Source organism: Gymnoscopelus microlampas (genome assembly GCF_963454915.1).
Source record: "Gymnoscopelus microlampas genome assembly, chromosome: 18".
NCBI classification, from domain to species: Eukaryota; Metazoa; Chordata; class Actinopteri; order Myctophiformes; family Myctophidae; genus Gymnoscopelus; species Gymnoscopelus microlampas.
In genome coordinates this window covers 24,017,211-24,161,389 of record NC_139955.1, presented here as the reverse complement: position 1 = coordinate 24,161,389, position 144,179 = coordinate 24,017,211, and the positions used below count along the sequence as shown (strand labels likewise).

Below are 144,179 nucleotides of genomic sequence, written 5' to 3'. Positions count from 1 at the left end.
AGACCTCGTTGCTTGTTTCTCTCGCGAAACCTGTGGCCATGTTTCCCATTCAACCCGGAAAAAAACCCTACGTCCGCTGCCACTACTGCTCCCGGTTTGGCTACAATGGGAAACATGGCCACAGGCTGACTAAATAAGCGATTTAAACGGGTAGTTTCGCTGGCGACCTAAAATATTATGCAGCCGACCAAACCTTAAACATCCGTGCGGTTTAGAATCTACCATTAGTTTTGGGATACGATGTATACAAAAGGGTAAACAGCGGAGCCTTGGCGGACGTTCGCCCGATCCTGGAAGAGAACGACATAGAACCGTTCTTTATGGAGCTAATGTGCATCGTGTCGTGTGTGGGGAAACAAATCTGGAGTGTTTACTTTCCACAGCAGAGAGTGGGCGGGGTCTATGGTGTAGGGTCGGCGTCGGTGTTGCCATGTCCGCCGATTGTAAGCGCTGTAGGGCCAATGTTGGTGTTAGGGTTCGTTTGGTTTGGCCTCGTTTTCATAGACCTTGCTGCTTGTTTCTCTCGCGAAACCTGGCACCAACCACGCATGTGCAGTTTGATCAAGAGACCACTCTACCACCAACCACCACCACCGTGAGCTTACTAGAATTATAATAGGATTAGGAATAAAGACAAAACAAGAGCATGTGATGTTTTTTTTTTTTTTTGCGTGTGAGAGCGGCTGACCCGCTCACCCGCAGCCCGCATAATTGCCTCTGAAATTCTGACTCGACCCACCCGCGCCGCGGGTTACGGGTCAACCCGCGCATCACTAACATACATGGTTTCCACCCAACAGCGACGATATACTATATACAGTAACTATTAGTGTGCTCATATAATTCAGAGCCAACTAGAGCTTTCATAACTGATTAATCTGATTTGATTATTTAATTACTGTAGCTCATGCACTTCATTTAGGCCACAAATTAAGGTAATGAAATTAAAGATGACAAGTAATCTGACCCCAAACAGACATCCTGAAATTGCTTAATATGTTAAACCAGCAGTCAATTAAGTAAAGAAAAATAATACTGCCACACACACTCTAAGAGTCGATGCTGAAAGATAAATCCACTTTTGGCTAAAACGTTTTATTTTATAATAAAACGTATAACAAAGACAAGCTTTCACATTGAAATGTATGCATGATGCATAACTAAACTTATAATTAGGTTTCTAAACTTGAATTGGGTAAATCTTTCTGATGGTCAATTAATCTATTATTCAATTAATAATTGTATCCCTAGAGCAAAAACAAACAAACAAACCATAGTGTGAGTAATCAGCACATCAAACTAAGTTAGCTTCACTGATTCTTTTTTATTTTTAACACATTTATGATCAGGGTGGTGGGTGTTGAATTCCTGAATTCTATTTATGGATAGCTTTATTTTCTCTGGTCGTTTTCCAGACTTTTCTTCCTTTCTTGCTCCCAAAGGAAATAGAAGTATTGGACAGCAATCATATGACGTTGTTGGTAGCTGCTGAAATTACTGGGGATGACGACAAGATAGGAAAAAGCAGTGGTGTAAAGTAACTAAGTACATTTACTCAAGTACTGTACTTAAGTACAATTTTGAGGTGCTTTTACTTTACTGGAGCATTTCCAATGTTTAATACTTTTGCTTCACTACATCTCAGAGGCAAATATTGTACTTTTGCACCACTACAATTATTTGAAAATTTGAGTTACTAGTGTTCTGCACGTTGTGGCGTGTCTTGTTAGTGACATTGATATGTTGTTTTTGTGTTTAGTCCCACACAGTGGCAGTTTTTTTGGGGGGGTTTTGGGTTTAGAAATGTATATATAGATACATGAACCACTTTGGCCCTGTTTTATATGTAGGCTATTTGAAAATAGCCGATCTACAAGCTCGCATCGCGACACGTTGTGAGCTTGTAGATTTGCTATTTTCAAACATTTTAGTACTTTTACTTTTGGTACTTTAAGTATATTTCGATGCCAATACTTTTGTACTTTTACTCAAGTAACACAGGCCTTTTACTTGTAACAGAGTATTTCTACATCGCAGCGTTGATACTTTTACTTAAGTAGAAAATGTGAGTACTTTTTCCACCACTGGGGGAAAAAGGGAAAGAGAGATTAGAGGAAGCTTTTCCCCACATGGTGTCAGCAGGTTGCTGACGAGCCCGTTGGTGTTTCTGAGCGCCACTCTGTTTCCGCCCGTTTACAAAGAGACAGAAAAAAGAGAGAGAGCGAAATGAGAGAGAGCGAGACCTGTCTTTGGCATCGCTGTGCCCTGTGGATGTAAGAGTGCACTGACCCGTGACGTTCAGCAACACAACACCTGTTTCTATTCAGAGTCGGGCACAAATGTTCCAATAAAAAGTGTAAAAGCGGAGCCGTTTCCTCTTGGCTAATTAAACTGTAAGTTGGACTGTCAGCTGACTATTGTTCCTGAGGGCACAGTTTGGATATCATGGGCTACTTCCCCTCTGGTTACATTTATCTCAAATTAGGATGTTGTCTCACCCTCTGTCGTGTACTATGCTGTTCATGAAGGGTTTCATTAAGGACTACACAGTAAAATATAGGGTTGTCCGATATTGGCTTTTTTACCGATAACCGATATACCGATATTGTCCAACTCTTAATTACCGATACCGATATCAACCGATACCGATATATGCGGGGATTATTGTGATTAGGGTAAGCTCAAATTCATATCACACACACCATATACAGTAAGAACTCCTGTAACTTATTTATAAAGCAAAAAACGATACCGATATTTTCCTGATATCAATTTTTATGCTAATATCGGCCGATAATATCGGGAGGCCGATAATATCGGACATCCCTAGTAAAATAATAATAATAATGGAATCATTAAGTCAAATCCTGATTTTCCCATCTTCGTTTGTCAACTCCACCACTAAATACCTGGAGATAGCCACGCCATTTGAATTATGAAGAGGACATTCTGCCCCTTTCGTTCGTGTACATTGGTAGTTCTTATTTTTTGCGCAACAATGCCACTGTATTTTCCATTAGGAGCTACTAATTGATTTCGTGCTCGCTCAGGGCCATAAAGAACATTCTCCATACTCCCATCCCAACACTTTATCACAGTAGCAGATGGGTAATATCCTCAGAGATGGACGCTGGTCTTACATTACATTTCCATTTTTGGCAGTAACTGTTGTTCTTCTATCCATATCCACATTAAATAAGCATAACATGAACATGGAATTTTGTGAGCTTAAGTGGAATGAGCAAAATTGCATTTATCTGATACCAAGACATCTGCACAGAACAGATAGCTGATGAGCATAACAAACAAAAAGTGCTGTAATGGGAGCTAGCATTCTATTCCTCATGTACACTAGTTAAAGTACCTTCCAACTACAGCTAGAATATTCTGAAACGCTTGCATGCTTTCCCCATATTTTATTTTACAATAATTGCCTTGGTATTTCAATATATCTCAGTCCTCCAAATATTTAACATGGTTGAATGACCTCCATCTCTACTTAGGCTATTATGCACAAGTGCATCATCTGGGTGTAGTTTGATTAATTAAAAGTACTCCTGAAATGAAAGTGGAATGTAAAGTCTGTCTCCAAAATATATATATTTCTCTCTCTGTTCATCTCTCTCTCTCTCTCTCTCTCTCTCTCTCTCACACTTTCTCTCTCTCTCTCTCTCTCTCTCTCTCTCTCTCTCTCTCTCACACACTTTCTCTCACACACTTTCTCTCTCTCTCTCTCTCTCTCTCTCTCTCTCTCTCTCTCTCTCTCTCTCTCTCTCTCTCTCTCTCTCTCTCTCTCTCTCTCTCTCTCTCTCTCTCTCTCTCTCTCTCTCTCTCTCTCTCTCTCTCTCTCTCTCTCTCTCTCTCTCTCAGTGCTAAACTGAGTAGGTAGAACTGACTCAGCATTCATGGAAGTTGGGGACATGTTACACTACTTTATCCTCCAGTGACAGAGTAATTCTTATTGGTTTTGATTAGGCAATCACTGTGATGAATCAGTACATAAGACTTGAAAAGAGAGCAGTGAGATGAGAGAAAGAGAGAGAGAGGAGAATAAAGATGAGCGAGGGAGAAGAGATTGGCAACATTCAGGGCGCTTTGTTCATAATTAAGGTTGATGTTGTTTGCACACCTTAATTAGCTGCATGTTAATTAGTTAATATGCTGAATAATGAGCAGATTCATTATTCATGACACATTATTTCAGGCTAATTCAAAAACATGAAGCCGTTGATCTTAGGAACGTGTGAAAACACAGCTTTTCATGTTTGTCACATGAAATCCTTCGAAAATGTTGACAACATTTTATTTTCAAAATGTGTGGTGACCTGAAACTAATGTTATTTTCTTAAATGTCTGTATGTGCTTCTTGTAGATACAAGTGTACATGTTGAAGTGTCCCTGAGCAAGACACTTAACCCATTAAAACCGGGAAAGCATCTGTGTCATTTTAGATTTTAGCGTTGGCAGATATACAAGCGGGTCACTTCGTGACATGCTGCAAGCTTGTACTGTATATCTGCTATTTTTGAACATTTCTGAAAAATCTTGAAGGTGTGAGAACTACTGATTTAGAAGGCATTTGTAGAATCGGCCTCAGGTCTTAATTGGTTAAACCGTAACGCCCCACCCCACCCCACCCCACCCGATGAGCGCATCTGAGCAGCCATCAGCTAGGTGAAGCTGAAACTGAATTTCCCACGGGTCTACCTACCAGTTAAAATGTCATGCATTCAGTTACTAAAGCCTGATTTATACTTAGTCATACAACGGTGTCCTGCGCTATAAATAAATATGTAATGCACAAGCTGACAATGTGTCGCATCGCAACACGTTGTCAGCTTGTAAAGCGTTTATTTTTGGCATAGGACACCGTCGTACCACAGAGTATAAATTAGTCATAAGCTTTGCCATCTGGACATCTTTATAATACATCTGCCATCACTTCACTTCCAAACTGAAGGGTCAGTTTTTTACACTTAAGAGTTAAATGAACACTCAGGATTTTACTGCGTATTTGTTAATGACACACATGGGAATCCCTCCTGAACTTGCTGGCAACTATTTTTAGGTATATGGTACCATGTTAATATTTATTCGACCTTTATTTATACTGGTAAATCCTGTTGAGATGCAATATCTCTTTTTCGAGGGAGCTCTGTCCAGAATAGCAGCAAAGTACAAAGTTTCAACAACAAATTGCAGTGTAGCAGATTACATAACAACATAAATACATGTTTTTTTTGTCTTTTTATTGGACTGTTTCACTATCCTACTGTACCTACAGAGTGCATTGCTCACAGCAGCCCTCAGAAAAGCAACAGAGGGGTAGGACATGGTGGGACTTGATTGCCTCCTGTGGTCAATATTCACCTGTTGACAGACACAAGGACATGTCACCTTTGAACAATGAACTTTTTTTTTTTTTTTTTAGATTTTTTTTTTTTGGCTTTTTGCCTTTTTTTTTTATTTTTTATTGATAGATCACAGTAGGCTGACAGGAAATGGGGAGAGAGATGGGGGGTGACACGCAGCAAAGGTCGTCGGGATCGGGAGTCGAATAGTGCTGCACAATTAATCGAAAAAAGATTGTGATCTCGATTCAGACACCTATGCAATCTCGATTTTAAATTATGGCGATTTTTTTTTCAATATTAAAAAAAAATATATATATATATATATTTTATTTTTTTTGCTTAATATTTTTTTAATATTTTTATATTTACAAGAGAATCGTGTGAGAATCGTGATCTCAATTCTTATGGAGGAAAATCGTGATTCCCATTTGAGCAAGAATCGTGCAGCACTAGAGTCGAACCCGCGACACGCTGTCAGGCTGGCATTGCAGCCTAGGGTGCCTGGACCGCCACGCTGCGGCCCAGGCCTTGAACAATGAACTTATTATATTCAAAGGTGTCCTCTGAATTATGAGATTTCTTATTCATTACCTTTAGCTTTAACAATAATTATGTCCTTAGACCCCCCCCCCTTAACTGCATTCTGCATTCTGCAGTTAACCCCTCAGTTAACCCCAATTGTTTAAATCATGAACAAAATCGTTTGTTCGTGATTTAAGATGTTCTGTAACTTCTCCTTTTGTTGAACAATTGAGGGTCAAACAAATAATACCATTGTTCCCTACTGCAGAATCTAAAACAATAACTCAGTGGGTAAACAGATTATTACTTTTTTTTCACCAAAACAGGGTGACTACTAAGAAGAAATGTGAACTGTTTGATTAGCCTATTTTATTTTCAGGTCTTTTTGAAATGATTTCATTGTTGAAATACCACACGATGCAACTTAATATTGTACGCTTACCTGGTTGCGCACAGTCTCAAACACCGTAAATAGGCGATCTACAAGCTCACAACGTGTTGCACTGTAACATGTTGTGAGTTTGTACTGTAGATCGGCGCACAACTAAGCATAAATCAGGCTTTACTCTACGGATGTAGTGTCATAATAGTGTGGGTGTGCACGTGTGTGTTTGTGTGTCAGAGAGAGAGAATGTGTGCATATACAGTCTATACTGTAACTGTACACCCACATGCCTCAATGCGTGAATGCATTTTCAGCAGGTGTGCCACTGTTCCAGTGATTGCAACCATTTCCAGCTCACTGTGAAGTGATCATCTCCCTTTGTCTCAAAACGCAGCGTTTTCATGCTAATCTGACTTGTTTTTCTTGTTATTCTGCTCCCTCTGTCTCTTCTCTCCTTATCTATTACCTACCCACACTCCCCATCCCATCCCCTCCTCCCATTCTCTTGATCTTGTTTTTTCTGCCTGACTCCGTCTTTCCCTCTCCTAATTTTGGTTCACTCACTGCTCTTTCTCTCTCTCTCTCTCTCTCTCTCTCTCTCTCTCTCTCCACCCCCCCCCAGGTCCGGCCCCCTCATGGTCCATGCTGGTGCTGTTCAGCGCTAACTAGGCTGCCTCCGAGCCCACAGGTACGTCTCCAACATCCTCCATCCTCGCTCTATTTTTAACTCGCAGCTACAGCCACGCTGCAGGAGCTTGTGATTTCTCTCCCTCCACGGCCCAGAGTCACATCTCTGTCGGGTCTTCTCTGCTGTGCAATCGAAGAGAGACCACTTATAAGACCAGCCCTGTGTCCATGTTTTGTTTCTGTTCTTCTTTTTCTTATGTTACACGTTTATCGTAACGTTCTAAAGCTTATAGCTGCTTTATTAGCGAGCTACAGTATTAACCCATTCAATCCGGGAACGCATCTGTGTCATTTTAGATTTATTTGGCTATTCAAAAATAGCATGAGCTTGTAGATCTGCTATTTTTGAATCGCCCAAAGTATGAAATAATGGTTAAAGCAAAAAATCTAAAATGACACAGTATATGCGTTCCTGGATTGAATGGGTTAAAAAAAGAAAGACTGGAATGTAAGTGTGTGCGCGTGCGTGTGTGTGCGTGTGCGTGTGCGTGTGCGTGTGTGTGTGTGTGTGTGTCTGTGTGTCTGTGTGTGTTTGTGTGTGTGTGTGTGTGTGTGTGCGCGCGCGCGCAGGGGCAAAAAAGGTCAGGAAAGGGATTACAAACGCACAACATTGTGAGTGCATGTAATACTCCCTAGCCAGTGGATCCACAGAACCAATGCCCTCGTCCAATCCAGCTGCCAGCGCTGCTGTCTGTTGCAGCCGTGGCTGTTCTTTCAGGTCTGAAACTGTTTGTTTTGTTTCACTGCCACCTCACCTTGCCAGGCTTGGCCTTGGGGGTCTGGCAAACCCCCTCAGACCTCCCATCCAACCAGGAGATAATACGCTTGTTAGGCTGTACAGTTCTTGCTCAAGGTCCTCCTCACCTCACATCCTTCCCCTCCCCTCCCCTCTCCTCCCCTTTCCAGCCTTCTGTCTTGAAGCTTCACTGCCCTTTCTTTTTCTCCTCTTGACAAGGGCTTACAGTACACCTCTATAGGGCTGCAAGTATCAATTATTTTCTTAGTGATTATTGTATCTATTTTTTTTTTCCCCCAATGAATTCAATTATGAAGAAGCTTTTTTACATATTCTATGTACAGTACATTTTTTATACATTAACGAATCAACGACAAAAAAATCCAACTAAATCGATTATTCTGATTAACGACTTGTGCCCTATTTTCTATTTCATCGTACAATGGTGTCATTCAATAAGCCGATCTACAAGCTCACAATGCATCGTGCGCTCACCATGTTGTGAGCTTGTGGATCTCACTATTAGTATTACTGTATTTTTTTTATAATTTAACTTAAGTTATTTTTTCTCTAATTGATTAAATCGATTAGTTTGATTAACTGTTGCAGCCCTTTACCTCTCCTTATACTGATAAGTACTGAATGTTGCAATGTGAGCACTTGTATGGCAGTAGCATGTTGACTGTTGTATACTACAGTACAAGTTGATCAAGCGCTTGGCTCTTTTGTGTAAACAGCTGTTTTATGTATGTGCCTGTGATTGTAACAAATAGATGGATACTACATTGTAGCTCTCGTGTCGTTTAGGCAGACCTTCACTGTCTTAGTCTTTAAGACATCCCTAATATTTTCAAATTCATTCAATGAACATAGCGATTACATGTACATAATAACTCAATAAAATAGGCTCCATTTGATACAGATCTGGATCAGGCCCTGATTAATGCATGGGCTCACGGGGCTGCAGCCCAGGGGGCCCCAGGGGGCCCCAGTGAGCGCAAATCAATCACTCATCAATTTCCCATCCCATGCCTGTGTTTGTGTGTGTGTCAATGCCTGACAGCTATACCAGCTAACTGTCATTATAAGACGTCTACCCTGAAGGTGTGATGGAGGAGAGCCTCTAGGAATGTCTTCCATTTACCAGTCACATACACTACCGGTAGGTGAATCCTTGTTTCACTGAGTTACAGCAGTGTTAGAAAGGATGGGTAGGTCCTTTGATATTGAAACTTGCTATGACAATGTTAGAAACATGTCGGAGTGCAGTCATGCATACAGTACATGAATTAATCCTGCTCACAGAATGGGTCCTGTACGCAGCCCATACATTACTATTGGAGTAAGCACAGTCTAACTACTGCCTGGAGACTGAGGAGGTATTTTTGTTCATTCAGTGTTTAGTATTTTTCAAATCACCATCAACGTGCAGATTCTGACAAAGAATTTCCCACCTAATATCCTCAACCTAAAGTCTCTCAGATTACCGTTGGTCTGCTTGCATGTCACTCACCAGCCAAAGCACTATGCATTAATTACAAAAACATCATCCTGTCACTCCATGGCATAACTTGACATAAATAAGCGGTTGGAGACTGCTTTCTTATGCACATTTTGTGCTACAGCAGTTTACAAATGTAGGTGTGCATCTACAAGAAGTTGATTTTGACATCTGACATTGCTGTCAGAGTTCTCAGCTCAAAAATCCTCTGAATGGCAGTTATGTACAATTGAGTACAATTGTTGATCGTTGTGCTATGTGCGATTTGATAAGGGTTGTTGGAAATGTCTGTGCTGCCTGTGCTGTCACACTTGTATTATACGTTATTGTATTATTGTTTCATTATTATCTCATTTTATTATTAACTTGTGACATTTAATTTAGCTGACTGAATTGTATTTGATTGGAAAGTAGGCCTATTACACACTGCCTTTGTCTGGGTAAAATAAAGGCGCTGTCTATGGTGCTGAAACACTTTTACGTGGCAGTTACCGGGGGAGGGGGGGGGGGCTTTAAAATCTTCATCCGGCTTTGGACAGGACAAGACACGAGATCATTGCACGGTGGTCTCATGCACACACAACATGGCAACACATGCACATTGAAGCTCTTTCAATACAGAGTAAATGAGAGGAAGCACACAACCCGCCCTGCGTCAAAAACAACATAATAGTACTCAGTATTATTAGTGCAGTAGTGTGCAGTATTGATATAGTCAATGAAAACATTACGTTATGGTGCATAGATGCTAGCTGGACAGGAGACATTTGTGGTCCAATGACCCGCTCAGGACACAATGGCTGTGATGATAGATGCTGTAATCATAATACTCGTCATTCTTAATTTCCAGGATTGAAGAAATCCTGTCAGTGTTGGGGATTCAACCGGCAACCTTTCCGCTCTTAGCCTTCAGCCACTCTGCTGCACACAGAACAGGTGTGAATAAAACCGAAGTCTGGTTCCCATGGCTACTCGGTTTGCTTTTCTTTGATGTGAAGTGTTTGCATTTAATATGAACCTGACAAAGGTAGCCTTTGATATGGAAAGCAAGAGGACTAGCTGGGGGAAAATAATAGAAAGCCTAAATGGAGACTCATTTAAAGGTAATTGAAGTTGTTCCCTCCCTATTGGCAAGCATTATTTGCTCTTACCGATGGCCGCTCAGGCACAGATTACACCTTAAATACCCACAGCGTTTTCATTGCTCGATCATCTGATACAGGCAAGCGATTGGCCCGGCCATTTCCTTGGTAAATAGTATTTTGTCAACCTTAACTACACGGTGTGACTATGTAATGACCCCTGTCTGCGTTCCCAGACTCTGCAGTAAGGACTAAATGACAGACCTGCCTCGCAGCATTCCTCACTCACTGGCTTTTCCCACGTGAAACCTCCCATGTGCAAGCTCCGCAGGTAGATGTCTGTAAAGACAGTGCATTTGTCAAGCTCACAGCCCTTCACAGCTATAGACATAAGCCGTCAATGGAAGCCCTTTGAGTTATTATGTGCCTCACTAGAAGAAGCATACAGTCTGCTTTTAGGGGGGCATTTTACCTACAAATGAGTGCATGCTCAAACACATACACGCACATGCACACACACACACACACACACACACACACACACACACACACACACACACACACACACACACACACACACACACACACACACACACACACACACACACACACACACACACACACACACACACACACACAGACACACAGTCTTTCCTGCCTGTCTAGGCACATCACACACTCGCCAAGCGCTATTAGTGCCAGTCTCCCGCTTTTCAAGAACAAGAAGGCACACACCAGAGCAGAGCCAATAGGCCATACAGTGGCATGTAGAGATAAAACACGCACGCATGCACACGCACACGCACACGCACACACACACACACACACACACACACACACACACACACACACACACACACACACACACACACACACACAGAGTAATGTAAAGCTGCCAAAGATATGCTGTGTACAGTAGTGGCTGCAGGCTTTGAAGTGGATAGCAATCATTTTAGTGCACTCCCAAATTACTTTGGCACAGTGTTTACACAACAAAAAAAGATAAACTTCAGCATGTTGGCGTCAAATTTATAGGTGGTGGAGGGGGGGAGGGGGGGGGGGGGGGGGATTCCCCAGTGGATGTTTAAATATTTGGTTTACCAACCCAGTTTGAATCCAGGTGATTACATACTGTATATATGGGATTCAGAATAAATTAATGCCTTGTTTAAATTTTATATTATATTGTATTGTAAATTCAGTATTATATTGTTTCAGACCTTACTAAGTAAGGTCTGAGGAACCGCTACCACCGAATAAAATTCCACAATGGGAGCATAACACTGATATATTTATCATTTTTCTACTGTTGGAAGTTTTGATCCAGCACCCAGCCCAGCAGGATATTATGGGATCATGTGTGTCCTTTGTCATCTTTTTTACACCTTTTTCAGTATTGTATCTTTTCCCCATGGTCTATATGAAAGCAAGATCCAACCGACCACATCAGTGGGGCCTTGGCAAATCCTCCGTAATTCAGATAGCATGCATCATGAGAACGTACTGTATCTCCGTTAACCCATTCAATCCGGGAACGCATCGGTGTCATTTTAGATTTATTTGGCTATTCAAAAATAGCAGATATACAAGCTGTAGATCTGCTATTTTTGAAATAATCGTGAAAAATGAGTGCAAATCTTCAAAGCGAACATTTTCAACTCCAATATTTGCTTCTGGGGGGTCCCTGGAGCAGGGGGTCCACGGCCAAATACATCTAATTTTGGGGGTCCTTGACAAGAACATTTTTCAGAACCACTGATATTATTATATCAACATACATTTAAAAAAAAAAGAAAACTGTTAGGATTTAGAAGACATTTGTAGAATTGTAGAAAAGATTTGATTTGAAAAGATTTGAGTTACAAATGTTTGCTTTAAATATATATATATATATATATATATATATATATATATATATATATATATATATATATATATATATATATATATATATGTATTCAAAGACTTGCAAAAATGTTCACGATTAAAAAAGAAAAATTGAAGATCTACAAGCTCATGGAGCGGCACTCGTGCCGCTCCATGAGCTTGTATATCTGCTATTTTTGAATAGCCAAATAAATCTAAAAATGACTCAAATGCGTTCACGGATTGAATGGGTTAATCCACTCTTCTTTTACACACTGCCTCTATTTTTCTTTTTCTGTTATTTCCCCTTTTACACTGCTGTGTATTGTCTTCTGGCTCTTTCTTCTCTCATTCTCTGAACAGTACTGAATATGCCTAGCACTGACAGGCCAGGTACCTTGCAGGTTGCCATGGCCAGGTACAGTAGATGAAAGAGAGGCTTACAGACAAAGACGACACCTTCTGCTGCCTCACGGCTGTCCATGGGCACCTCATTGTCCCTGCCAGGCAGAGAGGGAGGGAGAAGGAGGAGAGAGCAAGCTAGAAAGTCATATATCGTCGCTGTCGGTACTAGTTGCAGTGCAGGAAATAAAGGAAGCATGTTAGCTTATTCAGAGTGCTTTCCTTCTTAAACAAGTACAATAAATGTACAAAGCACATTTTCTTTTCAAATGCATCACTGTATTGACATTTTAAAATAAAAAAATGGTGAAAATTGCAGATGTACAAGCTCACAACACGTCGCGATGTGATGCATTGTGAGCTTTGTTTTTTAAATAGAACTTAAAGGAGTGATAGGCAACATTCAGCTGCACTGCACTCAATTACACCAAATGTATTGTTGTGTTGTTTGTTTTGGTCATGGTGTCCCTTCCTAGAAATGCATCAGAAATAGTCAGTAATACAATATTTGTCTTGTAGTATAGTATAAAAAGAAAAAGAAATAAGCCTACTCAAGTAAAACGTACAGATACAAAACCATTTACATAAGTATGAGTACTCAAGTAAATGCATTTATTGTCTGCAGTACCAATCACAAAGATAAGTAAAAGGCATGTGAAATTAATGTTACACTTAAAACCCCACACAACAACTTACAGTCTCAGGAATAAGTGATCAGTTTTATTATATATATATTCTTTTAAAGAATACATCTGAGACATTTTTGTATTGTTTCCTGCACATTAACAAGGAAGATGACTACTTTATTGACTTTGATTTGAGGAAGTGGCACCTGAACCTGACAGATGATCAAAGGAGCTTGTCAGCTATGGGAAGTCATGTGCCTCTGCAGTACCCCTGCAACCTGTTTGAACCTCCTTTCCCCCATTCCCTCTCACCCTAGAGGGCGATGAGGGGCATGAAGCAATTGTCTAAAGTAATTCCGACAGGTTTTCATCATCCATTGTTTCGGAGTCAAACCAAGTTCTTAGCACAGTTCAAGACATATTGTATTCCTTCCTTGGCCGCCAATGAGAACATTTCTAGAAGTGCATTCTGTAAGCTGTAATTCAAATGAAACGGTTCAGGTTTAGAGCCTAAACATTTGTGCTTTTTAATGTATGTCTTAATTTTAGGCCGCCTGGTATAGGCATTTTGTGAAAACGTAAGCAAACCTTGATGGAAACTTCTTTTTCCAAACACTGCAAAATTAAGCTTGAAAAATGACTTGTGTGTGGTTGCACTCGCACACAAACAAGAGTAATGTGCAGTGCAGTGACATGGCAGTGACAGCATTCGGTGGAATCTCGTTTAGAAGTAAATCACATATTGCTAAACCTCCCGAGCTAATCGACAGGGCGTGCTGACAACAGTCAACGGATTAAAAGAGATCAGCTAGCTGTGCAGGAAATACGTCTCACCAAAACTCCAGTACATATGGCAGTGCTCCAAAGTCCCTATATTTCATTCCACTGAAGTAGCTCTTAGACCCGAACTTCCAAACTAATTTACAAGCCGTTACCAGACCAAAACAAAACAGAAGCCCACTGCTCGCAAATCCAAACAGACATTTATTAGTTCTAGTTCGAAGAAAGAAAGAAAAAAAAAACACGGTCCCGGATTAATTGGAAACTGCAGGCATGAAAAGAGATGTATTATGGGAGGCCATAAACATATGGAATGCAAACGATACGTTTCTTCAAAATAACCACCCTTGAAACGATTCTCCTCGCTAGATTGCAGGAGGAGGACAAGCTGACTCCCTGGTATAGGTGTATAAATCTCAACTGAAGATGAGCCAGATAACCCATTACATCTGGGAACTTATCCGTGTCATTTTAGATTTATTTGGCTATTCAAAAATAGCAGACATACAAGCTCATCGCGCGGCACTGAGTGCAGCGCTATGAGCTTGTAGATTTGCTATTTTAGAAAAATGGTGAAAATTTGTGCAAATCTTGCCCAAATCATTTTTAACTCAAATCTTTGCTTCTGGGGATCCCTAAATCCTGTTGCTCCCCTTGAGTTGTCAAACTTTTTCATGTCAAGGACCCACAAAATTATATGAATTTGGCCGCGGACCCCCATTTAAAAATATTTTGTTCCAGGGACCCCCAGAAGCAAAGATTTGAGTTACAAAATGTTCGCTTTAAAATGTATGTATATATGTAAATATATAAGATTTGCACGAATGTTCACAATTTTTCAAAAATAGCCAAAGTATAAAATAATGGTTATAGCTCAAATCTAAAATGACACAGATGCATTCCCGGATTGAATGGGATAATGTACTGTAGGGTTGAGGACAGACAGTGATTTAGCCTCTGGGATGCTGCAGTGACAAGAGATACAGCCGACAGTTGGTCATTACAGTGGACTCAGGTGGTCCTCGAATCAATCATATCGAGGCCAACCGGGACCAGACAGATGCCTGACGTTGGCATGATGAAGGGCTCTGCAGAGGTGGGTGGAAGGATGGATAGAGAGAGAAGGGAGACAAGTAGAGACAGAGGAGGTGGAGGGGCAAGGAGGGTAGAGCAAGGGGTGCAGTTGAGAAAACACTAAATTGAAGAAGAAATGTAGGCCGTCAAATATACAAGCTACTGTAATTTATGAAAGATGTAGCTTAAATCACAATCCAATCTGATTGGTTGATAGCTATGGCATAATAACCTTAGTAGTCTAATTCTAAATCTAGAAGTCTTAATACAGTTCTACTGTATAACACTCCACTAAAAACTGAAAACATTTGGGCTACAATCATCACAAGGTAGAAACAATAGAGATGTCATGAACACACACAGTCAGAAAGAAGTAACACACTGCTCCTCAGGTCAAACAAAGTCAAACTGACTGAGTGAAGTAGTGATGGGTCGTTCATGATCGATTCGTTCAAAAGAACTACAGTAATTCATTGCCGTGAACGAGCTTGTTCACTTCCTGAAACTGTTACGTTCACGCTATCGTTCATGCCCCCCATCCCCTTCCCCCCGTACACAGGACGGGAGGGCGGGCTGTATGTGCAACGTAATAATAATGCTCCCACGATGGTGTTTTTCACTAGAAAATAGCGTTACTGAACGAGAACGTGAACGAATCATTCGAGCAAATCATTACCGTGAACGTGAACGAAATTGTTCGTTCACTGAAATGAACGTTTTTTTTCCCACCACTAGAGTGAAGCACACAAGCTGAACCTAATCACTCATTAGGTCTGCATTAATGAAGGGGCATTCAATCAAAGGACTGCAGTGTCAACGAGGACTTTCCTACAAGAGATATTTAGGACAGTGAATGTAACATATTTATTTTCAAAGGGACTGACTGTGAAAAGATGAGACTGACGAACTTGGAAAAAGAATATCTAAATGTAAACATTGCATAGCAACCGTCTTGTTTGTGCAGGCAGTCGGGAAGGCCTACTTTCTCGTGGGAATGATTATTTTTAATAAAATCATTAAAAACTTTTAATTGGGATGTGTATAATTTTCACACCATATTTAGTAACAGTCCCCCCCCTACCCTCCTCCCCCGCTTCAAGTCGGGCCGAACAACCCCCCCTTAGCTGTGATATTATAATCATAATATATTGGGTATACAGGGGATATTGCTGCTATACAGTATAAACATGATTTGTGGAAGGAGGCAGGTAAGAAGGAGGAACACGAGCAAGAGAAATCAAGGGCAAGGATGATTGAAGCTGAACATCTCATATCAGAGCATTGGAGCTGGAAATGCTGGGATATGGCAGATGAGGAGGAGGATGAGTGGTATACGAGAGGACAGGGGAGGGAAGCCAGAGACCTTTTCTTTAACAATCTGCGTGAAGATTTGAATCAGCTACAGTTACCAGCACAACATTATGAAACAGTGTTAGAACAACAGCCGTCAGCAGAACTGCTCTTCAGCCAAAGTGGTTGCATTCACAGCATCCTCAAAGGCTGTTCCATAGCTTCCGCTATACAGCTGTGTGAGACATTTCTCAAGCAAGAGCTGTAACGACGCTGGAGACATACTAGAACACCACGAACACTGAGAGTTACTTTATAATCTTTTTTTTCTCTCTTTCTCATTCAAGGTTAAAAAAAGTTCAAGTCAAGATTTCTACCTTAGGCTAGTGTATGTGTTATGAATTTACTTTTAGAGGTCTTCTCAAGTCCAATGAGATGCATATTTCTTCTTTTTTTTAAAGCAAAGAATAATGGCAGTCCTCTCTCCCCATTGGAATATTTTAATGAAAACACCATACAGTAAGTCATCGCAGGTTCAGTACGGCTCTGCATGAGTAGAGTCATTCCATGCAATTTACTAGTGAAATGAGGGCTCGGTAAATTGGTGGCACAACCATTTGTTCAGTCTACTGTCATTGCAGTCGCCATGTCTGTGAGAGCCTCGGTGAGTGCAAAACATGGCCTCACTGCAGTGCATTTAAGGGACTTTTAACTATAACTTACACAGGATTAATGAGTAAAAAGTGTGTGTGAGTGTGTGTGTGTGTGTGTGTGTGTGTGTGTGTGTGTGTGTGTGTGTGTGTGTGTGTGTGTGTGTGTGTGTGTGTGTGTGTGTGTGTGTGTGTGTGTACACAGTTCAGGTACCACCTTGTATTCAGACCCAAATGTGGGATGACCGATCTGCTCACCTAAAGCCCATGAGCTTGTGGGCGGTGTGACCCATATGTTGCCAACTCTAAGGGTCCAAACCAGCCTCCAGCTACAGACTTTCGGTTTGAATATAAAATCTCAAGATGCTGAGCAGCAGCGATGTCATAGGTGTGCTACAGTACATTGCCCCATTTCCTTCCACCAGAGTAACACTCATCCCTCAGGGAAATTACATTACACCCCCAAGCGACGCGACACACACACACACACGCACACGCACACGCACACGCACACACACACACACACACACACACACACACACACACACACACACACACACACACACACACACACACACACAGATGCTACACCAGCCTCAGAGGCAGAACCATCTAACCACCTTTTAAAAAGTCATGAGGTCATTTGCTGCTGAACCAAGACTTAATGCAATTTAAGGATAATGAGAAGGACATGCAGTCGGTGCTAAGAATGAATAATAGATTGAGGGACAGATTGCTGAGGTTGTCAATTACTCATTCCTGTGTTTCCCTGAAGCCTAAAGCAGAGATGAATCCTGAATTTATTGATGTGTTTTTAACTAGTTTTTCTGACTTATAGTTTCCCCAGGAATTGGGCTTCTCATCTTCAACAAAAAAAGAGGACATTCCTTTTGGTTGTTGGCTTCCCACTGCAAAGCTCATATGTTATAAGTCTCCAATTTTCTATCATCGTTCTTTCTTTGTTTATTCTTCCCATGCCTTCGTCTGTCTTCCCTTTGTGAACGTGTCCCCAACACCATTGACGGTTTACTTAATAAGATCCTCCATGCACGTCTTTTTTGTTGCTCCTCGCCCACTCGACTACCAGGCAGAGCTACAACAGTAGCTCTCGGGAACGAACAATTGTGCCACAAATTCAATGCTTGTGCTGTTTGTAGCCATAGAATTGTTTTAGAATTATAATATTAATTCTAATATAACTCTATAACTAAGTACCTGATGTGGAGAACAAGAAAGAACAAACGTCTACCGGGCAGCCTGTGCACTAGTGCTGCACAATTAATCGAAAAAAGATTGTGATCTCGATTCAGACACCTATGCAATCTCGATTTTAAATGATGGCGATTTTTTCTTCAATATAATAAAAAAAATATATATATATATTTTTTTTTTGCTTAATATTTTTATATTTACAAGAGAATCGTGTGAGAATCGTGATCTCAATTCTTATGGAGGAAAATCGTGATTCACATTTGAGCAAGAATCGTGCAGCACTACTGTGCACACAGTCCGCACTGGGAGAAGGCATAACACTGTGATCCTGATATACTGTACTATGGCCGATGTGTCCCTCTTTCTCTTCTCTTTTCCCTTTCCTTCCATCCTGGGCTCTCATTTTCACGCTCCCTCTCACTTTAACTCTACTTATATGACCATTTACCCTGTCGTTTGTTGACTACGGTTCAAGCCATTTACCCTGATCTCGCACTTATAAGTCACTCTGGATAAGAGCGTCTGCTAAATGCCTAAATTGTAATTGTAATTGTCTCACTCTTTAACAGGCGGGTTAATTAAAACACACTTTGCGTGTACGCCTCATTGAACTTTAACCAATAACATTCTCCACTCTACATGACTGAGGTTTTTAAGCAGTAAGTCTAATGTCTTTCACTTGGTTGTACTTATCTCTGTTTAAATGGCATGGCAACATTCTGATTGTCTGTCTGTTACTTATCTTGCATGGAGACTGTGGGGTAGTGTAGGGTTATTTAACACATGGAGGCCTTTTCGCTGCTTTTACAGCGGAGCAGTTGCCATTAGGAACTTGCGTGTTTGTGCGTGTCCCACTGCACATGCATTGTACACAATGATTGATTATCATGCTGAAACAACCTCCTACGGTCATCTGTCATCTAAATCGCTATCGGTATCCTTCTCCCTCACCTGGTAGTCTGAGATATCACTCAATTTATACACACTTGAGTTCTCCGTGCCAATCCTGAGCCTCTCTGAGGCCCACTTTTGAGGTGGTATTCGCCTTAGGAGAGATGACAGTAGAAGTACTTAGGAGAGCTCTATTGATCCACTGCAACAAAGATAAGGTGGATGAGCTAATTACAAGCATCCGTAATCCTAAATAGCATCCGTGGTTCCAAGAAGACATCAGATGTGCTTTTTATGTACAGTAATTGACAATTTATCCTCATAATTGGCCAATAATTAATGCTAAACTAATTTGGAGTTTCACTTGAAGTACAGTATGGCACAACGACAACGGAATGGCCATTTCAAAATGACTATGTGTGCACATTTGATGTTTGTTGACTATCAGGCATTTTTTACACCATAGCTCTGTAAGAGGTTAGCTGTCTATGACAGGGTCTGTGTATCTGTGTGTCTGTCTGTAAATTACAATAATGGAAGTGAAAGGGTTCCTGCCTGTGACATCCTTGATGTGATGTCACAGGCTGGCAACATGAAGTCTGAGATCCACACTGGAGCCACAACGTTTCTATGTGGATCCCAAGATCCACATAATGTCCGAGTTCTGTTCTAGTCAATGTGCATTCAAGATTTACAGTACAATGATAAATAGGAAAGGAATGTTCATAAAGTGGGTTAGGAATTTACATTTTAGACATACTGTCGTGCTGAATAATGTTTGATGGATATTTTGAAAACCTGATAGCTTTACCATATTTGTATAGCACATTTGACATGTCGGGGGTGAAGCTGGTTCAAGATGTGTTCCCTGCCCCCTCCTCTCAAACCTGTCTCCGACCGTTCTAGATCGTTCTAAAACAGAGGAGACCATAACATTGCAAAATTCTAAGTGTTAGACAGCTGCCTTGCCGGGCCATCTTAAAGTCCACCTCTGTGGTTTACAAGGTCTCCGATATACACAGTAGTTATTGCCTTAAGCCTGACAGGGTTAAGCCTCAGCAGACGAGTAATAGTGCAGCATGGGGATCCTAACCATTAAGATTTCATGTCTATATTATGTGTCCTGGGTCAGCCATATTTGAAACCCTAACATTAAACACGCAAACAAGCCCTCCTTACCCTCGTGCAACCAAAGCTGTAATGCAGCACTGATAATGTTGCACTGCTTGTGCTATAGCTAAGCAACAGGTTGCACTAGTTTAACACATTAAGACGTGAGGCCGACAAACCAACAAACAACAAATGTCTTCTAAATCCTAACAGTTTTCTGAAAAACTTATGTTTCTATGTCAGTGGTTCTCAAACCTTTTCATGTCAAGGACCTCCAAAATTATATGTATTTGGCCGCGGACTTCCATCTGAAAATATGTTGTTCCAGGGACCCCCAAAAGCAAAGAGTTGAGTAAAAAAAAAGAAGAAAAATAACATATTCAAAGATTTGCACAAATGTTCACGATTTTTCTAAAATAGCAGATCTACAAGCTCATAGCGCGGCATGAAGTGCCGCGCTATGAGCTTGTATATCTGCTAAAAATAATGGTTAAAGTGGTTGAAGTGATACAGATGCTTTCCCGGTTTTAATGGGTTAATAAAAAATCCGCCCATGATCCTACAGAGTGTGACAGCTGACAACCGACTATGTGTTCCTGAGCCAGGCAGCCGTTCAAGCAGAAGGCACAGATGTGACATGAGGGAAACACGCTTTTAAAGCTGGCTTTTTACTCTAGATTTACTTTAAAGATTTAAGACAGGCATGTTAATGTGTAAGACGGGCCTGTCGTGTACTGCTATAGAAGTGTTAGAAAGTCACTGTGAAATGATTTGCTGTAAAGAGTCGGAGGGAGTTCCGTTAGATTGCTGTTTCCCAAAAAGTGGGTCGCGGATCAATTTTTATGGGTCGCAAGTAAGTATCCCCACAAAAATCACAACTTTTCATCAATTAAAAACAACAAGTATTTCATAAATAAAATGGAAAAATCTAATAATTTCCATAAATAAATAAACAAAGATTAAGTGGTGAAAATAGCAGATCTACAAGCTCACAATGCGTTGTGCGCGTTGTGAGCTTGTAGATCTGCTATTTTCACCACTTCTTAATATTTGTTTATTTAGTTTGGGTCCTGGGCAAAAGTCTAATTTATCTTTTGTCTCGAGCAAAAAAGTTTGGGAACCACTGCGTTAGATGCTGTTAGTATTATGTGGGCTGGATTGATCATGCTGATGTTGACTTGTGTTTTTGGTTTGGTTGTTTTTGTGTCTAATTATTATTTTCCTCCCCTTCTATCAACATGCTTTACTTCTGTCACTAAGTCCACTTCATCTATTTTGCTTCCCAAATCTTTATTGTACTAATAACATACTCATTAACTGGTAGACTTTGTGAGAATTGTATGCTTTGGAGGAAATCTATTTCAATAAGACTTACTGCTTGTACTGGGATCGCAATAACAAGTATGGCAAATTCTTCCGCAAGAGAAAACTAAATTAAATCTGATTTAATGTCCTTGATTAATTTTCATTCATTGTTTATTGGTTCTGGGAAAGTGCACAATTAAAATAATTGTACCAGAGTTAGAGCTAGCAGCTACTTTGCATCTGTTGTCCCTGGGCAGGTAGACGGATACAACCATAAAACATCAAAATTATGACACAAACAAATAGCACAATACAAACAGTGCTTCCGTGAGAGATAAAATAATCAATATGACAAATGTAATAAAAACAACCAAAACAAAGCAATCATTGATGGTGACACATTTGTGCTGACTTTAGCCAAACCTTGAGTCTGGCTTTAAACACTGCAAGAGCTTCCTGACTTTCTAATGTTTGTTGAAATACCATTTCCACACTTATCCTAGAAAGCAAACTGACCAAAGGCTGTCATTCTGAACTGCACGATATGTTATCTAAGTAGTAGTTTACAAATGAAGTGGGCCTTGAACAGCTAGATGCTCGTAGATAAAGTAGTGTAAACCGTTCAACTGCTGTTTTAAGAACATGCATTTATAGACCAATTATTTGTTTACTAACATTGAGACTGGACGCACAGGTGATTGTTTCACACAATCAATTTCCAACCTGTTGTTTCGGGGTGAGCTTGTTTCAGCACACCCCAACCCCCCTCTGATGTGTTGGCTAGTGAGGCGCGTCCTAGCGAGACCTGATAGAATGGGTTTCATTGCGCGCATACTGGTTGCACGCATACTGGTTCTTATCAGTGTGACGTCGTCTGTTAAGGGGTCTATACTAAATATAGTATGCATCGTCGTCTACACATTGCAATGCTGACAAATAGTGTTCTAGGGCGCAAAAATAAACATCGGTGCAATCAAGAGGGGTTTATTTATCACATGCACATACAGGAACAAGCAGCGAAATGTTGGTGGGAAATGTTCCGCAGAGACAGCTAACATCTCAATTCAATACAAAAACACGATAGTAGTAATAATACAAATAATTAAAATAAAAGTGATAATACTGGATACTTAGCAGAAGTGTCAAAATGTGCAAGAGAGAGATTATGTATCTTTAGCAGCTGTGTCAAGTGTGGAAAGAAGCAGAAGGTACACATACAGTATACATGAAAAACACTTGACTATGCAGTACATATGCAAGTAACATTTTGAGCAGCTGGGCAGGATTCTTCTGTTGTTTTATTTAGTCTTTTGTTGTTTGTTTTTGTTTTTTATGTTTATGTCCTTCTGGGATCTGACAGCCACAGGAAAAAAATAAAACATCTTCACAGCCCCGGGATGTGAGACACCTCAAGCACTCTACATTTTTCATCATCACAAACAGTCCTTTACTAGGATGATGTTTGTCATTCATAAATCCTTTTGCCCTACTCAAACACCTACTATACTGTATGTCTTGCATGAATGGGAGAGAGCTCACTGTGGTGTGCTCAGCCAACCTTCCGCAGCACTCATACTGTATGTCAGCCAGAGGTTTATTTGATTTAGTTGTATGATTTTTGTTGTATTTTTACATGCTGTGCATTTTGTAGTGATTATTGTTTTTGATGTCTAATTACGAATACTTTGAGAATTATTTTGAGTTGCATGTTTTGATTACTACTGTAAATGTTCCCTGCCACTGAGTATCTACAGTAGCCACTAGCTCTAATTACAAAATTACAACATTTTATTTATTATAGGTTATTAATACTTCCTAAGGTTAATATGTGAGCTTATCTTGTTAAAGAAATGCTTCTGGATCATGCATTTAGAGAGCCTGATTGCGAGAGTTGGCATTTGTTTTAAACATGTTTTTTTTGCACATGATTTCCATACATTGAAGGGCTGGAACACACATGGACAAATGACATCATCAACTTGCGACGGGCATTGTCACTCTTGAGTAAAAGATGAACCGTTTCTAAAATAAATAAAATATTTAAGGTTTTTAATTTGTTAGTTATAGAGGGCAATTATAATGCAATTATAATGTATAAGGCATATACTGTAGGGCTTATTAGCCAGGGCTCCTTTTAAAGTGTTTCAATTGACCAGCCAAATGGGTTATCGGTATACGTGGTATTGCACTAATCTGTTCATAACAGAATAGTTAATTCCCCAAAATAGCTACTGCACTTTGGCTTTGTAGGGCAGCGTAGTCAGCTACTGTATTTTTTCAATTTGGTGTTTTTATTTATTCATTTATAAGCATTTTAATAGGGAGGGTCCTGGGAAGAGCTCCTTCCATACCATCCCCATAGAGATGGCCCCTGGCAGGATGCTATGGGTGGTACCAGAGTAGAAAGATTTCTAATCTGACACCTTGAATTTCCTCAGCCTGAGGTGGTACAGGCAATGTCAGGAGATTATAGACAGCAAATGGTACTGTTGTGTTCTTTAATAAATGTGTTTGTGGATGTTTTTTCACCATCTCTTGACATAATGATTTAAGACCTGGAATATAGACATTGTGGTAAATCAATCAGCTGCTCAAATGACTTATGAACCACAGTTTGCTCAATATTCACCCACTTCCTTAGGGACTCCTTTCATAATAAGTGACGTACTATTGTATGTGCATGTAGAGAGCACCATAATTCCAATATTGGGAGTTTCTTTTTAATCTTTAAAATGGACCTCTGCTTTTCCCCTACACTACGTCAGGGTTAATTTGTTTCTCCAGCATTCATTAAGTGGGGTCTAGTAGAGTGTCAGAACTTATTATATCATAATATGCAGTTTCCTTATGGCTCAACAGGCTCACATACATACCAGTGTGCTGGTGAAGAAATCGGTTCAAATCCTTCACACAAGCTTTACTTTCACGCCGTGGCTCTGCAGGAGGCTATTCGTCTATGAGAGGGTCTGTGTGTGTGTCTGTGTGTGTGTCTGACCGGAGCTAATCTCACAAATTGCTGGACCGATCAGTGGCAAACTTTGTATGCATGTTGCCACAGTAGGCCACAGAAGTACCTCCACACATTTCTTTTCACATGTTTTATACTTTTTGATATATACTTATTGTTATAATTGCACGCAAGTCAATAATTGCCCAAATTTGCCATCATACTTCACGGATATGTAATAGATGACTGACATCATAGATCAGGGGTTCTCAACCTTTTCAGGCCGCGACCCCCAAAATAATGATATTATTTCCCGCGACCCCCCGCATGCACGCGCGCATGCGCGGGTCCGGTTTGCGCGCGCAAAGCGCGCGCGAATTTTTTTTGCGGTTCTGGGGGTGTTGGGTTTGTTTTTTTCCCATTTTTTGGTTACTTTATTTCGGTTTTAGGGTTAGGTTATTTAATTATAATAGGTTATTTGATAATTATTTATTATATTACATTAAAAATGTTTTCCTAATGTTAATAATGAAATACTTTTATCTTGAATTTAGTAAATTAACTGATAAAACATGAATTAATAATAACATAAAAAAATATTTTGTTAAAAAAAAAAAAAAAAAAACTTTTTTATATATTTTTTTCAAATTCACCAAAAAATCTGGCGACCCCCCCAAATTATTTGGCGACCCCCAGGTTGAGAACCACTGTCATAGATGACTGATTCACATTCTGGTCACTTCTGAGATTCACATTGGAGCCACGTTGTTTCTATAAGGATCCCAAGATCTGCATAATTTCCTTTTTTTGTTTACACCTGTATGTCATAGCCCTGCCAGCTCATTGGCTGGGCGGTACATGTTTGGTTTCCGTCGTGGGAGACCTGGGTTCAAATCCTGGGTATTAAATTGATGCATTGACCCAGATTGGGTTTCCTGGTGGGGGAGGTCAAAGGGGGGTGAATGTAATGGAGTAGCCCGGCCCGAGGTCAAAAGGGGGTGAATGAACAGTAACGGAGTAAACCTGCCAGCTCATATAAAGCCCAATATCGGCCCTTGCAAGGAGGGAATTCCTCTTTTAAGCACTTGATGCACTTTCATGCAACGGGCCAAACATTGTTTGTTTTGAAAGAAACAAATATTTGTATGCCTCTACACTGAGCTTTGTCCTCCACGGTGCAGTGTGTATAGAATCTCGTGCTGTACAGTACTGTAAATGTCTGCTGATCTATGGGCTGAGGACTGCAAGGGAAAGACATCAGAGGAGCTGATGAATTTCCTCTGGACCTCTGATTTGTTTGTATGCGTGTGCACACACATGCGTGTGCATGCATCCATGTGTATGTTCTACAAATGCTGGCGTGGCGTGTGCTCTTTATCTCTAACTAGCTCTCTTACTCTCACACACACATAACACAACACAAGTGACGGTGATATGATATATACTTCCATGTCAGGGCCACAACAGAAAAATAGTGAGCCCAAGTCTCCTGTGTTGCCTGTGTGTTTTATGTCCATTAGGCTGACTATCCCCATTCCGTCACTGGTCTTTTGTCGTACTCTCTTACACTCTTATGTTCATCATGAGCCTCTTTTGTATTCAAAAGCAGCTGAAATGGAAACATATGTTTGGGTTTAACATTGTCATTGGATGTATTATGTCGGTAAAATAGAGGCAGATGACTGTAGCCATGAATTTGTTTCATTCATTGTCCTGTTATTTATTTATATTTATTTACTCAATCGGTGGTGGGGTGGATCTAGACCTAAAAACTATTCCAATTTATTGGCACTCACATTTGCTCGTGAAACACCTGCCTATTTGAATTTCATTTCATGATCCATGTAACTGGCACAGTTGATCTGGGGGCTGCGTTTCTTTAAGTATTGTTTCACGGACCAGTGTCAGTGTCCTCCTCACCTATACTGTACTTTTCCTAACCAAACACATCAGAAAATATTTCCTTCATTCAACCAATGGTACATATAAACAAACACAAGCCCACAAACAGACAACAAAAGTTCAATCAGCGTTCTCAGCGCAGCATTATTGAATGAGTTATTACGGGCAACATGGACAATTGTCAATTTCTGGGACTAGATTCAAGCGAAGTCAGTGTTATTAGTCAAACAGTCTGTCTGGTTTAGAAGGCTTAATGACTTATTAAACTCACAATGCTCAATTAATAACGCTTGAAACTATTTTTGAGTTCTCTATGCTGTCCAGACATTTTTCATACACTGTCCAGCTCAATTTAATTAATAATAGAATACTACTAAAGTGTATACGAATTGGTAGCACACCGTAACAAGCTTGTCATTCATTATTTTCTTTCAATTTCATAAACCCAAATTATCTATGCATTGTAGTGTACTGCATGCATAGACATAGAAGAATTGTGTTCAAATTGAATGCAAAATTGAGTGAATTCAGTCTTCAAGCAAGAAATTGTTTATTGTTTTTTTCTCAATTATAAATGCGTATTACTTTCCAAAGTATGTGAAATACAAATGCACAAGTAAAGTGATAAATGCATAATGCATAAAAATAACTGAGTTGGTGCATAACTTGTGCTGTTGGATATTGTGTGTAAATGGTCACTCACTCTCTTGCTATCTTCCTCTCTCTCTTAGGCTGAGACAAGGATCATCACAGAGAATTCTGATTAAAAGAAGTTTTAAATATTTCAAACAGATTTTCTTTTACTTTGGATTGACAAGATTATGGTAGATTGTAATCTTTACTGGCACTGTGATCGTAAATTATTTTTTATAATTTTATGGGCAAATGATAAGAAAAGATTGGTTATTAGGATAGACTACACCCCATAGCCTGGGGGGACACTTGCTCTGTGATTGGCTATTAGTTTTTAGGCCAACCTGTGCCTCACCACACGGAGGGATGATTTCTCTGCGATTAGCAAGTTTGTTTGTAAGGCCAACCGTCTGAATGGTGTAACTTCATCAATCAGTGACTACTTGACAGACTCCGAGACATTTGTGTTTGTAGGGCTGGTCCAGCCAAAAGGACATGAGCAAGCAATCCACTAGCAGTCCTTTATCCTGTAAATACCCAGTTACTGTTTCAAAATCCATTTAAACCACCTCCGCATATTGATTTGCCCATTGTTGTCGTTTTCTTTTCTTTTTTTCTGGTTTTCTTTACTTTTATTGATTGAAAATGAAAAGTGTCCTGCTGTGCATACCTCTTCTGTCTTGAGTTTGAATGCAGTCTTTTGATGCAGTGGATGCTCAATCCTGGTACAAAAGTGTAAAACTATAGATTGCTTGGTGGGGGTATACTGTACCGTAGGCATGTGGTTTGATAGATAGTAGGAGAAACAAGAAGTAGCCAGACACTTAACTGGTAAGACTGTATATTAAGTTTGGGCAATGCATTAAAAGCGCATTTATAATGCATTGTAATGTGCTTATAAGGCATTATAACACTTGTTATAAATGTTCATAAATATGCATAACAACAGTATTATAAGTGCTGGTCATAATGAAGTATAGGTTCAGCCTGTAGGTAGACAGAGGAGAACAATATCTCAGTTTGTAAGGACCACATATAGATAGACAGACAGGTATAACTATACTGTAGTAAAAGGAAAGGAAAACAGGCAGGGTTTCACACAGCATTGCAGACACATTGCTGTGGTTTGTTGACAGTAGCCATGGGTGCACCTGCTTGTTTGGCATTCAGTGGCCCCACCTTGTCTGCTACTGTTTACCCACAGTCGTCCATGTCAGAGGGTGGCTTCTCTATCAGTTTATTTGATTTTGTGAGAAATGTCTTTGTAATGTGTTATTTCACGGGGTCTAACAGCCCTGCCCAAAAGATTGTGCATTCTCTCTGACTTTTAAACGGCCTGTAAATGAATTTGAACTCTTAACACATTTGAAACATCACCCCTGACCTTGAAAACTGGAGGAGCAGCTCCTGATATCTGGCCTGTCTGGAGATTAGTTTGTGTGTGGTTGAGGGCAAGGGCGCCTGATAATGTGGGTGCCCCGGGGCTAAAGCACCCAGGGGAAATGACGAGCACCCATCACAAACTCATCACAAAAAAAGAAAAAGAAAAAACCTCCGAAATCTTCACTTCGTGGAGTAATTTTTTTTGTACCAAATTAACCAAATGAACCGCATTAAAGTAACAAAAAAAAAAGTAACAAATTCGGAAAATAACCGCGCGCGTGCGTTGCGCACCCAATAGTGCGGACATAAATCGGAGCCCCTGGTTGAGGGAGTTATCTCCTTCAAAGTATACTTAGCAATCCTGGCTCTCAAAGACAAAGAATGCAGTGAATGCTTTTTTGTAAATGCCAACTCCCGCAATCAGGCTCTCTAAATGCATGATCCAGAAGCATTTCTTTAACAAGATAAGCTCACATTCCCAAAATGGCCTCTTTTCAAGGGTAATGTGTGTATCCACAATTTGAAAAGAAGCTACATCCGGTTTTATAAAACATATGGCACACGTTTAAAGCAAGTTACATAATGACTGAGATGTTTGAGAACTTTTGCAAATCTCTGCATCAAAACATTCTGTGGAAGTAAGCAGACATTTATGCAGAGACTGCATTCTTATGTGACTTTTTGTTATTACCGTTGGGTTATTGGCAGGGTTTATGCTGATGCTGATACAGCCTTGGTACAATATTGATGCCCCAATGCATTTCCAGCCCTAATAGAGGGTGCAGAATTGTGCCATTGGCAGTGGTGGTGGACAAAGTACTCATCTACAGTACTTGAGTCAAAGTATAGATACTCCTGGTCAAATATTGCTCAACTACAAGTGAAAGTTGCTCTGTCAAATTTATACTTGAGTTAAAGCACTAGAGTAAAAGAAATTCAAAGATTTTCTGGAAATAGAAAACATATATCTATAGTGAAAATAGCAGATCTACAAGCAACGTGTCACATCGTGACGCGTTGTGAGCTTGTAGATCGGTTATTTTCCACTGTACAGTATTTGAAATAGGGCTTATGTGGTTAATTCATAACATACTTTTTCCCTACCTAGAAATGTTGTGGAATCAAAACAATATTTGTCTTTGAAATGTAGTGGAGTAAAAGTCAAAAGTATCCAAAAATACAAATTCTCAAGTAAAGTACAGATACTATATTTTTGTTTTTCTTATAGTTTTGTATGAAGTTTGCTACTTTGGGGTTGAACTGGTGGGGTGGGAAAGGATAGCTTTGGAAGAGCTCTTCTCTTCTCTTCTCTTGTCTTGTTTGTTGAAAATGAGATGATGCATCTCAAGGGGTTTATCTTTCTAATAAAGGTACTAAATATATATATATACTCAAACAATTACATACTCAAACAACTTCCGGCTTGAACCAATGGAACTAACATAGTATACTTTAAGTTCTTATTTATCTGTATCACAATGAAAACTCACTTTTCAAGTTTTACATATTATATTTTTCAGTATCGATGTTATGTTATCATTAAATTCTTAGTGTTTTGCCAATTATTTGGGGGCCCACTTGCAGTAGCATCACGGCCCAACAGTGGGCCCCGGCCCGCAGGTTGAGAACCACTGTGCTGGCGCAGTCTGCTGGAACGCTCTGCAAATTTCAAAACCCCCACTGACTGTGATCAGCCACCAAAGCAATGGCATGCATGCACACACCTACCCTGTTCCACACATCACTTCACAAAGCTTATTACAACACTTACCTCCATTTAAACCTCACTAAGTAATCACACACACACACACACACACACACACACACACACACACACACACACACACACACACACACACACACACACACACAGCATCTATAAGCATACGAGGCACTGGCATAATAAGTAGGTTGCTGCACACGCGCGCACACACACACACACACACACACACACACACACACACACACACACACACACACACACACACACACACACACACACACACACACACACACACACACACACACACACACACACACACACACACACACACACACAGGGGGGGGGGGGGGGGGGGGCGGGGGCAAGAATGAGCACATACTTACAACACACACCATAAAGGCACACAGGCAGGTAACTGATCTAGGCAGTTCAAGTAGCTATTGCCTGACTATAACCTATTTATCCACAAACTGTGTGATCATCTTTGTGAACATGTTTCTATTGAACACGACATGCCAGTTTGACTTATTAGATAGTAATGAATGAGTTAAGGGCTGTATCACAAGCCTGGTATTATTTTATTACCCTCTATTGCATCACTCACTATTTCCCCCCAGAATAAAATGAGGACCAAGTGCATTTGGTCATTATCGCATTCATTACCCAGCCCAAGGACTTTCCATCATACCAGTGATATTATAGTCTCATCACTTCTATCACGTTGACGTTGACAGTTTATGACAAAGGAGGTCAGAGATTAGTCCCCCGACCCCTCATTATTCCATAGGGAAGGCGCGTATATCCGTCAGCTTTTAGCTTTTCGTATTGTATAGGTAGGAGGAGCCGTTTTCCTGTGATTGTCTGACTCCTCTGTCTCTCTTTCTCTCTCGCTCTCATTTTTCCAAAGTTGAATTATTTCCAGGCTGTCTATGAGCTGTATCCAGTGTTGCCATGTCTGCTTATTATAAGCGACTCTGGGCTTCTTTTTCTGTAAAGGTACTTGTAAAAATTGGTAGTTACGGGTTGCGTTTTTTTTCCCGCCAGGCCGAAAGGCATGGCCGAAACTATGTTTTGCACCCTGTCTGTCTGTCCGTCCGTCCGTCTGTTCGTGTGTATGTGTGTGTGTGTCCGTCTGTGAACAGCTAATCTCCGGCACCGTTGCCTTGATCGCAGCGAAACTGTGCACACACACTCCCTGGATGCCAGAGCTGAACCTCTGCCCCAAATCTTTCACATGGGCCTGTTATAGCGCCACCAGGAGGCCGATTTTTGCAAAACACTTTTTTTGACAGTACTCCTACAGATTTTGTACAAACATCACGCAAATCGGTACACAGTATCTCTATAGCCATTAAACAAAAAGTGTCTTTCCGATTTTTCATATTCCATCTTGATTGCCTAAGATTGGCTTCCAAAGTTTGCAAGAGTGCTTCGTTGTGAATAAAATGCCTCAAATCATGAACACAGTGTGCTATTTCGGTTTCACGCAGATTCCCACTATAGGCCCAGGAAGAAATACCACTTGAAAGTTTTCAAATCAGCCTCATGGTGGCGCTATAACTGTGTATAACTGTGTTTTTACCTATAACTGCACCAATCTGTGTAACATTTGATATGCGCACTCCCTAGAGGCCTATGAAAAACCTTTGCCCTGGCGCCACCAGGAGGCTGACCTACGTAAAGCATTTTTTTATATTACTCCTTCAGATTGTATCTAATTTCACGCAAATCGGTACACATGATCTCTATAGTCATGTGATCAAGATGGATCTGTTTGATTTTTCATATTCCATCCTAATTGGCTAAGATTGATATCTAAAGTTTGCAGGAGTGGCCCGTTTTGAAAAAAATGCCACAGATCATGAATGCAGCGTCCGATTGCGGTGAAACTTCGCACGCATATTCGCAATACGTTGAGGAACAAATGCTACCCTTTTAACATTGCCCTATTATAGCACCACCATGAGGCTGATTTTTGCAACAAAAAATATATATATTAGTCCTACAGATTTTGCAAATCGGTACACATTATCTCTATAGTCAAGTGATCAAGACGGATCCGTCTGATTTTTCATATTCCATCCTGATTGTCGAATTCCGAACATTGATGGCCCTTCCCATAATAACCTACCTGACCTGGTGGAGACCTGTGCTCCGAGGAGCACTTTTTCTAGTTGGGCTTGTTTCTAAAGTATAGTGGTTCTCAATCATTTTCATGTCAGGGACCCCCAAATTGATATGTATTTCTCCTCGCCCCCCCCCCCCCCCCCCCCCCCCCCCATCTACAAATATGTTGTGCCAGGATCCCCATACAAGATTGTGTTGTTAAAATGTTTAAAAAAATATTCCACATTTTTTCCAAGATTCTTTTGAAAATAGCTGATCTACAAGCTGTGTTGTGAGCTTGTACATCTGCTATTTTCAAGTGCTCGTGTGGCCTAGTCGCTTCTTTTGGGCTTGTTTTCATAGACCATGGTTGCTTATTTCTCTCACCAACCTGGCAACGCTGGAGCTGTATCGCCAAAACGGAGCTGTGCGTGCAGGGCTGGCTGGCTTGTTGTGTATTGTATTGTGACTTGTGCGTGGAGCGGAGCACAGTGGAGAGATCAGGGGAACGAGACGCTTGTCACCCGATCTGTTTCGCTCCCGACCGCTTCTCTTCTCTAACTTCGTTTAACGGCTGCTTTCAAGATGACAGAAGAGAAGATCGTTCGGCTCATAAAGCTGGTAGGTGTCTTGAAACCCCTCCCTCTCCTCCGCAAGAAGAGAGAGAAATCTCTGTCTGTGTGTGTGATGATGATGTGTTGGTTTTCAAGGTTTATTCCGGCGCTCGAACGCACTGGGGAGAGATCTAGCGCTTGGATTAGAACTGCGACTGGACTTTCATCGATGGGATTTATTTATTATTATTTTAGATCCATGACATAAAAAAAAAGCTCGATCGTTTTGAATGGACCCGAATCAAAATGCGATCCAACATGTCAGAGGTAGGCAGACTTCTGTTCACAACTTATAGCCTATATAATTGGTGCTCTAGTCTCGGACAGCGGTTCTTAACCTTTTTCGTGCCGCGGACCCCAAATTGATATGTATTTGGCCGCGGACCCCCATCTGAAAATATGTTGTGCCAGGGACCCCAAGAAGAGAATATTTGGGATTAAAACATTCAAAATGATATAAAAATAAATCCAAACATTTTCGATGTTTTTCAAGTGTTTTCAAAATTAGCAGATGTACAAAGCTCGATCACATCTGCTATTTTTGAATAGCCAACGTATACATGGATAAAGTGGTTAAGGTGATTGTGATACTATGTTAACTACTTTTCCTGGGGACCCCCTGGAACCCCCCCAAGGACCACTGGTGGCGTTAAAATTAGGCTCTGGTCGATATTATTTTTTGAAAATATCGGGGAAAAAATTGTTTTTGTTTTCCGTTTGTTTATAGTTGCATTCATCTGATTACCGGTGCGTGTGTTTGTAGCCTAATAATAGCGTTCATGGATGGAGGAGGATTTTCTGCGATTGGACACTTTAGTTAATATCAGCTCTAATTCATCATTTTCATCATGAGTAACTACACAACGTCCATCCATGCCATATTTCAATTAAGAGACAGTCCTGTTTGACTGTCATAGCCTACTACCACCATTGCGTGTTTTAGAGCCTATTTTTCTTCAAATAATCGATGTTGCCATGAGTTAGCAAAATTGTGTCTTAACAGACACAATTATTTTTATAATTTATTATTATTTGAGCCGTTTTTGCTCTCAGACAATTTAATTGTCCAGCCATGACCTGAACAGGACTGTGTCCCAATTGTGATGATGAATAGGCTATACGAAGTTGATATGAAAGTAGGATTCCTATATTTTTATGATGACTGGACAGATAATATCCTATATTAGAAAATGTGCTCATTTTAAATAGTATATGGATCATGGTATTATACATAAGTGTTCAGCTAATGTAATGCTGAAGGTCATAACTGTACTGTACCTCAATGGAACATTATTTCAGGACTGTGTTGGTGTTGAGTGCTCTGAGGGTTGAACGAAGAGCTTTGACCGCACTCCATGTCACAATTGTCAACAGCAAATAAAACTGACCATATAGCTCAACATAGATCCAGGGTCCAAACAGCACGTTTATGAATTGTCCTTCACCCCCACAATCAGCCACCCTCCAACCCCCAGTCAGTGCATGTAACCACTAGTTCTACTTAGATCAGTCATTGTTTTTGGATTATTAACAGGTCATTATCTCCAGATTGGTACAGTCTCTCTCCCTCCTTCCCTCTCTCCTCTCTCTGTGTCTCTTTCTCATTCTCTCCCATTCCCACTGTAGAATTATGTCCCCTCTGCCTTCCAACTGACGTGTGGAGGAGGCAAAACAATCAATGAGAAGACAGGGGGGAGATAAAGCTATACAGTACAGTTCACTTTCTATCAGACTGTATGTCTGTATGTTCACCGATGTCTCTGCTTCGCCATGAAGGCTTGGGGCTGCTTAATCTTTCTTGTACCATTACACAACATGCCTCATCAGGCTGATTACACATCAGTGAGGTTGTGATTGCTCCAATCTGATAAAGATGAGGATAGAGTCAAAGCTCTCTTTCCCAGCTAGTACATCGTTTTATCATTGTGGTTATTACAGTATAGTGAGCTCTCTCTATCTCTTGCTCCACACCTCTGTCAATATTTCTATCTCCTGTGTCCCTCTACCTTCTAACTCCCCTTTTGCCACTTTCTGCATTTCTCTTTATGTATGTCTGCCTCTCTCTTTCACTTCGACTTTCCTTCTGCTTGTCTTTATCTCTCTTACTGCCTCTCTCTAAGGAATGAATGCTGTTGCCTCCCAGGCACGTGGCAAAGCTCAGCCTTTGTCTCTGTTTTGGCTGCTATTAACCTATTTTGTTATGCCTTTTGTTCTCTAAAACCTTGGCCATTTACCAAGGATAGCCTGGGGATTTAGAGGGAAAGTGTTAGCTTAAAAAAGACTGTATTATCCAATGTGGTTTTGTGATCAAAACAGAAACAAATTATACTGATGGAGAATCAAAAACTCACTTGTCTGGGTCAAGTGACTGGGAGCAGACACAAGCATTTCATGTTTTTAAAATTGTGATACACTCATGGGCACTCATGTGATACACTTATGTTCTGTCTTTATTTTGTGCACATGTGAAGGAACACATGTGTGCGTGCGCGTGCGTGTTTGTGTGCGTGTGCGTGTGTGTGTTAGGGCCTTGGGGGTGGTCAGTTTTGTCCAGCAGGTGCTGATTACAAGGAGAGCCATGAATCTGCCCTCCTGACATTTTTTAAATCCCCATCCTCCATTCTGTGCCTTGCAATCACCGAAACATTTGTCACGGTGTACCAACTATCCGTGGCAAATCCTGACCACAGCGATTCCACTAATTCCTCTCGACGGTTCAAATAAATCATTTCAGAGGAGCAAGCACTGTGCGCTTAATGGATATCCAGTGTGCTACCGAGTTTCCACTGAAGGCCACATTGGGTAGATGAGGATGCTAAATGAGTCTCTAAAAGCCTTTTGTATTTACTAGCTGTTAAGTCAATGGATGAGCACTTTAGTTTCTGTGCACTGTCCAGTCTCAGTGCCAATGGTCTTATTCATTTTAGCACAGTGGAATGCCTTTGTTTATTTTCTTCTTCTTTTAGTTTTTTTTATGACACATCTCTCCGGCTTGTGTTTGACTGAGGCTAAAAGACGTTATCATTGAAGCAGACTATTAGTCACACTGTATTTAGTGCATCTTGTAAGTAAAAAAGAAAGGGGAGATTCATAGAAGAGCAGACTTAATACCCAAAGCAACCAGATTATTAATGATTCTGCACTGCAAAAGATGAGTTGCACCTACAGGTTTTTGTTTAATGAAATGACCTCCTCTGTAATATCAGACAGACATGCATGCATTATGAATGAAAATCCCTGGCACACTGTAATTAATTTCCAGCAACACAAACAGACTGAGTAAGGTACGTCACAAACACCTTGCAGCTCTTGCTCTGCATCCTTCTTGGTTTTATTTTCTCTGCTGGTTTCATTGATTTGTAAGTGCACATCAAACTTTGTGTGCCACAGTGACAGGATCATGTTGGACCCAGCCGTGCCTGAGTGGCAGACTCAGACAACAGTGGCTGCAGTCAGATGGCAGTCATAGGACTAGAAACAATTTCGCCGTTGTTGGGGAAATTAATTATTTTCCCAATTGTATTTTTCATCATCGCAATAGAGGTGAAATTATTCATGGAGTGTGTATCTGTGCGAAGCAGTTGTAAATGTAATGGTAATAGTTTTGGATTGTACAGAAATTGGATGCATGCAACAGAAAGGAATAGCTGTGAAATAGAGGGGCTGAGTCATGGGTACAGGAAATAGTTTCCCATGCAATAGAATATGAAGGTAGGGAATGACTGTTCAGTAGGAATCTGAAGCGAACCAATCATGAAGGAATGGTGTGACAGTTTGGCTCCTGTTGTTGTATCCACACTACTTGGATCTCCATGGTAGTAACCGGCTCACTGCCAATAGAACCGTAGTGTGTCCCCAGGATGTGCCCCCAACCCCCCAATCTCTCTCTCTCACACACACGCACGCACGCACGCACATGCATGCTCGCATACTCATGGAGAGACGCATACCGCACACATTCACGCACGCACATTCGCACAATGCACAACGGCAGAGAGGGACAGACTTTTAGTACATAGCACCACATCACTGAGCATTTTCGAAAAATGATTATAATTGGATTTTATGGTTTCGTTGGTTGAGGTTTAAGTGTCTGATGTGTAAGTGTCTGTGTTTGCCAGGCGGAGGTCAGAAGCACTTTGTTTCTGACCAGGGCAGTTCAGCTGCAAACAGCTGGTCAGCTATATTTGAGCAGTACAGGGCACAGACACTCGAGAAAGCCATACAGATTTATTCTAAGGACTCTCAAAGTCAAGCTTCATTTCCCTTCCCAGCCCCATAGTTCAAAGCACCAGCCTTTACTTTCTAGTTCTTTGAACTAGACTCTAGAGTGTGTGTGGGGCTGTCTATGAGGCTGGGAAGGAAAATGAGTTGAGAGTCCATATGATAAGATGAGCAATGTTATTTCATTGAAATCATGGGGCTGAATCTGGCCTCTGGGCTGAAAATCTTTTCATATCCGAATGTGAAGAAAGTATTCAAAATGTACAATATATCTGTGAAGTGTGAACCAGTATCATCACAGTCCTCTCCTCAGGCTTAAGCTCCTGAATGTATAATCACGAGATAAAGAACAATAAAAAATAATTGAAACAAAAAAATAAAATAAAGCATTTGTGTACATCTACTGTATAATTATGTTCCCCTCTGTAGCATCAATAATAAAGTAGCACTAGTGGATCTCAGCGCATATGCTCTTAATGAGGTGTGTGTGTACTGTACATTTTCCATGGAACAGCTTGTGTGCAAAAAGCCTGTCCCAGTCCAAGAGGCAAAGACCTAAAAACTGACAGGCTCCAGGCAGAACCAAGGGCTGATCTCTGGGGGTCTGGACCCAGCTGGTCTGGGGTGAGGAAACCCTCTAACTGATGAGGAGAGATCTAGGGAGTGGATGTGAACGTACTTAACTTGAGACTTGTATATGTCGATTTCTTGGTTTATTCCTTTATTTTTTCCATCCTTCCTTCTCATCCACCATAAAGCTCTCTAACTACATTCTACCGTCCCTCTCCCACGTCCTTCTCTTTCTCTGTCTCTGCCCCCCATGCTTTCTGATCTCAGTGCGTGTCATTTAGAGAAGTACAAACCATTTCAAAATGAGGTTAACTTAATGACAGTGTGTTATAAACAAACGATATGCACAACAGATTACACATGGTGCATGTGTTCGACAGCTGACAGGGTAATACTCCAAATGTCTCCATCTGCACCTCTGTCTAAGGCAAGAACTCCTTTTAGTAAAGGTTTCATCGGCTTCTCATGGGGCAAAGAATCAAAGAATCCCTTGATTTTTAAAGTAATTTGTGAGGATCACCCCAACAATGGTAATATTATAATATATTAGGTAAGAAAGAAAAGCAGGTGCGCTTCCTCTGGATGCCTTTTTAGTTTAGGCAGTGGGTGCTCTGCTATACATACAGTATAACTTAAATCAAATACCACCGAAGTGGAAAAAGCGGCACTCCAAAATAAAGGATGCAAGACTGGCTCAGATACAAATTCTCATTTACAGTATTGAGAACGCTTACGCGTTTCGGCCTCAGCCTTCCTCAGAGCAGATTAAAAACGTTTTCATCTGCTCTGAGGAAGGCTGAGGCCGAAATGCGGCAATATATTAGTTTGCGATTGCCATAGATTAGCCCACAGTTAGATATTGAACTGCACTATGCATTGAGACGTACTGGCCCAGGGATCTGCAGGTGTGGATAGTAATCAGCTACACATTTCCAGGGGTGAATGGGGTGAACAAGATGTCATCACTCCTATTTATAAAGATATAAAAGTAGCCAGTAGCTCTGATGCAATACTTTGAGATTAAACAACATTTCGGCAGCTATTAAGATGTTTTCTTCAGGGTTAATCTGATTAACCACTTTCCCTATTTTCGGCATGTCATTATAGGAAAAACCTTTGAAAATAGCCTATCTACATGCTCCCATCACGACATGTTGTGAGGTTGTAGGTCGGCTATGTGTGCTGTTTTTGAAATAGGACTTAAGTGGTTAACCTGGATGAAGACAGCTTCAAAGTGTTACCTTTATATATTTTTTTATACTTGTTTTCATTGAAAGTCACCCCATCACTACAGGTGCGCATTTCACCGCATTTGAACTCTGCATCATTCCTGTTCAACCTGGAGCAACACATTGATAGTAACGTTTTTCTCATGAGTTCCTTGTTATATGAAAGAGTAAAATACAACTGACTGTGAAACTCACAAACACTGAAGGACTATATCGTACTCTGTACAGTATATAAGGATCCTCCCACACAATGAGAGAGAGAGAGAGCCGTCCTACCCTAGCCCAGCAGCAGCAGCTGAGCTTGAGTTGGCTGCCAATTTCCCACTGCGCTAGTTAACAGCCAGCTGCCTGCGTGTACTCCTGCAGAGCCACACGTGTTTCCCATGATCTCACCTGCTGGCACCAGGAGCCAAGGATCAGACCCAGCTTTGCAGTTATGCAGCGGCCCACCCGAGAAGCCTCTCCCTTGGGGTACAGTGCAGTGAGTGTACTACATTAGGTGCCTGGATGTAAGGGCATGGAGGTGCTGGAGGTGGGCAGTCAGTGTGAGGAGGGAGGGATATGAGAGAGAGAGAGAGATGGACATCGGCCCTGGGGAAAAATACATGTAAAGCACCCTGGCGTGTAAGTGTAAGATGAATGCTGGGTGCTCTGCTAGCCTGCAGTCCGTCATGTATCCTTATAGACTCATCATACTCTCTCTCCCTCCATCTCTATCTACCTATCCATTCTACTATCTCTGTCTGTAACAACTGTCTGACAGTGACAGTCAGTCTATAATCTAATCTAATCTACCTGCCTCTCTTTTATGGGACAGTAATACGTATTTCAACTTGCTAATGTTTTTTGGCACAAACCGGTGCAGGCAGACAGAGCTGGTGCTTGGAGTTCTCAGGCAAGTGGGAGCAGGTGTTAGATAAACTGAGATAGAGATAGATAGCGATGAGACACAAGAAAACACCAAGACGAGACAAGATCAAACATTGAGCATGAAGTTTGGTAGATTCTAGGAGGTGTCGAGGGTCAGAGGGCTAGAGGGAAGAGTCCAGGAGATATTCCACACAAAAATGTACACACAGACACAGATACTGTGCTCACACGTTTTGGTGAAAATCCAATTCCTTTTTTTTTTAGTTCAAGTACATTATGTTATATTATCTGTAAATTCAAATTGACAATATAATGCTAAGTCCCACTAGTGATAGTCATAATTCATTTGTTCATGCCTCCTAAGCTAAAGTTCAGATTCTGTTGATTTTGTTGAAATGCTTTGGAATGTGAACCTTCTCTGCTCAGGGCAAGTCAACTTCATGAAGACCAGTTGTGTGAGACAGAGTGGGCGTTGCTGTGAACTTGCCTGCCACAAAAAAAGCTGTTTCACAATTTCTCCACTCTCTTAAGTCATTGTTCAGTAGTAGTGGACCCTATTAACCTTGACAACTACTCTGTTTGGTTAGGCTATTGTTGCACCCTGGGGAGTAGCTATTTTAGAAAACATAGAAAACAACATTGTGCAGCTATTGTTTAACTAAATAGCTATTGATTTGTCTTCTGTGGTTGTAGTTCTAGAGCAAGGGGCCGCGATAGTAAAGAGCTGAGCTCAGAGATAAAGAACTATTAAAGGCATCTTTGTCCCGTTCAAAATAATTATCTTCTGTTGTTTTCATTACAGTGCCCTTCATACTCCAGCCAGGTTTATGCTTGTATGGTAAAAGCAGCTCATATGACAGTGTCGCTTATCGACTAGAACAGATCTACAAGCTAACAACATGTTGCATCGTGTTGTTACAGTAGCTTGAAGATCAGTTCTTGTCAACATGCGAAACCACCATGTGATGTAGTATAAATTATGCATCACTTGAGAAAGGTACAGGAGGAATGTTTTCTCCTTTCAATATTACAGTATGCGTATCTTACTTTATGCTTTAAGGCAGGGGTCTTCAACCTTTTCAGGCCAGGGACCCCCAAACTGATGGGGTGATGGAGCAGGGACCCCCTACCTCGTAGGGTAGGGGGTAGGCCACCACATATATCGTATATTTATGTATAAAAGTGTGTTTTATATGTATAAACAATTAAACATGAACAAATGGTTGCCTGGAGCCTGCTCCTACCCACAGGTTGTCCCAGTAGGTGTGCAAAAGACCTTTTCTTTCTCTACAAAATATGTATAAACATACCATGTTATTGTGCATTCAATACTAAGCTATTAAAATATGTCATGTTATGTTTAAAGACATATTGACATTTTTGGAAAAAAAAATAACAAAACGTTTTTAAAACGTTTTATTTTTATTTTTTATCAAACAACAATTTCGCGGCCCCCTGCAGTACCTCTGCGGACCCCCTAGGGGTCGCGGACCCCCTGTTGAAGACCTCTGCTTTAAGGTGATACAGTATATAGTCTCTTTGGATGTGCACGCTAACCCTCAATATAGGGTGTGGAAAATATATCAATGTGACCAATCTGCTTTGCCTTCCAGCATACAGTACCATCTCTACCCCCCTGCCAGCTGTGATAAATGAAGCTAATTAAACAAATAGAGCTGCAAACAGCTGACATTTCCAGACAACGCAGTCTGGTAGGCCAGTCAAACAGCGTCCAAGGAAAACAATAGTTCCCTGCTTGAAGGAAATGCCAAACATTACATTGATGTATAAATAGAAGGCTCTGACGTTATAGAGCGAGGGAGTGGGATAGGGGACAGGAACTCCCCCCCAAGGGGTCACCCTGACGGCAAGGTCTTCCATCTCTCCTCCCCCTTTCCACACGCTCTCTTTTTTCTCTCATTTTCTGTGATCTATTTCGGTTTTCTTGTTGCATGTGTGCAAACATGTTCGTGCACACACACACACACACACACACACACACACACACACACTCTCAGAGACTAGGGCTGGGCAATTAACTGAAAATATATCAAAACCGATATTTAGTTAGAACCAATAACCGACTTTATGTTGCTCGGGTAGGTTAAACATTTCTAATATATCTAAGAATCCACATTAAATTTTCTTTATAGATTTGTTATAATGAACTCGATTAGTTTGATTAACCACTTAATGTATTAAACTTTGTTGTACAATGGTGGTGTGCAAACATAGCTGATCTGCTATTTTCACTATTATATATATATATTTTTTTATCGTAATCGAGGCAAAAGTTTGCTATATGTGTGCCCTACCGTGCACACATGAGCGAGCACACACACACACAAACACACACATTCTCAGTGTCTGTACTCTGTATCTGTAAGTTTATATTCCTCTCTGACTCCTAACTGTGTTACTGTGTGGAGAGCTGAAACTTGTAAGTAAGCTTGCATTCAAGCTGTACAGTAGCTGTTCGCACTCCAGCAGCCCTGTTAATACACAACTGAGCACATGTTGTTCATACATGCCACAGTCAGGCCTATACTGAGACATAAGGGTTCCCAGCCAAAATCCAAAATGATCCACACCTAAACTGTGCTGGTTTCTACTTGTTTTACTATAAGTGCTTCATACATATTTCATGATACAAGCACAGCAGTGCTGCTACAGTGAAGAATAAATCTAGGTTTTAAGCAGTGAATCATGGATTCATTTTGGTATTCCACACCTTTGTCTGAGACTCCCATTAAGAGGGCGACTGAGTGCGAGACAGACTGCTCCCCAACAATGAGGTCAAGTTGGTACGGACGATTCAGCCGAGACAACTTTGACAACTCTTTCATCTGTACCGTCTTTTTGTATTATCAGGTGAACAAATGTATTTCCCGTGGCTGGCTGGTAGCACAGACAATTTGGAAGTCAGAGGCCTGCTGATTGCAGGCATAGGCAGATTTAATGAACAGCATAAAAAAAAACATGGCACATGTGTACTAAACTCACAAGTCAGGCTCTAAAATCTTTGTTCAATAAAGACTGAGGACAGCCTCATGTTGTTGCGTAGGTTTGTTAGCGGACGTTCCTGCTGCTGTTCCACCAACTACCGCTTTAAGACAGAGATTAACGCAAGACTACAAATGTACAACCCCCCCCCCCACACACACACACACACACACACACACACACACACACACACACACACACACACACACACACACACACACACACACACACACACACACACACACACACACACACACACACACACACACACACATACACATACCACACACATCTGAACTCACGTATAGATTTTATTAATACTTTGGTGTGAATATCAGGCTATATTTGATCGTGGCATTCAGGCGTTGCTACATTACTCCCTGCTCAGCACAATTAGAAGATAATTAGATGGGAGAAAAATCACAGTTCCCCAGGGGAAAGCAGAACCCACAGGGGAAGCAGAGTCTCTAGTGGTGGTGCCGGGGTGGCACTGGGTCAAATAAGCACATATCAAACTGCACGTGACAGAGACGAGCAACAGTGGAATGAGGTTAGCTTAAAAAAAGCCACCAAATTGGTCAGCTGCTTGACACGTCATAGTTACATACCGGTAACCAACACAGTGGTGCCTAAACCAGTGGTTCTCAACCTGTGGGTTGGGACCCCAAGGGTCAAATCTTGTGGGACCCCACAGGATTTTTGGGGGGTGCCCAGATGACAGTGAAGTGACAATTTAAGGACTTTTAAGACCTTTTTAATACCTAAAAAAACCTGCATCAAAAGAAATCAACAAACTATACTATAAATACTGCTCAAACATTGGCCAAATTGTCAAATAATATAAGAAAGAGGATTTTTTCCTACAAGGTATTAGTTGTGAGCAATCTGCTATTTTCACAATATTTATCTGTGGAACCGACTCAAACTAAATGTAATGCCTCAACTCCTACAATTCCAAGTGCTTGTCAGGGTGGGGGGTCACGGCCTGAAAAGGTTGAGAACCACTGGCCTAAACTGTTGCAACTGCAAGCTACTCAGTATTTCTAAATCTCTCCATCTTGCGCTCAGTGGTTCTCTTACTTGGTTTCACTCTGGCTCTCTTTCTGATGCGTGGTGCACACCAGCAGTACACCACACTCATACACATACACTCATACATCCCTATAGAAGTTTATTTATTTAGTTTGTGTTACCCGATTGATGGTCTAAAGCCCTTTGAGTCTATAACAGTGGTTAGGGGCTATTTAAATGTGCTTGAGTTGTGTACTTTGAGTTGAGAGTATCGTTGTGGGATATTTTGTATTGTGAACTTTTGGTCTGTATTTCTTCCTGCACCATGTGGTTATTTGGGTGCTGCACTTTTCATTGGGTGTGTTTTGTTGGACACCTGCCTGCAATTTGATCATTATTATCCCACAAATTCTGTCCAACATTGTCCATGCAACTTGCTGTAGTTTGATACAAAGTTAGGCTATTTTCCTTCTTAGACATTTATTATAGATATATGTCATATTAGCAGGCAGTATTGTTGATGCATCTAAGGTCTCGGTATTGACCCAGGCATTTATCTTCTCTTAATCAATAGTACAAGCATGGACAATGTCATTATTTTCTAATGCGGTTTGGCAGGGCATTGATTTAGTGGTTGGCACCTTATGGATCAGAGCTGCTCATTTGCAACACAAACAGTGAGATCTCAAAATTGTTATTTTAAAGATGTATGCTACTTATTACTATTAGCCGGCTTCTATGGAATACATTGTCAGTCTTCTTATAGGATTAGATTGGGGTTTTCTTTTTTCTTTCTTTTTTTTTTTACAGACTTTCCAATCTGATGGGGCATAGCAGGACAGGGAATGGAAAAAAAGCTTCACAATATGATAGCTCAAACTACTATACAGTATATAGCCCCTAGGTTGTTTTGTATTTTCCATAACATGGAGAATATTTGCATATTTATAGACAATTCTGATGTAGAGATAATCTGTCAGCCTAGTCCTATGCATACAGTATACTGTACTAGTACATGCATATAATGCAGGCACATGCAAATACATAAACAGTGCTGTTGGATGAAAGTGTAAACACATTTGAACTGAATTGTGTCAACTGTCAACACAAACTAGTGCGCTTATAAGGCAAGACAAAACAAAAGGATTTGCAATTGCAAGATAATGCAACATAGCCTTTTTCATTCAATCATCCTGTTTTTTTCATGCCATTATAGATTTGCAGATCCACCCTGAGGAATTATAAACGGCATCATGTTAGATAGTTTTGAAGTATAGCTTTTTCTAATATAGAAAGGAGTCAAATCAATTTTCTAGTTTCCAGCCAATCTTCAAGGTGGGCTGTCTTTCAAAATGTGCTGGGCGGTTATTAAAAATATTTTTGTCCAATATACACTTTTTTGTGAACAGACTTTGAGAACATTATTTTATCAGTTTTGGCAGTGACATCCAGGGTTTATAAGAGAATAAGCCAGGCAGACAGAAACGGTGGGTTGCAAAGTAGGAGACAGACAGACAGACAAAGATAGAACAACTGAAACACCCTAATTTCAAACAGCTGACTCTGAATATTAAAGGATGGTAAGGACAGTATAGGTACAGACTTTCAAATGAGGTAACAGTACCTCTCTTGACAGAAGTAGACAAGGCAAGGCAAGTTTATTTGTATAGCACTTTCAACAATAAGGCAATCCGAGGTGCTTTACATAAAACATTAAAGGAGTAGTTCACCCAAAATCTTTATTTTTCTATCAATTACACACCCCATGAAGCCGTTAATTCATGGATTTTTGACGGAGTCTCCGATAGGTAATCTCTCAAGACCGATTCAGCTAAGTAGGTTTAGCAAATTGAAACTTTTTTTTGACGATGGGTTCCCAGATTGCCGGTAGGAGACTCAAAGAGTCTGACCGGGTCATCAAATTATTGGCGTTGGAATGCAACAAAACAAACAAATCTCCATGAATTGAACGCTTCATGGGATGTGTAATTGATAGAAAAAAAGTAATTTTTTACTCCTACACATTATTCAATTCAGTAAAAAAGCAGCAGTACACCACCTATCTCCTTAATAGGAAACACCTATTCAGGGCACAGAGAGGAACCGCCCCCCAAAAAAATAAACATTTAAATTCAGTAGATACACCATGGAAATTATTCTAGTTATTATATACTAGACCATACCCGGTCGACGCATCCGTGGGGGGATATGCGCACATGATCTGGCAACCCGGGAGGCGACATTGTTTGACAGATAAACGCTAATAAGAAGCTGAGATTTGATGAAATTGAAAAACGGGCTTCACAGTTAAGTTCAGATGGTAATGGTCAATGGCTGTGTGCAAAATCAGAGCAATTGGTCCAGCCACTGAGGAGAACCGGGTAGCTTCACCTACCACTACAGACACTTACCACTACAGACAGACAGAGGTTACTAGAATTATAGTAGGATGAATACAATTTTTAAATGACCCTGGGTGGCCACAATCAGTTTTCATTATTATTTTGTTCATTGGTTGTACCTTTTACATTTTCTTGTTTATTACTAACTGTTTGATCAATACATGTATTACAAACTACAGTGCAGTTTCTCTGCTGTCCCAGAATTGTCCCAGACACTGGATATTTGCGTCCAGGTGCTATGTTTATTGTCCCTGTGTGCTGGGTGTTAGCTTACTTGCTGATTACAGCCCCTGTTGACAAGTTAGCGGTGTCTTTCTTCTACTCCCTTGCTTCCTCCTAGCATGCTCAAGCTCGTCTAAATATCTTATAAGCATCTGCACTGAGTTCCGATCCGGGTTTTGTTTTCACCTGGGCAAATGTGCATGCATAATGAAGGTGAAGCAGAAGTGAGAGAAGCGCAGGATTCTTGCATTGTGTTCTGTTGAGGCTTGATAAGACCGTTAGAGAGAAAGAGTCTGACAGTTTTAAAATGACTACCCACTGGCTGCTGAAGCAGTGAGAGGTAGAAGTATTAAAGGATAGCACCAGTGTTTGTTTCTGCACAAGTTGTTCCTTACATACATAATCTATCATTGTCAATACATGGGCAAGCAAATCAAAACCTGAAACTATTCCTTATAACGTCTAAAAGACAATTATTTTTGCTGATTTATAGGCTTATTCACTACTGTGAAAAAAAAAGTTACAGGGTGCAATTGCAAAAACGTGTGATGATACTAATGGAAGTGTGTCTAGTTTAATGCAGTGCGATTCAAGTGTGTATTTTTTATGTGACCACAATGATGAGCATCAGACAAGCACAAATGCGACCATTTCACAGGATCGCACCTGTTTGTCGCTACACCTGTCCCTCTACCCAGGGGGCACCACCATCTATGGTGTGCCAGTGTCATGGACCCACGGCCACGGTCCTAGGAGTACACATGAACAAGTTGAACTGGACCACCAATACAGAGACCCTCTACAGGTATGGACAGAACAAGCTGTTCTTCCTGAGGAAGCTCGAGTCCTTCAACATGTGCAACAGGATGCTGCAGATGTATCAGTCTTTAGTGGCCAGCGTCCTCTTCTCTGCAGACTGAACAGGCTGTTGAAAAAGGCCAGCTCCGTCCGTTGGTGCTTAACTGGACCGTGTGGAGGTGGTGGCGGAGGTGAGAACGAGGAGGAAGCGGGAGGCTCTCCTAGTTAACCCCTCTTAACCCCTCCAGAAAGAATTAGGAGGTAGGTTGAGCGCCAGCGGTATATTCAGCTTCCATCCACAAAGGACTGACCAACTCCACTCCACTAGTAATGCACCAAAAGAAAACATCTTGAGTGTTCCAGTGATGAACATCAATCAATCTTTTTTTTTTTGCCATGTCTAACCATGTCCACACCTCTCGCCTTGCAATTCCTGCTCCGTTCCGTAAAAGGAAGAAAAAACAATTCTTGCCGTATGCCGTTTAACAGTTCCCTGTGCTAATGTATTTAACCCTATACCCTTTTCATTTACGCAGTGTTTTTTGAGCAGCACTTCAACTGAGACTTGGCAGCGATGTAGCTGACCATGCTTGATCGTTTTGTAGCTTTTGTCGCTGCTAGTGTGTCCACAGCATTACACTTACTGTAAGGTGTCCATGCAACCCCCCCCCCCCCCCCCCACACACACACACACACACACACACACACACACACACACACAGTACTGTGTACACACCTGGAGTACCAGCTGTAGGTGGTATTATACTCATGCACGCATGCACATGTGTCTCACTTAATCCAACTCATGGAAGCCCATAAACTCATATGAACGCACAAAAGCATGATGCACATACTGTACATGCATCCATAATCCACCCACTCCCATCACACATTGGCACATACTGTGTGTACTGTATACAGTATACTACCCACACACGGAGAGACAAAGCAAGCATGCATCCACCCAAATGTGCAAACACCCTGCTAATTTTACACACCAAAATAGTATTTTTTGCAATTTAAATGAACACATGTATTATGTACTGTATGTACAGGAAGGTTGAAAAAGCCACACTTAAAATGCCATGTATGCAAGCTGAAGAATACATTAACTCTTAGGCAAAGGTTACAAAAGCATAACTTAAAAGCCTATTTACTGTACATGTATGCAAGCTGAAGAATATATGAACTCATAGTAAGCTGTCTGTGACCACACGCATCAACCCACCACCCACAATGTCATTACATATTATAATACTCATTTTTATTTCTAATCCTTTACTTTCTTTGTACAGCGTGAAGCCCGGACCAGCATGCCAGTTTCCCAAATGTAACGACATCATTTCATATCTGAATCGCAAGCTGCGTTGCCGGCATGTCATGCCATAATGAAAAGCTCCTGGGGCGAAATGGAGTTGTGGTGAGGTGACGAAGGTTAACTTGTCCTCAGAGTCCCACTATATTTTCCCCATCAATAGCCGACATTGGTAACTAGGGAATCGGGTAGGAAACTCTTAAAGCACCGTAATAATTGTGCAGTTTACTTAAAATAGCCGATCTGGAAGCTCACAAGGCGTCACAGCATGGCACGTTGTGAGCTTATAGATCTGCTATTTTAGGGGCATGATACCAGTGCATAATGAAGTATAAATCACCCTTTACAGTAAGACACGGTTCCGGCCATACACCTTCCTGTCATTCTCCCACGGTATTAGTGACATTAGTGTCAGAGATAGCTGTGGGATGGTTTCTGGTAGTGTAGCCAGATTTAGACAGAATTTTGTTCAGAATTTTAAAAAGTGTGTGCGTGTGTGTGCGTGCGTGTGTGCGTGTGCGTGTGTGTGTGTGTGTGTGTGTGTGTGTGTCGGGGGGGGGGGGGCAGCTGGTCCTTGCAACAGTCTGCCCTTTGTCGGTCTGTGAACTGTGCTAAAAGTAAAATGATTTGGCTGTGTAACTGTTTACATTCTGTGAATAGGAATCACGTGTTTGATTGAATCAGCATGCACTGTGGGAGTGTTGGAGAGAGTGAGAAAGAGAGAGAGGGGGGGGGGGGGGGTGGGAAAGGTGAGGAGAGGGATGAGTGAAAGAGAAACGGAAATAGAGGAAGGAAGAAGAGATGAGTGGAAACAGGGAGAGAGGGGAAGGGTGGAAAAAATTAACCCAGGCCAGCAGAGCCACATACTGTAATGTGCTTGAATATTTTGTTTTATCCCGCATAGCAACTGCAAGTGGACACGGCCTCTGTCAAAGGCTGCACAGAAATGTGACATGACAAGTTTAATGTGCTACTTGATCCTGTTTGTGTAATTATGTGTACAGTTTTGGTGTGTTCTGGTCAACTGGCGGTCCCTCATTTTGTGCACCGCCATTTCCTTTTTCCAAAACCATAGAAAAGGAGAGCCGTAGTCTCCACGTGTCTGGAAAACCTCAGCAGTTCTCAGTCCTGACATATCCCTTATGCCTGTGGGTATTTTTAACCCAAGTTTCTGAAATTACTTGCCCTCCGAAAAAATGTGCACCATTTCAATCCACTTACGCGATTGAATTCCACTGAATCCACTCAAACAAAGTCCTGTTTTTAGGGAAGGTGATTAGAGAAAATGCCATGTTTTAAGGCCAGGGCTTTAGAATTAAGCTAGCTGACACAGTCACTAATAAAAGTACCCATACAGCGGTGTTATGTTATAGGGGTTTTATGGGTCCTTTCATTTTGTCCTTGATTAGTCCCTGCCTCGCCAAAATACATTTATTTCCATTTACCAACACTGAATTGGCTCACCATTTACTTTGGAAAAACTGATGTTTGACTCTGCCTTAGTATTGGCCTAACCCATAAAACACATGAAAGTTTCCTGTTTTATCTTGGCACTCGTTGCACTATCAAGAGAGTGAGAGCGAAAACAAACTGTCATCCTAAACCATACCTTAACCTTTTCCACAAAGCAACTCCAATTAGCCCGTTCTCCGTTTGCTTCTGAATGGATATTTAATTAGTAATGAGTTCCCGTTCCACACAGGCAAGGTGCCAGAGTAAGTCAGTGATTTGTAATTAATGTTTTGTATAACCTTTTGCACACTGGAAGATATTTGAGGAATGCTTGCCGCATACCAACATGACTGAAGCTGATCTAGCTTTGCAGGTTATAGGCCCAATGCACACCGGCTAGCTGGCTAGCACACATCTGTCTTTGTTTATCTCTAAATCTCTGTGGAGAAGCGGCCTTTGGCCACCCTGAATGCAGCTGACCTCAGCCAGACCCCACTAACTAGCTACCTGTTGGTATGGGCTGTCGCACTTCCCCAGTACCCATTGGGAATAATAGTGTTTTTTGTTTGCTTGTCTTTTGGCGTTTAGCCCCACACATCAGATCAAAAAGATATTCTCCCAAATACTGTATGTCACACAACAATGAATGTCACAGTAATAGTTGACCTTGTCACGTGACGACACTATCAATATTAATTCCTACCCCCAGCCACAGTGTCACATGGTGAAAAATACAGCATAATTATCTTTCCCAAAGCTCCCGGAAAAAAAAGACTGCTTGACCCCCTGATGTTTAGTTTACATCCTCTTCCTCTCTTCAGAGCCTCTAAACTCCAGCTCTGTGATTCTCTGCTCCTCTACCCCTGCTGTGATATGGCAGTGATTGACAGCTTCCACAGAGGTGGTTGGAAACCTTGTACAAGGGGTGGGGTGCGGGGTTGCCAGGTACACTGCCAAGTGTTCAGTAATAAACTGGTGATACGAAGTAGATTGTCACTGGAGTGTGATGATTAAGTTTGATTGATGGATTGGATGCTGACGCTGGAACAAGTGATGATATATAGTATCCGTGTGTGTGTGTGTGTGTGTGTGTGTGTGTGTGTGTGTGTGTGTGTGTGTGTGTGTGTGTGTGTGTCCGTGCGTGTTCGAATTTACATGCCATCTTGCACTTAAGCGTAGCCTCTTCTGGAAGTAATCACTTGTTCTATTCTCTGTTCAGTGAACAAGGAGTGTTTGATAAATGGCCAACATCTGGGTTTGGCTGCACCTCGGCACGCCCCATCCTATCATCGAAATGAATAGCTTTCCCATGCATCCCTACCTCGACACTGGGCCATCACAAGGGGCTACTTCCTCCAGTGAGTCACGACCAAGCCTTCCATTTACAGTATAAGTGTTGACATTGAGCATGGAATTTTCTGAAGCAATGAATCCAGCAATCTAATTACAGTACCTGCTGGAGCTTAATTCCATTTTGAGACACTCCTTTTTCCTGCAGTTCTTCCACACTGGTCTACTACTTTTGTTAAAGATTCTTGGCCCATAATCTACAGAATCCTTTGTTCAAATCATAAGTGGTCCAGCTTTAATTCAGTGCCCTTGTGGTTTCAGTGCTCAACCATCTGGACAAATGTCTTAAGGCATTAACAGAAGATTAACAATTCTCTCTGTGTGTATATTGGCTCACTGCGCTTTTGTCCTCATAACCTATGGCCAGGTGATTCAATTAAATACTTCCAGCTTCATTAGACCCACCTTGATGGATATAAGCCAAGGCATCACTGAATTAACTACAAAAGCACTGTTTAACATTTTCTAAAATGTTTTAAAAAAGACGACCTATTGTACAAGCTTACATTCACTCTCATGCACTCCCTCGTGCATATGGCAGAACACAAACATGGTGTACACCTACTGTACATTATGGTATCAATTCTCACGACGAGCATGTGTGCTTACACACACTTTTACATACACTATGTGCTGTGGCGTACACCTTTTATTGCCCAGGGAATCAGTCATTTAGGGATTTTGCTGACAGGGTACTATTTGTAGCACTCATATTACACAGCCAGTCTAACTGGCATATCGGTAGCAGTATAATATTATCTGTAGACCAGGCATCAGTTGAAGGGAGTTATTGTTCCTGACACAACGTTACACAGTACTATCCTCAGTTCCTCACCAACACTGACATCAGCATACAGTCTGGCACCTCCGATCCAGGATCATTTGGTGGTTCCATCCGCACAGTTTGCCTGCTCTATAAGTGTCCTGGACAGCCATGTTTGTTTGTGTGTATTGCATTTACCGAAAGAAAGGCTAAACCCCGGTAGTCATGGGAATCCACAGTTCTCTGAGCTCATTTAAGGGAAGTTTAGGGGTTCCTTGTCTTTCTCAAGGACAAGACACCAGACTGTTGAACATACATTACGTGGAAGTTGTCTCCAATCGCTATGCCATCCTGTCAGTCACAGAAACAAAACACTGAAGAATAGCCAATTGTATTTTACCCCCTTCTATTAACCTAATGTAATCATTATTATGCCAATTAATTCCTCCTCACACATTTGTACCCTACTGGCTCACCTGCCAGTGAGGAGCCCTCACTGGGAAGACGTAGCGCCTCCGTCTTAAGCCTTCGGTTCAACATTCCCAGCTGACAGGTGCCGCCCCAGCCCGTAGGAGTACAGTACGTGCAGCAACAAAGATCACCCCCGCTGCCCAGCTTCGCTCTCCCGAACACAGTCCAATTGTGTTCAAATAGACGCTTGGCCATGCCGGAAGCACCTCGGTGGATCAAAATCCCTCGACTCCGTGGTGGTGGGCAGTTCATTTACCCTTGCACCCCCCAAGTTCCTTAAAAAAAACAAAGCCTAGAGAACTAACAAAGAAACCAACAAACCATAAAACCCTGCACTAAACTACTTCTACACCAGATTTGAAACTTCGGACATAAACACCCGCTCCCATCGATCTCCGGTCACCTCCGTCGATAGTCAGTTGCACTCAGAGTGATGCAACCAGCAGTGATGCTGTGGTGCGATTCACAAGACTGAGGAAGTTTGGTATGGGTTCTATGGCCCTTCTACAGAGGTGCCACAGAGAGCATCCTGACTGACTGCATCACTGCCTGGTATGGGAACTGTACTGACCTCAACCGCAAAGCAATGCAAAGGGTCATACGGACAGCTGAGCGCATCAGTAGATGTGAGCTTCCCTCCATCCAGGATATTTACGACGGACATTGTATCAGTGAAGCTTGCAGGACTATCAAAGATCATAACTCACTTTAGAATGCTCCAATTATGAATAAAAAGACTTGGAGCATTCTAAAGTGAGTTGCGAGCCACAGTGACTTTTATCATGATTTTGTTGTTTGTATTTTTCACCATCACCAAAGATGGAGGATGTGCGTTACTTTTGTCTTTGAATTATCAAAGATCATAGCCATAACTAACCACATTTTTAAGACGCTCATACCAAGAGGCAAATGGCTTTGTAGCTGCAGAACCAAGGGCAGATTGCTAAATAGCTACTTCCCCCGGACAATCAGGCTTATGAACGATCAAGCTATGCTGATCAGATAAATTAATTTTAAATCAATTATTGCTATACATTATTTGAAATATCAAATCCTGTGTTGTTATGGACGAAGTAGATTTGTGTCAGTGGTTCACAAGTTAAGGTGTGGTGATTTGTTGTGATGACCCAGTACCCCCCATACCCCCCACGAATAAAACAAGTGCTCGTTTTGGCTCAACAATAGTGTGAACACAGCGATCGGTTTTACAAGCAAATTGTCCCCATTGTTTTCACAAGGCTAATTGGCATTGTTCCAAAAATACCACTCTCTGTGGTGACGCATTCTTTGTCAAAGTATGTATGCACACACACATTTACCAAACACTCAGACCCTCAAGGGACTTTGCGCCTTTAAATAAACATGTGTCTTTTTTTTTTTTTTTTTTTTTTTTAAACATAACAGTGTTATCAACAACTCAACAAAATTGGCCACATTCATATCAGATATGTGTAAGGATCTGGCCACATTCTTCAAAAGCATTTGAACTTGGGATATTTATTGTGCGTTGAATGGATTGATTAGTATGATGGATTTTATCCATCAAGGCTGATCGAGTGAAAGTCCCTTGAATATGCTGACAAGGCTGAGCACTGTCCCGTGTGTCTGTGTGTGTGTGTGTGTGTGTGTGTGTGTGTGTGTGTGTGTGTGTGTGTGTGTGTGTGTGTGTGTGTGTGTGTGTGTGTGTGTGTGTGTGTGTGTGTGTGTGTGTGTGTGTGTGTGTGTGTGGGGGTGGCAGTCTGTCTTTTGGGTTGACCTTATTAATCCTGTTAGGGAAATTCACTTTCAGCTTCACCCAGCTGATGGCCACTCAGATGGTCATGATGAGCACTTGGGGGGGAGCTATTAGAGTTGAAGTGTCTCGCTTAGGAACACTTCGATACATATTACTGGGCGGGCTGGGAGGTGAACCTGTGACCTTCTGTTTTCCAGACCGCCTCTCTGCCAAACTTGGCTCCTCCAGGCTTAGTAGAGCAGTTGATCTTGTCAAATGAGGCTGTAGATCAGTTGTATACTGTGGTAGACAGTATAACTGTCTTGAGTAATGCAAGAGACTTTAAGTATAAGTACAAGTCTGTAAATGTAATGAACAGACTTGTAAATAAACAAATGTGCTTGGTTATGCAGTATACAGTATCTTATCACTAAATCCATGTGCTTAACAGTAACTAGTAAGGTGTGTGCCTGGGCAGCTCAGTAGGTAGACCACTCCCCTTGGAGTCACAAGGTTCTGGCTTGATATCCAGTGCAATGACAAACTTCCTATGGGTAACTAAGAAAGACATGTAGTGGAAGTAGAGACAAATGACATTTTGATACAGACAGTTCTACTTATTGACCCTCCTGTATCTTTCTTTCGTCTTCCTACTCTTGCTATTTTCTATCTTTCTCCATTTCCTCCTCAAATTGCCCAGCCCTGGCCATTGCTGCACAGCAACTATAATTTGTATTTAAATTAGCTTCATAAATACATTTGCCTCGAGTTGACTTGTGTGTGCTGCTATCTATGTTCATGCCTACATGACTGTGTCTGCATGTCCGCTCAGTGTGACAATAATGCACAATGCCTTTTTTCACAAGGCTAATTGATTTGGTTCCAAGTGACTCCCACCACAGCTCACATTGTTTCCCTTGAGTGATATAACAAAAGCTTAACAGGCCTTTTTATTGTGTGTGAACACTGGGTGTTAATTATAGATGTGCCCTGTTAAACACCACCACATTACCGTTTGGACAGACAAGTGTTTGAGCTCTGTGCTGAGAAATTAGGTCCGTCTGCTGGCACACTGGACACATTACTAGGCCTACTGTAAGAACTCTGAGAATCATTTTAATGATACACACACATCCTCAATTGGCTCTTCAATGATCTGTTGATATGTTTACTTTGGAGATAAAAATAGGAGATATACAAGCTCATAAGGCATCGCAATGCGTTATGAGCTTGTAGAGTGGCTATTTTCAGTATGAATAAAGGTGTGGCTTGAGATTTTGACTTGCCCAAGCTGTGCCTTAGGCACAGACACATTGAAAAGCGCTGCTGTAGCTTCACACAGTGAAGTTCTTGTGGTCACATGTCCTGACTGGTGATACTGAATCGCGGCTTTTCTTCTGAGAACATTATTTAATTCCTTGTTCCTTGTTCCCTGTTGTTGTCTCTCCTCAACCAAAACAGAAGTCATATAGTGCTAACCGAGGAGCTGCTGCTCAGTTACAAGATGCCTTTCACATAGTTCACATACTGGTGACCAATCAGAATTGTTTTATAGGGCAAATGTTTTTAGCAAAGGGGACAATTGTGGTTCATATTCCATAATTCTCACAAACCATGATGAAAATAATTTGGTGAAAAATAACTGTACTGCAGTGTATGAATTGCGCTCAAAATTAAACAGAATAATTCTCTGCCAGTCCCATAGGCCGGGTGCCGGGAGGCGGAGATTACGTTTTCGCCCTGTGTGTGTGTGTGTGTGTATCTGTGTGACTGTGCGCAGCTAATCTCGCGAACCGCTGGACCAATCGTCATCACACGTTGCATGCACCCTCCCAGTAGGCCAAGTTAGGCTGTCCCAAATGAATGGGAGTGGCCTATTTCTTACAAAAAACACCATTATGCAACATCCAATGAACCCCAAATTGGGGGTTGCACCACAAATGTGAAAAGTTGTCAAAGTATGTAATATAAATTCTGTTCCCCCCATTCTCTTCATGTACTGATGGCTACAAACCACAACTTAACCCAAACCCTGGCTTAACCCAGCCTGGTGAAGATATGCGCTCCGTGGAGTGCCTTTTTCTACTTTTGTACTATATCTCTATCTTCACTCATATTTCTATAGGCTATATGTTTATATTCACTCATATTTATATAAAGGCCAGCAACCTGGGCGTTATAAGGTCATAAATGTTACTCATGCCCCCCACCCCTCTCTCTCTCTCTCTCTCTCTCTCTCTCTCTCTCTCTCTCTCTCTCTCTCTCTCTCTCTCTCTCTCTCTCTCTCTCTCTCTCTCTCTCTCTCTCTCTCTCTCTCTCTCTCTCTCTCTCTCTCTCTCTCTCTCTCTCTCTCTCTCTCTCTCTCTCTCTCTCTCTCTCTCTCTCTCTCGTTATCTCGCTCTCTCGTTATCTCGAGTCTCCTGTCCCTAGTTATTCCCTATCTGATATAGTGGAGATAAATTAGGGCTATTGTTGGCTTAGCAGAGCAGAACCTCATGTCTGCTCTCTCAAGAGGTAGCAAGCTGCTGTGGGGTCTCTCTCTCTCTCTGTACGTCTCTCTTTCCCTCTATCTCTTTCCCCAATACCGCCAGGCTGTGCGATAGCACAAGCAGATAAACCATCTGATAAATAGCAGTCAAGGTGAATATTGTGCAAAATATTTGTAAAGGCTGAGACAAATGCACAAACAAGCACATTTAACACACACACACACACACACACACACACACACACACGCACACGCACGCGCGCGCTGCCCGTTGCCTCTTATCAACATAAGATCTGCATGATTGCCTATAGGCTGTTATTCATTTATCTCCCCGGTAATGAATTTTGTGGAGACGCTGCATGCTGTTTACATGTACAACCACATTCTCAGTCCGTTGCCCTTCCCAAGCAATTAGTTAACGCTTAAATCATTTTGGCTTTGAACATAGCTTGATGTCAGACATGGTTGTGGCATGTGGAGCATGTAGGCAGGGCAACGATGACAAGACTTTGTTGTTGTCGCAGATGTCTTTGAGCCTTTGAGCTCAAAGACATTGTTTTATCTCGAGCCGGTTTTGAGCTGGTAACATCTGCTAATGGTTAGCAACACGACAAAGCGCTCTGCACACCATAAGCACAAAGGTCACAATGATATTTCAGTACATGAACCCAGGTTCAGGGAGAGAGGACGCCACATTGTCAGAAATAAAGCTAGATATAGTAGATGAGAAGGACAGACACACACTCACTTTTTTACACATGCACACATTTTACAATAAGGAATCAAACGGACAGAAAGGATTGTGTTGTTTTAGTTTGACATAAATTGGATACCAATAGATTGATAAACTGGTATCCAGATTGATTGATTGATTTATATGATTGGTGCCATAACTGATCCATATGCACATACATAGTGATGTTCATATATTGTGACTTTTAAATTAGTACAGAGTATGTGGAGAGGACATATTGAATGCAAATTTCTATGACAGAAGTCCTCAATTGTCATAATGGTAGACCAAGGTTGAACCCTTTTTGTACATATTAAGTAGGCTACTGCTGACGTTGGAACCATTTATGGCAAATCAAAATCAAAATGGCAAAGTTTGTGGATTTGTTGAGATTATACTGAGCACAGTCTGCTTTGTTCTAACATCTAAATCCCTATTGAACAGTAGCAATGCAATTCCATCAGTCCCATTTGTAATTAGGTAATAGACCACTGTACCGGAGGGAGTACATAATGACATATGGGTCTTGGAGCCAACTCAAGTGATCGACTTTGTTTTAACTTTCTTAATCTACTGTATATCCATGGTAATTCATTGTTTACTGTGTGTGTGTGTGTGTGTTGTGTTGTTCTGTCCTTGCTACACCACATCTTTCTTCCTGTAGAATATTTGAAGGTGACCATTGACGTGTAGAGCAGCCATACACGTGCACAGTACACAATGTGCACTGTCTGTGATATTCAGAGAGGCCATAACAGACTAGAAATATTTTGTATTTTTCTATTCTATTGATCTATTACTTTTCATAGCAGCTACATCTCAGTTGATAGAATTTCATGGACAATTAGTAAAGCAGGAAAGGTGGACATAATCTTTAGTGAACCACTTCACTAAATGGGGAATCTGGAGTCATCAGATATTAGGCTGTAATTTCACGATTCCTGCTTTATTTCTTTACAAGGTAAAATATACACTGGGAGAAAGAGAGAGAACGCTGATGGGGTTTATTGGTGATTTTTCATGCCAATGCCTTTAGGATTACCTGGGACAGGCAGCTTGATGCACATGCTGCAAGGTGATGAGGCTGGCTATAGAGGAGGCTGATCTGAAATCAATTATCTACTGTACCGTCATTTTGACTCGAGAGAGTGAGGCCCATATTCACTACGGGTTGGCACTAATTACCAAATTGGCTTTTCACGCTATTCACTATCCTCATGCACTGAGAGTAGATCATGCCAAATTGTGCAGGCAATTAAATAAATCCACGTTGTGTCTAGTATATTTTTGCATTATGCAAAAATGTCATCGCTCAGCCCACAGTTCTACAGTATCTAATTGTGAAACAGATAGGGTTATGGTAGAGTTGTCAAAGTATGTCATATAAATGCTGTTCCCCCATTCTCCTCATGCACTGATGGCTGCAACCCACAACTTATACAGCCCTGGCTTAACCCAGCCTGGTGAAGATATGCACTCCGTGGAGTGCCTTTTTCTAGTGTTGTACTATATCTCTGTCTTCACTCATATTTCTATAGGCTATATTTCTATATTAACTCATATTTATATAAACGCCAGCAACCTGGGCGTTAAAAGGTCACAAATGTTACTCATGCCCCCCACCCCATTCTTCCTCCCATTTCCCATTATGCAAAAATCGCTCAGCCCACAGTTCTACAGTATCTAATTGTGAAACAGATAGGGTTATGGGAGAGTATGCGTCATACAACACTAGATTGACGTTTCTGTTGTGGGTCCTGAGCCTTTAATGAGGAGTCAGGCAGTTTAGTATTGCTCTTCTGCTGCTGTTAAAATAAGGTTGATGATATTAAATTACTGCTTCTGCTGCAGCAAAATTGGGTTTTAAGCAACAGTGCAAAGGGACACAATTATAGAAAGGCCAGCCAGACAGTAGACAGATTCAGACAGATTCAACCTATCCCTAGAGCAGTCTGGGTCATGGAGAAAGTGTGTGAAACGTAGAACAGTGTGGCAAGAGGAGACGAACAGAGACAAGTGGCAGTAATTAGGGAAATGCACCAGAGAGGAAAACGAAGATGGAGAGAAGGAGGGGGCAAGGCAGAGGTTCTGTGCTCATAGGCACGTTAGACTACAAACGTACTGTAGAGTGCAGCTGAAAGGACGTGAAGGACACAAAGCTGTCAGGCTGTTACAGAGATGGAGAGGTCCCCTGTTTTCTACCAGCTCCGCTTTCTATCCCCTTTGCTGCTTATCTATCCGTCGTCTCTGTCATTGTCTATGACCCGACCCATCTCTCATGCTCCCGTCTTTCAGCTTCAAAGTCCGCACTCCCTCTTTCCTCCTCTCCTAGTCCTTCCTCTTCTACTTGGAATTAGGAGTGATGTGTTATAAGCTGTCAGTGAACAATCGAGGGTCCCAGAACAATGTGTGCAGGCTGGATGTGATCAGACTGTCAGTGGCTTTTACTGAACCAAAATGTGTGGCGTAACTGAAGCCAGTGTCAGTGATGATGAACAGAGTATATTGAATTAAATCATTTGAACAGTGAATGAAAAGTAAGAACTGTTATTCGTGCTCTGCAGCTGTCCAACAGAAAGAGGACATTACAAAACGATAGCAAGTTTTATTTCAAGGCCTTAATTAGAGATCAATCCTGTATTGACTGCTTGTCTTTTGTTCTCGGCAGGTGACTAGCCAGCTTTCGTGGGATTTGATGTCACCTCTAGATCGGTTCAACTGAAGATGGAAACACTGGAGTCCGAGCTGACCTGCCCGATCTGCCTGGAGTTGTTCGAAGACCCCCTGCTCTTGCCCTGCGCCCACAGCCTGTGCTTCAACTGCGCCCACCGCATCCTGGTCTCCCACTGTTCCACGAGCAAGCCACTCGAGTCCATCTCGGCCTTTCAGTGCCCCACCTGCCGCTACGTCATTACGCTCAACCACCGCGGCCTGGAGGGCCTCAAGCGCAATGTGACCCTGCAGAACATCATTGACCGCTTCCAGAAGGCCTCCCTTAGCGGCCCCAACTCACCCACCGAGAGCCGGCGCCTGCAGCCCCAGCGGCCCTACAGCGGCACCATTAGCGCCACTATCGGTGGCGGAGGCGGCACGTGCGGAAGCAGTGCCCGTAGCAGCCCGGCCACCTCGACCCACTCCCACGCGCCACTCTCGGCCAACCACACCAACGCCAACCACAGCGGCCCGGCCGCCCTGGTCGTCGCCATGGACCCGCGCATTGGCTGCCAATTCTGCGAGCAGGACCCCCCGCGCGAGGCCGTCAAGACATGTGTGACGTGCGAGGTGTCGTACTGCGACCGCTGCCTGCGTGCCACGCACCCTAACAAGAAGCCCTTCACCAGCCACCGGCTGGTGGAGCCCGTGTCCGACACGCATCTCCGCGGCCTGACCTGCCTGGAGCACGAGAACGAGAAGGTCAACATGTACTGCATGGTGGACGACCAGCTCATCTGCGCCCTCTGCAAGCTGGTGGGGCGCCACCGAGAGCACCAGGTGTCCTCGCTCACCGAGCGCTTTGATAAGCTCAAGGTCAGTGCCTTTTGTTTTCATGTCAGCTCACAATAAGCATACCATGACATTGTGTCAACAACAGGCCCCAGATCTGTTTTCTGCCCCCATCGTCTCACTGTGGCGTGTGCCTATAGCAAGGTAAGGTAAAACATGGCCTGGTACCAGTTTGGAATCAGCAGAGTATATTGAGCTCCAAATGTATTCTGTGATTCTCAGACCAGGGAGCTTAGCTGTTGCTTATCTATTTTCCAATTCACAGCCTGTCAAATGTATTATGGTGATCTCTCTGTTTTCAGTTTGCCAAACAGCAAATTTCATTTTAATCCCCACATGGGGTATTTAATTTTTTTACACTTTTGTTGACTACGAACTTTCAGAGCAGCCACAATCGTGGCATACACAATCCCACCAGCCATTGTTCATCTCTCTGTACAGAGAGAGAAAGGGAGAGACAGTAAACTAAATCAGAAAGAGAAAGAGAGAGAGAGAGAGAAGCAGCACAGAGGGAGGTAGAGAGCGATAGAGAGCACGTCATTATAATAGTCGATGAGCTGGCATTCCCTGTGGCCATTGAGCTTTGAGGGGTTGTGCACTCTGTGCTGACCAGTTCCAAACACTAGGATTGCTGAATCAGGGCGAAAAACAACAGGGAGAGGCACTACTAGCTGGAGCTAATTCACACACTAAAGACCTAAAGCTGCTTGCTAACATTTGCCAGTGCCAATAAAAGCTCTAAGCGCTGGTATGTAGTGCACCTGTGTGTGTGTGTGTGTGTGTGTGTGTGTGTGTGTGTGTGTGTGTGTGTGTGTGTGTGTGTGTGTGTGTGTGTGTGTGTGTGTGTGTGTGTGTGTGTGTGTGTGTGTGTGTACGCACGCGTGTGTAGAGACCTAGTTTCAGCATTTTAATATACAGTAGGTCCCATTTTGCAGCATTTTCTTTGCCAAAATAAAGTTGGATTATAATGTCCTTGGTACATTGAAGTGACCTTGAATCAGTTGCAGTTGCATCAGTTGTTGCAGCACTTTTGCATTTGAAGTGGAAAAGGTTGGACCTGAGTACTGAGTAGGTACAATGTAATGTAGTTCAAGGGATCTCCAGTGTAGTTTTGTTAGAAGATTTGCCTCTATTACTGTCACCTAACAAACTGAAGTCGTTCAGTTCACACATTTTGTTTTCATTCCTTATACTGCATTACAAAAAAATAGAACAGAGGCATTATCATACTGTAAACAAACTTCCTCATTTAGCAACTGACAGCTTTTTCTATTCAACACCAGATTCCTTGTAATTAATATGCCTTTGTTGAGACTGCCTACATGATGGAAATTCCTTTGATGTCATCAGCTGTCCCCTGGGTCCATGGATGTGAATTTGTCCACAACTCTGTTGCATCAAATGAATGGCATTGTGTAACACAGTAAGGGAAATGGATACTTGAGAAAGTACTACCTAGTCAGTCTCAGGACTCTCTTTGTGGAGAAGAATGGTTTATACATTGAATTGTCAGTGCGTTTCTTTTCTCTCCATTCTCTCTTGCAAATGGAAAGAATTTTAATGGCAGCATGCATTGTAATTTCACTGTCACTCTATACAACAGGAGTGCAGGTGTTAAAAAAAAAGGAAAAACAATTCCCGAAACTGCTTCAGCGGCCTGTTTTGGAAGTATAATCAATCCATTGAGACTCGGAAATAGGAGAGGATGTTTTCAGCGTCGTCTCTGCTATATATTAGAATCCAGAATCCATTCCAGCTTTAGGTGAAAATGTAACCTTTAATTCACCCTGTCGTGTTGTTTACGATTACTGCCGCCAATTAATCTATATTTCAACTCCACACTTGTACACCAATGAAATTCCGCCTGTTGGTCACTTCTCATTGCCGTAATCATGGCCAGTCACGTGGGGTGTGGGGATTGATTTCACTTATCGCAATTAAATTAGTGACTTTTTTGTTTCCCTGTCCTCCTACTGCCCTTATTGTCGCTAAGACCTTCAGAGAGCTTAAGCAGCGTGGCCTCCCTCACTTCCTCCCCTCTCAGTTCATGGCTGGCTGTGGTTCATTTGAACATCCCCCAGCAGAGGCTTTGAACTTCCCTGACTTTGAACTCCCCAATCTCCCCCCAAAACCTGGGAGGGAACAAGCCCCAGTCCCATCCCCGGCCCAGTTCCTTAGTGACAGTTAGCGAGAGCAGTAGCGGCAGCTGCTGCTAACGTATAATCATCATCTGCTTGCTTGCTCAGACAAAGGCAGAGGGGAGAAAGTCCTGTTTGTTTACAGCTAATCAGGAAGAAGCGTAAGCCTTGGTTAAAAGTTTTGGGAGGGCCACACAGGTTTTGTACTGCACATTACGCTTGTGTATGCTCAATGGTAAAGGTAATTCATTTTTACGGCTCTTCTTAAGGGTTCAGGCAGGGTTTGTCTGTATCTCTGTATGTATGTCTGTATCTCTGTCCCCACAAAAGTAGACCAATCCCTGTGATTCCATCTCCTCACAACTGATGTTGTTGAGCCGTGCATCTCAGTAGTGCAAGCAATGTATTGTTAACTTACCAATACATTGTCCAATACATTGTCTGCCACACAACATACTGTACGAACACATGCCCTTCCAGTTATGCAATATTCGTTGTCAGATCAATTCATCAATTCAATCCGTGATCAGAGTCCTTGGATGCCAGCCTATGAATCAGAATCAACTTTATTGTAACATCACAGTTTTACAGGTGTAGAGAAGTGGGTGGAATAACCCCCCCCTCCCAGTGACATCGTTACTATGATATCCATTTATGGGCATAAAAGGGACACAGACAGATGACAGATACAGAGATTTTTGGAACTTTGGTTCTGGACAACTGCTAATCCGACCAATGAACTCTGTGATACACACGGCAAGTTTGAAGTCGATCAGTGGGACCGTTCTCGAGATGATATTTATTTTTATAGCACCTTTCATTCATAGAATGCAACTCAAAGTGCTTTACACGAAAAAGAAAGATCATAAAAATAGAAAACGATAAGATGAAAACAAGTACATAAAGAGGAAAGCATAAAGAAACAGATCAAATGTGCAGAAAACTATAAAAAGAAGATTAATCTTTGAGATTAATCGCACACACACACACACACACACACACACACACACACACACACACACACACACACACACACACACACACACACACAGTCACCTTAAAAGTAGGGTAAGTGATATTTTTTTGTTAAAACAAAAAGTATTTTGTTAAAAGGTTAAAGGGGCTACACCATGAATTAAAAAAATATATATTATATATAAATATTGCCCCCTAATACGTTTTAAACAGGTTGTAAGCCTAAAAAACATCCAGATATTTTTTCTCACAATCTGACTGTCTGTCATTCCAAGCTTTTTCAGCTGCAATACCAAAACGTCCTATTGGGCAGGGGGGAGCTACTGAGCAATTCTGTCTGGCCATCGTCAATGCAAAATCAGTGCAAGTGACATCACTTGCACAGCCATTCTGAAATGGCCTGTTCAGACACGCCCATTCAGGAAATCCATGAAATGAGCATGAATGACTGAATGTTAAAAAAAAATATTTTTTTGGGTACAAGAGACACTGGGGAGCCCAAAAAATACTAAAAACCTAAAAAAAAATGAAATTCATGGTGTAGCCCCTTTAAAGCACTATATTCTGATAGTAATCATTGCTATAGAGTGTTTGTTCAGTAACAGGAGTCTCCCCGTCTTTCCAGCTCTTTGATGAACAGAAAATACATTTTTCTGTAGGTGTCAAAATCTCAGCCAATCAGGAGAAAGTACCCATTTTTAAGCTTCATTTTTATAGTGTTCCAGTTCCAATTTTGCCTGCTCATTTCTTAGTGTCATCACTTCCAATTTCACTTGTTTAATCTATATCCTGATTGAGTTCTCTATCCTGAGTGGATAAAATTGGAAATGAAACTGAAACTGAAACGAAAATGCATTTTCTGTTTTATAAAGAGCTGGAGAGACAAGAAGACTCCTTTTACTGAACAAACACTCTATAGCAATGAGTACTATCAGAATATAGAGCTATTTAACACTTATTTTAACCAAAGAAAAACACTTACCCTACCTTTAAGTCACCGCTGGAAAATGTATTTTGAGACTCACACATAGTGCTGATCCAGAATCAGTCCTTGAAAACAGTCAGGTACAGTAAAGTCCTGCCCCCTACAATGTTTACGGCGTGGCTCTGAAGGAGGCTAGCTGTTTATAAGAGAGTCGGTCTGTCTGTTTGTGTATTTGGAGATAATCTCTCATAAACCTTTAGACCAAACAGCATATTTCTTGTGCACACTGTCAGTAGGCTACCATAGTACGTCCTCCACTATTCTTCTCACATACTGTAGGTTCCATACTGTTTGAAATATTTAACTTTTTATCTTTTTTTTTTGCTATTTTCATGAAGTCCGAGATCCACATTGAAGCCACATTTTTCCCATGTGGATCCCGATAGACATGAACCGATTTTTTTGGATCTGGGACATCAGAATCATTTTGGGATATCCCTATATGGATATTTAATGCACATTAATGCACATTCCGATGTTGTTGTCAGCTGCCCTAGTTAGCCTCTGTTTGACCCTAGGAACTCTCTCTCTGTGACCTTTGACCTTCCCTTGTGTAGTTTACTCATGATGCAGTATGCTGTGTGAAGTGGCACTAAATGATGTTCACACATTTGGCAGTAAGGTGGGTTTCCCCTCAGGCAAAAGAGAAGGTGTGAATCTCAGGAGAGAGGAATCGTAACAAGTACAAAGGTGGCTGATGACAGAACACAGCACTTCTGAATCCTCTAGAAAGCAAGTTCATTCCCCAGGCAGCTCTTGAGCAGACAGAGACAATACATTTGATTAATATGTGTTTTTAATGTGTTCTAGTTTGATAGGCCTTAAAAGACTGCTGCTTAAATACATACTATAGCTATCCTGTCTTAGGATGTTTCCATCCAAGTGTACAAATGCATAAACATGTACTGTATGGCCTTAGAAAAAGCTGAATGAAAACTGAAAATTTTACAATTCTTCAAGTTCAATGCTTGCTTGAGGTGGTAATCTTGTGTGTTGATAAAGGAGTTAAAGCACATACTGTAGCAATGGAAATACAGTTTAATAATTACATAAACAAATAATTATTTTAAATGTATAAATAAATGTATAAAATAATTATTTTGTGCCTCCGCCAACCAGGTGTGGTTTATATCCCTGAATGTCCAGACTTATATACTGTAGTTGTAGTATACTGTATTTAGTGAAGGAAACAGGAAAGGTTAGAAGGACTCATTATCTGCTGTCACAGACTGGTTAATCGATTGTCACTTAAAGGGCATTAACTGCATGCGTTAACATCAAGTGCTAATGTGATGATACGCTAACAAAGCGAATCAGATCCAAAGTGACACCGTGGCACTCGAGCGTGTGTGTGTGTGTGTGTGTGTGTGTGTGAGCATGTGAAAACATTTTTCTGTCTCTGTCTGTATGTAAATTTGATGTGGGGACGTGGGTTAATGTGGCTGTCTCTTAACCCATTAAGGCCTGAGGTTCCGATTCTACAAAATGTCTTCAGTTTTTTTGAAAAAAAACGTATGTTGCAAGGTCATGTGGTTCTCAAACTTTTTCATGTCAAGGACCCCAAAACTTTTTTATTTATGTATTTGTGTCACGGACCCCCATCTCAAAATATGTTGTTCCAGGGACCCCCAGAAGCAAAGATTTGAGTTACAAATGTTCGCTTTAAAAAAATCTACATTCAAAGATTTGCACAAATGTTCTAATTTTTTCAAAAATAGCAGATCTACAAGCTTGTCGATACCAATAAATCGGAACTTGACGTACACTGTCGTACAGTATACCAAATTAGTTCCATTGATCCAAGCCGGAAAACACAATCGTTTGATCGATCATTAAAACAAACATGCTCTGAAAATAACACTTTTGAGACAGGGAAAGGTTGAGAACCACTGGTTTAGTGCACCGCTAGGGCTGGAAGCTCACCACAACCCCAACACATCCACATAACTAACACAGACCACGAGCGCACATACAAATACACACACCACTAACATACACACAAACACACACCACAAATACATGCACGATACAAACACAGACCAGGCCGTGCACATACAAGTACACACGCTATGAACGCACACACAAACACCACAAACACGCATACAAACACACACTACAAAATGCAGATATAATCATACACGCCTTAGGCATTACTGCACAGCTGCAAGTCAAGTGATCAGCGAACCATGATGCCTCTTGTCACGATATCACACATACACACACACACACACGCACACGCACGCCCATGCCCACTCTTTACTTCTGTCTCTGTCTCTCTCTCTCTTTCTCAGTGTCCGCCTCTTGGCCTCTGGTCAGTCTGTTTTGTTTTAGGTAACACCATCATTCTCATCAACACTCACTCACCTAGTACGTTGGCCGGCCAGCATGGCAAAAAGAACAGAAGGCAGTCAGGACAGATCTGGCAAATCTAGAAGCTAACAACTAGGTCTGACCCTAGGTGCAATTTCCAAATGATTTTATTAACGAAACAAAACATTGACAGACAATCAAAATCCATCAGACGGTCATCTGGGATCCAATCGGTCTCACTCACCCTCGAAAAGTTTTGTTATTAACGGAGATGAGGAGACGATTATGAATAGCTAACGCGAGCTTGTAGGCTTGCTGGCGTTACCTCAGATAGGCTACAACTATCGTGCCTCCTTATAATTAATAATCAGTCAGATTATCCATATATTCTATTGCATGCGTCTTTGAGCACCACAGAGATCTCTCTCTCTCTCTCTCTCCCCCCCTCCGCGTGGGCGGTGTTGCCATGTCCTCTTATTATAAGTGATTTGGGCTTGTTTTTCTGTAAAAGTTGCTTATAAATATTCGTGGTTGCGAATTGCGGACCCCCCAAATTAATATGTATTTATCCACAGACCCCCCATCTGAAAATATTTTGTGCCAGGGACCCCCGTACCACATTTGGTCACTTTTTTTCCAATATTTCTTTTGAAAATAGCAGATCTACAATGTCACAATAGTTGTGAGCTTGTAGATTGGCTATTTTCAAATAGGTTTAAAGTTTGGCATTGGCATACAGGCTAGTCGCTTCTTTTGGGCTTGTTGTCATCGACCTGGTTGCTTATTTCTCTCGCAAAATCTGGCAACACTGCGTGTTGGTTCTGACACAGCTGGACTGTGCTGTGCTTTTGGTGCCACTGTTTATAGAACATTATCGTTCATCAGTTTGGACGCTCACATAATTATCGTTACGTTAACGGCCCTTAGACTATGAAGCAAAACGTTTATTATACAGAAATGTACAGTATATAATTATGCATCATAGCTTTTAAACAAGCTGTGTTACAACGATACCATAAAAAAGGTTGTTTTTTGCATGTGCATGTGCTATAAATACAGTAACACACACCGTTTCACGTGTGTATATTATAATCCTTTACAGATGTATATACAACTCAGTCATTGCAATGACTTGATGAAATGCTTTTTACTGTTGCGTTAAATGCTCTATGCATGCAGTTAACCACACACAAAAAAGTACTGAAAATGTGCTAATAGTCTATGTAAGCTCATAAAAGAAAGAAGAAATATGATCTTAACGGTTTTACATTTTCATATTGTAATGTTGTGTTAGTTTATTTAATAGTCTAATAATAAATCGGCTATTGTGTGTGTGTGTGTGTGTGTGTGTGTGTGTGTGTGTGTGTGTGTGTGTGTGTGTGTGTGTGTGTGTGTGTGTGTGTGTGTGTGTGCATGTGCGTGTGTGTGTGTGTAAAGAAGACGCTATTAGCCTTGACATGGAGTGATAGTGAGCTTACTATTTGATGCCAGAAGGGGCCAGGGTTCTATCTGGAGAGCGGTGTGAGAGAGAGCACACTTAGTCATACTGACGGACGCATCAGGGAGGCAGGAGGAGGCTTTTAAGAGTGCTGCTGTGTGTCTCTGTCTGCATGTTCTGCGTACCTCCACGTGCATGCAGATGTGTGTACTGTGTATGTGCCTGTGTGTGTGTGTGTGTGTGTGTGTGTGTGTGTGTGTGTGTGTGTGTGTGTGTGTGTGAGTGTTGGTAGTGTGTCCCATCAATGCATCATCCTATGTGGAGTGGATATAAGTCACACTCGCTTTATTATGAATTAGAGATGGTCGTGAAAAAAGAAGCTTGTTATCAAATCACCCCAGTAGCTGTATCGCCCCCATATGCACAATTTATGGACAAAGGACGTGAAAAGCTTTTAAGAACCTGGGTGTCAGCAGTGACACAATACTATAGAGAGAGAGAGAGAGAGAGAGAGAGAGAGAGAAAGAAAGACATGTGGCTGGTTACTAAGCTCCAGTTATGTGCATGTGTGCATTTTGTCCTTTCCTATAATTTTGTTCAAGCATCAGTCCTATATCATGTTTTATGATTTTCCAACCCATTTTCTTCATGCAAATTCACCATGCTTTTCCAATCCATTTTCTTCATGCAAATTGACCATGCATATTTTTCAGTTTTTGCATTACTAAGTGTATTCAAATCAGCTCCAACAGCACTGAACTCCACAATGTGTCATACATTATGAGATGTCTTTTCCAATGTTTAGCCCTTGTAGTGGGAGGACTGTAAGGATGGTTACAGTACGTCCATCTGTCCGTCAATCCCAAACAAGATATATTGAAAACTATTGGACAGATTGCAATGGAATTAGCCATGTACCTTCACGCTTCGCTTTCGAGTAGGGAGCCTAACCTCTCCTCTAGTGCCACCCTTAGGCCATAATTCCACTTGCACACAAGATAGCTCAAACTCTAATGGGTGAACACGGGGATGTAAGGATGCCAATGTTGGTTGGTTGGTTGATTAAAACCAACCATGTCGTGTGGGGTTTAAGGGGCAGCACAACCTTTAACCCCTTAAGACCGGGAAAGAATCTGTATTTTTTAGATTTCTTTGGCTATTCAATTAAATCTTTAAGCGAACATTTTTAACTCTGTTACAACTTCTGGAGGTCCCTGGGACAAAATATTTCGAGATGGGGGTCCACGGCCAAATATATATATATTTTTAAACTGTTAGGATTTAGAAGACATTTGTAGAATCCCCAGAGGCAAAGATTTGAGTTTCCTTAAAAAATATATATATTCAAATTTCCACACATTTTCACGTTTTTTTTCAAAAATAGCTGATCTACAAGCTCATAGCGCGGCACTCGGTGCCGCGCTATGAGCTTGTATATCTGCTATTTTTGAATCGACAAAGAAATCTAAAGTGACACAGATGCGTTCCCGGATTGAATGGGTTAAAGGCCAATGGTAGGGCGTTTAGACTTGTGTGTTCGCAGATGGAAAGCCAGGTGGGGATCTCTGTCGCTGCACTAGTGACTCCTACAGGTTGGTCAGGGCACCTGTTCAGCCAGGAGCAGAACTGGGAAGGATAGCATGTTCCTCCACATGCGTTACGTCCTCCCTGTGAAACATCTCACGGTCAGGTGAAAAGAAGCGGCATGGTGACTCCATGTTCATCGGAGAAGACACGTGGTGACACGTGGTCTTTACCCTCCTCAAGGTCAAACCCTAGGTGTCAGCAGTGACATGGGCTATACACATGAATGGTGTGGATATCATCATCATGTAAGAAAAACAGCTTACCATAAGTGTATGTAATCAAATGTGTCCTGGATGACTAACTACGTATGTAGATTGTAGCTTGTCAACACCGACATGCAACCTTTTGACTTGTGCTTCATCCCTCTACTGCAAAGATAATCCATGTCATGCTGCCTAGCACATGGTTTTGTCATGATGCGTCGTAGCCTGTAAACCTATTACAATGTATGTATTTCAACCAGATGGTTGGCGGAGAGCAGCGTTGCATCACGCCATGTTTTTTTTTTTCGCCCTTTAAGAGGATTTGCGTATTAATCGAGAGTGGAAACTTATCTTGCCATGTTGATGTTTCCATGTATGCTTCCTTCCCTTCCCTCCGCCCTCATCGAGATTTCCCCCTTTCATGCGGTGCCAGCTATTTTGCCCAGGATGTTTGATGTCTAAGCATTTTACAACTTTCATCTGCAACAATTCGTGGCACAGATCATGCTACGTTGGGGGGGGGGGGGGGTCTGTTCAAGGAAATTGATGACATATGCCCTCCATGAACAGGAGGGGTTTGTTTAGGAATTACATTCTTGTGTCTGGGAGGGATCTGAAGAGAACAGACGAGGGCCAATAAGATTGGCTGGTTTTAATCACCCAAGGCTCTTTTGGTCTCGTGAGACAAATCGGACATTGTGGGATCTTTCAGGAAGTCATTTTGGTTTTGTGGCTCAGTGCGAGTTTGACCGGAGAACGCTTTGGAGCATAACAGGAATATTTATGCAATTTGGAATGTCTGTCAGTGTCCAAGGTCTGAATTCCTCTGACCTCCTCACAAACATGCTCAAGCGCGCGCGCGCACACACACACACACACACACACACACACACACACACACACACACACACACACACACACACACACACACACACACACACACACACACACACACACACACACACACACACACACACACACACACACACACACGTCTCTCTATGTCTGTGTCTGTCCAGGTACAGTACATGCATAATCTGTCTGGGTGTGTGTGTGTGTGTGTGTGTGTGTGTGTGTGTGTGTGTGTGTGTGTGTGTGTGTGTGTGTGTGTGTGTGTGTGTGTGTGTGTGTGTGTGTGTGTGTGTGTGTGTGTGTGTGTGTGTGTTTGTCTGACTGTGTGAGGAGGTGTGTGCCGTGACAGACTCAGCGTCCTGTTGTGTGTCTGCCAGGCAGGAACAGTGTGTAGCCCATGGGAAGGTACTTAGCTTGAACTAATGACACCAGTGTGAGGCGTCCGGCACGTCTGCAGTGGGCTTCAGGACAACAAGGACCTCTGATTCATCCTCAACACTGACACAGCCAAAGCTATAGCTACGGTACCTTAGAACTTTGATTTGAAAAACATTGCAGAAAGAATGAAAGGGAAGGTTGAAACATCATCATTCTGAAAATATCTGTACCATGAAATTATTGGAGCAGAGAGCCTGATGTGTTTTTCCCCCAGTTGTTTTGTCATCTTATGATGTTAAATCCATTCTGTACTAACAATGACAAAATACCACTGTTCTACAGTATTTGGCAGGCTAACAAAGGCATAGCTAACAAATGTTTCTCCAAATGCATCTGCAAGGCAGCATCTATTATTATTCCACCAGGTTGTGCATTCCAATGTGCCCGTGCAGCACCATTAAAATGATGACAACCCTTGTTGTCCTGTGTGGGTATATTTGCAAAACACCCTTGAACTAAATTTGAGTTTGGTGAGAAAAAACACATTATTCAATGCCTACTTTCAATACTAACCAATGAACTCTCTGTCCCCATATCAGTCCTACCCCCCCCCCCTTTTGAATGCAGTATATGTCATATGAGTTTTGTATACATAATTTGATGAGAAACTTGTGAGTGACTGACTATTCAGAGGGTGTTCATCTCAATGGATTTATTTTCTTTTGGCTGGCCAACAGGAATTTCAGACCTCCGTCTCAGACACAGCTGCCTTGGACATGTTTCTCATGTCTCATGATGTCTCATGATGTTTCTCAGTATGCATTCCATTCTTGTGAATCTCTGTTGTCCCAAAAAGACTTGCATGCACACATGCACAAAAACATACACACAACACTCCCTCTCACACACACACACACACACACACACACACACACACACACACACACACACACACACACACACACACACACACACACACACACACACACACAAATACCATTATCTATCATAGTGACGTTGACATATTGTGTTGGGAGACAGGGGAGGTTTGACCGTAAGACAGTCCAAGAAAAACAAACATGAATCTCAACCCAGAGACTTTGTGTGTGGGCCTTGGCTTTAGCTCTCTGTACTTGAATCACTCAGGATCCAAACAGCTTCATTTTACATTTTAAATGACTGTATAATCTGATTAGAGTGCAAATTGCAATATTAGAAAAAATAACAGATAAGAATAGAGGGCATTGTCCCAGGGATTAGTCCAGTCTCAATCAAAATGTTTCCAACACAAACTTCCACTTTTATGCCTATACTGTGATATACTTGCTCTGCGTCCACAACAAACCTTTGTCAGCTACAACGTCCTTATAATACTAAACTTGTTTGCAAGGGTATCAAAGCAAAATGATTTGAACAAATCATTTTACAGACAGATAGCCGTATAGCCACACTGTAAAAAAAAAAATTGCACCATGAACCCTGTCATTTTGATCTTCCTCTGACTGACTGAGAGTTCCCTGTACAATAAATGACCCTACAGTACGTACCAGTTATGAACAGCGCCAGAATATATGACTTCGCAAAGCTCTCGTCTGTGCAGTGCGTGCTCATTTCACATGAGAGGGAGATTGAGTGCACAGGTTAGTGGTACTGTAGTCCTGAAGTCTCTTAAAGCCAGTTAGGAAAAGACAGAGAGAGGGGGGAGGGCGGGGGGGCACTGATGCATGCTTAATTCCCTCTTTTTATGGGCTTCTAAAAACGGACATGTCACCTATCTTCTCTGCCCAGCATGGTGGTGACAGAACCAGCTATCACCCTGTCCTGACAAAGGTCCACAGAGATGACATTCACAGCCGTGTGTGTGTGTGTGTGTGCGTGTGCGTGTGTGTGTGTGTGTGTGTGTGTGTGTGTGTGTGTGTGTGTGTGTGTGCGCGCGTGCGTGTGCACGTGTGTGTGTGTGTGTGTGTGCGTGTGTGTGTGTGTGCCCTCTTTGCCCTCGTTTAGTATTCCAGGATCCATGAATATATTTGATCCTCCAGAAGTATCCACAGAGAGCTTTCCAATGCACTGCCATGAAACATAACAAGCCAGTCACGTCCTCATTGAAGGAACCCACGTGTCGTGTTGGGGACAGAGGAGCACTTGTTTTGTACTCAACTGTCTTGCATACTTCCTTCATTGACCAATTTAGTGCAGCGTTGATTGCCGTTTGGCCTGTACCAACACAGACTCACTGTCTGCATGCCTACGTCAAACCTGGATTAATCCATTAAGACCGGGAAAGCATCTGTGTTATTTTTATCTTATTTGGCTATTAAAAAAAGCTATGAGCTTGTAGGTCTGCTATGTTTTTAGGGGAACAAATCGTGAAAATGTGTGCAAATCTTTGAATATATTGTCCCTGGAACAAAATATTTTGAGATGGGGGTCCGCGGCCGAATAAATATCATTTTTGGTGGTCCTTAACATGAACATTTTTTGAGAATCACTGATATTATAGCAATATACGTATTTTTTTGTTTTTTTTAACTGTTTATTTAGATTGGATTTAGAAGACACAGATGTTTCCCGGATTGAAAGGGTTAAATGAATGCTATGTCTAAAGACCAGATTTAGTTGTAAAACACTATATTAATGCTTTGCTTTTGAGATGTGCAGAGCACAAAAACAACCAGGATTTTCAAAGGGAAGCTTCATAAACCAAACAAAAAACACAATTTTGGGGTGAGCAGGTCTATAAGTGTAAGGGTCTATATACTGTACTTATGTGCACATGGGAATATCTTTTGAACACTCAAATAGACTCACACAAATAACATGCAGGTCCCTCTTCATCTGTCCCCATGTGTTGATTCAAGGCAATTGTAAGGCAACCCCATACACCTTCTGTAGTGATTTCCCTGTGGGGGGGCTATAGCCGTCAGCTCTTATAAAGCACTTTAGCTGTCAGGCTAATTCAATTAGATATTTTTTCATTACCGAGCCCTTCAGTCACCTAGCCCTATATTACCGAGGGGAGAGACTGACTTTTAAAGGGGTTTCATTTCTCCACTTCTCCAGTGGATTTTTTTTGTTCTGTTGCGTAACAGTGATGTCACAGAAATCCCAGAAAACTTGTATGTTCTCTTTTTTTGTGAGATATTTGGTGTGTACGGTTCACGTGGATCCAGATTTTTAAATCACACGTCCACAAGAGTGAAGTTTCTCTGTGAAGCTTTGGGATGCAAAAAAAAAAGGAAGTTCAGCAGGGAGCCAGGGGAGCCATAAAAGAGAGGAATGCCTGGCCCTGAGTCAGACCGCCGCAGTAGTTCAACCATGCAGACGCAGGAACGTGCGGAATGATTCTTTCCTATGTGCAGCGGGTCGTGTAGCTGTCACAGACACTGTCCACAGTGTTTCCTTACGCTATAAGTCTGGCGTCTGACCAAATCAGGATGGAATGCGTATCCGGGGGAACCGGTGGAGGTTATGTGATGGTTATGCACGTGGGCTCGGCTGTCTCCTCGGAAGATTTCTCATTTCTACAACCTTGTTGGGCCTGTTGGTAATTTGTCTGGATGCATATCCATAGTGTCCCCCCAGCATGTCACAGCTAGACTCACAACAATATGTCCTAGTATGCCAGCATCCATAATACACTACTGCATGTGTGCAGCAATACGTGACACAGATGCTTGCTTGCTCTTCCAGTCCCTAAAAACATTCTGTCTCACGCTCCCGCTCCCTCTCTCATGTCTCTGCCTTCTGTCTAGTGCAGATCTTTTGGCATCCTGCCAGCGGCTGTCATAGTAACAATGATCATATATATATAGATGTTACATACCGTATGACCTGACCTATAAATACATGATGGGGACATGATTTACTGTCTTGGCTGTCAATTACACAAAGTACTGTAGAGAGAGAGTACAGTAAAGTGCATTATGGTTAATGATGACAGATTATAGGCAACTATAGGAGTGTGTGTGTGCGTGTGTGTGTGTGTGTGTGTGTGTGTGTGTGTGTGTGTGTGTGTGTGTGTGTGTGTGTGTGTGTGTGTGTGTGTGTGTGTGTGTCTCAGTGGTGGAAAAAGTACTCAAATGTTTTACTTAAGTAAAAGTATTAATGCTGCAATGTAGAAATACTCTGTTACAAGTAAAAGTCTGGAATTCAAGTAAAAAGTAAAAATACAAAAGTATTGGTATCAAAATGTACTTAAAGTACCAAAAGTAAAAGTACTAAAATGTTTGAAAATAGCAGATCTACAAGCTCACAACGCGTCGCGGTGCGAGCGACTAAATAATTGTAGTGGAGTAAAAGTACAATATTTGCCTCTGAGATGTAGTGGAGTGGAAGTAAAAGTATTGGAAATTGGAAATAATCAAGTAAAGTACAAATACCTCAAAATTGTACTTAAGTACAGTACTTGAGTACTAGTGTGTGCGCGTGCGTGCGCAATGCACTCCAAGCACTTTATTTTTGTGTGCATTCATCTGTGTGTACATACTGAACGGTGGGTACATGCACGTACATGTACAGTCTGTTTATGCATGGACTACAGTACCACAGCCTGTGTGTGCAGGTGAAAGTAGGGGTCTCCACAGCTGACAGCCAGCAGAGCTCTGTGGGAGGGTCACAGCGTGTTAAAAAGACTCTGGGGGAAACGCCTCAACTCTTTATGTCTCACAGGTCTCTGGATTTCATTATCTCCTACCGTTTCCTATACCGCTGAAACAGCAGCAAACACAGCCTAACTGCTTGCTTGCAAGTGGTAACATCAGATAAAGTTTTCCCCCCATGAATCAAACGCTTACATGGACATTTATGTGCTGGGTAAGTTTCATACAGGCTTGCATCATGGAAATTATTCAATGAGCGTTTTGCTGTTGTGAGTTAAACTACAATCCATGGGGAATTACTGTTCTTTCTTTTTTTTCACCAGCTGTAATAGAATGAGCAACACTTGATGTTAGCCCAGGGAGTTTGGTTAATGCTAGAATCTGAATCATAAGCCAACAACAACAATGTGCAAATGACAACAGTCAACCTTCTATATCAGTCCAGGATAGTAAAGAATATTGATATGTAATGTGAGAACACGATTGGTGTCCTGAAAAGGAATCCATTGCATTTGTCGTCAAACTATGTGCTTTTTTACATTAAAACAGACAAAGTTGGAAATTGATTGAGGCTGTGTTGAAGCCGATAAACCATATCACACCTGGAAAAGGCAGACTGCTGACTGGCAGACTGCTGACTAGTCCATCTACACAGTATGCGTCCTGTACTTACATTATAGACTCTGTCAGTGCCTACCTTATAGTGCCTACCTTATATACATTGGAGAGGGCGTTATGGTGCGTTCACACGGGCAGATTAAAAGATGCAAAGATACTCTGCATCTTTGTCGCTGTGTTGCTTTGTATCTGTGTTGCTCAACGCGGTCGCTGACGTCATCAAACGTGCGGACATCGGAGCTACAGTTGTATCTTTGTATCTGGAAGTTGAACCCAGCTCAACTTGAATTTGTAGCTTTGTATCTTTGTCGCTAGAGCTACAGCTACAAACGTCGGATGTATCTTTGTATCTTCATGTCGCCGGTTTCCATTGAAAATGAATGGTAGCATGTATCTTTTAATCTGCCCATGTGAACGCACCATTAAGCAACGCAGTGTACAGTAGGATTGTCTCTTAATGGGCATAGTGAGCTTCATAGACTAAAACAGTGGTTAACCCTTTTCATATCACGGATTCACCATTTGATGAGATTTAGCCTCTCAGACCCAAAACGTATAGAATATTACGGGTCCATTTGGTTTCATTTTACACTCTCAAGAGTTAAAGATGAACCCCCTCAAGGACCGGTTGAGAACCACTGGGCTAAAATATCTACTGAAAAAAATGTTTTGTATTTATACGTCATTTGTATTGAAACTACTACTCTTCATGTGTGGTTGCTAAAAACTGGCCTTGTCCCTGTGACAGGGACAGTATCGCTGCAGCCATTTTGTTTCTCCCAGTCAAAGCAGACAGCATGGACGCCAAGTGGAAGACAAGGGGATGAAGGGCACAATTGAGGAGACGAGGGGGAGAATAGGACAGTTGACAAGGCAGAGGAATGCAAATGGGACACTGGAAGTGGCGGAGACGGAAATGGTGGACAGGCGGGGTCAGCAAAGAGAGAGAGGGAGAAAGAGAAGAGAAGAGAGAGAGAGAGAGACCTCATGATGTTGGCACACTAGGCTGACTCACTCATCAGGCGCTCAGGAATTAAATGGCAAGCCCATGCTCTGGCACAACAAGCCTCTAGCAGAGCCACAGGTGACACCTCAGCTGTCAACACAGAGCATTTAAAGGGACACTATTGCATTTTAGCCCGTTATTTCTCCTCACCAGGCTCTCATCACACTGTAAGGGGGAAGAAGAAAAAGTTTCTACATTTGTCTGTCAGCTTGCTGCCCTTGTTAGCATTCCTCACCGACATGAATCAGTAACTTAGACTGCAAGTTATAATGAAGTAGGTTACAGCTGTGCTGTAGCTATACCCACCGCTCTTCAGGAATACAAACAATGCCGACTTGCTGCAGTGTCAATGCAGAAACATTTCCACATATTGTGACAGGTGCCTGGTGAGAAGAATACGAATAATATGTTTTTTTTCATGGCCAGCGTACAGTATGTGATTTCAGAGTCAAGTGGCTTAACCACTACATGTCATCTACATGTTCCATCAGTGGCCACCGGTCCAGCATTTCTATATCTCAGAGGAATAAAGAGGCACTTGGCTAACTATGCCATAGCAATTGCATCATTCATATTTATGCGTGTTTGTCTTCAAATTCACTACACAACACTGTTTGCAAGCAATGGAAAACAATACAGCAACTACAATGTTGATTCTCTCTCTCTCTCTCTCTCTCTCTCTCTCTCTCTCTCTCTCTCTCTCTCTCTCTCTCTCTCTCTCTCTCTCTCTCTCTCTCTCTCTCTCTCTCTCTCTCTCTCTCTCTCTCTCTCTCTCTCTCTCTCTCTCGGCAAGGTATGTGCACACCTGATCATCTCAGAGATAGGCAAGGATCAGATGTATAGAATACAATTAAATTACCCGCACAGTCGCACACCGTCACTTGCACAATAAGGACAACTTTATTTAGGAAACGTTTTGGTTAATAGATCTTCTTCAGGCATCTGATCTTAACGCCTGAAGAAGGTCTATTGACCGAAACTTTAGTTTAGTAGTTGTAATAATTGTAATCTTTGAAACAACAAGAGGCGCATGTAGCATTATTGATTTGAAAAGCTCACGACAGGATATTCTTCCCACTTTGTGATCGTTCCTCTCGGCTGAATGTAGAACCGCGTGACATCATTACGGATAAGCTCAAGGCCCGAGAATGCCTCTGTAATATTATGCTTGTGTACTGTATGTGTCCATGTCACTTGTAGGTGCAAATTACATCTCGCAGTACAGTACATCTGATCCATGTAACTGCTTATTTCACTACAGTATCATACATTATTCTGTGTGTCATGTTTGACACACAGTTTTGTCTGGATGTGAATTACGTGTCTATTGCCCTATGTGGGTTTAGCAGACATTTCCAAGCAACTCTCCATTTCCCTGACATATAGGCCTACACCGTAAAATCCTAGTGTTGATTTAACTCCGAGAATATAAAATTGTACTCGTACGGGTTGGGTGTTTACAGTAAATTACATTTGCAAATCATTCCCCCACTCATATGACTCAGACCTTCATCTTTTCTGTTCAGCAGTCTATGTACCTATTTCTATAGCTGGTTGATGTTAGAATTACGACTATAAATCAAATATAGTTATTCTTATCCCATTAAAACCAGGAAAGCATCCGTGTCATTTTAGATGTTAGCGTTGGCTATTCAAAAAATAGCAGATATACAAGTTCACAACATATGCTATTTTTTTTTTTACATTTTAGAATAATCTTTGACGTGTGAGAACTACTGATTTGGAAGGCATTTGAAGAATCGACCTCAGGTCTTAATGGGTTAAATAACTCATGGGAAGGTAGTATGATTCTACAGTTCAACTATGATGCGGGATAGAAAACAGGCAATTCTTTATAAAAGCTGTGAGAAAAAGTCGGAAACAAATGTCTACTGCATAATAAAATGTATAATATTAACCAAAAAGAATAAATAAGAGGGACATCATCAGCATTTTGGGAGGAAAAGTGGGTCAACATTTAAACCAGCCATCTGTTGAAACCTTCTCAGTGTTAGTTAATATTTCTCATTGTTCAGATGATTCAGAGGGGATGGGGGGGACAAACAGAGAGACAACCCAGAGCCTCTGGATACTTCCCAGCGTGAGGTGCCGCTTTCACCAATATGCTTTGCATTAACCCATTAAGACCGGGAAAGAATCTGTGTCTTTTTTTAGATTTCTTTGGCTATTCAAAAATAGCAGATATACAAGCTCGGTGCCGCGCTATGAACTTGTAGATCTGCTATTTTTGAAAAATCGTGAAAATTTGAGCAATTCTTTGAATATATATATATATATTTTCAAAGCAAACATTTTTTACTCAAATCTTTGCTTCTGGGGGGATTCTACAAATGTCTTCTAAATCCTAGTTTAAAAAAAAATACCGGTATATGAATTTTGGCCGCGGACCCCCATCTCAAACTATTTTGTTCCAGGGACCCCCCAGGAGTTGTAACAGAGTTAAAAATGTGCGCTACAGAAAAAAAGATATTCAAAGATTTGCACACATTTTCACGATTTTTCAAAAAATAGCAGATCTACAAGCTCATAGCGCGGCACTCGGTGCCGCGCTATGAGCTTGTATATCTGCTATTTTTGAATAGCCCAAAGTAATCGAAAATGACACAGATGCTTCCCCGGTCTAAATGAGTTAATACAGAGCCTTTAAGAACTAACACAACAACGAATGAATAACCTTCGCAAATGAGTACACCAGCTAGACAATTGTGCTACAAACAATAATGGCGTGGCTGTGTTGTGTCGTGTGTCTCTCTCTCTCTTTTTCCTCATTCTGTCTGCGTTGTGTCTGCCTCTCTCAAAGTACGTCATCCGCTGTTATGTGCGGGAGCCATTTTGTGCTAAATTAATTTGTGGACACAAAACTCATTTGTAACTGAAACTAATCAGGAGGAGAAGAGGGTTGCTGAGGCTTGTCATGCTGCAGGCGGCCTCCCAGAACTGCTGCTGGGGGAGCTATGAACAGAGGACAGGGGTTCACTGATAAGCTATTGAAGTGCAGGCTCACAAGCTGCTCCATTGCTGTCACAGACTAGCCTATGTCATTATTCCAACTCTTCCACACCCCCCCCCCCCCCCAATTGAAACATTCACTGCATTTAAATGGTGATGAAAACATAATGCTGTTTAATAAGTGATATTGTGAAATTGTTCTTGTAGCAGTTTCCACTTATGATTCAGTCGGCCCATGCGCACACATACACACACGCGCGCGCACACACACACACGCACGCACACCTGAAATTGTGCCCTCATTGACAATGAAAGTTAAACATCTGGCCTTATTGCTCCACCAAACCAAGAAGAGTGGGATGAAAGCAGAATATAAAATGTTGTAAAAAAACAAACTGACAAAAATATAGAGAGACAGCGGAGCACAAAAAGTGGCATCTGGCATGCCGCAGCATATCGGCATATGCGGTGGCACATGCCAGATGCCACTTTTTGTGCTCGGCCCTGCTGGAAATTTAACTAGGAAAAAGCCCAGGTCCTTCTGTCAAGATGACATTTGCCGCCCACTGATAAATATTTTATGCAATATTTCATTTTTTAACGTTCTCAGATACAGAACAGATGAACATGAGTTTATTGATATTCTGCTGAAATTGCTACTCTAAGCAGCTAGGGCTAGGCTGAGCCATGATCATACTATCTTTGGGCAGGAGTCACAGTGGCTACCCACATCTGTTGCCTATACTGGACACGAATATTCCATATCCAATCCTCAGCTACAAAGTCACGACCTTCAGAAACCTTATATTCTGTCAAGGCCTAGATGAGGAGAGCAAGGACTTGTTATTTTCTGCACAGTCTACAGCTCAAACGGATCAATTCTCCCACCCATTGAGTTGTACAAAAGCCTCCTGTTGCCAGTGGGCCCAGAACAGTTTGTAGATCGATAGATGGATAAGGACCGCGCACACGAAACATGTATTCTGATAGATTTGGATATTCACCAACAGAAAGATATGCTGTGCAAGTCACTCTTCAGCTTGGACATTCCCATTTATTTATTTATTTGTATTCGTGAATTTTCAAAACTTTTGGTCATTTCTGAAATCTGATAAGCAGAGAAAATATTCAACTTACAGTAATTGATCACTGCATGTTATTTGGACTTGACATAGGCTTTTGAGCTCAACAGAAAACACCCACTTAAGGCAGACTCTGTATCCCCCTTTTTACACTCCTAGTATTGTTCACTTCAAGTGATTAGGCGAGTACTGTATGTTGTATGAATGTTATATTCCATTCTGGATTAACCCATTAACTCTCTCAGTGCCAATGAAATAAAAAAATATGTTCATACTGTGCCAGCAATTTCTTTCTTTTTTTCAAAGTAAAAAAAAAGTGCTTAGGAAGCGAGATACAGCCTTTTTCAGTTATAAGTTAAACAAGGAGTGGATGGAGCTGCAAATCTTCAGATAATGATATCTTGGGTTCTGAACATTTTTTCCCAAAAAAATAATGTTTTCATTTTTTATTTTATTTTTTAACTCAGGATTTGTCGTTCTTGGCACTGAGGGCATTCAGAAAAAACTCGGGATATCTCGTTGTTTGGCACTGAGAGAGTTAAGACCGGGAAAGCATCTGTCATTTTCGATTTGAACCACTTTAACCGTTATTTTATACTTTGGGCTATTCAAAAATAGCAGATATACAAGCTCATAGCACGGCACAGAGTGCTGCGCTATGAGCTTGTAGATCTGCTATTTTTGAAAAATCATAAATTTGTGCCAATCTTTGAATATATATATTATTTTTTTAAGCGAACATTTGTAACTCAAATCTTTGCTTCTGGGGGGTCCCTGGAACTAAATATTTTGAGATGGGGGTCCGGATTGTCAGGCTGAATGTGTGAAAGGGAGATCCATTAAAGGGATATTTCACTTTAAAAAAAATGTTGGGTAATTTTATCGTCTACCCAGGCTTTTGTGAGCCCCCCAGACAGTTTTTAAGTTGCTTAATTCAGTATTTAGATATTTGATATTAATTTTATCAGACACGCCCCCTTCCAATACAAACCCATTGTAACTTCAAACATGTTAGATTCATCAAAAACACCCGTCCTTGGTTCTGGTGACTCATCCTGCCCTACGCGAGGGGGCCGTGTTTTTTCAATTACTTTTTTCATTACATTTTTTTTTTTGTATTACATTTTTTCGATTTTCCCCAAAAAATATTAAAAATACATTTAAAAAGTAATTGAAAAAACACAGTCTCCTCACGTATTAGAAGGACAAAATCAGTCACCAGAACCAAGGACAGGTGTTTTCGATGAATCTAACATGGTGAAAATGGAGTTTGAAGTCACAATGGGTTTGTATAGGAAGGGGGCGTGTCTGATAAAATGAATATCAAATATCTAAATACTGAATCAAGCAACTTAAAAACTATCTGGGGGACTCCCAAAAGCCTGAGTAGACGATAAAATGACCCAACATTTTTTGGAAAGTGAAATATCCCTTTAAGCCCATAAACCCACATCAACCCCCAGTCGCCCACTACATCCCTGTCTACACCTGTTTTATCCTGTATTAAGTTCCCCTCCTTTACCAGCCCTTCTCATAGCATTTCAGCCTGTAATCTAATTCATCTAATAATAGCCTGAAGATTGTGGTAGCTGGAAGTAACAGTAATGGTTCGGGTTCGTGCCACGTTCATTTCAACGCTTGCCCACATTTTGAACTGTTTTTCTTTCTCTTTCATATTCTCCTCTTTCTTCCTTCTTGTTTTTAGTGCTCTTGGATCACTCCATCCCTGAACCACACATATAATTGGACAGCTGAGAGCACAGACTGTGATTCAAAGAAAGTCTCTCAGACAGAGACAGAGAAACAAATATAAGCTGGTCTCGGTCTCTTCACCAGCGCTCACCAGTCATAATGATTTAATATTCTCTTTTCAGAATTTCAGAGAAGTTTCCTTGATCGTTATCCTCCCATGTGAATAAAAACAAGAATTATTATTGGATTTATGGCCATTTACAACAGTTTTCTTGCATTACCGGTGGAAAGAAAGCCATCAGGATTTGAGGGCCGAATCTCCTGAGGGAATGAGTAAGGTTGTAGAGTTTGTCCTTCCCTGCCGCTTCCAGAGCGTCTCCTTCTGTTTTTTTCCCCAATTTCAACAGTTTCAATGTTGTTGTGATTCCCCTCCAGAATTCACAAGTGAAAGTGGGTGTCTGGCAGCATTCTTGTTTCATCAATTTCAAGACTTCCTGCTGTGTTTTGAACATTCACACAGTTGTCGCTAATTTGAAGGTCAAATTAGTTTGTTTACTGTTCAAAATATTTATAGTGATGGCTCTTATTCAATAGAACTCATTTGAATTCAATATGCTCATGCATTGGGGCATGAAATGGAAGAGTTTACTTTCATTCACCTTGTAGAACTACTGGTAAATCAACTGGGCAATACACAGGAAGCAAAACCAAGCAAATAGAAATGAGCATCTTCCGGTATTGGAATATAAACGAAAACTCTGTCAATTTTAGCTGCTGTTCACCAGGCCCATAGGTTTTATTAATTGGGCACCAGCCAGCAGGTTATGGGACAACCGTGACTTCCCATTTGTTATCTGCTACCACTCTGTGACGGTCTCAGGAGCTCTGCCCTATGGAATATTATCCTCAGACAGAAACCGCATTTCCCAGAAGGCTCGTGTTACTGACACTTCCCTGGCTCTGAAAAGCATCTTGTTAACAACAGCTGTAAAGTGAGCTTGGTCGGCCCAAATTCATTTTTTCTTTCTGAAGTTTAATCTCCTTCTCATTTTCTCTCTCAACATCTCTCTCTCTCTCTCTCAGTCGCTTGTGCACTAGGGAGGTTCCTACAGTCATTAAAGGCTAAAAGGCTTATAAGTCAAGTACTTAGTAGCCGTAGGACAGTCTATTCTGTTGCTTGTTCATGTGTTGGTTGCCTTATGTTGTGATGTCACAATGACCAAAAGAGTTTATACTCCGTCAGTGTCCCGTGCCGAAAATAGCCGATCTATGCACTCACAAACCATTGCAATATGAAGGTTACACTGCTCTACAGTATTATCTCAATCTTCCTCGTGTGGTAAAGTACAGTCCACTTTTCATAGGCTACTACATTGTGTCCCAAAAGCTTGTGTTCAAGGGCTCATGTTGGTTTTAGATAACAAAATTATCATTATGTTTCGACTTAGTTTTAGTTAACTATAATAACTCTGGACAGAAGTAACATGGCTTTCTTTTGACAATGAACGTGACCTCAGAGGATCTCCGCTACACTATGATGTCATACTATTTGGAGAGTGGTGACATAACACAACATGATGTGCTGTCAGTGTTTCCGAGATCATCATAACTGTGCCACAACTGACAGAGACCGGACTGAAAGAGAGAGCACGATAGAAAGATAATAGTGTAAGAGAACAGATTGAAGAAAAGAAAGCCAGCGATACAGCAAGCAAGGTGTTGGGGGAAAAAAGACTTGAGAATGCAGGGGAAAAAATAACCCAGAAAACAGAATGACAGGATAGGCCTGATTGAAGCCACTCCGCCAGGCTGCACCCTCTCAACACGTGGCTTGTGTCTATTTCTATCTCCATTAGCTTCCCCTCTTTCTCGCTCAGTCTCTTTCTCCCATGGAATGGTGCGTCGAAGGCTGAATGAACAAATGCCACTGGCTTACGCTATATATCAGTGGTTCTCAACCTTTTCAGGCCGCGACCCCCCCAAAATAATCATATTTGAACCGGAGACCCCCCACCCTGACAAACACTTGGAATTGTAGGAGTTGTTGAGGCATTCAATTGAGTTTGACTCGGTTCCACAGATAAACATTGTGAAAATAGCAGATCTTCAAGCTCACAACGCCTCACGTTGCGAGGCGTTGTGAGCTTGTAGATCAGCTATTTTCTTTTTTTTTGCCTCTTTCTTATATTATTTGACAATTTAGCCAATGTTTGACCAGTTTTTATAGTATAGTTTATTGATTACTTTTTATGCAGTAACAGCCTTTTTTCATTTCATATATATTTTTTTGTATTAAAAAAGTCCTTTTGTCTCTTTACTGGGACGAATATTGTCTCTTTACTGTCATCTGGGGACCCCACCCAAAATCATGTGGGGACCCCCCTGGGTGTCCCGACCCACAGGTTGAGAACCACTGCTATATATCACTAACTACTGTAGCCAGCCAGCTCATCATATGCCTCGCCTCCTGCAACTCCCTGCTCACTCCCACTGTGTCCGCCCCTCTGTGCCTCTGTTCCACTCTCTTTCTCTCTTTCTCTGCTCCATGCCTCTCTCCTTCTACTCCTCCATTTCTGTCAGCCCATCCATCTTTCTCCTCTTTATCCCTTTTTTTTTTTTGGACCCATACACTTCTTCCTTCGCTCCCTTCCTCTCGTTCTCTCTGCCTCCTCCTATCATCGCTGTCTGAGTATGTCTGGCTGTCTTTGAAGTCTGCAGTGTGTTTTAATGAGCCGCTTGTCTCTCCTGCCATTCTCTCCCTGGTCGCTGGTCTGAGGGCCACTGCAACGCCAACACGCTTCAGGGCTTCTTGTGTGCGAGAAGACAAGCACACAAGCATGCACTGTTTTCCGTCCATGCACTTAGGGACGTTAACAGCAAGCACACATGCACCATGCATGCATATGCTCTCGCCATCACACACACACACACACACACACACACACACACACACACACACACACTAGTGCTGCACAATTAATCGAAAAAAGATTGTGATCTCGATTCAGACACCTATATGCAATCTCGATTTTAAATTATGCCGATTTTTTTTCCAATATAAAAAAAATATATATATATATTTTATTATTATTATTTTTTTTTTATTATTATTTTATATTTACAAGAGAATCGTGTGAGAATCGTGATCTCAATTCTTATGGAGGAAAATCGTGATTCACGTTTGAGCAAGAATCGTGCAGCACTAACACACACACACACACACACACACACACACACACACACACAGTGTCTTTATTGTCACATCTTGAGTATGGGTACGTAAGCGTAAAATTATTTTGTTCCGGTTCCTCAGACATTGTAGCAGCACCAATAACAACAACAATAATAATCGTATACAAGGTAATAACAAAGGAATAATCAAATGTATGCAGATGTTTACCCCTACATCAATTCAATCGCATGCATGCATTCACACACACACATACACTCATGCGCTCACACATTTGACTACACAAAAAGGCAGTGGATGCAAATGCACTCATGAACACGCATGGCACATCCACTCACACAAAAACAGGAGTTTGCTTCACTCAGGTCCCGTGGGAGGCAGCTGTTTTCTGATGTATTAATCATTATCGTCTCCAGCTTGCTAATTAATGATCCATCTGTCCCCTCTCACTGATGTTCCATAAACCCCTTGTACACACACACACACACACACACACACACACACACACACACACACACACACACACACACATTATGCACATTGACAGAACGAACACTCAAGTGTTTCTGATGCAACCTGAGTGCTATCTTGAACAAGGATAGATTGAACAGGCTTTAGTCATACTGCAAGACACTTGGAGCCACACATGCTCATCTGCAGTCGATTGTCAATGGGATAACAAAGACCCTGTCACATGCAGAATGACAGCAGTACTCATTAATAGGATCGCCTGCAGGCAGGCGGCACAGACCTACAGAGGCACCCTTTCCAGTCACTGTGCCTCTGTGTGATTGATGTGTGCAATCAGACCAGTAAGGTTTGTCTGTCTGTGTGTGTGTGTGTGTGTGTGTGTGTGTGTGTGTGTGTGTGTGTGTGTGTGTGTGTGTGTGTGTGTGTGTGTTTGTGTGTTTGTGGTTGTGCATGTGTTCGTAGGCTTATCAGGTGAGCCCGGGCAGAGTGTCAGACGCGGTAATGGAGGCTTCAAAGACAAGCGCTGCGGTGAGTTCCCCGGTTGCCTTTTCAACCCCCCACCCCACCCCCACATTCCTAATGGTGGAATACAGACAGACTGACAGACTGACTGACAGACCAGAGGATAGACAAGATAGAGACCAACAGAAGAAGGCAGGTAGATAAGTTGGGTAAAGTGGGCGCAAATGTCAAAACAGACAGAGCAACGGGTAGGCTAATTGAAAGATACGTACACTGCAATGTCAGTTGGAAGGGAGGCTGACAGACAGACTCCGCTTGTGTACCAGCTCATTATTCTGCTGTTTTCTTCGCAGCATTTGTTGTTGTTTTGATGCTTGTTGTCATTCACTGCCATCCCCGGTTTGTTTTCTTTACATAAACAGCAGTTTTATTAAAAGCTTGCCGTTTGCTTGTGTCCATCTTCATCTTATTGTGGTTGTATGTGTGTGTGTGTGTGTGTGTGTGTGTGTGTGTGTGTGTGTGTGTGTGTGTGTAAGTGTAAGTGTAAGTGTAAGTGTAAGTGTGTGTGTGTGTGTGTGTGTGTGTGTGTGTGTGTGTGTGTGTGTGTGTGTGTGTGTGTGTGTGTACGGGCGATAGTGTGCGTGTGTGTATGCACCTGCTCACTTTCAATTCAGATTGGGTACGTAGTCTTGGTTTTGAAATGCTAATAATTGAATATTTAAATCATCCAAAAAAGATGATAGTTTTCATCTCTCAGAGATCACATGATGGCTTGCATGATTTCAAAGTTAAAAAGAGGCTAGATCAGAGGGTTCGAAAGCAATTAAACAGACAGTATAAAAGCAGTGGTCTCTAATGATTCAGCATTTATTGTGGAAAGACACATGCAAATTTTGTTCTGCAACATTGATTAGCTTTTTTTGTGCTGTGTTTTTATCCTACAATAAGAAATCTACATGGGATTGTATACTGGAAGAATCCGGATTGGACCCAATTTCAGCTGTAGGCCTAGATAAAGTTTTTGTTTTTTAAGACACATGTTATGTAAGTCTGTTGTTGCCCATTTTTTCATAAGTTGCACTTGTCATAGTACAGAGATAATACCAGAAAACATGCAAAAGCATGCTTTTTGTATAATTTCAAAACAATACTGTGCCCATTTCTGACTAATTTAAGACCACATAGCAAGTGCAGAAAACGTACCACCAATCTTGTGTTAGTTCTGCAGTTCTGTTGTAGCCTACACTACTGTATAATTATCAAGGGTAATTTATTTCTGAAAGTGTAAAGGGACCCAAATGGGTCCAATTTTACAATGTCAGATTTAAATTAACACTGAATTGTACTTTGTATTCTTTCTCAAATGTTCTGACTCAGAACCAAAAAGCCATAAGATGAAGCAGTGCACAGCTACTGTAAAAAGTGGAAGTTTTATCTACCGGGTTTATAAAGACTTTGTATGGTTCTCTCCACAGCCATACTATTGGAATGGATGATTTTTTTAAAATAAAATGTGGTAAATTTGTCACTCTTACTTTGATAGGATTTCATTCCTAAAAACATTTTTTTTAAATATATATATACAGGTATACAGTATATATTTATTTATTTTCTTTTATTGAGATATAACAGCCTATTCATGATTGTTATTAAAGTCTGATGTCTCTCAAAACCTTGAAATCACCCACAACAAACCACACTTCATCATAACGCTATTCTTGTGTTGATGTTCTTCTCACTTAGATTTTGTGATTTGGGTCCATATGCATACACGCATATGGGACTTAATCATGGATTATGGCACATGCAACCTACATTACAACATCTAAGTGCATTTTGAAGAAGTGTGGTACATCTCATGTCATTTTAAAGTGTTTAAGATATGTTTTAGGATATGCACGTTCAAAAGAGGAACCCTAAGGGGAACATTGGAGTGGAGAACGTGATTGTCTGGCTTTTTCAAAAGCATGCATGGTAATATCTCTAATGCAGTAGTTTGCAAACATTTTATTTTCAAGGAACCCCATAACTCCTGAGTGCACAAATCCATTTGATTCCATTTGTACATTATCAGAGGTACAGACCTGTAAGGGTTCATTTGGAACCCCCTCAAGGAACCCTGAGGGTCCCTGGACCCCACTTTAAGAACCACTGCTCTAATGTATGTAATGGAGAAAAAAATCGAGCAGTAGTGGGAAATATCTGTACTACTCTTGTGTACACATTGTCGCCTACAACGCCACTAACAACGTCTTCTTGTCTCCTCGGTTCTGTCTCCCCTCCACCCGTCATCTCTCTCATCCCTCCTGACAGCAAACTCTGGAGAACAACCTGACCAACCTGGTGAAGAGGAACAGTGAGCTGGAGAACCAAATGGCCAAGCTCATCCAGATTTGTCAACAGGTTGAGGTGGGTAAAGAGATGTGTGTGCAACTGTGCGTGCATGCGTGAGAGATGAATTAATGCTTGTGAGAGAGCGTGTGCGTGTGCGTGTGTGTGTGTGTGTGTGTGTGTGTGTGTGTGCGTGTGTGTGTGTGTGTGTGTGTGTGTGTGTGTGCGTGTACCCATTCGTCCATACGTTTTCACGCATGAGGCTTTAAAAACAAGAAACCAGCACATTCATTTATGGTTCTGAGAACATAAATAAATCAAGACATGAAGTAAGACAGAGACAGAGAGGAAGAGACACACAAAAGCTCTGAGGCTATAGCGTTACTCACTCTCCTCCACTCACTTTCTCTCTTCCCTAGAGATCAGAAATATCATTAACACTCAGGCCTGACACTGTTATTGACTGCATACAGCTTAGCTCTCCCGGTATTGCCCCCCCGGGCTCAAGTCGCATACACACGGAAAATTGAATCTGTCTTACATTCTGTCATTGCTTGATTTGTTGATTAATTGATTCTCTCTCTTTGTTGCTTTTCCTCTGTTGTTTTATTAATGGTTGCGTTAGCAATAAAATAGCACTGTTGTTTGAAAACATCTTCATTGGCTGCTGATCAAAGATTGATTAGTCTGTAAACTGTCTATTCAACATTCAAAAGGACCTTTTTGGACTACACAGCACCAGTGTATTCAGGATATTCGTTTTTAAAGGTCTGGGAAACATTCTAATTTATTTACAGATGAGTTGATTTAAAAAAAAATCTAAATCAAAATGGCCCTGAAGATATTAGAAAAATAGTCGTCAGCAGAGATTGGCTGGCATTCCCTTTGTCTAAATATCCAGTTTGTATTGTGCTGGGGACAGTTAAATGTCACTTTGTCCCAAACAGTAGTAACACCACCATGCCTCTCTACTTTGTGCCCAGCGCAGACCAAGATGGTTCTGCCGAGATGTTGTACATTTGTGAGTAAACAAGGGCTATGCCCCTTTTGTGCCCGTATATGGAGCTGACTGATTTGTTTGTGCCTGATGCCATGATGACACATTGAGGTTAGACAACACACTCATATTTGGGCGTAGCTGCACTGGGAACTCCTTATATGGTTATGGCTGAGTTATTGTGACATGAGCGCGGCGACGTGGTCCGCCGGCCGGCCCGTCGGACCACGACGGGCCGGCCGGCCGGTCCTCCCTTAAGCCAATTTTAATATATGATATAGGACATAAAAGTGGGACTGCTATACTTTGTATGATTGACTAAGTGGCATGACTGTTTGGCAGTGGTTGAGGCAATCAAGGAATCAAGGCAGACAATAGAACAGCTTCGCATTGCGTTGCCTACATTAAGTTTAATCAAATGCTGTGCGTGTTGCCATGGGCCATAATATGCTGAATGCTGAACAGGTCATGCACATTTACGTAAATGGTGATAATAGTTGAAAATAGTCTTAGTAAACATAATAAGGCACTCATTTGTCACATACTGTATGTATCAGGTAGCTTTGTTTTGAATCCATTTCCTCACATATACATTAAGATTAAGATTGATACTACTGATGTATGTAAACCCCCCCAATCTGACTCTAAGCATGACTCAACAATGTGACGCTAAAGCGGTAATCAGAAAAACAATCTGCCCATACATCCTTTGGAGAGGCAACTATGAGGTTGAAACAAAGGGAATGAAGCAATAGGAAAACTTATTCTAATAGTTTCTTACCGGGTGCATGGCCTAGAAAGGTTCTTTTACAGTCAGAGCTGCCTTCATCAGCATTAATGAGGAAGAAGGCTTTGTACAGAAACGCATACGTTGATTGTTTGCTGGCCGTGCCTGTTAAAATAAAGTACCTGAAGGACATTTTTGTCAGTCCTGGCAATTCCTTTGACTGCATTTCTATAGTGCCTTTATCCAAATGTGCTATAGAAAGATGTCACATTCAGCCTTTCAAACACTGACCGCAAAGTCTTAGGTGGCACCAAACTGATAGACGGGTACAGTATTTCTTTGATTGATTGAAATATTCATTGAAAAGAAAGAGTTTACAGTGCAATTTAAAAGGAACACATTAAATGTTTTCATTGTGTTGTTTTGTTATAGTTATGGGTTCAGTGTCTTGCTTAAGGACACCTCAACACAATGCCAGGGGGAGCTAATGATTGAACCAGCAGTGAACTTTCTGATCGCACAGCTGTACCTCCTAAGCCCCAGTAATGTGCTGCTTTGAGCTTGGCGGTAGCTCAGTGCGCTTAAAATGGGATATTAACACATTGGCATACTTGTAGCATGGTTTTTGGGGAAAAAAAAAATCGCACCCCGTGTGAAGGAAGCGGTGCCTTTGATGAGTGGCCTCCTGGTGGCGCTATAATAGGGCGGGGCGGGGCTTCAGCAATTAATGCTCGTCCCTATTGGTGGTGTAAGTCCACATACCAAATTTGGACTTGGTGGCATGCTGCAAACTGGAGTTATAGCTGTTTAAAGCCAGTGGCCTCCTGGTGGCGCTATAATAGGGCGGGGCGGGGCTTCAGCAGTCAATGCTCGTCCCTATTGGTGGTCTAAGTCCACATACCAAATTTGGACTTGCTGGCATGCTGCGAACTGGAGTTATAGCTGTTTAAAGCCCGTGCTCAAACGGACAAACGGACAAACGGACATACAGACATACGGACGGACATAGTCAAATGCAGAGCGGCTGGCACCGCTAAAAAGAAGCATGGTTTAGCATTGAGCAGTTCAATGGGGTAATTTCTCCATTCCGACATCTCGCCACTCCGACTTGTGGCTTCCGCGTGCGGTTAGGGTTAGGGTTAGGGTTAAGTATAGGGTTCGTTAACGTCGGAAAGGCGACATGTCGGAAAGGCGACATGTAACCCAGTTCAATACCATCCATATTGAAAATGGGTGGCAACTAGCAAAACTTTGGTAGGCCTTGCCAAAAGGCAATGAATTAGCAAAGCCAACTGGGGTTAATTTCGCAACAACCTTGAAGAACTGTTCATGCCACCGTACACTCTTCCAGAGTGAACCTGTACCCTTCTGTGCAGAAGTATACCTCCACCAGTCTTGTGGCTGCAGACCCCTTTCATTTGTGCCTGTGCTATGATTTAAAGGGAGGTACTGAGTAGAGCCAGCTGCAACCCTCAAGCACTTAGCAGTGGTGTCAACATTGCATCTGTCATGTGCACACGCTATACCACACACTCTCACACACACACACAGTCACTATACACTCCCTACACACACACACACAATGTAAATCCTCTCAGACAAGAGGACAGTAATAGCAACAGACAACAAATGCACGAGTGGCTCCCTCACTATGCACAGGGTTCATTTCTACCTACACGTGAGCAACTCCAACCTTCAACCAGCCGCCCCCGTCCCCGTCCCCCGTCCCCCCGTCATTCCCCAGGTCTCCTGTGCAGCTGCTCATCAATCAAATTAAGTGATAGGTGATTGATTCATTAACTACAGACAGAACCGTTCATCTTCACATGAAAGAAAAGATTGTCTGTCTCCTCCTGCGTTCCGCTCCGTCTGCGTACCAACATACTGACGCCACCAATGTTGCCGAATGCCGACAGGATCTCATCACTTATTCATTGGAAATTATTTTTTTTAAACGACAGGGAAAACATGCTCTGTCGACTGTTAAGCAAAAGTTTTGAAATAAACTGTATTTCTCTCTCCACCTCCACCCCAACACCACCCCGTGCTCTGAGCTATTCCCCCATGTGATGTTGATGTCAAAAGGCTAGCTTCATTATTAACGCGAGAAGCGGGCTGCATTTGCAGGTAAGCTGGTACAGCATCGGCGCACGCTAGCTCCAGACACAGGACAGGAGGAGAGGAGTGGAAAGAAGAGGAGAGTGAGATAGGTGAGATGGGAAGGTGGAGTGGAGGGGCATTGTGAAAGGCGAGGATAAAATAGGCAGAGGTAGGTGAAAGGGGAGAGAAGTGTTAGCGTGTCAACCCACAACCTTTTTGGGTTGACCAGATAGACGCAAAGCACGGAAGCAAACACTCAATGATGACGTAAGACAATATGTGGGAGAAACACAGAGGAAGAGAGAGTCTGCAGGGACATTGACCTGAATTCCACTCCTCTGTATTTGTCTACAACTGTATTGGCGTATAAGATAGGATCAAAAAGCAGTGTATCAGCATTCAGAGCACCAGCGTACACAGCCTCCTTCTTCCGGGGCCTGCTTTCGGGAGTTGTTATCCCACCATTGGACTTTGAAAAGAGAGATGCATTCACTGATAAGTGTTTTTCCTCAGGAGGAGGCTTCTGCCTTCATGTTTTGTTTTGTATTTATATCTGTTACGCCTAGCGGGGCATCACATTGCAAACACTCCCCGAAATAGAGATGTCAGAACATCCATACAGTCCATGCCGTGAGCCAACATTGTTATGGCGTGACTTGCGACCGGCTTGCAGTGGTGATGGTCATGATTCACAGCTTCGGTATTCCGCATTGTTCCATTCTGTATCAGGAAGGCTGTCACGGCTTTGTTTTTAGTGGCTTGCACCCGTCCCCGATGATGAGTGTCAGGGACATGCAGGTGTTTACCTCACATTCTCTCTCACAACCTCTCACAGCAGTTACACATACAGCAATTTTAGTTGTGTACCTTGTACCGCAATATAGTGAAACGCATCATGCAGCTGTGCAGACCCACATGGCACTGTAATACAGATTTCTTCCATTCTGCCATTCTCCGCCCATTTAAAGCACATTTAATGTTTATTAAATGTGTAGTTTCTGTCTATTGCCTAATAGGTTTATGTAAAATGTTCAGCTGTTTCCAGTGCCGATCTATGATTCCAGAGACACTGTAGGCCATTCTTGACAAATATGAGTATGAAGTTAAAATGTTTAGCTCCTCTTGAAATGGCATTATTTGGTGATTATACCAATCCCATCGTAGTGCTGTGCTAGTTTGATTTAATGCAGTGACCTGTCTTCCGATTAAACAGTGAGCTGCTAGTCATTAGCCCAGACCTGTCCAGGTTTATGTACTCTGAACCCACTGTGTGTGCACTGTGTAGAATTTGATTTAACGGAACACTGTGTAGACAGCTTACATGGCTGCCTAATCCTTCGTATCAAGTAGGATATATAGCCTCAATTTGCTTTCTACTGGGTTATGAGCTGTTCGTGCAATTATTTAAGAAGTCTACCGGTGTTTCATAATTTCAACAGTCATTGTTCCTGTTTTATTTCAGGAGCCATTTGCAAATCCCTTTCCAAAAAAGCTGTTTTTGTATTTGAATGGTTATATTATGGGATGACAAAATAAGAGGTTGTGTAGGCCTATGTAAATGTGGAGTGGTTGAGGATGAGTTCTCTTCACACGGTGTGTGGAATTAGCCCTGTTGCAGTAATATTATCAAGTGATTCCGGCCACAGTTGCAGTACTTTGCAAGTATTGCAGTAACAACTTTTTGTTCTGTTAGTCCAAGTCATTCCTAAAATGATTCGACTCCTAGCACTTTGTGACATAACATAAATGATGCATAAGGAGCAGACTCAGGTGTTAGTGGGGTTTGTAAAAAATCTGTTATTCTCACTTTGGTGGACACGATCAGGAATAGTCTCACAGTATAGTAGCCAGACAATTACTGTAGATAGATATCTACCATCTTTTGCACAACTATTGAGACGTGGTTAAGGACCATGACACACCAAAAGATTAATCTTATCATATACAGTATATGAATCTACCAACTACAGACCTCCTTAGACCAACCACAGAGTTCCATTACAGCCCAGCTAATTAGAAGCTTGTCTGACATTTTCTCTGGCAAAACCCAGACATTCTGACTAGTGGATCAGACCCAGAATTGATGTCGTAAGACAGATGTGTCTGACCATGTGAGACTAGATCAGGAACAATGTTGGCATACAGTGGATCATGTAGGCCTGCCGTATGTCTGCCATGTCTGTCTGAGGAGCTCATGCTCCTAACTCAGCACTGTATTAAGTCTTCACAGCATCAGCAGCTGCAAGGTCTTATAAAAAATACGTCCAATCCATGTGGTGCTTACTCACACATTCAAACATGTACTTTATTTTGGCTTGTTGCATGTTGTGATTTAATAAGTGTTGGACAAATTCTCAATCCCAGTACTTAAGTCAAAGTATAGATACTCCTTGTCAAATATTAGTTGGCCAGTCAAATTTGTACTTGAGAAACTTTCAAGTAGATCTTGTAGATCTGCTATTTATTTCAATATAGTTTAAATATGGCTAAAGTGGTTAATTCATAATATACCTCAAAAGTCAAAAGTACAAATATTTGTCTTGGAAATGTATTGGAGTTAAAGTCAGAAGTATAACAAAAAAAAAGATAATTGCGTTAAGAACGGATACTCAAGTACTCAAGTAAATGTTCTTGGTTAATGTCCACTACTGGATTTAATTTATTTCACTGCAGGATTCTGATTGATAATAGTGACATGTACTTTGGGCTACAATACTCCTTCCTGTTTTATATATCCAGTGTGTAGTTTGAATAGAAGGAGGAGAATGTGAAGTAAGTGGCAGGCAGCAGGGGAGGTGGACTTGCTGCAGAGGATCGATTGTTGCCATTACTCAGATATGCCAAGCAGCTCACTTATTAATGCATGGTGATTTTTGACGGCAGCATTTATCCTGCTCAATTACTAACCTGCAGTCATAAGATAGCTCTTTGAAGAATGAATGGAGTGTATGTGCGCGTGCGTGTGCGTGTGCGTGTGCGTGTGCGTGTGTGTGAGAGAGAGAGAGAGAGATTAATGAGGTTTAAGTGCATGTGCGTGTTGTAATAAGCTTTGTGGAGTGATGTGTGGAACAAGGTTGTGGCGGATAAGTGGTTTGGTAGACTTCAGCGTGACAGAAAATCACAACCCTGAAAAATGTACAGATGGGGACATCTATCACAAGGAGACAATAAGAATAATGTCTTTATTGAAATACTCTATACTGTCTTTTTAAGACCCAACCTGAAGGGTTGGAAAGGACTTGGAAAGGACTTAAGTTTCTAACTTTAAAATTACAGTTGAATCAATTTAGAAATAATGTATCCCAAGCCGTGCACCTCTTTGAGTTGAGAAGTGCTCAAAGACCACCTCTTAACTTCAGTTTGAAATAAACTTTAACATTGCTCACTCTAGTGTAAAATAAAAAAAATCGATTTATCATTTTTTTTTTTTTATCATTTATTTAACCTGTTTTACCTTTTGTAGACATCATCTTTTTAAATTGATTCTTCAACATTCAAAATGAAATTATACGCCCGGTTGATTTGACGTGACTGCATTTTGAATAGGTAGATTTCCCCCCCCTGAAATGTGTTACTGACTTGCTAAGTAATAATATGTGACATGTAGATAGATGAAACTGAATATAAAAAGAGGCACTTTATTTAAAAATTTTTCATTCATAGAATAAAAAAGATAAGAACCTAACATTTACAGATTACACAACCTAAACACATACAGTAAAATAATATGTAAAATAATAATGAAGACAAATACACACACTGTCGGTTTGGTCACATCTCAAACCACAATAAGTAATGATGCGTGTTCAGTTCGCATTGGAGTTCGCATATAGAGGCCCATGTGATTCAAATTTGGGCATGATGGTGAATTCATTCATAATATATGATTAATAGGCTCTGACACAAATTTGTGAAGGAAATTGCAGGTAAAGGGTATGGAGTATCAAAACCTTGTTTGACGGAGTCCATTTGTTACAAACTTGGTGGAAAAAAGCAAGTTTCAACAACAAACTGTGACATTTGTAGCATGTGTGGCGCCCCCTATGGGTTTACGTGCAAATGATGTTGGCTTTGTGTTGTTTAGAGTTCCCTAAATGTGTGATTCAGATTTGGAGCAGATGCGTTCATGATTTGTCACATTTTATGCCTAACAGGCCCCTCTCACAAACCAACGGTGGTAAATCTTGTCAGGCAGAAATGGGCGGGCCTATTGAGAGTTGCGAAAGCCAATGGGAGGAAACAATTTTATTGTACGAGATACGGTTCAAGAGTTAGAGGCCAAAATACCTGTTATATGATTTGAAAAGTTTGGGGGGCAGTTCTTCCTTGGCCTCCTGGGAGTGTGTGTGCAAAGTGTCACACATTAGCTGCTCAGACTCAGACAGAAAGACAGACTCATGGACAGACCCTCGCCTCTGCCATTCCGTCCTGGCGGAGATTTAAAAATGTTTTGATGAAAAATAGGTAAATGAAAGAACAAATTGAAATACTAAGTAGTGTTAGACGTCTTCTCAATAATTTGACAAACACTGTCAAATCAGCTTACAGTTTAGGCAAGTGTAACTGAGGAATGCCAAACAGCAGTAAAAGCATTAGGTTCAATAAGTGTCCCCAGTTATCTCTGTCAAAGTATACACACATTCAATAAAGGCCATGACTTACATTAACCTCTTCTTACAGAAGTTTCCCAGGAGACTGAAATGTTTCCCACACTCACTGCACTGGTATAGTTTTCCCTCCTGTATTCTTTGGTGTAATTAAACACCATACTTAAAGACAGAATTCTTGTTGGCAGTCAGCAATTAAAGCCTTCTTCCAGTAAGCTATAGTATTTGCTTATTGAACTCTGTCTTGGGTACTTTACTCCAGCCATCTATAGTTACTCTAGCCATCTATAGTTTCTCTGATGTTTTCTATTGGATTAACATTAAAAACGCAGCTATAAATATCTACAGTACTATTTCAATAGAAACATGTATTGCTTCTTAATATTTGCTCCCATGGTCAGCAGCAGTGGTGACTCTTCTCTGTCATTGACACGTCTAAATTGTCTGCAGTACTTAAGAACTTTGAATGAGGAGGGATTATAAATTTGTGACAATGTAAGCAATGTGCATGCAACATTTTCTGTCCTGTTTGCAATGTCTGCTAAATAGTTTGGGGATAGAATACCAAAATCACTGAGCAATGTGTTTCTCCATATTGCAATTCCTGGAGTAGTAAAATTACATTCAGGGCAATGATGGGGTTTCTCCTCTGTGGGTATTCATTGGTGGATGATTATTTGGTGGTGAAATTCTGACCACAGTGAAAATGGTTTTCATCCTGTGAATGGAACCGTTTTTCACACTTTTGAGTCTGTATTCTGCAGTCTGTGAAATATCTTTACTCCCTAGTCTGCATGCCTTCAAGGCTATAGAGAGAAAGATTACATGAATAAATTAATCAATATTTTCACAATTACACCACCGATATGGCTTGTCTCCTGTGTGAATCCTAGTAGGAGGGATCACGTGCTCCAAAGTGATCAAAGTGGTTACACGTTCAGTGCATTCATAAGCTTGCTCACTCTCTGGACATGGTAGAAGTTTTCCTTCCCATTTCAATGTCTGTCGACCATTTGCCAAAGCATACCTTGGCATACCTTTGATTTTCAAAGAAGCCAGAACTTGAAAATTGTTTGGCTTTCATCATCATTGCGTGGCTATTTTCTTTTTTAAAGTTACGTTATCATTGCATTTGAAAGCACTTTAAAGCATTGGAGCAAAGAATATTGTAACGCAAGCAAAGTATGTAAAATAAAATATACTAGGCTGTTTCTTTATATATTGGCAGAATATGTTTTGCTTGCATTTGTTTATGTGCTAAATGTGCCAAGTGGAACTTTTCACCAGAGAGTGAAAAGGAAAGACGACAAATCTGATTCCTCGCTCACAGAGCACAGAAGCAACGGAAAAATATGATTGACATGGGCTTGAACTTAAAATCATGCACGAAATCAGAAGGACACTAGGGTTCATGTGGTTAACGAGCGTATCTGTCTCTCTTGTCCTCTAGGTGAACACAGCCATGCATGAAGCTAAGCTGGTGGAGGAGTGTGATGAGCTGGTGGAAATCATCCGTCAGAGGAAACAGGTCATTGCTGTCAAGATCAAGGAATCCAAGGTACAGTTGCCTACATCACACCCACTGCTAGAATTCCTCAGAAGTGGTCGAGCAGTTTGTGCATCAATCACACAGCACAACGTCAGCTCCAGTTCCGCCTGTGTTGCAGGATCTCAGATTTAGTTTGAAGCTGCTGTTCATGTTATGCAACCGAACCCTCCTCTCTTTTCCTGATACCAAACACATGAATAATAGATCTTCATGTTGGCCATGAACACATTTATTGTTGCCTTGAGTCCAAATGTTTTCAATAGAAGCCCGACCAATATATTGTCTTGGCTCATATATTGGCAATTATTTGACTTTTTGATGACATCAGTATCTGCAAATATGCAGCCGATGTGTCCTAATTTGAACCACTTTCAACCTGGCTTCTGTATTTTGGCCATGTTTTCACAAATTTCAAATCAGTTGTACAACCTCTGAAACACTAATCAAATATAAGTTTTCCAAATTGATTTCAAGATTATATATATATTTTTTACAAAAATAACATCGGTCAAAACATCAGCAAACGGTGATCTAGGACTCTCCAAAATCATGATCGGCATCGGACTCAAAAATCTGGCATCAGTCAATCTTTACAATAGAATGAAGATGAGAAGAGTTTCAAGCAGGCGCTCGGGTGGCGCAGTGGTAAAGTCACTGCCCACCACCACGGAGGTTGTGGGTTCGAATCCACCGTGGTGCATCCAGCTTTATCGAGCGTCTACACAAACACAATTGGCCCGTGTTCGGGGGAGGGAAGTTGCACGGGGAGGGTGATAATAGTCATTGCACGTACTCCTACGTGCTGGGTGGCACCTGTCAGCGGGGAGTGTTGGGCGGGAGGAGTAGGACAAAGGCTCTACGTCCTCCTGGTGGGGGCTCCTCACTGGCAGGTGAGTTAGTAGGATACGACAGCAGTGACAACACAGAAATGTGTGTGGGGAGGAATCAATTGGCATGACGACTACATTGGGGAGAAAAAGGGGGTAAAAAATAATTGTCTACTTTTTTTTTAAAAAGAGAGAAGAGCTTCAAGGCTGCCTATGAGGTTACCTGTGTGTTTACACAAACAGATGCTTTAAGATGTTGAGTAGGTGTGTTTTTTTTGTGTGTGCATTTGAGATGGCAGCAAACAATTTATATTTCGAACCCACCGCTGAAGCTTTGAGGAAAGATGAGGACCTGCGGCCTGCCAGACAAGTGTGTGTGTGTGTGTGTGTGTGTGTGTGTGTGTGTGTGTGTGTGTGTGTGTGTGTGTGTGTGTGTGTGTGTGTGTGTGTGTGAAAAAAACAGCAGCCTATAAATTGAGTGCTCTATCGACTGAGCTACCCAGACGTGCTAACATGCTAATTTGAGGTAAGATAAATTAAGCACACCAAACTGATTCAGCTAATTGAAGCTATATTCAAATATAATTTATACTGTACATGAGAGGTGGTGTCTGGGAAACAGAACGCTGGTTTGCCTCCCAGTCCGCCAAGTCTATGAGTTGAAGTGTCCCTGAGCAAGACACTTAATCCCTAACTGCTCCCCGGGCGCTGTATTAATAGTGCCCACTCCTCATAGTTAAACTTGGTAAAAGGATGAGTTTCATGTATGCGCAAATGTGCAGTGAGTGACAAATACCCCAACAACAGCAACTAAAGGGGAATACATTATTATGAGAGGAGAGGGGATGATAAAGTGGGGGGGAATTAGTAGAATGGATAAGGCAAAGAAAGCTACTGGAGCCACTGAAGAGAAACTGAAAAGGAAAGGAAAGATGCATGAAAATGATAAAGGAAGGAGGGAAAGGTGAAGAAAATAACAGAATGGAAAGACAGAATAAAAGGAAAAAGGAAAACATAGAAAAGGCGGACGGCATTAAACCATAGGATAAACCAATGGGATTAGGGAGATTTGATGGTGGTGAGGAGAGCCATGCAGGGGGCTTCCCACTCACTCTCATAAACACACACAGACACACGCTCTCACACACACACACACACACACACACGGAGCAGTCTGGGCCGTGTGTCTCTCCTCCTCTTAACGAGCTTTGTCTCTCTCTAAGGAGACTCAGTCATGCTTAATCTCTCCCTGCACAAACAAACAAATTATTCCCTTGCCCTGGTGTGTGTGTGTGTGTGTGTGTGTGTGTGTGTGTGTGTGTGTGTGTGTGTGTGTGTGTGTGTGTGTGTGTGTGTGTGTGTGTGCGAGTGAATGTGTGTGCGTGCGCGCGTGTCACTTCCTCATTTTCCTCTCTCTCCCTCACTCTCTACAGTTTTTTTTACTTCTCCTTTTATCACACTCTTCAAAGATTTTCACTGTGTCTAAGTCAGAGCCGCAAAGTCAAACAAAACAAAATTCCTTTATCTTCAAAAATCGATGATCACAACAGTTTGAGGGTTTATGTCTTTAGTTTTCTCTTAATTGGTTTACGGCCAATGTGAAGGTGTACAATCTCAATTCATACAAATTGATTTGAGGTAAGAATGGACAACAGAAAATCGTATATATTCACCAGAAAGTAACCTTTTGGGGTGCATAGCTGAGTCATCACACTGGAGAACAATCTAGAATTATATTGTATATGGGCGAATACTTAGATCAAATACTAGCATTCTAAATCCTAATTTGTAATTTGTCATCTCTCTCTCTCTCACAGACACACACACACACACACACACACACACACACACACACACACACACACACACACGCTCTAAGAGCAAGCAGACTATGGCCTTGCCATGTTGTCCCCTGTTTTAGGTAAAAGGGGGATAAGGTTGGTTGCACAATGCTGTTCAGGGCAGATGTTGCCGGGGTGTAATCTACTGCACTGTCCATTAAATCCCCCTCACACTCTCCATGCTTCTCTCTCACTCTCTGTCTGCGTTTCTCTTGTCAACGTGACTAAATGTCCTTTACAGTGACAACAGATTATGGCTCTAATAGCAACAAATAATTCTAATGAAAACTCACCCGCTCAACGGGGCTTCTAAGCACGGGGAGAATGGGTATTATACTGTATACTTTGATGCTTGCTGTGCTTTAGATGACAAAGAGTACAGTATTAAAATAAAAAGCATTGCCAACGAGCGTTTGTGTTTCAGCTCCTTTGCTTGATGTCACATTGCCGAGTGAAAATATGGGGTCGGAAAAAATAGAAAATTGCCGCTGGTAATTTCGTAAAAGCTCTCAAGATTGTAAATATAATATCTTCTCTTTTCATTTTTATGTAGCCAGAGAACCAAAGTGGTTTCTCCATAATGAGAACACGATGCAACTCTGACATTAAAGAAATACTTTCATTCGAGCTTTGTTAACGGAAGGTGACTACTGTACTGTACATTATGTCGTTCCTGCTGTCACCTCTCATCATTGTTTTTTATGTGCAGCCAGCAGCCCAGTCCTAGTACAGGAACTAATTCACAAAGCTAATTTCATTTGTGTAATCAGGATGTGAGTGGTAACAGAGATAAATAGATTACCTTAGAGCAGATTTGCCGTGCTGTCAGAATATTCTATAATTAAACTAGCTATAATCAAAAGGCATGGTCAGAATATTCTATAATTAAACTAACTATAATCAAAAGGCATGGTCAGAATATTCTATAATTAAACTAACTATAATCAAAGGGGACGATCAGACTGTGTGTCTGTGTGTGCGCGTGTGTGCGCGTAAGTGTGTGTTAGACAGATATTCAAAATACATTATAATGCTCGCCCTAATCTGCATTTGCATAATCTCATAAACCATTGGCATCAGCTAAGAAGCGTACATCTGGGAAAGTTGCAATTCAGGATTGGAAACTCCAGTTTCAAGGCATTTATTGGACCAGTCAGTACTTATTGTGAGGCTGGTGCTACTACGAAACATTCTTAACCACTTAAACCCTATATACTGTTGACCCGGGTCCCCCAGGGGTCTGGACTTGGGCCCCCTATTTTGGTGTTTCACCTTGTTATCTGTGTCTATAATGAAATGATGAGATGGCTTAACTTTTAAGTACTGCTGACGTCAGTCCAGCTCGCTATATGTACTGCAATGTTAATTTGTAGAAATATGATGTCACACTACGTTTAACCGCTCAACGCTCAACGTGTACACGTAAAAAAAAATAGAAAAGCCAAAATATACATCCCTATTACATACTGTGAGTCTTAGTCAATGGGCTAAACATGCCAGACCACCGGTATGGTCCTTTATGAGGAGACACCATTTTAACAGTTAAAAATGACTGGGGTAGCTATTAGCTAATAGTGAAACGCTAATCATGAATCAAGTGCTTGATGCAGACTATGGTTGCAGTAGAAGTTTGTGTGCACATGTGATTGTCAATCACAAGAGGCTTGTGATTGTGGCAATTTCTGGTAAATCATCATTTCAACACCCCCCTTTATACATAGTCACTGTAAAGCCTGAGTTATACTTAGTTAGATGCAGGTGTCATGCATTGACAGACGTTGATATAATTGCAGATCTAAAAACTTGTCACAGCAGGATGCATTCTGAGCTTGTGGATCTGCTATTTTCTATGCACGACACCCGCACACAACCAAGTATAAATCAGGCCTGAACATGAACTTGCATGCTGCATGCTGAGGCAAATTAAATTCAGGGGGATAGTGGGATCATGTGTCAGACTGGGTGGTGCATCTCTCTGCTGCTTCCTCTATGTCAGTCTCTTAACCCAAGCGCACACATGTACACCCACACGCACGCATGCATGCACATACACACAGACACAGTCAGAGCCGCACACACATTCCTTTCTTTATCATTGTTATCTCATGATAGCAGAGAACAATAGCAATATGTCCATCGTCTCCACCCTCTGTTGTGCATCACTTTCACAAGGTCACCGTTAGACAGATGAGCAATGACATTCTTAACCAGCGTGACCGCATTCCCTTATTACCACCCTCTATTCAATTAAATGTAATTCAAGTTTATTGTCACTTATACCATACGTACTACGTAGGCAGGGCAGAATGAGATAGCATTTCTCAAGGGTCTCTGCTCTCTGTTTGTGTTCCTGCTAGCTGAACAAAATGGGAAAATATGAAATCTGGAAAAGCCATCACTTCTGAGGACTTAAGTATATTTCTGTGATGTTAAAGCTTGGGTTAATGGTGCATATCATCGCTGTTGGGCAGTAACAGTTCATACAAAATGATGTTGCACAGGTCCAGAGTTATTTCTCTATCCTGTTCAGTCAGTCAGTGCCTACTACACTTGCAAAACAGTGTCAACATTGTATAGACCTACTCTGTGTTACCTTTTTTTCTTTTCTAAAAAATGCTAGCATGGCTAAAAAAGGAAATTAAATAAAAAGATATTGGAGTTGGACAGGACAACACTTGATGACCAAGCGAGTGAGTACAATCCACTAAGTACTGCTGAACCAGAGTTCCTGTACTTGTACCATATCAAAACCTATGCCAAAAATAGTTTACAGTATGATAACGTTTTTCATGGAGGAAGTGGAGGTATCGTCAACTGAGGCTGACTTAGCAAAACTGACCTCATGTCAGCATTTTTGCAGTGTTTTGGGAGCCTGACTGAATGTTGCCTCCGGAAACAAACGCACACAAAAGCTTGGTAGCATTACAATTATTAATGAACAGAGTGAGTGCACTCAGAGTGAGACGCATTAATTCTCATTTTGTGCATTTTAAATATATTTTCATGGCACTGTGATTTTCGTGGGCTCATCACATATTCACTAGTAGTGGATGGAATGGAGGTTACTGAAGGTAAGGTCAGTTCATAACCCCTGGAGGTGAACAACAATTGGCTCTATGCATAACTGTAGTCCCGGGTTTCCAGAAAGTGGCATACCTATTTCCAGAAACACAAGAATGTGTGTCTAGTTCAATTCTGCTGCAGAGCCAATCCATGGGACTACACTTATGCACAGAGCCTATTGTATCCTTACATTTCTAGCAGGTAGTGTTGAAGGTGAGGTCAGAAAATGAAAGTACTTGAAATCAAAGTTCGCCCCACAAGTACAGTATAGTAAGGTAACCATCTATGTGTATGTGTATTTTGTTTTATCTCAGGTGATGAAACTGCGTAAGCTCGCCCAGCAGATTGCCAACTGCCGCCAGTGTCTGGAGCGCTCCAGTGCCCTCATCACACAGGCTGAACACAGCCTGAAGGAGAACGACCACGCCCGTTTTCTCCAAACTGCCCGCAATGTGGCAGAGAGGTCGGTGATGCACACACACACACAAACTGTACATCTGCAAATTGATACAAATACACACATCTCAGAAATACGGGGGATACACTGTAAGAAAGTTCCTTCTCTTCTTCTCATTCCATCCCTCTATCCGGCCTTGAATTCTCTGTTCTATTAAGGCACACAGCCTTCGTTTAGATTCAGCAGCAATCTCATCTCCCTCCGGTCCCATTAGCAGCTAATTGTGCAATCTGTTTATTTACTACAAGGCAGCACAGTGGGACAGTGGGTGACATTGGCCATCCTCGTCACTCACTTTAATTTTTCTACACCGTACCCGGTTGTGTGATTCTTTAAACTGGGTCCCGACTGTTTGTACAGTCTGAGTTATAGGATAAATGAAGTTGAAAAAACTCAAAAAGTTGAGTTTCTTATTCTTTTTTACTGCAAGCTTAAAGGGAAATTAAACAAGTCCCGTCTCTTCCCTCTCCTTCCATTCGCCCAACTTTGTTACCCCAACTCACTGTCCAAATCTCCACTAAGAGAGTTTCAGCCTAAGAAGCTGGAAATACTGTCTGTGGGCAGATTCTGTAGGCTTAGCATAGCATTTTGTTTTCTTATGCTTTGGCCCGCTCAGTGGTCTTTTCCACTGTGCGCCCAAGCTATTTATTGATGGACTAGTCTCGCCTCACCGAGAAACAAAAGTCTCACTGAAGGACGCGAGCTCTGCTCTGTTCCAGCATCTTGCTCTCCGGCCAAGCCAAGGCTGTGGTTTTGGACGGCTGCTGCCATACAGACTGCTCTTTGTCGTACAAAGTATGACTTTCCACACAGCCGTCCCAGACGACCCAGGGAAACACCATGTGTGTTTGGAGACGTGTATGTGTGTGTGTTTGTTTGTTTGTTTGTTTGTTTGGCCAGTTTCCTGAGCTTGCCGAGAGAAGGGGAGGTTTTGGCTTGGTTAATGAGGGTGGTTATCATGGTGGTGGCTACAGTGAATGTGCGCATGCACGCACGCACGCACGCACGCACGCACGCACGCACGCACGCACGCACGCGCACACACACACACACACACACACACACACACACACACACACACACACACACACACACACACACACACACACACACACACACACACACACAGTTGACCTTAATGTATCCCACCTCTCTCCCCTTGTCAACTCATCTCCTTCCCTGCCACCACGTCTCCCTCTTTATCCTTTTCACATCCTTTTCTTTATGCCCTTCACCTCTCCTCGTCCTCCCCTCTCTCCTACGGCCTTTTCCTTTCATCACCTCCTCTAACCTCTCACTTACCCCCTCCCTCCCCTTCTTCTCATCTTTTCTCTCCCCTCTCACTTCTCCGTCCTTCCCCTGACCTCTGCGTCATCCCTTGGCTGTCTCTTTCTCTCTTAACTTTCAATTCAAGGGTTGCCATGGCAACGGCCTCCTCCCAGGTGCTGATTCCTGATGTTAACCTCAACGAGGCGTTTGATAACTTTGCCCTGGACTTCTCCCGGGAGAAGAAGATTCTGGAAGGCCTAGATTACCTTACAGGTAATGAGCTGCACCAGTGGTTCTCAAACGTTTTAATTTCAAGGACCACCATTACTCTGAGACTGTATAAATGGAACCAAATGGACCCCTATGGGTTCACTTGGTTAAATTTGTGCTCTCTCAGAGACCAGTAAGGGTCCATTTGGAACCCCCTCAAGGAACCCTGAGGATCCTTGGACCCCACTTTAAGAACCACTGAGCTACACCAAAGAAAAATATTCACACATTCTGATCACCTGATAACCAGGGTAAGAGTGTAATAATGTGAAAAATTATAAATGCGTATTTTGAACACATGAAAACACCCACAAAGTCACTTTTACAATGACTTTTCTAAGGTTGGTGACACATTGGTTCCACCAGAGTGAGCTCCGCAAACTTTGTAGTACCATGCAGATTCATGATACTCTGCAGCAGTTATATGGCATGGGTTACCTGCAAGCCTTAAGTCGATTAGCTCCATTGTAAATTCAAGTCCTACATAAAGAGCTGGCTGAACCTAAATATACATCAATTAGTTGAGTTCTGTCAGATTCCATTAACAGTACCCATGTTCTTTTTTTGCTATTTTAGTTGTCTAGTACGTTGGAAATTGTATGAATGTATTTATTTTGTATTATATTAAAATGTTCATATCCATGTCTCGATCACGCCGTGTTTTGAGCTTGAATATCGGACATTTGAATTTGGAAGATTTTCAAACATTTCTGGGGTATCTGAAACGTTCTGTACGCTCAAAGGTCTCCATCTCCTCTCCTGAACATTTAGCTCCTACCCCACCGTCCATAAGAGACGAGCTGTGTACAGCGTCGCACGACACCATCACTGTCCACTGGACGTCGGAGGACGAGTTTAGTGTCACCTCCTACGAGCTTCAGTACACTATCTACACTGGCCAGACCAATTTCATCAGTGAGTGAGCATGCATGCACGCACACACACACACACACGCACGCACGCACGCACTCACACACACACACACACACACACACACACACACACACACACACACACACACACACACACACACACACACACACACACACACACACACACACACACACACACACTACAATATACAGTATAATATAACCCTACATGCATACAGTAGTGTGTGTGTGTGTATATATACACACACACACACACACACACACACACACACACACACACACACACACACACACACACACACACACACACACACACACACACACACACACACACACACACACACACACACACACACACACGTTACAGTACGAAAAAAAGATTGCGTGCTTTCTTCGAGTTCACCTCTCACGGGGTCCCCCCGTCGAAAAAATAAATGACGTTTCGGAGGTATCGAGACTAGGGGGGGTCATTATTTACGATTCTGTCTCTATCGGGACATAACTCGGACGGCGCTGATTCGGCTGTAGGTGACGTCGCAACGCTCAGCACGGCAACTTCCTCGCCTAAGCTTGCTCGGTGGTGCCTCTCGTGGCTCAAGTCCCCTTCAGACGCCGCGCCTCCATCGGTGAAAACGAGTGCGCCTTTTTCAATCTGACTGGTTTTCCAATCATACTGTGATATATATATATATATATATTAGGGGTGTGCCGATACACTAATTTCACCAAACGATACGATACGATATTTGGCTCACAACTTTGATACGATACGCACTTTTTTTATTATGAAAATATATGGGGGAGGAAAAAAGTAAATGCAAACAAATAATTCTGTTTTTGCATTATTCAGACATGCAAACTTATAGCTTTTCAGCTACAATAGCCGTTTTCAATCCAAATAGGGCAATAGTGTGACACCTGACCCGAAAAAAACCCAACATGTTGTCACCCTTTTCACCTCGGGGCTGTTTGCATGCCTGATTATAATGATTGTAAAAAAATATATATATATATATATATGTATATATATTATTTTATTTTTTTTCAAAACGATATTTTTCCCCCCCAAAACGATACATATCGTCACGAAAACGTATCACGATATATCGTGGGACGATATATCGGCACACCCCTAATATATATATATATATATATATATATATATATATATATATATATATATATATACACACACACACACACACACACACACACACACACACACACACACACACACACACACACACACACACACACACACACACACACACACAGAGTATAGCCCTGCTCACAAGCACACAAATAAGCACACCACCCTCAATGACATCTCCAGGATTTACAGTGAGAATTAAGATAAAAGCCCATAACACCCACTAAACAGAGATGACAAATGTTTTAAATAAGACATTATTTCATAACCGATTTTATGACAACTTTAGTCTTTGCTCTCTGTATTAGCATAAGTTGATTGATCGGGCTTATATTTTTTCATATAAAAATGGGAAATGTATGTCATAAGGGAACTTGAAATGATTTCAACTTTTTTTTTTTTTTTGTGCAGTGGCAATTCAGCTGGGAGGAAAGGGGAGTTTGATAGAATAACTGCCTCTCTTGATTCTTGAGTCTTCATTTTAGGTTGAAACAAGCATTGAGGGTTATTCTCTTCGAGACATGTTGGCTTTGTCCAGTCTGTGGAAATACTGTATGTGTCTTGCTTAAGATGAAGATGATGATAAATTTAGACTTCCTTTTTTGGTGTGAGGTGAACAGATATAGCTTGCATGTAACGGCAGTCTAGGTTTCTGGTAGCAGCCTGTCTATGACCTGGTTTCTCATGATCTCATTGTGGTTCTGTACATCTCCGATTCACGATCGAGAGACAGGAACTGAGAGCAGAGAGGGAGAGACATGCATCACAGGCAGAAAACTACCCTGAGGTGTTGCAGTTAGACGGTTGACACTAACCGATTAGCTGTGGAAATGCCAATGGTTGCTTTCCACAAGTATGAATAATCAATCTTATGATTTATAATTAGGCATTTAAGCAGATATTTTTACAAAGTGCAAGGTCAGAGCAAGTGCCGTGAACACTTGTCAAACAAAATGACGGTAAACGGTCGAGGTATTATAATAACTGGAGTTGCATGCAAGTAACACACCTATAATATACGTATATAATTAACATACCTTATGTATAGGAAGTCATATACATTCACACAGGTAGGGTTCTTCCAGGTGATGTAATCACTCTGAAATAGCTTTTCCCTTTTTTTCAACCACAGCCAGTGCAGACTGAGTGAAACATAAAGTACCACCTAGACCATCACCTAGATCAGGGTCATAGACACATTTTGCTTTTGTCCCACAATCCATCTGTGCATCATCACTTTTCTTTCACTGGTGTCTGCTGTGACAGGCCGACACAACAGACAAAATGCGTCACCACAGACCGTGGGATGCGATCACTTTTAGTGACATGCTGTTGTCATCTGTGATGGAACTTCAAAACAGATATCTTTAGACGAGACTGACTTCTCCTTTTCTTTTTCATCTAACAATGTATTTTAATTTTAAAACAGTTGAAAAGATGTCAACTTTTTGTCAACCAACAATTTTAAAAAATGTGGCTTTATTGTGGTCCATGGATTACATTTCAGTATATAATCAAATGTGCCAAGTAGGCTACAGTGGAGCCGGAATGGAAGTAATTAAGTACAGTGAAAAAGGATGGATGAAGGTATGGAGGGAACACTGTGCGGGAAGAGAGGAAAGAGGGAACAGGTGAAAAACAGATAATGGTCACTAGGGCAGAGGGGAGGAGAACATCGGTACTCAAGGTATGATTAGATTATAATCAATGCACACATACATGCACACATTCACACATAGTGTACACACACAAACACAGATGTATATGCACATTCACATTTACACATGCACAAGATACATCAATGCTCATACACACAGAGAGAGAGAGAGTGAGAGATTTCCCCTGTTTCCTCTTTCAGTCTTTCATCCTCAGTATCCCCACCCGTCTCTCGCTGAAGTGCCCCGGCCATTTGAAACGGCAAGATATATTTCAGCCGTGATCGACTGAGCGAGTCAGACATTCAGCCACAGTATATCCTCAGAGACCCGCTGCTGAAACTGAGAGGAACACAGAGAGAGAGAAACCCATTTAAGCCGCCACGCTACTTCAGTTTCTACCATTGCGTCGTCATCCGCCTCTCCAGACTGGCTAAACGCTCCCACTTGTGTGCCCATCGTCTCTCTCCCTGGCCTGGGCCCTGAGCCCCCCCCCCGGGAGAGCAGCGGTATGATGTGAGACCAGAGAAACCTTGCATCTGCAGGATCACCCAGGCACAGAGGCAGAAAATAGAGCACACACACACACACACACACACACACACACACACACACACACACACACACACACACACACACACACACACACACACACACACACACACACACACACACACACACACACACACACACACACACACACACACACACACGTTTGTATTACTATACTTGTGAGGACATCAACGCTTTAGGACAGCCATTTTAAGAATGCCATTTGAAATATATATATATTTTGCCATTTTTAACCGTAAGCCTAAAGCCGAAAAACAGCAGATCTACAAGCCCACAACGTGTCGCAGCGCGACGCGTTGTGAGCTTATAGATCGGCTGTTTTTCGGTGCATGACACTGGCGCGCAACTAAGTATAAATCATGTTTAACTCTAATTCCAATCCCTAAACCTAACCTCTAAATGTCTAATCCTAACCTGAATGTTTTTCGGATTGTTAACGTATCTCTAAAAACATTTTTTTAAACTATAAAACAACCATTTGTCTTTTGAGGACCAGGAAAACGGTCCTCACAATGTATATTTCTTCAAATTCTACTATACTTGGTCCTCGCAAGTATAGTAATACAAACACACACACACACACACACACACACACACACACACACAGGAGGGGAGATGAGGTAGCGGATGTGGTGTGACTGAAACCAGATGCCGTCGGGAAATGTAAGCAAAGTGAAAAGCAGCAAGAGATCAATAGAGATGGCTTACTGTATGCTGCGAATGCACTGTACCGTTTGACTGCCTGTGTCACAGTTTAGGCAGGTAATCTCACATACATATACAGTAATGCAGAGAGACAGTGTAGTGACCCAAGAAACTAGGATCCCAAGTGAACCAAGAACCTATAGCATCAGTCAAACAATATACTATCCAACTATCTGTACATGTGTCCCTTTAAACTAAAGCATAGTAACAAATGTGAAATCCAAACAAAATAGAAAGTACAATTGTTATGTATTGTAGATCGATAGTTACACAGTAAAATTCAGGGTCTTATTTTAACAATTAACGTGTAAATAATGGACCCATAAAGGTACATTTTTAAATTAACTCTTGATTTTACCGTGTTGATAGGTGCATAAAGAGCTACTGTATATAATACAAATATGAATTCAAGCTATCATTATTATTATTATTATTATTATATCGATGTAGGTAGGTTGATTGTTTTGATTACTGCCAAAAATACTCAGATGCTAGGCATGTCCCAGAAGCTCTCTGATTAGATGTGACAGATGGTTAAGACTTCTGTCGATGTTGCTGATGGCATTCATGCATACTGTATCATCACTGCAGACAGAGAGACTTGTCATCATCTGTCAGCATTTGTTTTACATTGGTGATGGCTGGAGGGATGAACTGAGAGAGACCATAAACTGTAGGGATGAGAGAGATGGAGTGATTTAATTAAAAAGGCTGATACAATGATCTTTAGAGAAATACAGTACATCCATCTCACATAGATCGGTCTCTCTCACTCTCTCACTGTCTAAACTCCATTGCTGTGGCTGTGTGGGGGACTAAATTGCTGATCACTATGTTTACGTAACCCCATTCATCACATACCCAGCCCCTTAATAGTTTCATCAATAGCTGCATCAATAACACGGCACTAGCTGGTAATGGTGTCCTTGTTGACCCTTAGGTGCATCATACTGCAGTTACTTTTCCATGATGGGAATTTAATCTTAGCATTGAAATCGATCCAAGGGTTACTTTACAGACCAATATACACTGTAAGTTGACTTTCCACCTGTGGAGAAAACAAACTTGGCACATAAATAGCTAAAGGCTAGAATAGCTCCCAGAATCAAACATAAAAGAGATAACATTTTAGACATATTGATTGTTACTTTAGTTCCCTTATAGCAAATATGTACTTAAAAAATAGCTTGGGGAAGAGTTGTGAGGTGAATGAGGGAGGAGTTCAACATCAGAGACTTTGCAACATGAATACAGATATTTGGCGTGAATGTAATAATATGTATTGAGATTGATATTTGTCATGGCAGATAAATAAGACTTTGGAGCAGGCCCCATTGCAGGAGGAGAATCAGATCGAATCCTGTCAGATCAGGTCCTGTCTGATGGAAGGCAGGGGGCTCTGGAGCTGAGATAATTGAGTTGATAGGTACTGTAAGGAATTTTGGGAATGACAGCTTGCTCAGTCTCTCGGTTGAAATGTCCTTTAAAACTTAGATTGAAATCAGGTGAGTGGGGAGGAGTTGTTATCAGGTGAGATTGAAATCAGGTGAGATTGATGTCAGGTGACTGGGGGAGGAGTTGTTATCAGGTGTGGTCTTATACCTCCTGAATATACGTTGTTCCAACACAATTTACAGCACCTACTGTATGCCTGCTGAACCCATCTGTTATTCAGTCAGACACTTTAATCAAGATAAAATCATTTATGATATTGCATTGTATTTGGCGGTGTGGCTCTGCTCCTGAGATGCTACAGAACAATCTGTGCAAGCATGGCAGACTCTGAGATGACAAACCCCCCTTCAAGTTATTACATGGACTTGAAAATAGACACAAAGAACAGTTCATAGGGCAGAACTTAAGATACACAGATATTAAAGAACATTATACTGGAGACTGGAGAGGTGGACGGAGTTTGGTCACTGACAAGATGCAGTAGCTCTGAGAATGTAGCATGAAAGAGTGAGTAGAGTATTAGTCTGCTTAAAAAGACTGCCTATTGAAACAATAAGGATTGTGCACGTGATTGGAGGGCGAATGAGCGTGGGATGAGCACTTTGACTTCCGTGCCTGCCTGAACTACCGCGATGATCCATTCCAGTCTTTCATGTGGATTCAGAAGCCCTGGCCTGTGGTGAGGTACTAAGATGATTATCACAGATGAAAAGCAGATTACACCGTGGGTGTTACTACCTGATAAGAGATATGTCTTTCTGTCTCTCGCCAGGAATACTCTTTTACGTGGCATAATTCACTTGATCTGTTCAATGCAAGACACTGTTGCATTCTGTGCAGACAGCAACTCGGACCACAGCATATCAAGGCATAAGAAGGCACTTATGGAACCTAGGTGAAGATGATGACACTTATAGTGTGTTTGACAACTTCTTCCACAGAATCGATGTAAATACATGTTTATCTATACAGTGTCCACTGTACAGATAACACCCCCAGGCATGTAGGTGCGCGTGCACACACACACACACACACACACTGTATTGCCTCATCAAAGTTTGATGTTGTTCAGTTCCCATGGTGCCTTGTGTTTCTCTTCCCCTTTGATCTGTCTGAATTCAAAGTGTTATCAGTTGTGTATGTACAGTACTGTACGTACGTACGTACGTGCACACGCACACACGCGTACACAGATACACTGACCTGCCTCCTCTCTCCTTATCTGTCTCTTTCGCTCTCTTGGTCTTCCATCTCTCTCTGTCTTTCCTCACTGAGTCGTCTCTTCTCTCCAACACACTTATTCACTCTCTCATCCTACTCTCTCCACCTTGAAGTTGCGCTGTAAGCTAAAACACGAGCGCCAGTGTCAGAAAGTCTCTTCTTTTCTTTTTAAATCATAAAGCAGTGACGGCATACTGCTGTGTACCGGCCTAATTTGATCCATCAAAAAGGGAGAGAGACAGAGAGAGGCATTGTGGGGATCAAAAGTGTTTAGAATGGAATGCAAAGGGACCTGCTTTCACACCTCGTCCTTTGTGTGTGTCTCTTAGAAAAGGAACATAGCAACCTCCTTACCTTGTGCAAGATGTTACTAAAGGCACTGGTGAGAGGATTATATTTCTGTAGGGCTGAGGGAAAGTTGTCACGCTGGCAATTTTCTACTCTACTTCTCTCCATCTTTTTTTCTTGTTTTAAGAAAAATAACAACAGGGTTTTGAAGTCACTGTCAACACCGTAGGCATAATGGTAGCACCAGGCTGAAATGGAACGCAGATGAATCACTTCTACTCACAAATGCATTGCATATGAGATGGATCTTGTAACTACAAGGTGCAAAGGTCCTCTCTCTTTCTTTCTTTCTTTAACATCTCTCTGAAAGATGGAAATCTTTTCATCGAGGTCAGCACATGTGTGTACCCCATCCCCCCACCCTTCATTCATACTTTAAAACGCCTCACTTTTAAAGGCCTTATTTGCGTCCTGTTAAGTATTTATATTTATAAGCAGACTCTATGCCATTACTTATGTATGCTATTGCCATCTCACTCAATAATTCACAACACGTCCTTGCCAAAAGGGACAAGCCATGGCCCTGAGAGAGCTTTTCTCTTTTACTTTAGTTTTTCCAAGCGCAATGACAATTCTGCAGGGAGGAGAGCCAAAGAAGTGGAGAGAAACACCATTATACGTTCAGCCACACACAAGCCCCAGCCATAACACCTGCTATTGCCAAACAAGATACTGGCTTCGCCACAAATATAAAAGCCTGTTTTATCAGACAAATTATTTCTTTCCGTTTATGAGGGTTGTCAGTCAAACGTGGGTAGAGTAGGGCATGATGCCAGGGGTTAGGGATACAATTTCCTTTTTAGCATTTAATGTAGCACAAATGCCAATATGTGTGGGTTTACCACTCATCTACAGGCTAGATAGGTTGAGGTCAGAATATTATTGAAAAAAAGACAAATAGATTGGGTGGAATTGGGTTTGAAAATCCTGGCCAAAACAAACCATCATCCTTGCGCAAAGGTTAATATTTACATTAATCTGCGTATACTAAAAGCAGATACAAAACCAGTAGGTCTATCTCAATTCAGATTATTTCATTCTCAGCCAGGTATCAAAGCCAAATGAATAGCACTGTCTCTCCGACTTAAGTGGTACATTTTTGTCGTAGGAATCTGAACAAATCCTATTAGGCCATCGTTGGCCGCATATCCACTTCCCAGATTTGGCCGCATATCCACTTCCCAGATTTGAGCATCCCTTCATTTTTCACTACTGAACGAAAGAATGAGAAAAAAAAAGAATCATTCTTCCAGGTGATTACAGAGAGCAAATTGCAGTGCACACATCACACACACATCACTTTCTTACATGTTCACTTCTCTCTATTTTTACTCAAGGTAGTACCAGTCACTTTGGATTAAAGCTCCCATCAAACAGCATGACCTTAATACTACCTGCATGTTTCCATACAGTGGCTATATTTGTACAGTGTCAATGCATATCGTGCACTTTTGGCCCCAGGCCCTCGATTCAGACACTCCCTTGGGATACTGTGTAAATGCTGTGCTCTTTAAAGGCTGTAGACTTGGCTTACAGTAGCAAGCGCACCATTCTGCCCCAGGCACACGTCATGATAAGGAGAGGTAATGGGATGGATCCCTACATACATAGGCTACTGTTTTCTTTGCACACTAAGCCTCACGTCATTTTGCTTCTCGTGTTCGTCATGAGCTGTCCGTCCTGATTTTGATATGCGGGGTGAGGAGGGGGTCAGATCAGATGAGGAATGGGTTCTGCTCCTTCCGGGGTAAAATAACATCAGCGAATCACAACTTCACCAAAATCATCCATCCAAACATAATGTTTGCCTTGCTATGTGCCAGCACGTCCGGTTTACTCCCCAGCTCTGTGTGTGTGTGTGTGTGTGTGTGTGTGTGTGTGTGTGTGTGTGTGTGTGTGTGTGTGTGTGTGTGTGTGTGTGTGTGTGCCTGTGTCTCCACCCAGGTTTGTACAACTCGGCGGACAGCTGGATGATCGTGCCTAACATCAAACAGAACCACTACACAGTGCACGGCCTGCAGAGTGGTACCCGCTACATCTTCTTTGTCAAGGCCATCAACCAGGCAGGAAGCCGCAACAGTGAGCCAGCTCGACTCAAAACAAACAGTGAGTTTTCATGTTTCATGTTCATGTCACACACGCTTCATGTCGACATGTTCCTCATCTCATTTTTTTTAAACAACTAATCTCCAGCACCACTGGACCAACTGGTGTGAAACTTTGCATGCACACTCCCAGTAGGCCAAATAAGAACTTCCACCAATGCCTCATGGTGGCGCAAAAGAAGCCGCCTCACGTTTTGGCCAATAAACGGGCAAAAGGAGCGACACAGCACTAAAATGTCTTTAATTTGATCATGTTCACGTGCCTTTGTGGATTTAGAGAAAGCAGACAAGTATGTAAGAGTGTGCAGGATATTTATGAGGGCAGTGTGACAGTGGTGAGGTATGCATTTGGAGTGAAATATGGGTTCAAGGTGGATGTGCAGTTACATCAAGGATCCGCTCTGAGCCCTTTCTTGTTTGCATTGGTGATGGACAGGTTGACGGACGAGATCAGGCAGGAGTCTCTGTGGACTGCGATGTTCTCGGATGACATTGTGATAGCAGGTATTGAGGGAACAGGTTGAAGAGAGTCTGGAAAGGTGGAGGTATGCGCTGGAGAGAATAGTAATGAAAGTCAGCAGGAGTAAGACAGAATACATGTCCGTAAAGGAGAGAGAGGACAGAGGTGAAGATGCAAGGAGTAGAGGTGGTGAACGTGGATGAGTTTAAATACTTGGGGTCACCAGGGAGTACAGAAGAGAGGTGAAGAGAGTGCATGTATCGTGGAATGGATGGAGATGAAAATGTCAGGAGGGGTTTGTGACCGAAGAGTACCAGCAAGAGTGAAAGGGATGGTTTATAAGTGAGACCAGACATATTGTAGGGTTTGTGGAATGTGTCATTGACGAAAAGACAGGAGCATAGCTGGAGGTGGCAAAGGAGGTGGCAAAGGTAAAGATGCTAAGATTTTCGGTGGGAATGATGAGGATGGTTAGGGTTAGGAATTAGTATATTAGAGGGACAACCGAGGTTGGGCGGTTTGGAGACAAAGTAAGAGAGGCAAGGTTGAGTTGGTTTGGACATGTGTGGAGGGGTGATGATGGGTACATTGGAATAAGGATGTTGAAGATGGAGCTACCATGCAAGAGGAGAAGAGTAAGGCCAAAGAGCAGGTTTATGGATGTGATGAGAGAGGGCAGGCAGATGGCAGTTGTGGCAGAGGAAATTGCACGACAGAAAGAGATGGAAATGGATGATCCGCTGTGGCGAGTGGCGACCCCTAACATGAACAGCCAAAATAAGAAGTAAGGTGGTGCTTTTTACACACAAGTACCTTACTGAAGGACACCCCAACAGAGATGGAATGAGACTCCATAAACATGTTGCACTCAATCTAAAATGCATTTTATCTTAGTGGTTTTCACTTCAGCCTTCCAACTGACTTAATTCATTCTACCACAGCTTCAGTCCTCTGCTTCAATCCTGTGTGATTTTACCTATACAGTAGTATCCCCTTCTCCTCCTCACCTTTCTGTTTCCAAGTAAGACACTCACTGGCTTCCACAGGGATCCAAACTTCACCCCTCCATTGTTACAGCCATTCCCAAAGGATCAAGGTTTGATCTCTACACAGAATTTGCTGGCCTACCCCCCAGGCCTCAGATCAAGGCTAGCTGATTTCTCTGGTCCTTACCGTTAAAGCTCTCTCTCTCCCTCTATTTTTCTCACACATTTGAAGAGATAAGGTAGCTTGGTTTAAACACAGTCAGGCTTTCTTGTGGGCCTTTATATTTATCTTTGCTCTGCACAGACAGTCGCACAGAGAGTCGCGTCCAGTAATAGGTGACATTACACCCTCTGTTCACTTATCTTTTTTCCTGTCTGCTTGTCTCGCCATACGGCTCCTCACATGACTCAGATGCTCCCCGTCTTGCTTTCTCTCAGATCTCTCTGTTTCCTTTTGTGTGGTGATACCCTGACTCATCGTGTCCCTCTCCCTTTCTCTCCTCACCTCACCTCTCTTTTATCTGAATGTGACCATACCTGGTGGTAGGGGGGACAGGGGTCTGGTTAAATTAAATGCATACCCTTTTCTGCTCCTGTTCTCTTACGCCTAAATTATACTTCATCGTTAGACTGTGACGCTTGCCGAAAATAACAGATTTGCAACTGAAAGCCAATTAGCACCATGGTCGTATGACAAAGTGTAAACTCCAGTCCGATGACCTTATGCTTTCAGTGTCATCACCATCTCTTATCGTTTCCACTTAATTTCTCTCTTCTTCTCTCTCATACCATTTCCCTTTTCTCTCCTCAATTCCTTCCCTCTTTATTTTCTTTCCTGCACCATCATCACCCCAGCTTTATCGTTCTCTCATGCTGTCTCTTTCTATTAGCCCAGTGCCAGTTTTATCTCTGTACCCAGTGGTGCAGCTCATAGGCTTGTTGTTTTCACCTGCGCTCATGCATACACATGGCTAGTGTGGGTGATGCATCTCTCTCTCTCTCTCGCTCTCTCTCCCTCTCTCCCTCTCATATAATGGATAGATCCATACTTTACTCACTGGATTTTCTATTTAGATGGAAGTGCTTCCAGAGAGTCAGACATTCTCTGGCAGACAAGACACAGAGTAGGGAGTTGCTGGAATATTGAAAATGGGTCACAACTAAACTGATCAAAAAACATCTCACTTTTATAGGCTTATTAGACGGCCCCCTCAAGAGACCGCCGCCACATGAGCTCCAGCATCCAAGCTTTTTAGCACAGTACCCAAAGTTCTTACCCAGCAGTTGACGTGACTCTTTCTCTCTAGTAGATTGGAGGTTTTAGCTGTCACAATTGTTTTTGTGGGATGACAGGCTCCCAGGGCGTTTAGCCTAAGCTCATCATATTTCTAGCGTGGGCTTGCAACGCACAGAATACTGTGACAAGTAGCACAGATTCCCGGAAACTCATCCATCACACGTGTGTGGGGCTGTTCAAAAGAGGTACTTTGTCAAAGTACATCCGAATGATACACGTGAAACAACTTGAATGCAGCTAATTATGCTGGTATGGCAGCATAATACCAAGCAGAGTGGTGACTTGCGTGCCATTTGGCAAACGTGTTTATCTGAAGCAAAGTGCTGCTGCTGAAGCTGATGACATTTTTAGCATGCCGGTAGGCTATTCTGTAGTAAAGCAGTTTGATAAGCTTCCCCTTTGTTCTAATGAAATAGGTAATAAGTGAGCATAGAAGTCTTTTTTTAATCATTTGAACGTTATTAGAATTGTTTTGATACTCTTGATTTTTTTGGAAAATGTCAGCTACTGTAATGACCTGATGAAAATCTAGACGAATGTGCAAATACAATACAGTATTCCGTGAGAATAGAGAGGATAGAGGTACTATAGAGTGAGATCAAAGGGAAAGAGTTAAATAGAACAAATAAAGATCTATACATACCGAATACAGTTACATACAGTATGATATTTAGAACGTTGGCATATGTAGGTGTGTATGTACAGGTTATTTTGAAACATTAGCATCATATGCAGGTGGGGGTAGCAGCAGGTGCAGTGTAAAGACCATTTTACAGAAAGGTAAAACAAAACGACATATTTGGTTAAAAACCACCTCAGAGGCAGGTGGTAAAGCTGCCTTTTATGAAGGGTTCTTAACACAAATAAAGCTTATTATTTTCATTTGGCAATGCCACATGCCTGGTAGATCATACTCTCCAGACCAGTGTCATGTGCTGTCCTCAAACCCTCATATGCTTCTCCTACTGTATCTCCCATCTCTCCGCTCCTCCCTCTCTCCTCTTCTTTTCCGTTACCCTTGGATCTGGCATATCATCTCTCTCCCCCTCTAGCTCTCTCTGCCCCCCTCCCATTCTCATTTTATACCATCTGTCTATTCTTCCCAGAGGTAAAACTGTCACTTCATGCTGCCATGACAGTCATGCAGAGTAAGTGTGGCAGGCCTCTTCTCCCCTTACATGCTTACTATAATCCCATACACATTTACACAGGCTTTGAGTGTGTGTTCCTCACGTATAGGCAGCATTTGGGGACAACTGGTTGGACATGAAACCAGTTGATTGGAGTTGGCATGTCAGATAGAAGACAAACTTGTTGGGTTAGAGATTTTACAGAAGCTTCAAGAGGTCAGAATGAAGGTTGGGATTAGGGTGAGGGATAAGGATATACATTATGGAATGAATGTACAGTAAGTCAATGTAATGTCACCCGAACACTTTCAAAGTCGTGTGTGTTTGTGTGTGTGTGTGTGGGGGGGGGGGGGGTAGCCTGACAAGATTGGGGGGGGGGGGTGTTTTAGTGAAAACAGTGTCGGCTCTCAACTGTATGTACGATTCTGGGAGAAAGACAGAGAAAATGTTGATTCTACCACGTACCACCATGTAGCTCTAAAAGCTGACCATTGTGTGGTTTTACACCAAAAGTTATTTCTTCAAACCACCTACCGAATGTCATACTCAGCGGCAAGAGTCCCGTGGAGGCCCGCCCCTTCGGAGCGATCCGCAGTTCACTTAAGAAAATCACAGAGGTGGTCTTATAGACTTCAATGTTAAGGGCATCCCCCCTCAACCCCATATATATATATATATATATATATATATATATATATATATATATATATATATATATATATATATATATATATATATATATATATATATATATATATATATATATATATATATATATATATATATACACACACACATATATATATATATGTATATATATACACTATTTAAAGACTTGTGTAAAATGAAAATCATGTTGTGAAGTCCAAGGTTGACTTCAGGTCCCATTAAGACCAAGACCAGCTCTTTGCACCCAGCACAACTCAAGATGATGTATTCCACAGTTGCAATAGCAAAGTCACGCCATGCCAAGAGCTCCAAGTCTCACTGGATGCTATATCTCTCTCTGCAGTAATACAGACATGTGAAACGTCGCCCAGGTTCTTCAAACACACATGAATTAAACATGTTGCTGTGGAGAGAGTGCTCCATCCTGTAATATGTGTGCATGCATGTGTGAGTGCATGCATGTAAATGGTCTGCATTTCTATAGCGACTTTATCCATAGCGCTTTAACCACTTCAACCCTAGTGTCCCTATTCTGAGCATGTCATAATACTGTAGGTGAAAATTCAGCAAAAAGAGATTTGGTGTAGGGGAGAAAATGAGTGGACAAAGAATAGACCTCTTGGGGACCCTAGTCAACGAAGTATAAAGGGTTTGTACAGTCAAATTGTGGATTACATTCACATACACCAATGGTGGAGGCAACCATACAAGAGACACCACCCACATCGGAAGCAGGTCAGTGTCTTGCTCAATTGGCACTTCGTCGTGAAGCCATGATGAGCCAGGGATTGAACCGGGAACCCTCTGGTTCCTAGGCAGCCTGACCACTCTATACCTCCTGAGCCACAGCCACCCCATGTGTGGTGTGGATATGTGCATGTACTGTATTTGTATTTGTATTTGTGTGCGTGTGCGTGTGCGTGTGTGTGTGTGTGTGTGTGTGTGTGTGTGTGTGCGTGTGCGTGCATGTCAGAGAGACCTCTTTAGCTGCTGCCAGCAAAATGACCAGGTCCTCACATGACTGAATTCCAAAGAGGGAAGAGGAGGAAAAAGAGAGGCAGATGGGGAAGAAAGGTGGAGGGTGACAGATTGAAAGTGAGAGAGGTGTGGCATGTAGGAAGTGGGGTTCAGGAGAGGAGACATCAAATAGCTCTTTGCAGAGACGAGTGTCTGCAGCCCTTGTGGCCTGCAGTCCCCAAGGGCTTTACCATAGTATGGCATTTTTACCATGTAATGCTTAGTGTTAATTTAACTCTAAAAAGTGTTCAAATGTAACCAAGTGGACCTGTATGGGCCACACTGGGATTTTACTGTGTAGGCCTACTGTCAGTCACGATGCAGACAGATAGATGACATTACCTCTTCATCAGCCTGTGAACGAAGGAAGAAGCAGCGTGTACTATACACAAGCCAGCAGTAGTTTCATTAAAATGTGGATTTCTTGTAATGAAATGTATTACATACTGTTGTTAATTAGCACAACATGTTACTGCTTAATACAAACCGAAGCATGCTTTTCATATTCACACAAATGTATGTAACAGCCTTTTTTCTGGGCCACAAGATAAGAGCCATTATGTTTGATTTTAACCCATTAAGGCCTGAGGTTCCGATTCTACAATGTCTTGTAAATCCTAACAGTTTTTTGAAAAAACTCATGTTGCTATGTCAGTGGTTTTCAAACCTTTTCATGTCAAGGACCCCAAAATGTATACAGTGTATGTATTTGGCCCCCCATCTCAAAATATTTTGTTCCAGGGACCCCCAGAAGCAAAGATTTGAGTTACAAATGTTCGCTTTAAAAATATATATATTCAAAGACTTGCACACATTTTCTTGATTTTTCAAAAATAGCCAAAGTGTAAAAAAAAAAGCTTATTAGCTCAAATAAAAAAATGAGACAGATGCGTCCCAGGTCTTAATAGGTTAAAGCAGTGTGATGGACTGTACATTTGGTCGTACTGAAACATGAAATTGAATTAAGCAAGCAGGCTTTTGTCGTATTAGTCAGACGGCATATAGAATGGGAAGCCACATTAATTGAGGCAGCCTTTAGTGGAATGTTAACTGTTTATGTTATCTAATTGCCTGTCTGGCAGCTGGCTTTGTAATGAATTCATATCAACTAAGAATAAAGACAGAGGAACAAAAGGAAATTTAAATGTCAAATTGGAACAGAAACAACTAATTTGAATTTAGACCATCTGTACTGTCATGTGATGTACTGATGACGCTGATCTCCTATTGTGCAAAATGCTTTGATGTATTAGTCATTTATCTATGCATGTGAAAGTAGTTTTGTGATAAAGCCAGTCTCCCATGTGTACACATTATACATTTTCTTGATTTCCAGAACTAAAAAACACTGGGACAGCCCCTTGACAGATATCAGGATGTCCTTCCATCATACAAGCCTCTTAAAATAAAGCAGTTAATACACATGAACATTTCACACACATAAAAAGCCCATGAAAAGGCATATAGACGGTAACCTATTACCCTTCCTGTAATACAAAGCTTGTAAACATTCACATCTGTTCCCAGTTTGGAAAATATGAAAATCCCTGGGTGGTGGTGTTAGACTGTGGCATCAGTCAGAATGGCCTATCAAGTTAAATTCAGGAATGATTCCATCTTTATGTACCTCGTGCTGTTTGTTTGTAGAGGCCAGGCTGTCAATCTCTGAAATGGTGTCAGTCTATGTGGAAAATAGAAGCTATTCTTGGGGAAGTGAAATTGGTCCTCCTCTATACAGCAACCGCATTTCCAGACAAACACTCGACTGTGGACACGATATGAGCCTATTTGGGGCATTTCTATGTGAATGAAAAATAGCGGCTACTGACAGTGCGCCCACCTGTGTGTGTGTGTGTGTGTGTGTGTGTGTGTGTGTGTGTGTGTGTGTGTGTGTGTGTGTGTGTGTGTGTGTGTGTGTGTGTGTGTGTGTGTGTGTGTGTGTGTGTGTGTGTGTGTGTGTGTGTGTGTGTGTGCGCGTGCGTGCGTGCGTGCGTGCGTGCGTGCGTGCGTGCGTGCGTGCGTGCAGACTGGCAGTGTTGCATTCAGTAAGTCCAGGTGCATGAGCATGCATGTGAGTGCACAGTACATACAGATTACGTGTATTTGTATACAGTATATACAGAGTGTGTGTACGCGCGTGCGTGCGTGCATGTGTGCGTGCTGGCCCACTGTATAATATCGTTGGGGGCAGAAACCTTGTATGTCCATATTTCAACTTTTTATGTTTGGTCATTAACAACCTACAGTACTTTGTCGCTTGACTGTCGTGCGCGTGGTGAGCTTGTACTGTAGATATTCAATTCTTGCTATTTTTGAACAATTTTGAAAGTGAAAGCTGAAGTGTGTTTTAAAATATTTAACCAATGAAAGGTATTAAGAAGAGCTTGTGACTAAATAATAACTACATTGGATCCATTGGAACTTCCACTCTACAGCGACAATATACAGTGTACATATTACATGCACTGTGCCAGAAAATTCAGCCAGAACATATCACATGACAGGGCACCCGAGAGGCATGTCTCTCTACTTCCTGTTAAAGGACCTGTGATAATATTTACCCAGCATGCATCTCTGGTGACAGGCCTCAAGCTACCAACCCAGCCCCCAAAGTAAACAGAGGAGAGGAGAAGTGAAGGGGCTCCAAGGGGACGAATGACAAGGAAGGAGAAGAAGCGGAAAACAATGGGAGAAAAGATAAAGATGATAAACAGATGTGAAGGAAGAGAAAGAGAGAAAAAGAAAGAAAATAGAAAAATGTACTGGAGTAAAATACACCTGTATTAACCACTTAAATCCTATACAAGTTGTTGACCGGGCTCCCCCAGTGGTGTATGCTTCCTTGGCCCTCTCATTTTCTACCTCTACACAAAATCTCTCCGCCTAAAATAGCTGATATGCAAGCCAATGTATTGTGACACATTGTGAGCTTGTAGATCTGCTATTTTTGTGAATGTTATATAGTCCTAGAATAGGGACTCTAGGGTGGTGAAGGCTTTAAGAAAATGTGCTCCATCTTTAAGAATCTACCCATAACATCAAATTAGTAGGGCATCATCTAATACACACATATTAAGCAATCTTACTGACTGTGAAAATATTTATTTTCCACACTTTCTACATTCTCAAACCTACTCTTGCACCTCCTATGGGCTCTTCAGTCATAACCAAACTCTAAAACCAAATGTGCACCACTGTACCGAGAGCCCCGTTCTGAAATGATTGTGTTTTCAGGGTTTGAGCGTTATTCTCATGAGAGTCTAGGTGAAGATGGAAAAGTTAAGGACCAAATAATAAATGGAAAGAATTCAACAGAAAATCAGAGAATAGGAAAGAAAGATGGTAGATATTTGGAGATGGTAAGCAATACAAGGTAAGGGTCATAATCTCTCTGAGCATATGATACACACTTATCCATGTACAACAGTGCATTTCAGATTTCAAATGGTATGGAATAACTCCAGAGTGCAGTGAAGACATATAGAACCATTGTGGAGATACAAGACAGTGTTAGACAGCACCATGCATCTTTGATGTCACTTTTTCAGCTGCAATAATTGTTCAGAAATTTTCCATCATTCTCCATCTCCCTCATTACTCAGTCTTCTCAATCTATCCTCGAGCACCCGAAAAGGAAGGTGCACCAGGAAGGAAGAAGCACAAGTGAAATTGGCTGAATTGAAAAATAAAGTCTATTACGCAGATACTATCCTCCCTCAAGACTTTCAACTTTTTAAGGACCCTGTGGAATAAAGTGGGATTGAAAGCACGTTTTTCAAGTGGCCTCCAACATTCTTTTCCCCATATCCTCTTTGTTTGCATCTTCAGGGCCAGCCCAACAGACAGACATGTCTTTGACTGACTGACTGACTGACTGATGAAGTTACCAGCAGTGGAAAGTGGAAGTACATTGAGAGACAGCGAGATCCGAAACCGACCTCGACGTTGCCATGCCAGCGTCGAAACGCTACTGACGGCGTCGGTAGCGTCGGTTGCGTCGCGTCGCTGTCATTTGCTTAAGTACTGTAATGTTCTAAGTACAATTTTGAGTTACTTTAACTTTACTGGAGTATTTCCAATTTTCAATACTCCTCAGAGGCAATCCACTGCAATTATTTGAAAACTTGAGTTACTTTGTTGATTTTTATTATTATTACAAAACACACCAGCCGTAACCACTTCAGCCATATATAGCTTGTAGATCGACTATTTTTTTTTTACTTGTGAAATGGGACATTCTGCACAATGAGTACTTTTACTTTTGGTACTTTAAGTATATTTTGATGCCGATACTTTTACTCAAGTACATTTTTAATACGGACGGGACTTCTACTTGTAACAGAGTATATCTACTTAAGTAAAGAAATTGAGTACTTTTTACACCAGTGGAAGTTACAGCCAGTTGACCTAACAACAGACTAGCCAATTACAGAGCATTGGTCCCTCCAGGCTATGAGGTTTAATTAGTCTATCCTCAGTTGACCAACAACTAAATAGATAATTGCAAATCAATCATCCCTCCAGGTTATGCTATGATGTGAGCAGAATACACGACACGTCTCTGGTGTGTTCTGGCTTGTGAACGTGCAAGTTGGTTGTCTGCCTGGGGGATATCCCATGCTAAAGCTATCTGTGCTTAACTGAAAAGGTCCTGTTTAATTAACGTTGTTTCCCACTTAAGACTCAAGCCATAGCATTAACCCATTAAAACCGGGAAAGCATCTGTGTCATTATACATTTTAGCTCTATAGCAACATAGGTTTTTCACCTCTTATCGCATATTTTAACATTTTGTTTTTTCGTAAATTAACGCCCTACTTGATCATACTACAGCGTCACAAAAGCATAAAAAGTAGCAGATCCATAATGGGTTAACACAATACAGCCATGTCTTTGTCAACATCAACTCATACCAGGCTTGAACAATCATTTATTGTGCATGTGCACGGAGAACAGTCCAAAAGAGACCGGTAAGGCCTGAACCGCTGACCTAGCGGTCCGAGCACCTACATGTAGGCTCCAATATAGCCTTACAGCGTGTCACAGGTTCAAGTCCCGATCCCGAAGGCCTTTGTTGCGTGTCACTCCCCATCTCTCTGTCCCCGCTTCCTGTCTACCTACCGGTCTCATTTTTTTTTTTATGAGACCGGTGTTGCACTAGAACCAACCCTGCTGATGGTCATCATAACATCTTATTCTTCACTAACAACACCTTAGTAACACACTTGTGCAGTATGGTCACACATTTGATTCATATTGTCAGTATCAGGCTAGTCTGGGAGGCTTCGCCCCAAAGCATGTACAGCAGGGGCGCGGCCACTGCGTTCTGATTCAAATCAATAGCCAATGAAGAAAGGGGGGCGGGATCCACATGCAGTGGGTGTTGCATATAAATAGGAGCGACGGGAAGCAATTTCTCCTTGAGAAATTGCGGCCGCCATTGTTGTGTACTGCTGTTTGCTTCTCGTCGGACTGTTTAAACGAGTTGCACAGCTCTCAGACCGGTAAGAGGCGTGTCCGCTCAGATTCTGAGCGTAAGCTACATCCCGCGCACAAATACCAGGGCTCTGGCCCAGAAGTTCCTCGCCCCTCCCGTTTGTATGCGAGAGCTGGCGAAAACTTCTGGGAACTCAGATTAGTATCAGGCCAACAAGGGAGTCTATCCCCTTTTCAATGCCCTAGATTCCTGGGAGATGGGTTGCTGAGGTGGAGTGCCACACTTACCGCCAGTTCCCAGTACTTACTGAAGAACTTAGTTACCTAAGCCTATGCTTAGTTGGTGGTGACCGGGATCGAACCCTGAACCTTGCGGTTTCAAAGGCGAGTGGTCTACTGACTGAGTTACTTGTTCCCCTGTGATAGAAATGTGCCATTTACGCCAAACTTCCGACCTTTACATTTTCATTACACCAGAAACAGGGCCATTGCTGGCCATTTGGGTGCCCGAAGCATAATATTTTTTTTGTGGTCAACGTGCCACATCACGATAATTTTCAGAATGTAGATAGGCTACTTTTGCCATTTGTCATACAGTACCTGCAAGTGAGGCTTGAGCCTCATCTTGCAATTTCTTATTTTTTCTCTTCTCTGCCCTTGATTGTTGTTCATTTTTCCTCACTTCTTAATTTTCAAATGAATTGAATGAAATAAATTTCAAAACAAATGCACACTGCTCGTGCTCACTCATTGCCAGACCGGGCGGGGAGGAGGGGCAGCTTCAGCTCTGAGCAGATCCACATGGGCACACAACTTGAGGACACACACACATCGTGATTATTTAGTCGGAGAAAATATCAGTATCTAGGCTTATCTTATTGCCTGTAATGGTCTAATGCTATGGTTCCTCATTGTAGTTGTGTTTTTAATCTTACATTTAAATAAAATAATTAATTAATAAATCATTCCGTTATTATGATGATCGGCGTGGCTCATTTTAGTGCCCCCTTGGCACCGTGGTGCCATCCGCACGGTGCCTGGTGCTTCTAGTGGTGCTACTGACCAGAAACCTACCAGGCTTCTCATATAACCTTTCCACTTGGTCCGTGTTATTGCTTTATGCCTATGCCTTTTAACAGAAGAGAAAACATTTTTTTGTGTCTGATATTTCGGATGAGTGTGTGTGTGTGTGTGTGTATATGTGTTTGTCCTGCATCACGTGTTTCCTTTCCCCAATCTCGGGGCCCAGCCCCGGCTCTCAGGAGCCATCCCCTGGAAAGGCATGACAGAGCCCCAGTGTTTGGAAGTGGCTGTGCTGGCAGCGATAAGCAGTTCAAAGAAGAGAGCGCATTAATGTAATTGGCTGCCAGCAGCACATTGGCCCCGTCGTCTCATATCCACACGCAGTAACACACACTCACCATGCGGATTATAGGAAGAGGGCGAGAGAAAGAGGTTGGAGGGATACAGAGGATAAGAGAGTGAATGGGAAGAAGAGGGTGAAATAGGGAGACCAGGATGAATATTAGGGAGAGGGGGGAGGTGGGGTCCTCATTGTATCGTTCATTAAGCCGCAGGGGGCTCAGAGAGGCTGGAGGTGTCACAGTTAAATGTCGGGACTGGAAGGTACACAGCTGACCTCCCAACAGCCTGCAGAGAGACACACACAGGCACAAAACAATCTTTCCTCAACCTCCCCTTAAGTTCTCCACTTAACTCTTCTCTCTGTCGTTCACTTAGTTTCTCCCCTACTTATTTTTCCACCCATTACATCCAAATTGCAGGTGTCATATGGAATTGAATTGTTGCAAATGACAGTAATGCTTCTGCTGAATCGACCGACCACTGACGGCTGCTGCCATGGAAGTGAAGGCAATTTCCCCTGACTAATTCCAAAGTCTCTCTGATGGGAGTTACAGAGGACAGGAGTATCGGGTGGCTTGCCCTCCTATTAGGGAATGTTTTTACCAAAGGCTTTCAGAAGGCTCTGACATTTTAGAACCTCTATAGACCTCTACATTTCATTCATTCTATTTTGTTCCTGGGTCTTCTCGTGCACACTTCTCAGCCCACTTGCTACTTTTCTATCACTCTCTTATTCTTCCTCCTCTTCTTCCCCTTCTCTTTCTTTATTGCTCTCTTCCTTCCTTCTCTTCTTATACCTCTTGATTGCTTTTGTTATTCTGTATCTTTAACTTTTAATCCTCCACTGCCTTAAGAAACAAACAGCCATTGCATATCTGAAAACAGACTTTCCTGACAAAATCTGGCTATGCATCTTTCCTGAATGAATGAATTAGCCTCCTGCCTCTTAATCTGTCTTGACAAACAACTCACTCCCTCCTCTGCTTTGCACACCCAGGCCAGCCCTTCAAGCTAGACCCTAAGACAGCCCACAAGAAGCTGCGTTTGTCCAACGATTGCCTGACCATGGAGAAGGACGAGAGCTCGCTCAAAAAGAGCCACACACCGGAGCGTTTCAGTGGCACAGGCTCCTACGGTGCAGCCGGAAACGTCTTCATTGACAGTGGCTGCCACTACTGGGAGGTTCTCCTAGGAGCGTCCACGTGGTGAGACACATATGCCACACACACACACACACACACACACACACACACACACACACACACACACACACACACACACACACACACACACACACACACACACACACACACACACACACACACACACACACACACACGACTGTTATGAGTGCAGGGGAAGACCTTTACTGAAATTCAGTTGCCAATGGCATTACAGGAGTAAGAAACACAGAGTAGATTGTGATTCAAATCCCTCTTATGTGAACTGCATACTGTGATTAACCAACTGATTCCGTTTCTTTTCTCTGATCACCTGCAGGTACGCAATCGGCGTGGCTTACAAATCCGCCCCCAAAAACGAGTGGAGCGGCAAGAACTCGTCCTCATGGGTGTTCTCACGTTGCAATAACAACTTTGTGGTGCGCCACAACGGGAAGGAGATGCTGGTGGAGGCCAGCCTCCAGCTGAGGCGGCTGGGCGTCCTGCTGGACTACGACAACAACACACTGTCCTTCTACGATGCCATGAACTCGCAGCACCTCCACACCTTTGACATCTCCTTCCTGCTGCCGGTGGCACCCACTTTCATGATCTGGAACAAGTCAGTCATGATCCTGTCCGGACTGCCCGTTCCTGACTTTGTTGACACCAGCACTCTGGACCAGCAAGAGCAGCAGATGGGCCTGTGCCGTCAAGAGTCCCCATATGTGTCCGGGATGAAGTCGTGCCACTGAGAAAAGCCTAGCTGATGGCCTCTTGCAATGGCCAATTAGACCCCTCCTGGGCCTGGAAGCCGGGAGACACTGTCAATGAGACTGAATTCTGCTATACCCTCCATTTTTAAGTGTGGACTTCTTTCTTTCTACCCTATGGATGAGGAAAGGTTTGGAGAGTCGTATACTGGTCCAGCAATTGTAAATCCAATACGCTAGCAACCGCCTAATGCTCCGAAGATTCATCACTGAATGGCATACTGTTGGCAAGAGGGTTGAAAGATTATAGTCTCCAGTCAACCCCCGATTCATCAGATGGCCTGTCGTCGCTGAGGAAGAGGGGTTGGTTACTCAATTGGACAGGGCTGGACTTCTGGTCTGTCTTGATTAAATCTTCCTTTTTTATTTTTACTTTAGAAGGAAGAACAAAGAGAGTATGTCATTGTATTAACACATCACAGTTTGCTGGTACAGCATATATACAGTGAGAATTTCTGATATCTCTCTAGCAAGAGGCCAAAGAGTAGGAGGTGGAGTGCGAGAGAAATCAATGTCAACGCAAGGGATACAGGTGCAACTGTATAGTATTCCACTCTGAGTGATTGGGGCACTGCTTAAAATGTTAGCTAACCATGTTGTGTGATGCTTTTATGCAATTTGAAGCATGCACATGCTGAGAATTAGCTGTTAGCTATAGTAGTGCCTTCCAGTAGCCTACTTTACTTTCTTGACCAGAGGTTCCCATCTTGCTAATGCTACCCAGTGTCAGCTGTGGACCTATATTTGGTGCCAAAGAGTGTACAGCTGCACTCCTGTTCTCACTGTGCATGTGCCATACCTTCAACAGCTATAACTGGTCCTAACTAAATTGTCCGTATTCATAATTTACTCCCAGATTTGACCCAGCTGTGTATTGTGGTTTCCTTTTGGCTTAAAGGTTGCCCGTTGTTGACCGTCTGATGTTCAGGAAGTGTTTTGTTGTTTCTGAATATTAACAAAATAATAGGAGGTTGACTCACACACATGTGACTACTCGTCTTGTATCATAAGATGTTTATTGAACCGTACAGGAAAAAGTGTTGATTAATTTATGATAGAAATGACATGGTTTGCTTTTATCGTTGAACGCAATGTATTCATGATGCACTTTTTAGATTGACACTATCTACCCTCTATGAGTGTTTAAAAAAAGAAATGGGGCTGAATTTTGGCAGGGCTGAAAAGGGGAGGTAAGGGAGAAGTAGCTCCCCCTGGTGTCGGCGTTCATTCCTGAGAAAGTCCATAGTCATTCTCTTTAACAGATAACAAAATGGTCTTGATAAATTTAATGCATGTAATTTAACAGAACAGACATTTTGCCAAACTACTATTACAAAACTGCAATCTATAAACTATAATAATAATTTGAAGTTACTATAATTTAATTGTGTCTTTGGCAGCCAACAAATACAATAAATAAAGGAATATTGCTTGTGTACGGAAAATGATTTCCCATTATGTATGATTTGATGCATACTGCAATATGATCTCAGATACACTTTGGCCAAATGAAGCCTTTTCTCACTGTTTTGAACGCAAGTACCAGTGGCAGCATGGTTGCTTTCCTTCCCCATAGATTTTTTATATAGCATATAGCGAATATAACTTGTATAGAAAAGGGATACGATTATGACATTTATGCCATTTTTATCACAATGAAATGATGATAAACTAATGCATAAAAAAGTTCACTCTATTCAGGGAAGGAGGGGGTCAACGCTTTAGCCGTCAGTCTTGATATCATGGCATGATTACGTGTTTTCCTCCGGGATTTGCTAAAAACACACACGTACCAACATACAAACACACACACACGTACATACTGTAAACATGTTTAGTTCGGTTTGACTTTGACGTGGTAATGCATGATACATTGTAGGATCCCACGCTAGGAAATATGTGAAATCTAAGCATCTTGTTAATGTTCATCACCAGGTCATGTTTGCCATCAGTCACTGACACACTTGTACACACTTGATCTTGAACACTTGTTGCACATTCCACTGCTAGTCCACCAACACTTAGAACCCAGCCCAATCAGTGGTTCTCAAACGTTTTAATTTTACGGAACTGAGTTTGGTATGCATTCAGACCATCCACAGACCATTTTAACTCAGAGAGTGTACAAATGTAACCAAATGGACCCGAAAGTGTCCATTTGGTTCCATTTGTAGACTCTCTGAGTTACAATAATTTAGCTGTGGAACCCCTTCAAGGACCCCCGGTGGTCCCCGGGCCCCACTTTGAAAACCACTACTCTAAATTAACATTTGATAGCCTTTGTGTGAGGTATGATATCTCTCCGGTTTGATATTCAGGTAGCTGGTTAGTGTCAGACAATCAAACGTGCACTGCTGTATATGCAGGTAGGCTATGTATAGTAAGGATAAGGATCCATCCATGTGATACCTGAGGTTCTGTTAAAAATGTTTGCTTATTCTTTTTTACATGCAGCCTGGTTGGATTCCATGTGTATGTGTACAAGCCAGAGAACACGTTCATACTACTGATGACCCATGGCCATCTTCACTCTCTATCAGTGGGTAACTGTATTGTATGTATTGTTTCAATGCTGAATGTTCTGTCATATTTCTACTTTGCAGCTTAAGATCAGCAAGTCTCTGCCAATAAGGACTCAAATGATTTACTTACTACTGTAGTTACATGATGATTGATATGTCACCTTAATTGAGTCAGGTCCATCCCATAAAGTTAGCTTTCATGGGAAATACAGTGACATTTTTGTAATACCTGTTCACTTGCTTACAAAACAAAACAAAAAGCCACATGGTAACTTTTTCCTTCCGTTTTCACGTTCATTTACAGTACTTCATCGCTGTTCACTTTGTCAGTCTTGACCATTCAAGTGATAGATTGACTGAAAAGCTTCTGACGGAAGGGATTGTTGTTATGTGTTGATTGATTTGTGATCTGGACAGACAAAGTGGAACTCATTTATACAAGTGTTGGCCAGGTCACTGCATGTCTATGTGACCTCACTCCTGGTTCATTTTACCTTATTTCCTGTGGGGTTGGGTTTTCTTCTGATTTTGGATTGATCATTGATTCATATCTGCAAATAATATCCCATCAAAAGTGAACATTCAGACTTGCTCATTGCCATACATGTCAGGTAGTTTGCAGTGCTTTTCTTTTTCAAAACAGTAAAATATATACAGTGGATGATTTTCAGTTGCTACACACTGATTGTAGTGCAGTGAAATACCTTAGAAAATGCAATAGATTCTCCTCTTCACTTTTCCGTTTGCGTTCATTGGGAAATTATTTTTTACAACTCAAGAGAAATGCGCTCCTCTCCTTTTGGTATTTGGACCTTCACGAACAGCACAAAATGAGCAATGTGTTGCAGTCACATAAGGATTTCTGTTTCCATAGATATATTAAAGATACTTTTAGCCAGAAAGGAATGTAAATCATAGGGGGAAATATATATTATATAAAATTGTATAATTACAAAAAAAATATATGAACCAATGTTATTTATGTGAATTTAAGTCCAATTAAAAGTCTGATCCCAAATGTGTTTTAAATGTGGTTCTTCATCTATGTCTGCAAAGTTGTCCACCAGAGGGTGCTGAAAATACCAAAACAAACTTAAAACACACTACCCAGTACCACATGCCAAATTGAACTATGCACAAGGCACACCTAAGGTTGTTAGGTCACTAATACATTTTGCTTTAGGGCAACTTATAGAGAGATAACAACCTCAACAGTCATATTAAGTGACTATATAAAGAAATACTAAGACATACAGTAGCTCAGTAACTCTTGTATCATGAAACCCAAGGCATCAATAACGAACATATTTTATAAATAAGTCCTGTTTAGCTGTTGTTGGGATATTGGCCAAGTACGTATGCACATACCTGTAATTTGTCCTATATGCCGTTAACCCATTATAACTATGAGGAACAGTGGGCAATTATTGAACAGTGCCCAATAAGCAGTTTAGGTCTTGCTCAAGGACACAAATTTAGCAGGAGCAGGGAATCGAAGCAGCGATGCCTCCTGAGCCATTGCTGCCCTGCAATAACTCTTCAAACAGCAATTCGCAGCACATTGAACAGTATCTACTTTGGAAAAACACAACATGCTGTTGATTGTAAAAATGTCTTCTAAATCCCAACAGTTTTCTGAAACGCCTATGTCGCTATATTAGTGGTGCGCAAACCTGTCAAGGAGACATGCGAAGTGACGCGCTATGAGCTTGGAGATCTACTATTCTTTAATAGCCAACCAATAAAATGACACAGATGCTTTCCCGGTTTTAATGGGTTAAAACTTGTAAAGGGAATGGCACAACATGGCAGCAGAGCATGCTGACTGGGCAGGAGGATGGCAGTGATGCCTGTAGGCTGGCAGGTCATCCAGAGCCCAGGGTTAGGTTAGTCGGGCTATGCCCACTTAGACTTCATCTGTCACCATTGGCACAAGGTAGCGTCTCATTAATGCCCCACAATCACAGCCTGCAAGCATGGCATGATTGCTGACCCCAAAATGTGAACAATGTGCTCACTCATTGCTCAAACTGAAACTGGCCTGTGCTTGCTGCCGTTTCTTTTAGGTAAAGAAAAGGTAAAAAAGATTAGGTTCATAAGATGGTTAAATTCATTGACTTCTTTTGCAGAGGAATACAAAATGATATTAAGAGACTGTCCTGTAATTGGAAGGTCAAACATTTGGTCCTCCATGACACTAGGTGTTTGCCCTAATAAAGTTTCTTTTGGATAAGATAAATTTATACCACCTCCTCCAGGTGCACCAGTTTGTAGTTGAACTTGCACTCTGACCTCCCTTTGGAAGGGGCAGCCAAAATGACAAATGTGCACCTTCAGGCTTACAAAATCATGAATCCCTATGACCTTGGATATGGTTGAATCTATATTTATGAATATTAGAACACCTTTTCCTAAACAAGAACAAGCTAGATATTTTACATTTTAGAACTGTTAACAGTACTGTAAAATAATCAGTTGGTGTAATTTAATATTACAATCAATGACACAAGAATAACGCAGGATTTCTGATTCAGGGTGGATTCCCCCTTTGCGTGTCAACAATTGCCAATAATACAGGGGGTGTGTCATCTTACTAGAAAATACAAACTGCCTTGAGTCACTGGAAAACATAGGAGGTGCATTTTATTGAATGAGCATGAAATATTTTGTCCTTTGGGTAAGACTTTATCAGGCCATGGTAGCCTAGCTGTGACAGATTACAGGCCCCAGCAGGCTCACAGAGTCCTGCACAGTTAGCTGCAGCGAAGGAAACAACAATTTTGGGCAATGTGCCCTATCTGTCGCGGTGCCTTCCTTTACGTGTACTACTGTATATGACAGATTAGCCAGCGGCTAAATGTGACACCCACTCTGTCTCTGTTCCCTCAGTCAGCCAGCTATAGCTAGCTAGCAAGCAGGCTGTAGGAGCACCCCGTAATTACATTTCTAATTGCAGAGTAATTAGGGCTTCCCACGTAGCTCGTTAAATCATTTGTCACCCCTGCCTCTCATGTGGCATAGAACAACAGTCTAATTAGACCAAATGGAAAGTCTACATGTTAGTAAGACTGTCACCACTACCTGTAGCCTGGGGTTTGTACAGATAATAACATAATATTTTAGAGCTCATAATAATAGTAATGATGATGATTATTATTATGAAAATAGCACAGCAACAGTCAACATAATCATAATCCATTAAAGGCTTACTGAAACAAGCGTCTAACAACAATGTAGCCTTCCTTAGCTATAGAGGATATGCGTGTGACATCATCATCAAACCCGGAAGTTATGCAGGAATGCCTACTGAGTGTCAAAAAAATACTTTCTGGCCTTGACAGCCCATGCATCCAAACAGAAAAGTCATATCTGATTGCATTAAACAACATTAAACAATGTTAAACTAATTTTGCATGTTTCTTTGCCACTCGATGTGCCATTCACTTTAAGCATGCGCATATCCTCTATTGATAGTAAGTTAACAGTAGTCTAAACCACTGTAGGGTATGGCTAAGTATGTCACCTGAGTCAAACTAATTGTGATGACACACTTGTAAATCGAGCTAATTGATGCACACATGATAACACGGGTATGGTCACACAACTGTGGCAAGGTGTCCCATGTTAAGTGATGCACTTTTAAAAGCGTCAACGGACTGTGTCCTCACATATGCTCATAAAGAGCCATTATCATCAGTCGAGTGTCCAGGGGCTGGCATGGGCCATCTCCAGCACTTCACACCTCCACTGCGTCACAGCTTGTAGATGTGCTTTTTTTGGCGAGTGACGCCGACACGTCACAAGATGCCTGAATACACAAATCAATCTGATCACTTGCAAATAACAGTGTCAGTCCTTAAAATCTGATTTGAGAAACCAATCAGATTTGCCTGTACAAAGCCATATAGTCCAGATTATTTTTCTCTCCTAACATTAGATTGTGTCATCACAGCTAACTTCACAGAAAGAAAACAGACCCAGATTTGTCAGCACCTGTGGCAAAGGTGCACATCTGTTCCTGTCACCAAAGTATCATAGCTGCTATGTCCTGTCAGGGACACCAATACACAGCTGTTTGTGATGACCTACAAACCCACATCAAACAGCAGCCTGCTGTGTTCAACACAGCTGCTGTGGCTGTACCAACGCTGATGAAATTCTGGTCATCTCTCATCACTGTCCAGAAGAGCCTTGTTTAATTTCCATCTGCTTGGCCGGAGGACAGGTGCTTTGTAAAACTGGCTGGCTCAATCAGATGCTTGTAGAAAAAACAGTCCTGAATTAATGTGTGTGCAAGTGGCTAGTGGAGTGTATTTATACTTTAGTAAAGCTAGAGTAATCGTGATGGACTTTCTCAAGGAGCCAGTTCATTTGGCATAGCCAGTTCAATGTCGCCAATTCATTTGGCTACATTCACTAAAAAGAGCCATTCATTTGGCTCATTCGGTGCATCCCTTATTTCTGCACATAGAAGGTGGCAACCTGGAAGGGAGGTTCACAAAGCTTGCTGATTGTTGTAGAAATGTATAGTGCACAGCAGTAGAGAGGACAACAGGCTGTCGGCACAATTTTGTCCAGTCATAGGCCACCAATTTTAAATATTATAACTCTTTTCCACACTACGCAAACCTTGCGTGGATGCAACTTATTAACTGTCTTTTTAAAGTAATACAAATGAACTGCTGGTGGACCTGAGACATCTTTACCTCCCCTAAGAGTGGATGAATTAAGACCACCAAGGACGGGAGAGAGAGCAAACAACTGGCTGCTTGCCTGTGGGTTGATGGAAGAGAGCTATGAACCCTGGGAATTACGGACCTAAACAGGCTGTAGATCACTTGAGCCTTAGAGCTCCATTTCTATCAAAGAAACCTCCTCACTTCTCTCTCTCTCTCTCTCTTTCTGTCAAACCTCTCTCTCATCTTTCTTTCACTGTCTCTCTCCCTTTCTCTCCCTACCCGTTTCTAGACATGTCAGTCCAGTCCAGGCTGTCTCATCTCTTTCAATCTTCACTCTCTACCCCCCCCTTCTCTCCGTCTGTCTTACACTATACAAGACACACACACACACCCACACTCGCACGTGCACACGCACACGCACACGCACACGCTGCCTGACACACACAACTATCTAGATTAATCCAACAGGAGGGAATCAATCAGCTGTCCCTGTGGTGTTCCCGAGAGCCCGGTTTGGGCCTTGATGGCTCCTCCTGACAGACATCTGATGTAGGGCTGTAGCAATCGATTATTTTCTCAGCGATTATTGTCCTTTTACTTTTTCTATTAAACGAATAATCGAGAAGCGATTTTTTGAAAATGTATTTAATGAATCAACGTAAAAACATTCTAATATTTTTTACAATCGACTGTGATGAACCTCTTAAGCCCCATTACTTCATCATACAACAGTGGCGCATGAAACTAGTGAAAATAGTTAATCTACAAGCTCACCAGCTTGTCGGCTATTTTAGCTATTTAAAAATTAGATGGAATGAAAAAAACGTAATAAAAAAAAATCCCCAAATTAATATTATATTTTTTTCATCAATTACATCGATTAGTTTGAGTAACTGTTGCATCCCTAGAACGATGGTGCTGTGGAAAAATCTCCACCTCTCCTGTCTACCTCCAAGTCTGTCTCTACATTATGTGTCTGTGTGTCTCACATGCAGTCTCTGTCTCTCGCCCCCTCTCTCTCTCTTTCAGGTCTATACCTATTCTAAACAAAGGTTGTATATTTCACACACTGACGGGTTTATGTTCATAGGAAACGGGAAAGGGAAATGTTGTCGTTGGCGTAGCTAAGGCATACAATCATAAAATGACATGAGTGTCATTTTGCCAGCTTGGTTGTGTAAAATGTTCACCTCAGCACTTGTCTGTGACCTGTGATTGCAATACTGTTCAAAGTCCACTTAAAGGTAGGGTAAGTGATATTTTTTGGTCAAAACAAAAAGTATTTTGTTAAAAGGTCAAAATACTATATTCTGATAGTAATCATTGCTATAGAGTGTTTTTTCAGTAACAGGAGTCTCCCTGTCTCTCCAGCTCTTTAATAAACAGAAAATACATTTTTCGGTAGGTGTCAAAATCTCAGCCAATCAGGAGAAAGTACCCATTTTTAAGCTTAATTTGTATAGTGTTCCAGTTCCAATTTTGTCTGCTCATTTCTTAGTGTCATCACTTCCAATTTCACTTGTTTAATCTGTATCCTGATTGAGTTCTCTGTCCTGGTTGGATAAAATTGGAAATGAAACTGAAACTGAAACGAAAATGCATTTTCTGTTTTATAAAGAGCTGGAGATACAAGGAGACTCCTAATACTGAACAAACACTCTATAGCAATGAGTACTATCAGAATGTAGAGCTATTTAACAATTATTTTTTTAAACCAAAGCAAATCACTTACCCTACCTTTAAGCTTGTAAGCAAGATTGTCTCCCAGATTGAGTACTTTCATTTTCACAAAACAATCCAAAAGTAGTTTTGGCTTTACTGGTGGGGAAGCATCTCAGAGGAGTCTTCAATCATTCCTCACCACAACATTCACAGCTGAACGGATGAAGAAAACACAGCGATTTCTCATTTCTAAATTAACGGATGAATATGAAGTCATCTGTGAGGTTGGTATGTAGCCGGAAATTGATTAACCTATGTTAATTTTTCAAGGTAATTGGGAAAACAAAAGGGTTTATTTTTACTGTTTGGAAAGGTCTCTCACTTACTTTTTCAAGAATAATTATATAATATGAGGTATGGAAGGGACTTGATTAGTTACATTCAGAATCAACCACAGTATCTGAAACAACAGTTTTAATTTTAAAGTGCATTCATGTTGTTCTCATCCTCTATCTGAAATGCCACAAAGAGATGTTGAAATGTGGACATTTCCACTGTGCGTGCGGTGTGCCATTCACAACACAATATGACTCAAGAGTCTTCCCAAACAAAACACTTGCTCCTGAAGTATGAATTTACCTTCAGGCCACATAGCCCATAACCAACACATCACGTTTACTGCACAGAAGTGAGCTTTCTCTGAACAAAACCTACAGGGGGTGTCACTACTAGACAATGAAAAGCAGGAGGTGTCCAGGTGGCACATATGTAAAGTTCCTGCTCACCAATGTGGAGACTGGGATTTGATTTGATTTAACTATCAGGCTCCTCAACTGCGGAACCTTCTCCCAGGTTGGTCTGTGAGGCTTGCCTGGAACTAGCCTTTAGCTATGCTGCTAGTGTACCCGTTTCTTCTTGTATTAAGTAGTAGTACTAGTGTCTGTTTTGTAGGTGTTTGTATGTATACACACATGTATTAAATACAAATATTTGAATAATAGCCATGCTGCTATATTAGACTTCCCATGGCACACCCAACACCTCTCTCCTCCTCTCTTCCCCATTCCCTTTCCATCTCCGTAATCTCTTCTCCATTCTGCTCTCCCTCTCCAAACCCTCCCTCTCTATACCCTTCTCCTCTCCCTCTTCATCTCCATCCTCTCTCATACTCCTTCCTCCTCTCCCTCTCCATCTGTATGCACTCATGTCCAGTCAATGCCGCCAGAATTTCTGTGCTTTCTCGTCTCACAGGCTCCTATGAATTGTGATTGCAGAGTTGCAGACGTCCGGCTGCGTATCGAGGGTTTTCATGGAATATTGCTGCACTGCAGACTATTAATATTTGTTATTATGGTATTCTTGTTGCTGCTGTCTATCTTGTGGGGGGCAAGGTTCTCTCTTTCACCCCAGACATGGCCACTCTAGAGCCTGCAGGTTCCCTCTAGGTTTTTCTTGTTATGGGGCAGTTTATCCTTTCACAACTGCCAAATGTATACTCAGAAGGTAAACGCTGGTTCTCTGCTCACCACAAGTGTCTTGAGACAACTTGTGGTGATTTGGCACTAAATTAATTGAGAAGAAAATGCATGTGTATCAGAGGAGATATGTAGTTGTCTACAACACCCTCCCGGGCCTCCCCAGACTAAACATGTACTACTGTGTATACACATGTGGGAGGGGGGAATTGTATAAGTTGATTTGTATAGCACATTTCAACAAGGCTATTCAATGTGCTTTACATAAAACATAAAGCAAAGGAGGAGAGAGAGGGGAGAATTGTTTTAAAGTGAGAAAAAAGTAAGCAAAAATAAAAAGACAATGAAAACCAGCAAGAACAATTTGTTTGGACTCTGAAGACCTGTCTCACAAGCACTTGTTCAGCACCCTGTGGCATAACTCAGCAACCTTTTCTTCAAATTGACTGATTGGCGCTGCTCGGTATAGTGGTTTGCGAGATTGGCCGCGGACGGACAGGATTAGCAGTGGACAGACACGGACGGACACACACACAAATTTGGGGTAAATACATACATACATACATACATACGGAAGACCACTCTTCCAGATTGCTTGCCCGCCCCTTAGGTGCCACGCTGTAAAACAAATCACTCCTCTACTTTATACGGAAGAGTGGAAAGTAATGGCAGTCTCCTGGTCTCTGCACAGGCAAAAAAACACCTTTATATGGTGTCTGCCTATAATAAAAGCCATTGGACATTAAGCTGCTTGTCAGAGCGTGCATGTGATCATGCACTTCAAGACTCAACTACCATTTAATTCATGCCCTGCCAGTGCACAATAATAAAATAAAACAAAACTGAATCTTTTCTGAAACTCACTGCCTTATTCAAGGATAAAATTACTGTTTGAAGAAGAAGAGTACTCAAGTCTTCATTAATGAACTTAGTCGTCAAAATTGTCTGGACTTGGTGTACTACAGCATTCAGAAACCAAGGGCTTGTCACAATGCCATCAGTTAATGCATTCATTAATAAATAACATATCATTCCCCACAATATAAATATTAATATTTACTAAATTAGATAAATTGTTACATTTGTGGTGTTTACTTCAGTGCAGATTAGCCCAATTAATACACTGCCGCCCAGCTACAGTACTGTGCAGTGTAGTCAAATCTATTTGACTCGTCAGTCAATGCAATGAACTGTGCACCAGGTGCTAAGGTCCTTCAAGCTCAAGTTCATTATAATCAGAATGAAAAGCTGTTCTATTTATAGAACATCAAAGTAGTAAGTACTGATGTGCAGAGCTAGCAGCCAGAGGAGGATCACTTCTCCTCCTCTCTCAGATGCCATGTTGTTTACCAGTGGTTCTCAAAGTGGGGTCCGTGGACCCCCAGGGGTCCTTGAGAAGGTTCCAGGGGAATCCCAGCAAAATGAGTTAATACAGCATCATAGTCAGCTTAACCACTTTAAACCTATATACATCAGCTATTTGAAAATAGTAGATCTACAAGCTCTGCTATTGTCAAAAAGTCTTGAAAGAAATGTGAATAATTTGGAAA

The 144,179-nt window shown here is 41.8% G+C and overlaps 1 protein-coding gene across 3 annotated transcripts; it reads left to right on the top strand.

Annotated features, from left to right (window-relative positions):
• The first annotated feature begins 32,616 nt into the window (after positions 1–32,616).
• mid2 (midline 2) lies at positions 32,617–135,825 on the top strand. Of its 3 annotated transcripts, none has more exons than XM_084041951.1 (11): positions 32,617–32,788; positions 60,065–60,924; positions 87,856–87,921; positions 90,169–90,264; positions 100,068–100,175; positions 106,212–106,360; positions 107,769–107,896; positions 108,665–108,808; positions 117,838–117,999; positions 131,356–131,563; positions 131,859–135,825. In XM_084041951.1, the coding sequence occupies exons 2-11, from the start codon at positions 60,121–60,123 to the stop codon at positions 132,271–132,273; spliced, it is 2,280 nt and encodes a 759-aa protein (XP_083898077.1). In that variant the 5' UTR covers positions 32,617–32,788; positions 60,065–60,120; the 3' UTR covers positions 132,274–135,825. The 3 variants fall into 3 exon arrangements, with proteins under 3 accessions (XP_083898077.1, XP_083898079.1, XP_083898078.1); XM_084041952.1 differs by lacking the exon at positions 32,617–32,788 and adding an exon at positions 32,814–33,048; XM_084041953.1 differs by lacking the exon at positions 87,856–87,921.
• The last annotated feature ends 8,354 nt before the right edge of the window (positions 135,826–144,179 follow it).

Excerpts from the sequence above, each read along its gene's own strand:
- mid2 (XM_084041951.1), top strand. The coding sequence starts at position 60,121 with ATGGAAACACTGGAGTCCGAGCTGACCTGCCCGATCTGCCTGGAGTTG. Across the intron at positions 118,000-131,355 it reads AGCTCGACTCAAAACAAACA|GCCAGCCCTTCAAGCTAGAC; the intron begins GTGAGTTTTCAT and ends TTGCACACCCAG. Across the intron at positions 131,564-131,858 it reads CTCCTAGGAGCGTCCACGTG|GTACGCAATCGGCGTGGCTT; the intron begins GTGAGACACATA and ends GATCACCTGCAG.